The sequence below is a fragment of the Capra hircus genome, chromosome 7 (genome assembly GCF_001704415.2).
Source record: "Capra hircus breed San Clemente chromosome 7, ASM170441v1, whole genome shotgun sequence".
In the NCBI taxonomy this organism is placed as follows: Eukaryota; Metazoa; Chordata; class Mammalia; order Artiodactyla; family Bovidae; genus Capra; species Capra hircus.
This window is the reverse complement of record NC_030814.1, coordinates 79,536,090-79,657,985: the sequence shown is the minus strand read 5'-3', so window position 1 is coordinate 79,657,985 and position 121,896 is coordinate 79,536,090. Positions and strand designations below refer to the sequence as shown.

The window sequence follows — 121,896 nt, the reverse complement described above, 5'->3', positions numbered from 1 at the left end:
GATGGCTAAAGATGAATGTAGTGCTGAAGAAATTAAATCCTGTGTCAGAGGCTCACATACTTTATTTGAAATTTCCAATACTCTCTTTATCTTTTAATAAAAAGATTGTTAAGGGGAATAAGATCTGGAATGGACTCAGGTCTGTTACTCTCTTCAGCTTAAGTCTGAAAATATTTATTATTTTATTTGGTGGTCCTGATGGTTGTTATAAATATATCACAGCAGAACTGAAGATTTCTGCTTGAATAACTAAGTTACTATCCTATGTGTAAACTGAATCTTTGGAAGTAACAAAACTATACACCTAATACTAAAACATCATTATAGTGAAACTGTTCCCAGTAAGCCTATATTTTGCTCAGTATTAACGAGACAAGATAGGATCTGATATATATTAATATGAATTACTCATTTCTTAAAAGTATCTAAGTCACCTCCAAGAGAAGCAACAACAGAAGACTGTACTATTTCTGATTCAGTTTCTCCTTGTGCTTAAGAGGCAAACATTATTTTGCATCGTCCAGGATTTTTTTTTTCTGTTCAATTCATCAAGTCTTTATTATAAACCTGTAAGTGTCGGGTACTCTCCTAGGTTCTAGGATTATAAATATGAACAATACCTACAAGAGGCTACAAACTTCAACTAAAATAAGTGGAAGCAAACATCACCTGAGGATACTCTGCTATGTTAACTGTGTTCAGTAAGCTGTTAGAAAAGACTCAGTTACACATACATCTTACTCTTCCAGAAGGGAGATACAATTGTTAAGCCTGAGAAGCGGAGCATCTTAAAGAAAAGTCTGATGCTAGTCACAACTTAAATTTTCATCAACATTAAGGATTATATAACTGTCATGTAAACATGATACAGAAATAGGTGAGATGGTTGCCAAAGACAAATTTCACTTTACTTCAAATTTTCTTTGTACTAACATTGGCTATTCATCAAATCACTGGGTATTTTAGCACAGCACTTTTCTCTGTCAACGATGACCACAGATGATCTTTTAGCTTAAAACAAAAAACAAAGGCAAGGTAAGGAATAAATTAAATATATGCAAAGTCTTAGACTTTGAAGGTAATAGAAGATGAGCAAAATCCAAAGGACCTGTAACAGAAACAGATAAATGTTTTTTTAACTGTTAAATTGGGCACTTATAATAGGAAAGGATAAAAAATAAGCAAAGACAACTATTTACTCCTCTACTCAAGACAAAAGCATTCCCCAAAGGTGAACCAAGAGATAAATGTTCTTTGGTTTATGATGATTTTGCAAAAACAAAACTTAATTAACCTTCATTTAGTGACTTAATAATGAAAGAGTTCAGCTTTTTCAGTCACTTAAATTAATGATCATAGCATCACCTAAATACATCTAAAAGAAAAAGATTCTTTGTATTAAAATGCTTTCAAAAGATCTCTAATATGTTAACATACCCAAATAATTTGTTACTAATACTTCACAAGGAATATCATTTTATTACTGTAATCACAAAATCATAATTTCTGTACAGGAATGTATAAGTGAACATTAATCAATGCACTGATAATTCACTTCATAAAGAGGGTGAACACACTACAGAACATACTGTAAAGAAAAAATATTGTAAAATTTTCTGACCTCGCAGTGCACTTTTGAGTGCAAGTATTTAAGACACAATAGTGTTCAATTCAGCAAAGTATTGCAGAATGTCATGCCACAGTCCACTTAATTCAAAGAGGGTCAGGACATGCAGCTTGTAATAAAATGTCAGAATATATATTTATAAAAAACCACATGTAATTCATAAAATATATAGTGGTTTATTTAGATGGTTTTTAATGATTTCACTACGGAATTCTGCATAACTGGAACAAGCATCCAAGATCTTCTTAACAGGAATAATCTTCTTGCTAGGCAATGGCTTTGGCCTCAGGTAGGAATGCCTCCCAGTATTTTATCAGCTGTGGATGATAATAAAAGATATTCTTAGAACCTATCATATACATTTCATGAAGCATTAAAAAAATCTAGCTAATAATAAATAACATTTACTTAAGTCTGATTCTTAAAGGGACCATCTAAATTCCCTTATACAGCTTGTCAATATAATTAGCTTATAAATTACTTAAAAATATTAACAATTCATGGCTAATTTCAATTTTTGTAATAAAAAACACAATTTAAATAATACCTAAAAATTTAAGATTAATTTATGCAAAATTGTATATATAAAAAGCTTTGCTAGTGTAAACTATATAAGATTACCTTAAATAATAAAACTGCAATGAGCTTTTCCAGTATAAAGTGATAACATCTCCTAATTCAGAGAATATTCACATTTTATGTTATTGCCAGCCCAAAAGAGTGATAAAGAAGGAAGAAAAGAAAACATCCAAGCAAGATGGGAAAAAGAGACTGGAAAGAATTAGCTGTCGGTCTTTCCTGGATAGTCCAGAAAATAGTACAGATTGACATAAAAAGTAACATTAAGTTTAAAACAATTCTTTTAAAGATAAGCTCATATAACCTAATTTTTCCATTTCAAAAATCTGATTTTATGAACTAAGCACTTAAAATGTTAAAAAAAAATTAAGGATATAATTTATCACCTAATTTAAAAATTTAATCTATTATATAGTTTTAAAAGAACTGGGGGAAGAAATCCTTCTGTTCAAGATATTAAATAATTTGATATATTACTCAAAGTTACATTAAAATACACACAGGAAAAAATCTCTATTATCTTGTTACAGACTTTTCTTTACTATAACAAAAACCCATGGTTTTCTCTATTTAAGGAGACAAATGCCACTTGAGGTATACAATCAACATGAAACCCACACAAACTAAAGCAAAAATCAAAACAATATTCTTTAAAAAACCTTCAAAACTTAGTTTTTAGTATAAGTTCTAGCTGGTATGAAAGAGAACTTACTATAGGAATGTATTTAAACATCTGTGATCAATAGAGCAATAAAACTGGGAAGACAGAGAAAAAAGGAAAAACAGTACAGCATGTTTCTCAAAAGTCTAAAATTGAGAAACCTGTCTCTCTCCTAGGAGTTAGGAGTAGAGGCAAAAAGAACTTCAAAGTGAAAGTGTTAAGTTGCTCAGTCATGTCCCACTCTCTGTGACCCCATGGTCTGTCCATGGAATTCTCCAGGCAACAATACTGGAGTGGACTGCCATTTCCTTCTCCAGGGGATCTTCCCGACTCAGGAATCGAACCTGGATCTTCTGCACTGCAGAGTGTTTACCACCTGAGCTACCAAGGAAGCCCCACAAAGGACTTGAGGATTTACAGTTACTTCTACTATACCATTTTATTTTCCCTTTGCTAGCTTTGTTTTTTTCTACTCCATTTATTGCTTCTCAAGTTTAAAAGCTCATTTCATTGGTTATCATCTTTAAAATAAAAAAGTATATCAAAAACAAGTTCTAGAAGTCTTTAAGTTATAAAGAAAAAAAATTACCTTACCTGTTGTTGTGTTTGTACTAATGATTCTAAGTACTTGATAATAACAGTTTTAAAATCTTTCACTCGTTCTTTCTGTTGAAATATAATAAATGGGGAAAAAAGCTCCATTAGTACAAAACTAAATTTGATTTCACCACAGTATCACAGCAAAATGTGACCACATTGTTAAGAAAAGTGTAAAATTATTATACTTGCCTCAAATCTTCCTACTTCTTTTCGAATTGTTTTAGAGATCTGTTCAAAATCTCTTTCTCCTTGTTGTACTTTTGCCTCCCACTGACAAAAACAAAAGGTAAAAATTTTTAAATCTTGCCTGGGAAGAATCATTAGAACTAGCTGTCATGACCACTCATTTAATTTATAACACAATGCCTAAAAATCCTGAAAGCTCACCAATGGCAAGACCCAGTTTGGCATCACTCAATCTTGTATCTAACTTTCCAGTGGAAGTGCATTATCAGCTTAATTCCATTAATATTTTACTGTCAGATACACTCAAGATCAGGATATTATAGTGCTTAATGAATTATAATCTCCACATCTTAATTTAGATGAAAAGATTTCGAACATAAAGTTAACCATCAAATAATTCAGCAGTGCTAAGAGTATAATCTTCTCATTTCTTTACACAACTTCAGATTATTTCAAAATATATCAATAATATTTGCCTAATTTCAAGAATACATGTTCATCACAGTTTATATGCCCATGGAAATAATTAGAAAAATTATATGACATACATTTAGAAAACATTTTTGTAATGGTGTAATGTCCAGATTAAAAAAAAATATGCAATTGTGGTCTACTGAAGAGCTATTAGTAAACATTAAACTCACTACAGAAACAATGAACGTTGTGATTAGTGACCAATGGAACAGCTAAAAATAAAATAAATAAATATTTAAGCAATGGAATGATATTTTCCCACTATGTAACTGAAACATTGGTACATACTCTTCAAAGAGCAGGTACATTTACTTTAAGTAATATAAAGGTTGTCCTACCTCTTCAATTTCCTTATTGAAGCATGGCAAAAGAAGTGTATAAATTATAATAAACTTATATAAATTTACTAAAATACCATATATAATACATATATATGGGGGATAATATATAAGTAATTATCTGAAATCAAATTATCTCAAAAGAAAGGTTAATTTAAATGTTTTCCTTGTATGCTTCTTTATCCATTCCATAATTATGTGAAAGTAACAAAGGCTGCTGGAGATTTTTACAATGATCAAAATGTTAAAGTAATTCTAAAACAGTTTACAAATTATGAAAAAAACTGCTAAGTGTTGAATGGGTCAGAAAAAAATTCATGAAAAATTATGCATATATGAATGACTTATGGAAAACTTGGGTAAAAGAGATAAATAAAAACATTTTATATTAATCACCTCTCTTATTTCATTTTTAGCTTGCTGTATTTTATCTGGTTTGTTAGCAACCATCATTTTTGCTTCAGTTTCACGTTTTTTGAGCAAAGTAATTTGGGCATCTTCCCATTTCTGCCAGCATTTCACTCGATGGTCAAATACACCCTATAAGTGAATGACATAGTAATTATTAACTGGGAGCTAACACTGAAATTCTTTCAAAATACCAGAAGTTCTCCATACTGAAAACAATAAAACCAAGTATTTATATGTTATTCTTTTATACTAAGATACTGAAAATAAACATGCTAATATCAAAGGAAGCAGATTTCCATACTCATTTACATAAAAAAACCCACCCAGAACTGGATGAAATATACAAAATCCATTTCACTAGCCTTTAGGGTTTAAAATGTGACCTATAACAAGGTTTCTAACAGAGTTTTATGCTTTGAAGAAAGACTTTTTAATAGGAAAATGCTGGTATCATATCTACAATTCAAAGTTTTCCTACTAAAATATCAAAAGCAGATTTAAGTTTTGGAAATATGTCAGAAAATTGAAAATAGGAAAAGCTGTAAGATAACAAAGTAAAGTAAAAATGTGGTGGAAGAGATTATCAATAGCAAATAAAAGAAAAGCCAAACAATTTAAAGGTATAACAAAACGGGGGATGGGGGAAAGAGAGAGAGTCTTACACAAGATGAAAAGGGCAAACGGATGTACTCATCTAGTATGCAGAACCTAATGAAAAAATAGACATACATACAAAAAAAAGGACAGAAAAATCCTACCAACTCCATGACTTCTTTCAAGGGGTTTGGCAGAGCAAGAACAAGTTAATAGAAATAAGACAGTAATTAGAAATTTCTTTAAAAAAACAAAAAACTGATGGACAGGATGGAATACAACAGTAATCCCTTTCCTAACTTGATGTTGAGGATACATTGATTTTTTTTTAGTATTTATTAATTGAATAAATGAATCAAGCATTAATAGGTGAAACAGTTATTTTCATTTGTTCCAAGTAAAGTGTTCTGGATCAAGAAACAGTAAATTAATAAATGTTCTTATAAGAACTTGATGAAAAAGAAAGCACCTAGATTGCGTATTTTCAAAATGTAGGCTTTGGAAAAAATCAAATTTGGATTCAAATACTAGTTTTGTCACTTAAAACTTTGGGTAAATTCTCAAAATACCCCCCAAATTGGGTATATTACCCAAAGTCACTTGACTTTGGGTTCAGTTCAGTTCAGTTCAATCGCTCAGTTGTGTCCGACTCTTTACGACCCCATGAATTGCAGCACGTCAGGCATCCCTGTCCATTGGGTAAATTCATTTAATTTCTATAATCCCCACAGTTCTCTCAAATATAAGAGGAAAAAGAGATCTAGATTTATGCACTGGAAATAAAATGAAAAAAGTATACAGCATGCACAGTGACTTAACCTACCAGATGTTTAACAATTAGAAGATACTATTACGGCTTACATATAAGTAACATACACACATAAATGTAGTTGATTAACTAGATTTCTACTAGAAGTGCACATAATAATAACTTAGTAGGGAAAAAAATAATCGGACTGTATTCAGAAAAATACATGTTCTGTATTTGTATATTATGAAAATGTGGGAAATAATACTAAAAATTCCAAGTCAACAGAAAGTTCTTAAAGACCATACACATTTTAATTAATCAGGACAAGAGACATCCTAGACAAACTGGCACTGAAATCCATTTTATGAGATTGATCTCATATCATTTCTCTTCTCTCAGTAGTGAGTCTTAGTGTCCTCTCTGCTTTTCTTGTATAAAAGATCATATTCGCCTTAAAACATTTCTCATTATGAATTAATTTTCCTTCAGCCAAATTAAAGTGGGCCAAAATCACAAAAGTAACAAATCTAACACAAATACATTCCAAAAGTCACTATCATTTAAAAGAAGCAATCCCTGTGCCTTACCATATACACAAATTTTAAAAGTAATTTAAGATTTTTAGGCCTAGTTTTCCTTTAATTGGACAGAGCCATATCAGCTCTTTATTTATAAATTCCTCTGTTCAATAACTAAATTTATTATTTAAAATATTTCCCAACACAGGGCAGAAGCGAACTAAATACTCTTTAATTTTAATATTTGCTAAAGTTCTTAACTTTTTGAAAAGGCAAAATGATAGGATACTGAAAGAGGAACTTCCCAGGTTGGTAGGTGCCCAGTATGCTACTGGAGATCAGTGGAGAAATAACTTCAGAAAGAATGAAGGGATGGAGCCAAAGCAAAAACAATACCCAGTTGTGGATGTGACTGGTGATAGAAGCAAGGTCCGATGCTGTAAAGAGCAATATTGCATAGCAACCTGGAATGTCAGGTCCATGAATCAAGGCAAATAGGAAGTGGTCAAACAAGAGATGGCAAGAGTGAACGTCGACATTCTAGGAATCAGAGAACTCAAATGGACTGGAATGGGTGAACTTAACTCAGATGACCATTATATCTACCACTGCGGGCAGGAATCTCTCAGAAAAAATGGAGTAGCCATCATGGTCAACAGAAGAGTCTGAAATGCAGTACTTGGATGCAATCTCAAAAAAGACAGGATGATCTCTGTTTATCTACAAGGCAAACCATTCAATATCACAGTAATCCAAGCCTATGCCCCAACCAGTAACGCTGAAGAAGCTGACGTTGAAGACGTCAAGACCTACAAGACCTTTTAGAACGAATACCCAAAAAAGATGTCCTTTTCATTACAGGGGACTGGAATGCAAAACTAGGAAGTCAAGAAACACCTGGAGTAATAGGCAATGGAATATGGCCTTGGAATATGGAATGAAGCATGACAAAGGCTAATAGAGTTTTGCTAAGAGAACGCACTGGTCATAGCAAATACCCTCTTCTAACGACACAAGAGAAGACTCTACACATGTGTAAACACCAAACTCAGACTGATTATATTCTTTGCAGCTAAAGATGGAGAAGCTCTATACAGTCAGCAAAAACAAGACGGGGAGCTGACTGTGGCTCAGATCATGAGCTCCTTATTACCAAATTCAGACTTAAATTGAAGAAAGTAGGGAAAACCACTAGACCATTCAGGTATGACCTAAATCAATCCCTTATGATTATACAGTGGAAGTGAGAAATAGATTTAAGGGACGAGATCTGATAGACAGAGTGCCTGATGAACTATGGACAGAGCTTCCTGACACTGTATAGGAGACAGGGATCAAGACCATCCCCATGGAAAAGAAATCCAAAAAAGCAAAATGGCTGTCTGGGGAGGGCTTACAAATAGCTGTGAAAAGAAGAGAGGTGAAAAGCAAAGGAGAAAAGGAAAGATATAAGCATCTGAATGCAGAGTTCCAAAGAATAGCAAGAAGAAATAAGAAAGCCTTCTTCAGCGATCAATGCAAAGAAATAGAGGAAAACAACAGAATGGGAAAGACTAGCGATCTCGTCAAGAAAATTAGAGATACCAAGGGAACATTTCATGTAAAGAAGGGCTCGATACAGGACAGAAATAGTCTGGACCTAACAGAAGCAGAAGATATTAAGAAGAGGTAGCAAGAATACACAGAAGAACTGTACAAAAAAGATCTTCACGACCAAGATAATCACGATGGTGTGATCACTCACCTAGAGCCAGACATCATGGAATGTGAAGTCAAGTGGGCCTTAGAAAGCATCACAATGAACAAAGCTAGTGGAGGTGATGGAATTCCAGCTGAGCTATTTCAAATCCTGGAAGATGATGCTGTGAAAGTGCTTCACTCAATATGCCAGCTAATTTGGAAAACTCAGCGGTGACCACAGGACTGGAAAAGGTCAGTTTTCATTCCAATTCCAAAGAAAGGCAATGCCAAAGAACGCTCAAACTACCACACAACTGCACTCATCTCACACGCTAGTAAAGGAACGCTCAAAATTCTCCAAGCCAGGCTTCAGCAATACGTGAACCGTGAATTTTCAGATATTCAAGCTGGATTTAGAAAAGGCAGAGGAACCAGAGATCAAATTGCCAACATCTGCTGGATCATGGAAAAAGCAAGAGAGTTCCAAAAAAGCATCTATTTCTGCTTTATTGACTATGCCAAAGCCGTTGATTGTGTGGATCACAATAAACTGTGGAAAATTCTTCAAGAGATGGGAATACCAGACCACCTGACCTGCCTCTTGAGAAACCTGTACACAGGTCAGGAAGCAACAGTTAGAACTGGACATGGAACAACAGACCGGTTCCAAATAGGAAAAGGAGTATGGCAAGGCTGTATACTGTCACCCTGCTTGTTTAACTTCTATGCAGAGTACATCATGAGAAACGCTGGGCTGGAAGAAACACAAGCTGGAATCAAGATTTCTGGGAGAAATATCAATAACCTCAGATATGCAGATGACACCACCCTTATGGCAGAAAGTGAAGAGGAACTCAAAAGCCTCTTGATGAAAGTGAAAGAGGAGAGTGAAAAAGTTGGCTTAAAGCTCAACATTCAGAAAACGAAGATCATGGCCTCTGGTCCCATCACTTCATGGGAAATAGATGGGGAAACAGTGGAAACAGTGTCAGACTTTATTTTTGGGGGCTCCAAAATCACTGCAGATGGTGACTGCAGCCATGAAATTAAAAGACGCTTCCTCCTTGGAAGGAAAGTTATGACCAACCTAAATAGCATATTCAAAAGCAGAGACGTTACTTTGCCAACAAAGGTCCATCTAGTCAAGGCTATGGTTTTTCCAGTGGTCATGTATGGATGTGAGAGTTGACTGTGAAGAAAGCTGAGCGCCGAAGAATTGATGTATTTGAACTGTGGTGTTGGAGAAGACTCTTGAGAGTCCCTTGGACTGCAAGGAGATCCAACCAGTGCATTCTAAAGGAGATCAGTCCTGGGTGTTCTTTGGAAGGAATGATGCTAAAGCTGAAGCTCCAGTACTTTGGCCACCTCATGCGAAGAGTTGACTCATTGGAAAAGACTCTGATGCTGGGAGGGATTGGAGGCGGGAGGAGAAGGGGCCGACAGAGGATGAGATGGCTGGATGGCATCACCGACTCGATCGACCTGAATTTGAGTGAACTCCGGGAGATGGTGATGAACAGGGAGGCCTGGCGTGCTGTGATTCATGGGGTCGCAAAGAGTAGGACACGACTGAGGGACTGAACTGAACTGGAAGTTCTTAATATATATCAACGGGCTTCTCAGTGACATACTAACTGAAACTAATTTGGTCTCTGCCCAGCTTATTTCATAACATTCCAGAACCATCACATGTTTACTGTGGTACAGATACAGGAACCATGACAAAGGCGAAATGATTGAAGTCTCGTTATGTTAGGAAAAAAATTAATCTTAACTCCATAAAAATTAACTTTTTCTTCATTTGTCTTTCTACCCTTGTAACACTAGAATATAAAAAGAAAATCAGAACCACACTTAATCTTCTAAAAATGTGATCTTAAAAATCAAATTACTGTTGAGGTTTGACAGAAACCAACAAAATTCTGTAAAGCAATTATTCTTCAGTAAAAAATGTATTTAAAAAAATCAAATTATAACTTCATGTATACCTCTGCATGGCAAGATACTAATCCACTCTGGTATAACCAGTTTCATCTGTAAGAGGGAAACATTTAGATTTGGTGATTTACTTTAGACTCCACACCCCTGGTGATTTTGTGGTACCTATCTGTATGCAAGCTAGTCTAAGTTAGATAAGGTTGCAGTTGTGGAGCACTTTTCCTAGCCAACCAGGAAATTTGAGGCTGTAATTTTAATTTTTTCCCATTGTAATTTAACTAATACCATATTCTAATTCAGTGGATCTGAAAGTATGTGGCCCAGATTCCCGGAGTCCTGAAAGAATGCTGATTATACAGACAAACAATGAAGATGCTAAACTCCTTGGGGAATCCATCTATTGCTTTTTAAAAAATTGCATTTTATATATTTTATACATTTACTTTCAGAGTAAGAATTCCTTATAAAGAATTCTAGTGCTGAAAACACTGAAAACTACTACCTCAATTTCTGACCCTACTCTATAGAGGTTCACAGGAGGCCAACACATGAGAATGTATGTAACGAGTTTACCATTTAATACATGTCAGTTAACAGTACTACCCAAAATGTGGAGTCCCAGATGTCAGAGGCTATACAAAAAGAGGAAAACAGGAATTTTCTGGCTTCAAGGCCAGAACTGGGGAGTAGTTTGAGCAGGTGAACTTTTATCTTTTCCTTTAAGACCCCAATTTCTCCTGTTCTCAGCACCCTCACTTTAAGGTCGTTCTCAAAGTACTGTAGCTTCAAAATTACCATCATTTTCAGAAATACTCTCCATATGGATAGAACAAAGGGCTAAGTAGTATTAAACAGCTATTATAAATCAGTAAGACCAAAAAAATAAAAGAAAACTGGGCAAAGGACATAAACAGTTCATAGAAAAAAGAAATGCAAAAGGCTTACCATTTGTAAAAATGCTTACATTCACAATAACTAAAGAAATTAAGACTTATACCTTTTCAGAGAGTAACATGGCAGTGTTCATGGATATTTAAAATTCATATATCCACTGGTCAAGTAATTCTACTTCTAGGGATTTTATGCCCAAAGAGTTACTAACAAAATACTTAATATTTAATTTTAGACTGATCAAATAATTCAAGGTCTATCTATATGCTAGACGACAGACTATGATTAACCTTTAAAAGATTACAACATATATTTACATAAACTGATAAACAGATCTCTTAAAAATGGAGTGGGTAAAAAAAACAGGCAAAGAACTGTGCATATAGTATGCTCCTTTTGGAAGAAGGAAGAGATGAATGGAGAGAAAAAGGTGGTTGAGAAAAAGAGATAGAAAGGAAAAAAAAAGAAAATTAGTTTCATACACATGCATGGCTAATTCTGTAAAGACACCTCACAGTATCTGACTGAGGGAAGAAAGATTAGAGGTCTTAGGTAGAAAAGAAATTTACCCTTTAGGACTGCTAGAATTATTCTATGCATGTATTACTTATTCAAATACAAACAAATTAGTTTAAATTTAAAAACAAACAAAAAATAAAGACCAAAAAAATTATGTCATTCATAATTTCTCAACTCCTTTATGAAATAGAGTTGGGCTAGGTTTCAGTAGAAAATCAATCTGAAACAGCTTTATGCATCTTAATGTATAAATTGACCACAGACCATACTAATTTAGTATTTCCCAAAGGGTGTTCCATATATGTGCAAGACATTAAGTGGAAAAGAATTCCTGTTCATATGAATTTGGAAGCCTCCAGATTAAACAAAATGTCTATTTCATTTTTTTACTACTGGACAGTCCTGAGCTTTTAAAATGTACACTGAATCCACAAGACAGGGATATCACAAACATTATCTCAAAGACTTAGTTGACTGTGGTACATTTTTCAGTGTCAGTGTGCTGTAGGCAACATTCTGGGATGTGAATATAACTGCAACTTCATGAGATGCAAAAATCTAGTAAGAAGGTAGAGGCAGTATGAGACAAGCTGTTTTTGAAGGATGAGCATCCATCACACAGGAAGAATAACACTGAGAGGGAGTCTTCTCCCAGGTTAGCTCTTCTCAGCATGTACTACCTCTCAGACAGTGCCAAGTGTCCTTTTTTGAACCCACAGGTTTTTTTCTGGAGGTGTTATTCTTCCTAACAACAGCTCTCATGCTAGTGGGAGTTCTGAAACGAGGTGAGAGTAGGTGGCAGAGAAACAGGAACCATTATCTATAAACTGGACTTCTGTGTATCACAAGTTGCCTATTTAAAATGAAGTATACTCTAGTAACTATATTAACATCTTTAAATAACTGAGAAGAAAAATTAACCACCAGGAATATGAAGACTGACATCTAAGAGTAAATACAAACAAAACTGGTAATTTAGCGAACCCTAAACCTAAGAAGGAGCCTCTATGCAGTGCTAAGAACCCTCTAGCAATAACCGTCATTAGCCTGAGAACAGAATCACCTAGAAGATGCAATGCATCAATGTTCTGATTATAGATGAATATCAATCTGATCAGACTTAAGCTGAAAAACTTGTGTGTAAGAAAGCAAGGAACAAGGTTGCATTAACTTTCTAGATGTCTGAATTCAAAGTAAACTTTCCAGTTCCCCTTATTCCATAACTAATGTTCGTAGCAATACTTCAAAGACACTATAAGATCTTAAAAAGTATATTCCAAAACATGTTACAGACAAAATAACAGTTCAATTATCTGAATACTGGAGATATCTGTAAAAGACTAATTTTTATTAGTTAACAGGATTACTTTCTCAATTATTCAGAAACTTAAGACTGCTCATCCTCAAACATTACAACTTGAAAATACAGTTCTTTATCTAATCTAGCCCCATGTCATCTATAAATATATGATGACCACACAAAATATTTTCTTAGAGTCTAAATTCATGCTAAAGTCACCATTAAATATATTCATGCAACAGTCAGTCAGTTCTGGTTTTGTCTGATTTAGTTGCAAATTTCTATATGTAAATATGTAAGTAAGTATGTATTGGTTTTACCGTATTTGGCATCCTTGGATCCCTTAAAAAACATCAATTCTGTCTATGGTATTAAGCCATGGGGAAAAGAATATTAATGAATAATCATCTTGAAATTATTTTATACATATTAGTATAGTCATGTAATTTACATACTTAAATGCATGCCTAATAGGAAATCATATTCTTCTTATAAGCAAAAAAGTGAAGTATGAAAAATTCAAGGAAGATTACAAAATAAAGCTTACTTTCACTGCAGCAATAAGACGAATGTAGTCACTAAGTAGTTCTGAAAACATATAGAAGTCAGCAAAAGCTTGTTCTTGATGTAACTGGTCTATCTTCTCCTCAACCTCTGCAAGCTGAGACAAAGCTCTAGATAGAGCAGTATGATCTTCAGAATTACCTAACATGGCAGCACTTTTAGCAAAGGCAGCTGTGTTGGCTGAAAGTTCTGAAATAGAAAAGCATTCATTTTTAGTGTTCACTAGTGAAGTTCTTAAATATTGCACTGATATTTTACATTCTCTTTAAATTTTGTCTATTTACAAGCTGCTCAAATATTTACATTGTAAAGCAATATGCTCCAATTAAAAAATAAAAAACATATTTAAAAATAATAACATGAAAAAAACAGTCATTAAAATGCCTTGGACATATAAATGTCAACTGCTCAGAGCTGTACTGAAAATTTAGAAGTACACTGCCTATACTCCTAGGGTATAAACTATGTTTAAAAATTTAATATTAATAATCTCCCTTCCCATTCTCCTCTTAAGTGCTTCTCTGTCTAGTCCTAAAAAAGACAAAAAATAAATATTTTTATATGGAAAGCACTGGGAACACTCACAATTGATTTGTATTACATTATCTGGCCTTTAAATATTTATTTATCACTGAAAATAGCAATTTTTATGAGATTATTATTTAGCACACAGGAAGAAAATAAGGCAAAACTGTATATATAATTCACATAAATCTTATTCTTTTTTTCTTTGTGTGCAACACCAATGCTTAGTGAAATATTAAGAATTTTTGAATGTGATCATTTTGAACACATCAAACAGAAAAATAGATGTCAAGAACTAATGATTACTTTGCCTGGATTTGCTCTGTTGCTCTGCATTTCATGAAGTTCTCTTAAAGAACCATAAAATGTTCCCTAAGAGAATATAAATAGCAAAAACTGTTATAAACCACTTTCAATAAGTAATATATTAGTAGATTTTTGTAATTAGTTTTTTTTGCAATGTATTACTGATAATGGCACTTACAGGTAATAAATTATTTACTAAGTGGTTTAGAAAGTATTCTAGAAAGATAATTACTTACTAAGTGTTTCAGAAAGTAGTTCTAGAAGTCATGTATTCTTTAAAAATAAAACCAAAAACATCTCACAATGGAATAAAAAATTAGAACTCAATTTTAAAATGAATTTTAAACACTCCCCTTTCTGGGTTTTTAAATATTGTGGCTGAAAAATGAAGCAAATGCTTCACAGTTCTTTAGGAAACATAGGCACAAAACTACATTTTAAAGACAAATTTCAAATATCAATTTTTGAATTTCATTCTTTGAGTTACAATAAGACATCTTCATTCATTCAATATATGCTTAACACACAGAGTTAATTATCAAGCAGTTTTAATCTAAAATTCAAAATATACTTTTACAAACCTAAGATTTTTCTCCTTCTAAACTAGAAGATTAAAATACAACAAAAAATATTAAGTAACAAAGTTGAAACAGAAAACATCCTCTTAAAACTTTAAAATGATCATATTCATTTCACAACTTTAATCATTTTAAATAAAATTTAATAAAATATCTGAATTAACTTACAGTGTTAAACATATAAATAACAAGACAAACAAACCTTTTCTATGACAGACCAAGGCTTCAACACTGGCATGAAGTTTCCTAAGTTGCTGATCCAGATTTTCAAATTGCTGCTGCTTTTCTTCAAACCACTAAGAGAAAAATGAAAAATGGAGCTAATTTAGCCAGAACAAACCAGTGTAAATTAGGTTACCAATAGCAAGCTACATTCCTTGTTTTAAAGTAACGAATTAACCATGTATAACCATGGTGGTCAACTGATGTGCTGAGAACTACACTCAATAAGCAAATTAATATCCTATTTTCTACTTGTACAGCTTTAAAATGCAATTGTTGGGCTCATTAATTCATCTCATTATTCAAGTCGAAAAATCAGCTCTTACTGCATCCGATTCATTCATCTTGATTGTCATTTTGTTGACAGCGTCGGCAGCCTTGTTCACCATCCTCAATATTCCTGCTCCACTCAGAGCCTGTGTATTAACTGCTCTAGGCAGCTGGAATTGAATGACAAATAAGGGCAAACAAACCGGTTAAAAGCCTAGAGGTTTAACTGGCCACAAAAGGGACTGCCCCCACATAACACCCCCGAAAAAAAAAGAAAAGAAAAAAAGGAGGTTGTATTTTCTTCACTCTCATACATTTCAATAGTGAGATCTAATTTCTCAAATACACTACTTGTACATTCTCAAAGGAAAACTTAAAAAATAGACTTTCCATTTGTTTTTCTTCTGCACGTTTACATTTAGATGGAACAACACTCTGTTTGTCAAAATATATTAAGAAATTGCCAAGCACCTTAACACTGGCCACCTGTTTGCTAGCAGATATAAACTGTTTAAAAGGAAAAAAGGAGAAAGTCTTGAGAAAAATCTCCTTATGCTTAGTCAGGGCTGTACGATTTGGAATTTTTTTTTTTTAAACAATTCTGGAGTTCAAGAAAATTAAAAATATCTCATATGGTTAACAATTAGAGGATAAAATGTGCCAAATATAAAGATCAGCATGGTTATAATTAAGCTCTTTCAAATCACCCATTTCCATTTCAAAACCTTAATAAGACTATTAGAATGTAGACATACAAACCCACATTCAACTATCTCTAAAACGAGATCTGAATAAACTTATTTCAACACAATGTCTAAACAATGACTTAGGGTATTCATAATTAGACTATTTGTAAGCTATTCTTTTAAATCTGGTTTTACTATATTTCAAGAAAGGGAATAATCATCCTACACCTATTGATATGAAGAAGATATTTGCTATGAATTTAGTTAAGCAATTAAAACATTAAGCAAAAAAAAAAAAACCCACAACACATTGCTTTATTCCATTTATTAATGCAGTTGTTTAATGAATACCTACACTTATATATAATTACTACACTGATAATCATAAATGAGAACATTTACATATAAAAATTTAAAGTAGAAATAGTACCTCCGAACTTTCTAAGAACTGCCTTAAATCAGGATCCTGTAGTAAAGTTGGATGCTTTACTGTTCTTTGAAGATACCTAGATTTAAGAATAAAATGCTCCTTTATTTATCAGTAGCATTTTAAATCTTATTTCAACAAAAGAATATTTAAAAATTTAAAAAAGATGCCTGTTTGCTTCCTATCAGTTTGCTTTCATTCTATGTAGAATTTTACAGTAATTCAATAATTAAAAAGCTTTGCATTCATCTTTTGAAAATCTATAATTATGTAAAAAGAGGTACGGTAGTGGGGTAGGGGTAGGAATGGAGAGATGTGAAATTACTTACCAAACTTCTCATTGCAAAATATTAGAGTTAGGGTACATATGTAAGTTTGTCAAACAACTCTATCTTTTGGCAGGTCAGTATGTCCCCAGTCATTATTATATATATTCTAGTAATATATATATTACTAATTAGTCCAAACTATTTTTTTCAATTGCCATCATTACCAAAATGGAGAATAGCCTACCAATTTTTTCCCCCTTGGCAGTAGATTTAAATTATCAAGTCAGTTTTGATCCTCATTTGATAAGAACTAAATTTTTTTCAACATTTCTGTTTTCTAGGGTTTTGCTATTTTTGATGTTTTCCTTATACGACATCACATAAAATAAAAAGTAAAGAGAAACATCACTAATCATTATCAGCTTACTTTAGTAATTTTCCTTTACGAGAAAAGGTCAAACTCTGACAGTCACAATAAATTACCAATCCTTCTTTCATAAGAGAAAAAATCCCACTATTTGAATCACTGCTACTTATCTAATCCCATTTTTAAAAAATTGCTCTTTCCCCAGATTATTAATTACATGCATTGTTTCAATTATAATAATTTGCCTAACAGTTAATATGCCTTTATTCTATTTACACAAAACAGATTATAGAATATGCCTAAGAGTTTCTGGGGAAAAAAAATATAAGCTCAAACATTAACTTCTGTTTTTATATATTTAAATAAAATACTTACCATATTAAACTTCATTTTAAGTCAACAGCTCACGTAAGGGGTCATTATAATAGAAGTGGTATTTAAAAAAAATATTTGCTGCTTAGTTTATGAAACTAAAAAAGAGTACAGCAGGAACACTAATTCTTTAAGTTTGAGAAATGTCGATACTTTTCCACTGGAATTTTACTTAATTTTAACACTGAAGTTCTCTAGTGCTACTCTAGCTGAGTTATTAAGTTGTTTAGAACTGTGTACTGTTTAAAAGCAGTTTGCATAAGTTGTTCATCTGAGTGCACAGAACAGCTGGTAAGTAGCAAGCACTTAAGACATTCATAAAATGAACAACCAAGGAAGACAAAACATCTAGTACACAACCTTTAAGAAAAACCGCAGTATTTCAAACGTAAATGGAAATAGTTAATACTCCTTATATTCTAAAATAACTTTTTAAAGTGAGTTCTAGTGAGAATTTTTGAGTTCTATTAAGTGAGAATACTAGTCTCACGCAATATTCCAAGAAAAAGAGTGTTTCTATAACCAAGAAAGTTTGAGATATATTACATACATATTCCTTTAAGATTCATAGTGAATAGCAGCATATTAAATGCCATGAGAAGTACTGCAGGAAAAAGATCTGGTTTAACTTTGTTAAAGCCTACATTAATAAACCTCAACTGACAGTAGATTTCTTTTTTTCACCTTAAAACATACTAGCATTTTGAGGAATCAACGTTGAAAAATTATGCTCTAGAAAAAGACAATAAAACTTTCTTCAGAGTTACATGAAAATAAAGAGCAATTAACCACTTTAAAAAGGTATTAAACATACATAATGTTAAAATTAAGAAAAGAAACATAAAACGGATTTTTAATTGATTAACTACTTGTAACTATACACCAATTCAGAATTAAGGTCAGAGAAGGTTATAGATACGCAGAAGAAAGCTGAACAAAAATGAATGTAGGAAGAATACACTGAAAATATGATGAAAAGAGGTATTGGGGAGCAGAACAGACACTGAAGGAAGACATAAGTGAAAGATGCTTGGAACTGATGAAAGTGTCAGACTCTGCAAGAAGTGGTCAGCAGTTAGTTCTTAAGATTTGTGCTAAGGAAAGGTTATCAGTATATTTATAATCACTAAGGGCTTTCAACTGCTTCCCTGGTGGCTGAGATGGTAAAGAATCTGCCTGCAATGCAGGAGACCTGGGTTTGATGCCTGGGTCTGGAAGATCCCCTGGCAACCCACTCCAGCATTCTTGCCTGGAGAATTCCATGGACAGAGAAGCCTGGAGGGCTATAGTCCATGGGGTCTCTTTCAAGTTTCTACTTACTTACCAAAACAAAATAAAGCAGGTTATACAAAACGCCTGAGAGAAACAGAGTTAAAGATATTTCTCTTGCTTTAGACTCAAAGATATGTGCTAACAAAGAGAGACCAAGAAGGCAAAAAGAAGCTGGGTCTCTGATGACATTCATTTGTTCATTCAACAAACATATCTTGAGCATTTACTACACATCAGTTACTGTTCTGAGTACTCAAAATGTATCAGTGAACAAAAGAGAACAAGATTCCTTTCCTACTGAAGCTTATATTAGAAAAAGACAGACAACAAATCATAAAAATTATGTAGTATGAGATAAGATGGCAAATGCTGTGGAGAAATCAAAGGACAAGTAGAGAAAGGACAAGTAAATGGGATCAGTCAAAGTGAAAGTTGCTCAGTCATGTCCAACTCTTTGCAACCCCATAGACTATATAGTCCGTGGAATTCTCCAGGCCAGAATAATGGAGTGGGTAGCCTATCCCTTCTCCAGGGGATTCTTTACCAACTGAGCTACTAGGGAAACCCAATGGGATCAGTGGTTGATGGCAATTTAAATAGAATAGGTCAGAAAAGCTGATACCTGAATGCCTGAAGTTTAAACAGGTAATGGAATTAGCCATGCAGATACCCCAGGAGCAAAAGCTTTATAGGATGTGCCACAGAGGATAGGGGAGTGAAAACCCAGGTGAGAAAATGCCTGGGATCTTTGAGGAGCAGCAAAAAGGTGAGTATGGCCTAGAGCACAGTGATCAAGGAAGATATGGGATCAAGTACGTAACAGAGTGAGCAGTGCATGTCATGGAAGATTTTATAGGTCATTATAAGGATTATGGCTTTTATTGAATGAAATTAGATGCGTGTATGAGTGGGGATGATTCATGTTTTAAACAGATGACACTGGCGGTTATATTAAAAAAAGATTAGAGGTACAAGGATAGAAACAGGGAGATCAACGCGGAGTCTACTGAAGTTAATTCAGACGTTTCAACTAGTAGTGAACAGATAAAAAATCTGTTGTCCAGATATCAAAAGGAAACAACAGGATTTCCTGATGAATTTGATGACATTAAACATCTGCCTACCTCCAAACCTTCTGATATGAGTGGGTTAATCAATCTACACTAACTGTTGAGGCTTTGCCAGCTGGGTTTGCAGGTACTTCTTATGATACACTTACATTTTTAGAGAAAAGGAACAATGAATTTAGGTTAAATAACTGGTCTAAGACCTCACAGATAGTGTGCAGTGCATAATGGAGTGTGGGTTTCAACACAGAAAGGATTCTAAAACCCTATACACTTCTTCATGCTACTTTACATTTCTCAGTTTATATTTACAGAAGTGTATCCTTACTATAAAACAAACTCAATATGCTCATAAGGTAACACACGAAGCACTCATAAGAAAATCAAGTGAGCTATCTTTAGGATACTTAGAAGACGTAGTTTCTGCTTACTGAGTGTGGCACAGGAGGAATGTCTGGGTTCTTAACCACTCCCATTCTCTTCTCATATTTTAACACCAGATATTAATCCTTTTGCTCAAGACAGTCATCTGGATTCTCAAAGTTCAACAAATAAATAACTATGTAAACGACTACTAGAGCATATACGAAGAAATACATCCTTGACCTGCCAGATCCAACTAGGTCGTGTATCCCACAGAAAAGCCTAAATGTTTAAATTTTAAGGAATGCCACAGAAAACTCACAATAAAAATCATTCCAGTTCCTCTGCTTCTGTACCTTTACACCTGTATTTTCTTTAGTTATCTTTTCTAATGTACAATGAACTCATAATACGCTTTATCACTACTGCAAATTCTACTAAGGTATTGATAGTATTTAACAAGCAATATTTACTAGTCAAAAAACTATCTTCACAAATACACTAGGTCAAGCTTCAGTACTTCCTTAAAACTCTCCTCAGTGTTACATAGTGAATGAAGGTACGGTTTAAGTACTATGCAATGCATTCAAGTTAAAAGAAAAGGTGAGTGGAGAATCAAATATGTCCTTGGTACAATAAATCTTCATTAAGTTTCTTATCAAGGATGTCATCCAAAATATTTCAAATTTACTCACAGAAAAACAGGACTGGAAAGGCTTCTCAAAAGGTCATGGTTATACTTTCAGGAAGAACTAAGTGAAATCAAGGCAGTATATTATCCATCTTTATTCTTAAACATACTCAGCCTACAACTTCTTTCACAACAGAATCAGTTCTAATGCCTAAATTAAACTTCTATTGATGGAATTTAAATCTTTTTCCAGAGTGACTGCTAGTCTCACAGACATAATCTCATCTTTTAAGTCTTCTCTAACATAAGATTTTAAGTTGCACACTAGCTTTTCTTATTATGAATTGTTCAAACCTGACTTTACTGTGGCATTTTTTAAAAAACTGAAATAATTTATTACTAAAATCCAGAATTTGTTGTCTCAAAAAGAGTTTTAAAAACTAATTTATACCCAGTAGATATATATGCTATTTCCTAAAAACTGTCCTTATCTACTCTAACCACTAATTTTAAGCCAAGAGAGAAAATAAAACAAATAAGCAAATTTGACTAAAATTAAAAATAAAAAAAAACCTATGATAGTAGCAAGTATTTTAAATCTAGGTAATTACCAACTATAAGGTGAACTTTAAGATAGTTTTGAACTTGTTTTCTCACATTTTCAGCACAGAAAGGGAGAAATGTTAAGATTCTGGGAGTAGATTCCTCCCATCCATTTCTCTTTGAGTTGGCCACAATGAACACAAGTCTTCAAAGCTATAGGAAATGTGTCAGGTCAAGAAGCATAAAAGAAGGTACAGCATATGTATCTATCAGCCTTTAACTATACAGTCAGTTCAAGCACTGACTAACCCTTTTGTACTTTCAAGTCACAATCAACTATAAAGAATTGAAGGAGGGAGCACAAACCTAATTTTTCATTGTATTTAAAAGAAAAATTAATGTAGATAAAGACAAGTATCACTTTTTATGAGAATTAATAGAAACAGAACAAGATGACAGTACCATATTTTTTAATGGACCAATTTTCTTTAAAAAAGCTTATAGCACTCTTAAGAGTAATAGAGTGGTACTTCAGAATTTTCATACTTAATAATATACTTGTGCCACTTAATGGAATCAGACTTATATTACTGAAAAAACATAAGAGTAATAAACATAGCTGATTAGAATTACCTTTCAAGAGCTGCTCTCCTTTTTTCTACAAATTCTGTGGATGATGAATCTTCTTTACCCACCTTGACCTTGGTCATGCCTTTGAAAAAATTGAATGAGATTCACGATTTTCTACTACCGAGAAACATTCTTTTAAAATAATTTCTGCATAATTTGGCTTCCCTGGTGGCTCAGAGATGGTAAAGAATCTACTTGCAAGGCAGGAGACCCAGGTTCAATCCCTACGTTGGGAAGATCCCCTGGAGAAGGGAATGGCTACCCATGCCAGTGTTCTTGTCTGGAGAATTCCAAGGAAAGAGGAGTCTGGCAGGCTACACAGCTCATGGGGTCACAGAGTCAGATGCAACTGAGTAATTAACACTTTCACTTTCTGAGTAATTTAAAATATATTTGAACTTGACAAAAAAGTGTCAAAAATTATAACTAGTATCATATGTTTGACAAATTAATATATATACTTGGCAAGTACTTGTAATGTAACCTACAAGAGTACAGAAAAGCAGAGGTTGAGGTATGTCTGTAGTTTTCCAGTTTGGAATCCTTATTTTACTTGATATATATTATACTCCTGGTAAATTAAAATGTGTTTGATTGCAATATGCATAATGGAGTTCAAATTCATGAGTTTAGGCTCATTTGATATTTTTCTCTCTTATGAGCAATAATTAAGTCTTTACTTTAGTACTAGAAAAATAAGTATAATCTGTGAATATGCTAAGTACTTCCACTGCCACAGATTTTTAAGAACATGGTTTATTTATTGTATCTGGCTTTATAACAGCTGAAATAATGAGCTCTTTCACAGAACCTCTTTGAAAAATAAAGTCATGTGCAAATTTTTTCTTAATGTATTCAGTTTTAAAAACTGATGGACAACATGAAATTTTAAAAATGACTACTTCTCTACTTGATTTTCTGCCAAGAACTTCACAGAACAATTTATTATCTACCTTTAATAATAGCTCAGACTTTATGCACACATTTAGAGGAAACTAACTTGACTTTATCTTTTATTTAACTACATTTAGTTTTCCTGCTAATCTCTTTACTTATATTTTTTTTAAACTGCATTTTATATGGCTGCCTCAAATTCTTCCAATCTTTTCAAGCTAATAATTGGTGGACAGCTGAAGATTATTAGAGGAAAATATTAGTTTGAAACACAATAAACTTGGCATGAAAATTGAGTTAAAAAAATTTTTTTTCCCTGGCTCAATGTTTAAAGACTAGTGTATCTAGTCACCAAAATGAGAAAAATTATTTTGTTTTTCCTCTTTTGATATATTAAAAACAGTTGTACAACTTAAAGCTAAAGAAAAAAGGATATTAATAATAAATAATTTATGATAAATGAAACAAGTTCACTACACAGATAATGGGAGGCCAAAGGATACCACTGCAACAGTTTAGAGAAATAAAATTATTAACTAGACTAGCAGTTCACATGGAGAAGGCAATGGCACCCCATTCCAGTACTCTTGCCTGGCAAATCCCATGGGTGGAGGACCCTGGTAGGCTGCAGTCCATGGGGTCGCTGAGAGTCAGACATGACTGAGCGACTTCACTTTTACTTTTCACTTTCATGCATTGGAGAAGGAAATGGCAACCCACTCCAGTGTTCTTGCCTGGAGAATCCCAGGGACGGCAGAGCCTGGTGGGCTGCCGTCTATGGGGTCGCAGAGAGTTGGACACGACTGAAGCGACTTAGCAGCAGCAGCAGTTCACAAAGCATGGTTAGAATATCTGGAAGCATTCTGAGACCTTTTTGAGGAGTGGCAAGGGATGTGTACTAAAATCTATCTTCATAATACACCACACTGTTATTTTTGTATTTTTTACTCTCATTCTTTCACTGAGAACTCAGTGGAACTTTCCTAAAGTTATATGCTGTGCTGTATTACAAAAGATAGAGTGCAGAAGCAGATGTGAAAATAAAGCTATTTTCTATGAAGTCAGAAATTAAAGATTTTGCAAAACTGTAAAAAACAAAAAAGGCAAGCCATTCTTACCACTTTTTTGCCTAACAAAAATAATTTTTCTCAAAAACCTTATTTGTTAATAACAGGTTATCAGTTTCTTATTTTTAAGTCAATTAATGAACACAATTTAAAAATTCTCACGTGTAAGTATCAAGAGATATAGCTCCAAAAGCAAAAGCTCTTTGAGGCCCTTCAATAAATCTGAATACACAAGGTGTCTTGAGACGAAAAAGCTGAAGAACTATACTAGATCTTTGAATTTTAAAAATGAAGAAGAATATAAAAATGCTTTTGAATATATCAAGGTTTCAAAATCATAAAAGATACAGATAAAACTGCTTTTCAAATCAATTGTTTAAAGAGGTAAAAACAGTAACTTAGAATGAAACTTATTTATATTTCAGAATAACAATCTTATATATATAAAAAATTGATTTATATAAAAACCTATGACTGGGAAATTGGTTCAAGATGATGGAGAAGGAGGATGTGCACTCAACTTCTCCTGAGAGAACACCAAAAATCTATCACTGAAAAGAAAGAGTGGAAAAAATACTACAAAATTTTAATGGTGGGACAATAAAGGTTTTCCTCTTTTGTAATATTCTGCATATTCTTAACTAACTAAGGCTTTATTACCTGTAAAAGTGAAATGTTTTTAAATGTTAAATTGAGGTATGTAATAAAATGAGTTTAAATAGCTCCTGTGTGAGCAAGGCTAGATCAAATCTTTTTGTACAATGTATAGCTGAGCATGGAACATCTCCAAGTCCTCAGAAAAATGTTAATATGCTAATAATATTAAATATTCTCTAAATGTTACTCAGTAATAAGGTACTCTAACTACTCTGAAAGTTTTTAATTGCTTTCATCTTGCTAAATTCCAACTTAATATTTAACATCATCACATTGTATAAATCAAAATCCTTAGGTATTAGAAAATAAAATTTTTAGCTATATACTCTTCAGTTGATAAATGACTATCACAAATAGAATATTTAAATTCAGTATCTCTTAAGACATTGATATGTCATGATAGTGCGTGATCATGGAATACACAAATCCATACAATCAAAATTGAACTAGTCCCAGTAACAAAAATCAATTTTTAAAGATTTATACTTACCTACTATACTCTTTTCTGGAGCTGGTGGCACAATATAACCAACATGTAAATACTTGCTTGCTAATTTGCTATGCAAACCGAGGAAGTCACTAAATCTTCTTTTAACTGAAAATTCACTTTTGCTGAACATGGAAAGAGAAGTCTACAAGTGAAGAAGAGGTATTTCAAATTTTGAATACTGAAAAATTATTTAAAAATTAATGTAATACATAATTGTGAATATGCATACACACACACACAGAGGTCTACACTGCAAAAAAAAATGTAGAGTAGCTAACTAATGTGAAACAAAGATTTCTAACAACTGAAAAAACCCCAAATCACAGTTGTTGCTGCTTTTTGTTTTTGTTTTTTTTTTTTTACAGAAAACACCTGCTTTATTCTACACTTAACTCATCTCACTGACTCTACCTGTATTTATGCTAATGATTCTTAATCTCTGATCTTTACCTCTAGCCTAGATCTCCACTGGGCTTCAGTCTGATACATAGTCCAAGGGAAAACCTCCATTTAAACTGCACTGCCATCTCAATTTCACCATATTTTCCCCTGCTGGAAAAGTGAAGGGAACTTCTCTGTATTGTTTACTATTATATTCTAGCTTTTGGAAGACAGCCTGACTCCAAGGTATATAAATAAGTATCTGTTTAATGAATTAACAGATTTCACTCCATACTGTGTTCCTCTCTTTGTATTGCCTTTTCTCCAGGATCATTCCAACAAGCACAGAGTTCCTCTAGACAAAGACTCAGGTTTCCCTTCTTCCTCACTTCTTACATCCAAGCTCTACTGATCACACCTCCTATATAATTCAAGAAACCATTTTCTTCACTCATCCCCAGAACCAATTCCTAAGTATCACTTCTCACAGTAGGACTGCTGCAGACCCCTTGTCTTTAAGATTTGAAGGTCTACAATCCCTTTAAGAATTGCAACTACCTCAACTAGAGATCCTGACCTTTCTTTTTATTTTGGCCACACTGTGCAGCACGTGGAATCTTAGTTCCCTGACCAGGGATTGAACTCACATACTCCCCAGCAGTGGAAGCACAGAGTCTTAACCAGTGGACCACCAGGGAAGTTCCCTGACACTTTTATCCTCCCAATCCAAACTGAGTCAGAGAAAGCTTTCTAGAACAAAAATCTCAATGTGCCACACTCTTGTTTGAACTTCAATGGTTCTCCATCATACAATTCCTAATGTGGCTATTCATAATAAAGGCAGGCTTACTGCCAAACAATTTAATCTGGCACCACTTTCTGCAGGTCCTGCAGGTTTCTTATTTCTGGCTTTTATACAAGCAAATCGCTTTGCCCCCTTTCCCACCCGCAACACTTCTACTTTGTCTGGATTAGATCCCTTCCTGCATAGCCTCCCAGAACACTCTCTCTACCAAACCACTCACGACTCACTCTGACTATTTATGCGCAACTTTTACTGGATGATAACCTTGTAAAGACAGTGATCACGTACACTTTAATCACTGTGGTATCCTCATACTACACAGTGAGGGCTCAGTATTTTTTTAGAGGAGCAAAAGGCTTACCTTTGTCGTTACTCTGTAAGCCATGTAAGCATTCATGCCATCACCTATAAGAAAAGCCAAGCTATTAAAAATGATAAGCTTAACACACAAGGTAACTATGTGAGGTAATATATTAACTTGATTGTGGTAATCATTTCATAAAATATTAAGCTAATCACATTATGATAATTGTGATGTGCGTACATCCTAAATATACACCATTTTTATTTGTCAATTATTTCTCAATAAAGCTGGGGGGAAAAACAAACCACCAAGCTGCCACAAGTTTAAAAATTAGAAGCACCAATTTTAATATTGTAACAATGCATGTAGTTAAGAAAAACAGCACATTAACAACCAAGTTAATTATTAAAAAGAAGCAAGTACAAAATATAATAAATGTTGACTCACCAACTTTCTCTGGATCTGATACACCAATTTCTATATCAAAAACATCTCCATTTGCTTCTTCTTCAATCTAGGAAAATTTTTTTGGTATTAAAGATTCCAATTTGTATTATCATCATAATAGTAATAAGTATAATTTTTACCATCTATCTTTTACTAGGATCACTGCCACATGAAACAATTTCAGAGTCATTCAGCACTCTATTTCTGAAAATCAATGAAAGCTTTTACATTTCCTGTCTATGTGAAAAATACACACACACACACAGACAACAGGAAAAGGATAATTAGGAGAAGTAACAGAACATCTTGTGCTCCTCCGACTTCTCAGATGTAAAGAAAACTTCTGGAGGAATACTGTGGAATATTTTTGTTCAATCTTCAGATGCAGATTATGAAAATAACTCCTTATTTTTAATATTACTATTTTTCAAAGCTGTATATCTCCTCTTTAAAAACCAGGAAGTAGCCATTACTTTTGCCAGTAGAATCCTACATACTTGCAGAAATTATTATAAGCAACTTGAGCATCATGATTTCTCTAATTACCTAGTAAACACATGTTCTTCCTGAAGCCAATAAAAGCGCTACAAAGCTCAATGAGAAAAGAAGTAAGAAAATGATAAATCTATGAGGCTACAGAGAAGCACTTTTTATGCCATTGTAAGTAAGCAATCCCTGTTAACAGTAGTTCTGAGGGAAAGGCTTGTCATTTTCAAGAAGAAAACACAGGAACTGTTCGATCTTTCAAAATTTAAAAACAACATTAATATTCCAAGACTTCAGAAAAGTATGTTTTTCTAATGATAATTTTTTTCAAAGTTGCCCTACTGCACAGATTTTTGAAAGTAAGCCTTACCTGAACTGTAACATACGTAAAGCATATAAATCCTAGGTATACAGCTCGATAACTTTTACAAAGTAAACACATCTCTGTAACTAGAACCGAGATCAAGAAAAAACAGCATCATTAAGGCCCTCACGCTTCCTCTCCACTCACTACACATCCCCTGCTCTGCGAACACAGTGTCAGTCGCTCAGTCCTGTCCGACTCTGTGACCACATGAACTGTAGCTGGCCAGGTGCCTAAGTCCATGGGACTATTACGGTAAGATCACAAATGACAAACTGCCTGACTTGAGAAGCAAAGTGATGTATTCAAGTTATTGGATTAAAAAGTGTGGGGATAAATTTAGAAACCAAATCATCCAACCTCTTTAGTGTTCTTTTTGGGAATGTCTAAAAGGCTCTGATTACAAATGACGGACAGCAGAGAAATGCTGGGCGGGGAACAAAAAGAAGTATTATTTACATATTAATTTAGAATATAAACATTTTTCCATACCTCGTCCCTGGATCTATCAAAGATCACAGGAGCAGACATACTCTTTGATTCAATTCTGGGAGCAATGAGTGTTGTGGGGGTCACAGGTGTGACTGCAGGAGAAGGTTCTGAGGAGAGTATAGGTTCCCTTTCTGGACTGTCCAGAGAAACTTCCTCTGTAGCTTCTAGATACAAATTAAACAAGTTAGTTAAGGATACTGGTAACAAGCAGAGCAGGCAACGAATTACGAAACATTTTTATACGACCCATAATATCAAAATATTATTTTAAAATAATTGTTATAAATAATTTAAGAATCCTTCCTTAGTGGTTTATTTAAAACTTTAAAACCAACAGTGACTTTGTTGATTTTAGGAAGAATTCCAGTAAGTCAACATAGTTATCTATACTAGTGGTAGGGATAAAGCTAGAAGGAAAGCAATGATGTGAATAATTCCACATTCATTTGTGTTTGGATCTATAATATATCTAACACTTGTGGTAACTTACCTTCCAAAATCTTGTATTCAGGCTAACATTATGATTCTTTTATACACACAAACACAAACTTTATAGCGGAGAGCTGCTCAGAACTATCCCAATTGGGATTAAAAATTTGTTATGCAAAGTCCACAAAGTAATCTAAAGCAATTAACTGCTAAAGATTACAGGATATTAGCTGAATACACTGGAGAAGGCAATGGCACCCCACTCCAGTACTCTTGCCTGGAAAATCCCATGGATGGAGGAGCCTGGTGGGCTATAGTCCATGGGGTCGCACAGAGTCGGACACGACTGAGCGACTTCCCTTTCACTTTTCACTTTATGTACTGGAGAAGGAAATGGCAACCCACTCCAGTGTTCTTGCCTGGAGAATCCCAGGGACGGGAGAGCCTGATGGGCTGCCGTCTATGGGGTCGCACAGAGTCGGACACGACTGAAGCGACTTAGCAGCAGCAGCAGCAGCTGAATACACAAATACACACAAAGCAATAGGTGTTTAGGTTTTCATTTAAAGTGCTTGTTCATTTGAAAAATCTAAAACTAAATATATTTATAAACAAAACAAATCAATAAACTGAGTGTCTAAAAGCTATGTAACATTGTGCTAAAGGCAATGAAGAAACACACAAAAATGTAAAGTATCATACCTGCCCTCAGGGAGTTTATAATCTAGTTGGGAAAACAAGATATAAGCATGTGGAATGTTAAACAACAAAGACAAATAACAGCCAAGAAAACAATATAAAGAGCATAACAAAACGTTTAACTGCTATATGAACTATAGGAACAAACTATAATTTGAGCTGAGACGGCAGAGAATAATCTAGGCTGGGGAAAATAGGGAATATTTTATGAAACTGAATTGAAAAGATATGAATGGATTTAAAAAATGAGGGAAGTATTCCACAAAAATGAAACACAGTTGACCCTTGAACAACATGGGGATTAGGGCCACCAACTCTCTACACAGTCAAAACTCTGAGTCTAACTTTTATTTGGGCCTTCCATATACATGGCTCCTTTGTTTTAGAGGTTCCGCATTCTTGGATTCAATCAACCTCTGATCAAGTTGTACTGTAGTATTTACTAATTTTAAAAAATTAGTATTAGTGGACCTGAGCATTTCAAACCCATATTGTTCAGGAATCAATCATAACTGAGTAAGTTAAAAGCAAAGCCAGAAAAGTAAAATTTATAATCAGTGGCCAAAATAATAACCACAGTTCTGCTGGTTTATAGAGCTGATACCAAGAAAAGGCAGGCAGGACTGTAAGTGAAACAGGATGAGATCAGTGGTTTCTAACCTGAGGTTCTTAGATTCCTCAGAGTTTGAGAAGGCAGTAACAATAGACAGTGAGCCATTTTAATACCTCAAGAAGTATGTCAGTAATAACATATATGTTATTTACGTGAAGCAGTAAGATACCTCTTAAAATTTCTACTTCTTTGAATTAAGAGGTACAAACTACTATGCATAAAATAAATAATCTACAAGGATATATTGTACATCACAGGGAATACAGCCAACATTCTAAAACTATAAATGGAGTATAAACTTGAAAGTCACTATACTGTACACCTGAAACTTATGATATTGTATATCAACTATACCTCAATAAAAAAATAAGTCAAAGTTTTTCTTTTTTTACAGAAAAAAGTCCCACATATACTAAGTATAAAGATTAACATTTCCTTGAAAGAGACACTTTGAAGGTAAGTGTAAACTGATTGTGTCAATTTCAGCTAAATAACATTTCACTCATACCACAGACACCAGAGAATTTTTCAAACAAAGGAATACTCCTTAAACTTTCGATTTGGTATAATCTGCTGAAAAGTGTAAGTGAAATACAGTAACTACCCTAGAAGAAGCAATTTCTAAAAGTCTAGGACAATTTCAACACTGGCAACTTGCTCTCCCTCACTTATTCTTCTAGGACAGTTTCCTAAAATGTGTTCAGTGAAGCTTAGTGCAGGATGGTACTGATGGTGGAAAGGGGCTCTCTAGTTACCCATGTTTGGTGAACATCCTGTAAGTAAGCTAATAACAGTAACAAAGTCATGCTTGAACTTTTTCTGATGCCACTTCTGACATAATAATAGTATGTGAAATGCTATCCAAAGTATATTGGCATACATACCAATTACAATCTAATCTCACTATGGTTTTAAAACCAGAATGGCTAAGTCACTAGAGCAATACCTATAGTTTCTTCTCTTATACAGGTCTTAGGAAACCGAATGATGTCATTATGAAATGCAGCTGAGTTTAAGATAAAAGATAAAGCATAAAAAATGTCTGCAGATAACAAAAGAAACAGATGACTATTTTTATTGCTTCATCTGTTTCTCCTTAAAAACAAACAGAAACCCTGACACCACCCATGGATCAATCACTGTGTTTAGTATACTCTGCACTAGGTACACTAACACAGAAAAGATTTTTCTAGTTGAGCTTCATGGGCAAATATCACTGCACAGCGCTGACGTGGCAGACTGATCAGCAGGGCACACTGTGAGCAAGAAAACCATCTTTCCTATGCACAGAGCCAGAGTTCTGCTTTAGACTCTTAGCACACTCACTAACATAGAAGTCTGAGACTTAAAGACTCTTTAATAAGATGGATAATGTAAGTGTTCTATTTATGACCCTCTACTATTAGAGGAATACCCACAATTTTAGATTAGCAGCTACTTTTGTCATCTTTCAGATTAAAACATAAATGCCATGAGGAAACTTCTAAGGATCTCCTGGGAAAAAGTCAATGAAAGAAAAGAAAAAGGAGTATTACAATTTTGGTTAACTGTCATTATACACTAAGTTGTTAGGTAGCTATAGAAAAGGGTGGGAAGGTGGCTGGGTAAATGATTGTCTTCACATTTTAATTTTCTGACATGAATTCATAAAAAACATGAATTCATCTGCAGTGAAAACTTTTCATACATTGAACAGGAAATTATATGGACCTCTGTCATAGAGGACTGTATTTTTAAATATACTTGTACTAAAAAAATACATGATGGTTTCAATATTCAACCACCATAAAAGCTGAGGGAGGATACATTATCAAGCTTTAACTCAAAGAAAGCCAGTTTAGGTAAATTAAGCTCTTAAAACACACAAAGATTTACTATTGCAATTATTTGTGCCATTAATTCTAAGGAAGATGCTGCTTTTTAATAGCCAAACATTAATTTGTATTTAAATTTTAATCTTAAAGCAGATAATTGTTTTGAAGAGGGTCCAATTTTTTAAAGGTAGAAAGAGACTACACCAAATCCTGCCCCCATATTAAAAAAAAATTCCTGAAGCATCAATTTATTCACCTAAAACTGAATCAAAATGGAACCCATGGTAAATACTAAAACATTTTTATTAAAACAGATTTCAAATATATTTAGATTATAAATAATTTTTAAGTTCAAAGTTTAATTTTCCTTTGTGATAAATTGTAAATAGTAAGAAAGAATATAATCATTGCTATTTCTCAAAATCTGAATGCCACAACCATTAGTTTGTGTCCAAGTACTGCTTGAAATATTCAAATTATTAGTGTGACTTATTTCCAAACGCTTAAAACCAGAAAGGATCATATTCGTGCTTTTCGCAAGTCTTTATTTTTCATTAAGCAAAGTAACTAAAATTTCCTGTCCTCCTAAGTCGTTAGCAAGAAAAGCCATCAATAGTACTTTACAGAAAATGTTAGTTTTGTTTTAAGAGAATATTTTCTGATAGGATATATGCTACAAATGATAATTACTAAAAAAAAATAAAGGTATTTACAATTACCTGCAAAAAGATCTTCTCTGTCATCATCTAGCACAACTTCTGCAGGTTTTGGACCATTGGAGTTTGTACTAATATCTTCTCCAAGAAAGCTAGCTGGATCCGGAGATGATGGACTTGACTGTGAAAAAAATAATTGATAATAGATTGCCACGTTTGTCTGTTATAATTATGTCTCCAGATACTATAGAAATAGAACATTCTCCTGATAAGCACAGAAGAAAGAATAACAACAGCTATTTACAGTTCCTCCTCTGAGGGTAAGAAATAACCAAAAACACACTTTCACTCACCTTCTTTCTTAACAAGAAATCACTTAGGATTTAAAACAGAAAATCTTTTCCAGTCACCCAGTTAGATATACTAATCTGTCAAGTTTAGTTATAATTAACAAAAACAAAATTTAATGTTTTATATAGTATAATATCATATTATAGTAAAAATCGGACCTTGCAAATATGTTGCATGAATAAGAAGTTCAAATTAATACTTTAAGAAAAAGGTTTAGCAGTAGTTGACTTAAGACTACAATTATTCTAAAATTTCTGTTATTTTGAAACTAAAAAATTCCCAGTAATTTCCATTTCAACTAAGCTAAAGGAATATTTTTGTATTTCTGAAAGTACAAAAATCAGCAAAACCTAATCAACACTGTAAAGCTTTTAGATTTATCACAGTTTTCTTATAAATTAAAACCAGTACTTAAAAAAAATACACAACACAAAAAGGGAGTTGTATATATCAAAAGTGCACAGCTATATATTTTCAAAACCCAACACACCTGTGTCATCAGCACCCAGATCAAGAAAGAGCACATTATCAAATCGAAAAGCTCCACTCATGCTCCCTCCTATGCTTTACCCTCTCCCAACCCAGGCTGCCACCAACCAGGATTCGTTTTTCCTGTTTCTGGTCTTCACACAACTAGAATTAACCAAAACAACATTTTTTTTTCTGTTTGTTCTTTGACCTTAATGCTATGTATACAAGACTCTTATATTGTCGCATGTAATAACAGAACACGCATCTTTGTTGATGTAAATATTCCACTGTGTAAATACACCACAACTGATCCATTCTGCTGTTGATGAGCATTTAGGTTTTCAAATTTCATTACCAGTTTTTTACCGCTACCAACAGTGCTGTACAAACTGTCCAGCACATATATCTTTTAGCAAACAGTGGACAAATTTCTGTTTGCTATGTACCTAGGAGCGGAATACCTGAATCACAGGATAGGTAAATGTTCTGCTTTAGAAGATATCACTAAAGATCTTCTAAAGCAGTTATATAATTTACACTCACCCCAGTAATACAGGACTTCCCTGTAGCTCAACAGTAAAGCATCTGCCTGCAATGCAGGAAACCAGGGTTTGATCCCTGGGTCAGAAGATCCTCCGGAGAAGGGAACGGCAATGCACTCCAGTATTCCCGCCTGTAGAATCCAATGGACAGAGAAAGCTGGCGCGCTACAGTCCGTGGGGTTCGAGGTGGACACGACCGCACGACTAACATACACACACCAGTACTATACAGAGCTTCCAGCTGCTTCACATCCTTGTCAACACTTGAATATATTTCATGTTTTCACTTAAGCTATTATGGAGAGTATAGAGTGCACGTTACTGTGATCTGAATTGGCATTTTCCTGATGAGTAATGATGGCGAGCAGTTTTTCATATGTTTAACAGACATTTGGATATCTTCTTTTGTGAAGGGTCTCTTCAAGTATTTTCCCTATTTTTTTTATTGTTCTTACTGATTTGTAGGAGTTCTTTACATAGTCTAGATACAAGTTCTAGACATGTATCACATATGGATGGAGAAAAAAATTTTCTCCCAGTTTGTACTGTTGCCTTTCCACTTACTTAATGGTACATATTAATGAATAAAGTTATTAATTCAGTTCAGTTGCTCAGTCACGTCCGACTCTTTGCGACCCCATGAACTGCAGCACGCCAGGCCTCCCTGTCCATCACCAACTCCCAGAGTCCACCCAAACCCATGTCCATTGAGTTGGTGATGCCATCCAGCCATCTCATCCTCTGTCGTCCCCTTCTCCTCCCACCTTCAATCTTTCCCAGCATCAGGGTCTTTTCAAATGAGTCAGCTCTTTGCATCAGGTGGCCAAAGTATTGGAGTTTCAGCTTCAACATCCATCCTTCCAATGAACACCCAGGACTGATCTCCTGTAGGATGGACTGGTTGGATCTCCTTGCAGTCCAAGGAACTCTCAAGAGTCCTCTCCAAACACCACAGTTCAAAAGCATCAATTATTCAGTGCCCAGCTTTCTTTATAGTCCAACTCTCACATCCATACATGACCACTGGAAAAACCATAGCCTTGACTAGATGGACCTTTGTTGACAAAGTAATGTCTCTGCTTTTTAATATGCTGTTTAGGTTGGTCATAACTTTCCTTCCAAGGAGTAAGCGTCTTTTAATTTCATGGTTGCAGTCACCATCTGCAGTGATTTTTGAGCCCAGAAAAATAAAGTCATCCACTGTTTCCCCATCTATTTGTCATGAAGTGATGGGGCCGGATGCCATGATCTTAGTTTTCCGAACGTTGAGCTTTAAGCCAACTTTTTCACTCTCTTCTTTCATTTTCATCAAGAGGCTCTTTAGTTCTTTTTCACTTTCTGCCATAAGTTATTAATTCAGTTCAGTTTAGTTCAGTCCCTCAGTCGTGTCCGACTCTTTGTGACCCCGTGAATCGCAGCACGCCAGGCCTCCCTGTCCATCACCAACTCCCAGAGTTCACTCAGACTCACGTCCATCGAGTCGGTGATGCCATCCAGCCATCTCATCCTCGGTCGTCCCCTTCTCCTCCTGCCCCCAATCCCTCCCAGCATCAGAGTCTTTTCCAATGAGTCAACTCTTCGCATGAGGTGGCCAAAGTACTGGATTTTCAGCTTTAGCATCATTCCTTCCAAAGAAATCCCAGGGCTGATCTCCTTCAGAATGGATTGGTTGGATCTCCTTGCAGTCCAAGGGACTCTCAAGAGTCTTCTCCAACACTACAGTTCAAATACATCAATTCTTCGGCACTCAGCCTTCTTCACAGTCCAACTCTCACATCCATACATGACCAATGGAAAAACCATAGCCTTGACTAGACGGAATAGTCGGCAAAGTAATGTCTCTGCTTTTGAATATGCTATCTAGGTTGGTCATAGCCTTTCTTCCAAGGAGTAAGCGTCTTTTAATTTCATGGCTGCAGTCACCATCTGCAGTGATTTTGGAGCCCCCAAAAATAAAGTCTGACACTGTTTCCACTGTTTCCGTATCTATTTCCCATGAAGTGATGGGACCAGATGCCATATCTTCGTTTTCTGAATGTTGAACTTTAAGCCAACTTTTTCACTCTCCTCTTTCACTTTCATCAAGAGGCTTGTTAGTTCCTCTTCATTTTCTGCCATAAGGGTAGTGTCATTTGCATATCTGAGGTTATTGATTAATTAGTAAGGGTAAATTATCAATTTTACTTTAAGGCCATTTCTAATTAGTAAGGTTTGTCTTATCAGTTTTTTGAGTAAACTATCCCCTATGGCATAAGGACATTTCTTTACAGCTTTCAAAAACAGTTTAAATTCCTTATGGGAAAATTTTAAAAAGCAGTTTTCTTTTCTCTCAGGAGCTCATTATTATATCTCCAAACTCTCATAAAGGTAGGTGTCTACTCACCTTAGCATGTTTTCCTTGAAGGAACTTAAAAACAAATAAGCTTATCCTATAAGCTTTTTCCAGAAGATGTTCCTGAAAACCTCCTCTCTAATTGAGTATGGTTAGGTGAGTGGTATATATGCTTCCAATGCGTATGTGTTTCTTTTGTCATAATTTCTCTTATCACACTGTATTACCATTATTATCTATTTATAGACTACAAACTCTATATGGAAAGAAAAAATGTCTTATTTTATTTCTTTTTACCAGGTTCCTGGCACCGAACACTCAATGACTATCTGTTAACGCAACTCTAAGAAAATAACTATGAATATGTGTAAAAAATGGCATTAAGTCTGTCAACCAGACTGTCTACAATAAAGTCTGAAATACCCGTTAGTACATATACATAAAAATAGCAGAGTGGCTCCAACGCCCATTCACGGAAATACAGAGGAATTGCTGCAGTTTGAGGAATAACTAAAAAAATTCTACCCCGAACATAACATTTAATGAAAAACTAAGGGTTTTCTCACTATGAGCAAGAACAAGGCAAGGACGTCTGCTGTCATTACTGCTTGTCAACATCCCACTGCAAGTCCAAGCTAATGCAGTAAAGATAAAAAAGGAAACAAAATCCAGAACTGACAAAAAAGGCTTCCGGAACTAATAAACAATTATAGCAAGGTTGCAGGATATAAGATTAACCTACAGAAGCTAATTACTTCTATATACCATCGACAAAATGGAATTTGAAATTTAAAAAGAAAAAAATACCATTTACATCGGCATCCAAAAACAACTAAACACTTAGGAAGGAATCTAACAAAATATGCACAAAATCCCTATGAGGAAAACTAAAAATTCTAATGAACAAAATTAAAGAAGAGCTAAATAAATGGAGAGATATTCCATATTCATGAATAGGAAGACTTCAATACTGTTAAGATGTCAGTTCTTCCTGACTTTGAACCACAGATTCAATGCAATACCAATCAAAATTCCAGCAAGCTATTTTGTGGGTATCGATAGAATGATGATAAAGTTTACATGGAGAAGCAAAAAACCCAGAAGAGACGGTACATTACTGACCGAGAAGAACATGTGGGAGGACTGCAGCTGCCTGCCCTCAAGACTCACCGTAAGGCCACAGTAACTGACACAGCATGGTACAGGTGAAAGGACGAACCTAGAGATAGGTTCACTTAATATAAGCGAGTCCTTCATGGATGGCGGTCTTGTGGCAAAGGGGCCTGTGTAACTCAATGAAGCCATGAGCCATGCCATGCAGGGCCACCCGAGAAGGACAGGTCACAGTGGAGAGTTCTGACAAGACACGGTCCACTGGAGGAGCGAATGGCAAACTATTCCAATGTTCTTGCCTTGAGAACTCTGTGGACATTATGAAAAGTCAAAAAGATATGACAGTGGAAGATGAGCCCTTTAGGTCAGAGAATGTCATATGCTACTGCGGAAGAGCAGAGAAATAGCTCCAAAGAGAAGGAAGAGGCTGGGCCAAATGGAGTCAGACACGACTGCAGCGACTTAGTAATAGCAGCAGACATGGTCAAGCAGGAGATGGCAAGCGTAAACACTGACAACTTAGAAACCAGTGAACTAAAATGGATGGGAATGGGTGAATTTAATTCAGATGACCATCATGTTTACTTCGGTGGGCAAGAATTCCTTAAAAGAAATGGAGTAGCCCTCATTATCAACAAGAGTCTGAAAAGCAAGACTTGGGTACAATCTCACCAACAGAATGATCTCAGTTTGTTTTTAAAGGCAAACCACTGAACATCACAGTAATTCAAGTCTATGTCCCAAGCACTAATGCTGAAGAACCTGAAATTGAACAGTTCTATAAAGACCTACAAGACCTTTTAGAACTAATACCAAAAAGAGATACCTTTTTCATCATAGGGGACTGGAATGCAAAAGTAGGAAGTCAAGAGATATCTGGAGTTAAGAGGCAAGTTTGGCCTTGAAAATGAAGCTGGGCAAAGGCTAACAGAGTTTTGTCAAGAGAGCACGCCTGTCATAGCAAACACACTCTTCCAAAAACAGAAATGACAACTCTAGACAAGGACATCACCAGAAGGTCAATATTGGAATCAGTCTGATTATATTCTTTCCAGCTGAAGATGGAGAAGCTCTCTACAGTCAGTAAAAACAAGACCTGGAGCTGACTGTGACTCAGATCATGAGCTCCATAAATTCAGACTTATTGAAGAAAAGTAGGGAAAACCACTAGGCAGTTTAGGTATAATCTTAATTAAACCCTTTTGACTGTACAGTGGAGGTGACGAATAATTCAAGGGATTAGATATGATACACAGAGTGCCTGAAATGAAAAACTATGGATGGAGATCAGTAACTCTACACAGAAAGTGGTGACCAAAACCCAGCCTAAAGAAAAAGAAATGCAAGAAGGCAAAGTGGTTGTCTACGGAGACCTCACAAATAGCAAAGGAAAGGAGAGAAGTGAAAGGCAAGGGAGAAGGGGAAAGATATAACCAACTGAATGCAGACTTCCACAGAACAGCAAGGAGAGATAAGAAAGCCTTTTTAAGTGAACAATGCAAGTCGATAGAGGAAAACAACAGAATGGAATAGACTAGAGATCGCTTCAAGAAAATTGGAGATATCAAGGGAACATTTCATACAAGGATGGGCAGGATAAAGGACAGAAACGGTAAGGACCTAACAGAAGCAGAAAAGAGTAAGAAGACATGGCAAGAATACACAAAAGAACTATACAAAAAAAGTCTAAATGACCCAGATAACCACAATGGTGTGGTCACTCACCGAGACCTCCTGGAGTGTGAAGTCAAGTGGGCCTTGGGAAGCATTCAGTTCAGTTCAGTTGCTTAGTTGTCTACGACTTTTTTGCGTCCCCATGGACTGCAGCACACCAGGCTTCCTTGTCTATCACCAACTCCCAGAGCTTACCTAAACTCATCTCCATTGAGTTGGTGATGCCATCCAACCATCTCATCCTCTGTCATTCCCTTCTCCTCCCACCATCAATCTTTCCCAGCATCAGGGTCTTTTCAAATAAGTCAGTTCTTCACATCAGGTGGCCAAGTATTGGAGTTTCAGCTTCAGCATCAGTCCTTCCAATGAATATTCAGGAGTGATTTCCTCTAGCATGAACTGGTTGGATCTCCTTGCAGTCCAAGGGACTCTCAAGAGTCTTTTCTAACACCACAGTTCAAAAGCATCAATTATTCAGTGCTCAGTTTTCTTAATAGTCCAACTCTGACATCCATACATGACTACTGGAAAAACCATAGCTGACTAGATGGACCTTTGTTGGAAAAGTAATGTTTCTGCTTTTTAATATGCTATCTAGGTTCATAACTTCTCTTCCAAAGAGCAAGCGTCTTTAATTTCAAGGCTGCAGTCACCATTTGCAGTGATTTTGGAGCCCCCCAAAATAAAGTCTGTCACTGTTTCCATTATTTTCCCATCTATTTGCCATGAAGTGATGGGACCAGACGCCATGATCTTAGTTTTCTGAATGTTGAGTTTTTAGACGACTTTTTCACTCTCCTCTTTCACTTTCATCAAGGGGCTCTTTAGTTCTTCACTTTCCACCATAAGGGTGGTGTCATCTGCATATCTGAGGTTATTGATACTTCTCCTGGCAATCTTTATTTCAGCTTGTGATTCAACCACCAGTCTTTCTCATGATGTACCCTGCATATAAGTTGAATAAGCATGGTGACAATATACAACCTTGCTGTACTCCTTTCCTGATTTGGAATCAGTCTGTTATTCCATGTCCAGTTCTAACTGTTGCTCCTTGACCTGCATACAGATTTCTCAGAAGGCAGGTCAGGTGGTCTAGTATTCCCATCTCTTGAAGAATTTTCAGTTTGTTGTGATCCACACAGTCAAAGGCTTTGGCGAAGTCAATAAAGCAAAAATAGAAGTTTTTCTGGAACTCTCTTGCTTTTTCCATGATCCAGCAGATGTTGGCCATTTGATCTCTGGTTCCTCTGCTTTTTCTAAAACCAGCTTGAACATCTGGAAGTTCACGGTTCACGTACTGTTGAACCCTGGCTTGGAGAATTTTCAGCATTACTTTGCTAGTGTGAGGTGAGTGCAATTGTGCAGGTAGTTTGAGCATTCTTTGGCATTGCCTTTCTTTGGGGTGGGAATGAAAACTGACCTTTTCCAGTCCTGTGGTCACCGCTGAGTTTTCCAGATTTGCTGGTATATTGAGCACAGCACTTTCACAGCATCATCTTTTAGGAGGTGAAATAGCTCAGCTGGAATTCCACCACCTCCACTAACTTTGTTCATAGTGATGCTTCCTAAGACCCACTTGACTTCGCATTCCAGGATGTCTAGCTATAGGTGATTGATCACACCATCATGGTTATCTGGGCCCTGAAGATCTTTTTTGTACAGTTTTTCTGTGTATTCTTGCCACCTCTTTTTAATATCTTCTGCTTTTGTTAGGTCGATACCATTTCTGTCCTTTATCGAGCCCATCTTTGCATGAAATGTTTCCTTGGTATCTCTAATTTTCTTGAAGAGATCTCTAGTCTTTCCCATTCTGTTGTTTTCCTCTATTTCTTTGCACTAATCACTGAGGAAGGCTTTCTTATCTCTCCTCGATATTCTTTGGAACTCTGCATTCAAATGGGAATGTCTTTCCTTTCCTCCTTTGTCTTTAGCTTGTCTTCTTTTTGCAGCTATTTGGAAGGCCTCCTCAGACAACCATTTTGCCATTTTGCATTTCTTTTTCTTGAGGATGGTCTTGATCCCTGCCTTCTGTACAATGTCACAAACCTCTGTCCATAGTTCTTCAGGCACTCTATCTATCCGATCTAATCCCCTGAATCTATTTGTCACTTTCACTGTATAATCATAAGGGATTTGATTTAAGTCATATCTGAATGGTCTAGTGGTTTTCCCCACTTTCTTCAATTTAAGTCTGAATTTGGCAATAAGGAGTTCATGATCTGAGCCACAGTCAGCTCCCAGTCTTGTTTTTGCTGACTGTATAGAGCTTTTCCGTCTTTGGCTGCAAAGAATGTAATCAATCTGATTTCGGTACTGACCATCTGGTGATGTCCATGTGTAGAGCCTTCTCTTGTGTTGCTGGAGGAGGGTGTTTGCTATGACCAGTGTGTTCTCTTGGCAAAACTCTGTTAGCCTTTGGCCTGCTTCGTTTTGTACTCAAAGGCCAAATTTGCCTGTTACTCCAGGTATCTCCTGACTTCCTACTTTTGCATTCCAGTCCCCTATAATGAAAAGGACATCTTTTTTGGGTGTTAGTTCTAGAAGGTCTTATAGGTCTTCATAGAACTGTTCAATTTTAGTTTCTTCAGCATACTGATTGGGGTACAGATTTGGATTACTGTGATATTGAATGGAAGCATTACATTCAAAGTTAGTGGAGGTGATGGAATTACAGCTGAGCTACTTAAAATCCTGAAGGATAATGCTGTGAAAGTGCTGCACTCCATATGCCAGTAAATTTGGAAAACAAAGCAGTGGCCACAGGACTGGAAAAAGTCAGTTTTCATTTCAATCTCAAAGAAGATCAATGCCAAAGAATGTTCAAACTATCACCCAGTTGGGCTCATTTCACATGCTAGCAAGGTAATGCTCAAAATCCTTCAAGCTAGGCTTCAGCATTATGTGAACCAAGAAATTCCAGATGTACAAGCTGGATTTAGAAAGGCAGAGGAACCAGATATCAAATTACCGACACTCGTTATCACAGAGAAAGCATGGGAATTCCAGAAGAACATTTACTTCCACTTCATTGACTATGCCAAAGCGTTTGACTGTGTGGATCAAAACAAACTGTAGAAAATTCTTAAAGACAGGAATACTAGACCACCTTAACTGTCACCTGAGAAGCCTGTATGCGAGTCAAGAAGCAACAGTTAGAACTAGACATGGACAACAAATTAGTTCAAATTTGGAAAAGGAGTGCATCAAGGCTGTATATTGTCACCCTGCTTATTTAACTTATATGTAGAGTACATTATGTGAAATGCTGGGCTGGGTGACCCACAAGCTGGAATCAAGATTGATAGGAGAAATATCAACAACCGTCACTGCTGGCAGAGAATGAAAAGGAACTAAAGAGCCTCTGGAAGAGGGTTAAAGAGGATAGTGAAAAGGCTGGCTTAAAACTCAACATGTAAAAAACTAAGATCATGGCGTTTGGTTCCATCACTTCATGGCAAATAGAAAGGGAAAAAGTGGAAACAGTGACAGAGTTTATTTTCTCAGGCTCCAAAATCACTGCAGAGGGTGATTGCAGCCAAGAAGTTAAAAGACGCTTGCTCCTTGGAAGGAAAGCTATGACATACATAGACAGCATATTAAAAAGCAAAGACGTCACTTTGCTGACAAAGGTCCATATAGTCAACGCTACGGTTTTTCCAATAGTCATGTACAGATGTGAGAGCTGGACAATAAATAATGCTTAGCGTCAAACAATTGATGTTTTTGAGTTGTGATGTTGAAGAAGACTCTTGAGAGTCCTTTGGATTGCAAGGAGATCAAATCAGTCAATTCTAAAGGAAATCAAGCCTGATCATACACTGAAAGGACTAATGGTGATTCGACTCATTGGAAAAGACCCTGATGCTTGGAAAGACTGAGGGTAGGAGGAGAAGGAGGCAAGAGAGCATGAGATGGTTGGATGGCATCACCAACTCAATGGACGGGAGTTTGAACAAACTCTGGAAGATCGTGAAGAACACAGAAACGTGGCATATTGCAGTCCATGGACTGCAAAGAGTCAGACGTGACTTAGTGACTGAAGAACAATAGAAGAGCCAAATGATTCTCAACAAGGGAGCAAAGGCAACATAATGTGGAAAAATGAGTCTCTTCAACAAACAGTGCTGCAACAACTGAAAATCTACATGTAAGAAAAGCATCTAGAAACAGAACTTACAGCCTTCACAAAAATCAACTCAAAATGGATCACTGACCTAAAGATAGAGCACTTAAGTATAAAGTTTCTAGACGATAACTCGAGAGGAAATCTAGATGACTCCTGTTTCATAGTAAGTTTCTAGATACAACAGAGGGACAATCCATGAAAAAAACATTTGATAAGACAGACTTCACCAAAATTAAAATAAAAACTACTCTGCAAAAGACAGTGTCAAGAAAATGGAAAAACAAGCTGCAGACTGGGAGAAAATATTTTCAAAAGACATAGCTGACAAAGCCTTTTTATCCAAAGTATACAAAGAACTCTTAAAACTCAACAATTAGAAAATGAACAACCCAATTTAATAACAGGCCAAAGACCTTAACGGATACTTCACCAAAGATAAACATATGGCAGATAACCATATGAAAAGATGTCCCACATCATACGTTATCAGAGAAACGCAAACTAAAACAACAGTGAGACATCCTATACCTCACAGTGGATTCACTTCATACACCTAGTAAAGTGATCAAAATTTCGAACACTGATACCACCAAATGCTGATGAAGATGTGAAGCCAGAGGAACTCTCATTCACTGCTGGTGGGAATGCAAAGTGGTATAACCACTATGGAAGGCCATTTTGGCAGTACATTTATAAGATAAGCATACTCTTATTATGTGTTCCAGAAACTGTGATCTTTAGTAGTCATCCAGGGGAGCTGATCACATACCCACCCAAAAACATGCAGATAATGTTAACAGTAGCTTTAATTATAATTGCTAAATTTGGAAGCAATGAAGATGTTCTTCAGTGGGTGACCGGGTAAGCAAACTACAGTACATCCAGACAATAGTTTGCATTGTATTATTCAGACCAAAAGGAAATGAAGCACCTGACCATTAAAAGACATAGAGGAAACTTAAATGTGGAAGAAGCCAGTCTGAAAGACCTACATGTTATATAATTACAACTGTATTGCACTGTTGAAAAGGCGAAACTATGGAGATAGTAAAGACAAGTGGATTGGGGGAAGGGTGGGATGAACAAGCAGAGCAGAGAGGACTTTCAGGACAGTGAAACTACTCTGTAATATATTATACCAGTGGACACATGTCATTAAATTTTCCCAGACACAGAGAATGTACAGCACCAGGGTGAACCCTAATGTAGACTACGGATCTTGGATGACTGTGATTTGTCAGTGTAGTTTTACCAGTAGTAGCAAAGGTACCACTATGGTGGGGGATACTGATAATGAAGAAAAATCATGTGTAGGCGCATTATATGGGAAATCTCTATACTTTCCACTCAATTTTGCTATGAACTTAAAACTGCTCTAAAAGGTAAAGTCTGTTTTTCAAAAGACAAAGCAGCAGAGTGGCATTTGGTTTCACAGAAAAATACTTTGAATATGCCACTATATAAAAGAAATAGTTACCTATGAGTACGACCCAGTTTCCTGACACTACTCATTAAAAATAAATGCTGCTGGGCTTCCCGGGGGCTCAGTGGTAAAGAATCTATCTGCCAATGCAGGAGACACGGGTTCAGTCCCTGATCCAGGAAGACCCCATATGCTGCAACCTGTGCACCAAAACTATTGAGCCTGTGCTTTAGAGCCTGGGAGCCACAGTTACTAAGCCCACGCGCCATAACTAATGAAGCCTGCGTGCCCTAGAGCCCATGCTCCCCCACAAGAGAGTCACCACAATGAGAAGCCTGTGTATCGCAACCAAAGAGTAGTCCTGCTTGCAACAACTAGAGAAAAGCCCTGCAGCAATGAATGCCCAGCACAGTCATAAACAAAATTATGAAAAAAAGAATAAACACATACTCTTTAAAAACCAACCAATCAATACACAAATAAATACCGTTTTTTGCAGCTGGTCCTCTCTTTGTGGGGGTCCCAACAGATTCAATCAACTGCAGATTGACAGTATTTTTTAAAATTTCAGAAAGATTCAATAAAGTGGATTTTGCCACACACCAGCTTGGTAAAGAACCTGCCTGCAATGTGGGAGACCTGGGTTTGATCCCTGGGTTGGGAAGATCCCCGGGAGAAGAGAAAAGCTACCCATTCCAGTATTCTGGCCTGGAGAATTCCACGAACTGTATAGTCCATGGAGTCTCAAAGAGTCAGACACGACTGAGTGACCTTCAGGGCTTCCCTGATAGCTCAGTTGGTAAAGAATCTGCCTGCAATGCAGGAGACCCCGGTTTGTCTCCTGGGTCGGGAAGATCCACTGGAGAAGGGATAGGCTACCTACTCCAGTATTCTTGGGCTTCCCTGGTGGCTCAGCTGGTAAATAATCGGCCTGCACTGGGGGAGACCTGAATTCGATCTCTGGGTTGGGAAAATCCCCTGGAGAAGGGAAGGGTTACCACTGCATTCTGGCCTGGAGAATTCCATGGACCATATAGCCAATGGGGTCACAAAAAGTCGGACACTACTGAGCACTACTTTCACTTTCACTTCAGCAACCAATTGCACAGCTGCTGCTGCTAAGTCACGTCAGTCGTGTTCGACTCTGTGCGACCCCTAGACGGCAGCCCACCAGGCTCCCGTCCCTGGGATTCTCCAGGCAAGAACACGAGTGGGTTGCCATTTCCTTCTCCAGTGCATGAAAGTGAAAAGTGAAAGTGAAGTCGCCCAGTCGTGTCCACGACTCTTTACAACGCCATGGACTGCAGCCCACCAGGCTCCTCCATCCATGGGATTTCCTAGGCAAGAGTACTGGAGCAGGGTGCCATCACGTTTACATAGTATTTACTATTTATAAGCATTTACAGTGACATAGGTATTATGAGAAAATGAGATGATTTTAAAGTATATGGGAGGATGTGTATAGGTTATATGCAACACTATGCCATTTTAAATAAGAGACTTCCTAAAAGGGATTTTGGTGTCTGTAGTGTGTCCTAAAACCAATGCCGTATGGATACTGAGGGAGATTATACTTGCTTTGAGTAAGAAACAGGCATTAAGGGCCTATATATAATAAACCTGGGCACTCAACTTGATTATTAATAGAGATTTTTATTTTTAAAATGTCAAAATTTCCTGGGGATCAGAAGTTCTGGATTTCAGTTTTGCCTGCACACTAACTCTTCCATGTTTACATAAATTTCCTTGCTGTTGTTGTTCAGTCACTAAGTCGTGTCCAACTCTTTGCAACCCCACGAACTATAGCATATCAGGCTACCCTGTCTTTCATTATCTCCCAAAATTTGTTCAAACTCATGAAAAGTACATCAGAATTGCTATAATGGTGCTTCCCCCCGCCCCTTTTATTTTTTGACTACCACTTCACTATTTTACAATTTCTAAATCTAGAGTCATCTAACTTGATTTCTTTTTGCATTTCTTAACTTTGTTTGATAACAACTTTGAAAAACACCAAAATTTGTAAAAATTACATGCAATCTTAAAAATAGTCAATCTCAACTCAAGGCTATTATTTAGTGCTTGTGTAATGAATCTGTGATCAAATCTCAAGAGAAAAGACAATCAACAGATCCTAACCCGAAAACAGATATTGCAGTATTAGCCAAGAAAACTTTTACAAGGTTTTCAAGCTATGCTCTATGAGATAAAGGTAAATATATCTGAAGTGAATGAAAAAAATGAATGTTTGCAGCAAAGAAATAGAACCTACCAAAAAAACAAACAAAAGAGAAAGAGAAAAAAAAAGAAAAAAGGAAAACTCCAGAACTAAAATCAAAGTATCTAAAAAAGTTCACAGACTGGGTTCAATAAAAGAATAAAGATGAAACAGAAAAGTGTCAGTGAACTTGAAAATAAATCCGTATGAAGTAGCCAATCTGAATAATCATGAAAAAAAAGTTAAATAAGATGAACAAGACCTCAGAGGTCTGCAGGATATTAGAAGGTCTAACATTTATGTTACTGAAGTCACTAGAAAGATGAAAAATTTCTGCAGAAATATATACAGAAAAAAACTGTTGAAAATTCTTGAAGCTGAGGATATAAATGTATAGAAGCAAACTTCAAAGAGGATAAAACCAGAGCAAACTATGACTACAACATATTATCACATTGCTAAAAATTAAACTATTAGGGGAAAAAATGAAAGTAATGAGAGAAAAAAACCCACCATTTTCACAGGGACATATCAATTTTAATGACTGTAGATTTCTCATCAGAAATCATAAGACTGAAACAGTCTAAGAATAGTTTCTAAGTGATGGAAAAAAAACTGTCTACCCAAAAATCTATAAACAGCAAAAATATTCTTCAGGAATAAAGGTAAAATAGTTTTCAGATGAAGTACAAATAAGATAATTCATCATCAACAGACCTGGTCTTAAAAAAAAAAATGCTAAAAGAAATTCTTTAAGCTTAAGAAAAATATACAAAAGGAAACAATGAAAGAAGGAAACATAACAGGAATGCTAAATATCTGAATAACATAAACTACTTTTTCCATCTTCAATTCGTTAAAAGAGATAAGACAATTCAAAGTAAAAACTGTAATACAGGATACAATTGTAACACATGCAGACTATTAATAACCTATGATGTATTCTTATCACAAATAAATGTTCATACTATGCTAGTATCTTGGATATTCATAGTTCTTTGACATCAAAGTCACAGAGAAAGAAAGACTAGAATGTTTATGTAACAGAACGGACTCTTTCCTACTATAGGTTAGTGCCTGGGAGTGGAGAACAAGCTGCGAATGGTGTGGACCAGGAACAACTCCAGTAACGGCTGGGGTGGCGGCAGGCGTCCCCTGTGAAGAGGCTACGAAGCGCGCGCTTTATATCAGCCCAGCCATCAGCAACACAGTGTCCTGCTGCTCTGCTCACTGAGCAGCCACTTGGTAAACGCTCTCAGGACTCACTTGCCTCTGCCTCTGCCTCTCCATGTCTCTTTCAGTTTCCAAGTGGGTGCAGGAAGAGCTGTTCTCAACTGGACAGAAAGGAGTATGGAGAGAGTGGCCACTGAATGAGGAAGTGATGGTAGAAGAGTAATGTGACAGCTTCTGGGTGATCTGAATTATCCAAGACAGGTTATTCAACACAGATATTGAGGAAACATATTTATCTTTCCCCCCAAAAGATTAGGTCTGTTTAATATCCAGTCTAATAAAGACTAGGCTTCCCTGGTGGCTCGATGGGAAAGAATCCATCTGCAATGCAGGAGATGCAGATTTGATCCCTAGGTTGGGAAGATCCCTTGGAGAAAGAAATGGCAAACCATTGCAGTATTCTTGCCTTGGAAACCCCATGGACAAAGAAGCCTGGCAGGCTACAGTCCCTCGGGGTCATAAGAGAGTCAGACATGGCTTGGCAACTAAACAACAACAATAAAGATACTGTATTTTCTAGAGCAAAGAACAGGCAGACATTGTCTAGTATAAATGATTTAGGTTCTGTAAACTCAAGTTTCTCAGCTATGACACAAACCAGAGGCTGGTGCAATGCTGGTCTGGGCCCCTCTGTCTCATCATGCTGGCAAGAGAGGGGCAAGGGAAAGAGGTACAAAGACACTCATGCTATTTGCTATGCACTGAGTATAAAATCCTTTATTATGTCAACCTCTAGCAACCATAAAAGAAATTAGCTGTCAGCTTACCAGGGAAGTAAAATTTACCCTTTATAGTTCTTAAAAGAAAAACTCAGTGATCTTGAAGATAAGTCTTAGGAAATATCCAATCTGAGTAATAGAGAGGAAAAAAGAAATGAAGAAAATGAACAAAATCCTAAGAACCTGTGAAACAATATAAAAAAGTTCAACAATCACATTACTGAAGCCCCCAAAAAGAGCAGCACAAAATTTTTTTTTCAAGAAGTTATGGCTAATTCTCCAGATCTGGTGCAAGACATTAATTTACAGATCCAGCAACATGAGAACTCCAAACAGGATTACTTCAGAGAAAACTAGATGCAGTCTCATCATTAAAAATGGCTGAAACCGAAACATTAAAAAACTAAAAACTTGAAGCAGCTAAGGAAAAACAAACAAAAATTAACACTTATAGAAACAGAAGAACTGAGTATTTCTCATCAGAAATCAGAGACCAGAAACAGTAGCACAAAATCTTTAAAGTGCTGAAAGAAGTGCGAATGCAGAATTCTATATCCAGCAAAAACACCCTTCAGGAATGACGGTGCAATAAAGTTCTTCTCAGATTAAAGGAAACTATAGGAATCTGCCATCACTAGATCAGCTTTTTTATAAAAAAGGGCTAAATTCTTTGGCCTAAAGATACACAATACAAAAAATGTAAATACACCAGTTATAATATACAGGTGGACAGACTGTGTATAAAAGTAACAATTCACAACAATCGCTGCCTACAAAGCCCTACTTTAAAGATATAAATAAGTCAAAACTGAAAGAATGGAAAAAAACATGCTATGCTACCAAAGAAGAGCTGGAGTGTTACATCAACAGTAGATAAACTTAAGAATATCACTGGCAGTAAAGAGGGGTTTGTTGCTGTTGTTTAGTCGCTAAATTGTGTCTGGCTCTGAGACACCATGGACTATAGCCCACCAGGCTCCTCTGTCCATGATATTTCCTGGAGCAAGAATACTACAGTGGGGTACCATTTCCTTCTCCAGGGGATCTTCCCAACCCAGTGATTGAATCAGTCTCCTGCTTGGCAGGTATATTCATTACCACTGAGCCACCTGGGAAGCCCAATAAAGGAGTAGTATCATACGGTAAAAGGATCAATGTGCCAAGAAGTTGCAATGATACTAAACTGCAGTAATTGATACAATAAATACAGATAATAAGAGAAGGTAGAGAAGATCTGGAAAATACTATCAGTCAACTGACTTTTAGAGAATATTTCAACAGTAACATCAGACTATACACATTTTTCAAGTACACACAGACTATTCACTATAGGAGGGCACATTCTGGGCCATCAGACAAACCTTAACAAATGTAAAAGAACTGAAATCATAAAACACTCTCTGACAATCAAATAAACAGCTATCGGTAACAGAAAGCTATGCAGAAAATCCTCAAATTTTGGAAATTAACACTTCTAAATAACCTGTAAGTCAAAAAGGATGTCACAAGGGAAACTATGAAACGGTTTAAACTGAATGAAGACAAAAACAATATTAAAGTTTGTGGGAGACAGTTAAGGCAGTGCTTCAGAGAAATATATAACTAAACACGAGTACTCAAAAAAAGCCTTTTATCAATAATCAAAGTTTTTATTTGACAGAACAGAAAAGCACACCAAACAGCAAGCAGAAGAAATTACTAAAATTAAAAAGAAAACAAAAAACAGAAATCAAGAAACCAAAAACTGATTCTTTGAAAAAGAAAGAAAAATCCCAATAAAATGACAAAGCTTTAGCAAGATTAAAACAAAACAATAACAAGCAAACAAAGAGATGGCATAAATTACCAATATAAGGAATAGAAAGGAAGGGGCATCACCCATAGACTCCATGGATACAGTAGTAAGTATGGAGTATTATGAAAAACTTCTGCCCATAAATTTCACAACTTACACCGAAAGGACAAATTCCTTTAAATTCATATACCGCCAAAGTTCATCAAGAAGAAATACTTTCATAACTATCAGAGACACTGAATCTGTAGTTAAAAATCTAACAAACAAAACTACATGTTCAAATGATTTCACTAGCAAGTTCTGGCAACAATTAAGGCAAACATAAGACTAATTCCACACAAACTCCTCAAGAATACAGAAGAGGAGAAAACACTCTCCAATTCATTTAATGAGGTAAGCATTTCTGATACCCAAAATCAGACATTACAAGTAAAATAAAACAACACCCAAGTATCTGTCACAAACATGGACACAATAGCAGCAAAATACTAGCAAACTGAGTGCAGCAATATATAAAGGAAAATAAACACATGACGACTGTGTGGGAATTCAAAGAATTCAAGGTTTACTCGACATCTGAATATCAATCAACACCACTTTATCAATAAACTAGAGAATCACATGAATATATTACATGCAGAAAAAGCATTTGCCAAAATTAATATCCATTCATAGATACAAAATGCAGAAAACTAGGAATAGAAGGGAAATTCTTTAACCCAATAAAAGCCATCTACCAAAACAATACTCTAGAAAGAAAAAAAATGAACATTTTCCTCCTATGAGCATGAATGGGGAAAAGATACCCACAATCACCACTTCTGGTCAATATTACACTGGTGGATTCAGCTAGTGCATTAAGGCAAGAAAAAGACATAAAGATTAGAAAGAGATAAAGCTCATACCACAGACAACATGACTGTCTACATAGAAAATTTCAGACTCTAAACTCTACTAGAACTAGTGTCTAGCAACAGTTGCAGAAAACAGAGAAAATGTGCTATTAATGACAGAACGTAAAAGATATAAAAGCACCAAAAAGCCGTAAAATAGGTATAAACTAATAAAATGTGCACTAGATTTGTATGCTGAAAAGTAGAAACACGAATGGAAAAAAAACAAGAAAGACCTGAAAGAACAAAGAGAGAGAGAGAGAAATAGTATACTTATGGCTTAAAGGCTCTTAATAGTATCAAGATGCTAATTCTCCCTCAAACTAATGAACGGGTTCATAGTCATCTCAATTAAAATCTCAGCAGGAATTTTTGATAGAAAGCAATAAATAGGTTCTAAAGTTATATGGGCAGGCAAAATAACAAGAATAGTCAAAAAACAACTTCGAAAAGAACAAACTCACCGGATTCACACTACTTGATTTCAAAACTCAGTGAATCAAGACAACACACAACTGGCAGAAAGACAGTCAAAAGACCAGCTACACAGAATCCAGAAATAGACCCACACAGAAATGATTTTTTGATAATCATTCAAAGAAAACCCAAGGAAGAATTTTTTTTTTAAGTTCAGCTTCTTTATCTTAATACAAATCTTAAATCCACTGATGTTGTTTCATGTACTGAAAAATACAGTCAACTAACTTAAGATTTATAGAGCATTCTGCTCAATATCAAACTAAATATATTCTTTTCAAGTACACACATACTGCTTACCACAAAAGACCATATTCTGAGCCATAAAGCAAACTGTAACATGACTATCTTTCAATAATTGAAATGAGATTTTATATGCAAAAAAATGAACCTCAACTCATAAGAAAATTAACTCAAAATCAATCAAGTCTAAATATAAATAAGCTACAACTTTAAAACTTATAGAAAAAAAATTAGGAAAAACTTTTGTGACCTTGGGCAATGCTACCCAAGGATATCATATGCAACGCGTAAGGCTGCTGCTGCTGCTAAGTCGCTTCAGTCATGTCTGACTCTGTTTGACCCCACAGACTGCAGCCTACCAGGCTCCCCCGTCCCTGGGATTCTCCAGACAAGAACACTGGAGTGGGTTGCCATTTCCTTCTCCAGCGCATGAAAGTGAAAAGTGAAAGTGAAGTCGTCCGACTCTTCACAACCCCATGGACTGCAGCCTACCAGGCTCCTCCGCCCATGGGATTTTCCAGAGAGTATTGGAGTGGGGTGCCATTGCCTTCTCCAAACATATAAGGCATTATCAATCAAAAACGGATAAAACAAGCCAGACTGGGAAAAAAATACCTACAAAACATATGTGATGAAGGATTTATATTCAGAATACATGGAAAAATTCTCAAAACTCAATAAGGAAACCTATTTTAAATGGGAAAAAGATGAAAGAACACTAAAGACAACTTTCAGATGGTGAATATGTAGGCAAAAAAGTACTCACCGTCATTAATCATTAGGGAATATATATTAAAATCACAGTGAGATAACACTACATATCTCTTAAAATAATTAAAGAGCAGCGGTATGCTGGTATATATTTAGCAATCAGGTCTTTGGGAAAGAAGACCCTGAACTTTAGCTTTCACTGATTCCTGTGGCATAGACAATTACCTCTGTGGCTGATCACTCCTTACTGAAAATGGAGCTAGTAAGACACTTTACACCACACAGATACAATAGACACATTAATTCAGGAGCTCAGAAACTAGTAAAACACAGTAAAGAAATAAACAAGTGCCAATTGTAAATATTTACTGCCTTTAAAAATATAATTTATGTTTACATAACCTTTAACAATGACTGTTTACTAACCAGCTTACAAAATTCCTGAAAATTTAAAGATCAGTTCTTTCAAGCCAGCATAAGTCAGATATGTGGATCACAACCAACTGTGGAAAACTCTTAAAAAGATGGGAATACCAGACCAACTGACCTGCCTCCTGAGAAATCTGTATGCAAGTCAAGAGGCAACAGTTAGAACTGGACATGGAAAAACAGACTGGTTCCAAATTGGGAAACGAGTACATCAAATCTGTATACTGCCACCCTGCTTATTTAACTTACATGCAGAGTACATCATGTGAAATGCCAGGCTGGATGACTCACAAGCTGTAATCAAGATTTCTGGGAGAAATAGCAACAATCTCAGATACGCAAATGATACCACTTTAATAGCAGAAAGCAAAGAGAAACTAAAGAGCCTCTTGATGACGGTGAAACAGGAGACTGAAAAAGCTGGCTTAAAACTCAACATTTAAAAAACAAAAAGAATGGGATCAGTACCATCAGTTGATGGCAAATAGATGGGGAAAAAGTGGAAAACAGTGACAGAATTTATTTTCTTGGGCTCCAAAATCACTGCAGATGGTGACTACAGCCATTAAATTAAAAGACGCCTGCATGTTCCTTGGAAGAAAAGCTATGACAAACCTAGACAGTATATTAAAAAGCAGAGACATCACTTTGTCGACAAAGGTCCATACAGTCAAAGCTATGGTTTTCCCAGTAGTCCTGTACAGATGTGACAGCTGGAGCATGAAGAAGTGCTGAAGAGCTGATGCTTTTGAACTGTGGCACTGGAAGACTCTCAAGAGTCCCTCTGACAGCAAGGAGATCAAACCAGTCAATCCTAAAAGCAATCAACCCTGAATACTCATTGGAAGGACTGATGCTGAAGCCAATGCTCCAAAACTCTGGTCACTTGGTGCGAAGAGCAGACACTTTGGAAAAGATCCTGATGTTGGGAAAAACTGAGGGCAAGAGAAGGGGGGCAAAAGAGGATGAGATGGTTGGATGGCATCAATGACTCAATGGACTTGAGTTTGAGCAAACTCCGTGAGATGGTGAAGGACAGGGAAGCCTAGTGTGCTGCAGTCCACGGGGTTTTAAAGAGTTGGACAAGACTTAGCGACTGAACAGCAAACAAAGCATGCCACTGCCTGAAACAGAACTGATACTAACAAATAGTATGTGGAGCAACTGAATTCTCAACCATTGAAGGGACTTCCCTGGTGGACTAGTGGCTAAGATTCAAGCTGCCAATGCAGGGGACCCATGTTTGACCCCTGATCTGGGAACTAGATACCATATGCTGCAACTAACAGTTCGCATGTCATATTAAAGATCCCACATGCTATAACAAAGATCTTCTTAGGCACCTCAACTGGGACCCACTGCAGCCGAATAAATAAATAAACATATTTTTTTTAATGGCTCAAAACACCATTGAAACCTGTCTCTTTTCCTTCTTTCTTGGAATGTTTTATAATGTTATTAGATTTCAGAGATAAAATGAATGAAAACCTGACCAGATAACTAAAAAACAGGCAAAACCAGCTGCACCTAAGGGTCCTTCAGGCGATCCTTCAGGATTCACACTCAATAAATATATACAAAGCTCTCTAAGTAGGGAAAAGCTTTCAATATTAAGGCAACTTTTATAACGGGAGGAACATACCATAATATGCTTTTGTCTTGAAGAACCATGCTTTTGTTTATCGGTTTTTAAAGAATAATTTTATCTGTTTCTGGCTGTGCTGAGTCCTCCCCGCCGTGCAGGCTCTTCTCCTGTTGCTGTGCCGGTGCTTCTCACAGCGGTGGCTTCCCTCATTGCAGAGCGCAGGTTCCAGGGCACCTGTGCTTCAGCAGCCATGGCATATGGGCTCAAGAGTTGTGGCACACGGGATTCGGTGCTCCAGAGCATATCATGATTTTGTTTTAGTGAAACCATATATGATTAGTTCTCAGACTTGGAGAACTCTGTCTTAATGGACATGGTCTTTAGTTATATTGAGCTAGCCAAAAAGCTCACTCACTTTTTTCAAACGAACTTTTTGGCCAACCCAATATTATTACTACAGATACCTATTATAATTTGAGTTATATTATTAAAGAGCCATCAACCTGTAAGACTAAAAGTAAATAACTTCATCTCCCTTTGCCTTATCCCCCCACCCCAAACCTTTCTAGCAGAAAGTTTGGCAGTTTCTGAGAAAGTTAAACATGTATTTACCACAAAACCAGTCATCCTACTTCTAAGTATTTTCCCAAAGGAGATGAAAAATATGTTCATACAAAAATCTGTACATATATGTCTATGTCATCTCTTCATTAATGTCCCCAAACTGTAAACAACAGAAATGTTCTTCAACAACAAAAAACTGTGATGCCTAATACAATGCAATACTAAGTTCAGCAATAAAAATGAATGACTCTTGATACACGCAACATCCATAAATATCAGACACTTGAGGTTAAGTTACAGAAGCCTCATTCAGGAAGTTTCACACAGTTTTGTTTGTACAAAATATAATTCCATTTATATGATTCCATTTATACGAAATTCTGGAAAAGACAAAACTACCGGCAAATACAAATCAGTGGGTGCCAGAGGCTGGGAGTGGGTGGAATTAACTACATGAGGGAATTTTTAGAAGGTGATAGAAATGTCATGCATCTTCAATGAGGTGGTAGCGAACTTTACTGAGGTAAATTTTATCACAACTAAAAACTATCATCACAGGGAAAAAACACAAGAGTTCAATTTTATAGGAAAGTGGGCACTCGAAAATTAACATGAAAGACAAATTTTAGGAGTTCCCTGGTCGCCCAGTAGTTAGGACTCCATGTTTTCACTGCCAAGGGCCTGGGTTCAATCCCTCGTAGGGGAACTAAGATCCTACAAGCCGTGTAGCATGGCAAAGGAAAAAAAAAGGAAAAAAATTATTCTATTTCAGGAAGAAAAATGAAAAAATTTGAGCACCTCTGCCTCAAGCAACTAAAGAGTAACATTTTTTTTTATAGGCACTAAAAGTAGTTCAGTCCTTATATTTAATAGTTTCCAGGGCAAGTGGTCAACTAGTTATACCTTGTCATAAATCTCTTTCTAGTGTTTCCCGTGCAGTTGTCTTTAAATACCTGGTCAGAAAATGTCTTTCCTCTGAAACAGGTAATTCATAATGAAATTAAAAAAAAAAATTTAAAGATGGATGCCAACCTAAAGATTTGAAGACAGAATTAGGAAAACAAGATACACACTTTTACTACCTGTTGTGTTTAAACAGTAGATACTAAACTTCAGTTCTTTATCAAAAGACTCCTTAGTCTTTCTCTACTTGCTCTCTGCTGATGTCATCTACTTTTCAAGGTTTCAAAGATCACATCTACACAATTAAGTCACTCCAGGTTTCTACACTATTTCTGCTGCTGCTGTTTGCTACATCGTGTCTTACTCTTCATGACCCCATGGACTGAAGGACGCCAGTGATAGTCCTACACTGTCTTCTGGAGTTTGCTCAAATTCATGAGCACAGAGTCAGTACTGCTTTCCCATCATCTCATCCTCACAGTACATGGTACTGTTTCTGTACCGTGTACATATTTCAGTTACACACATTATCACCTGGTATTGCAGGTGTTTTTTCCACAAAGCTGTGTTTATTATGCTGACTCCTGTTCATTCATATACTCCATGAGGCCAAGGACTAGATTTCCACAGTTCAATTTGGTGTTGCCATTCAATAAATTGTATTGAATCTGTATCTCTACTCCATCCGGGATTTCTACCTGTCTGATAGTCTCTTCATTGATGTAACTTATTCCCAAATGAAATAAATTTGTAACTCCTTCCCCGAGACATTCAAAGCGTTAAGATGGCCATCTTTTAATCTTGTTATTGTATCAACCTCCTTCTCTCCTTTATTAATTGCACTATTCCTCTCGAGGTCTTTAACCTTAGACTCAAAATAACCTCCAGCTCATCAACCTACCAATGATACCTCCTACAAATTTATCCCCCAAACTGCCAGAACGTTAAGCTTCCAAGGCAATCATATTACTGCCCTGAAAATCCTGTAGGGCTCTCATGCACCTATGTAACAAACTTCAAAGCTCTGCACAGTCTCACCACGTAAACCTGTAACACGCTGTATAGAGCCACTCAAAATTATTTATGGTTCCTTATAATACGGACTGAACCGTAAGTGACATTTGCTATTTTCCCACATTGAAAATTTCATTCTACCCTTTAAAGTCTCTCTTAAATATTATTATCTCAGTGGCTGTTCCTAGCCAGTAGAAACATTTATGTCCATCTACCACGTGTCAGGAATGCTGGTAAGAGTTAACAATCTCCCCCAGTTCACTGGTACTTTCAGTGAAAATTGGTGTGTTTTCAGAACATAGTCACAATCTCTTTGGATCTGAGTTTTCTATACTTCTCTTTCTTCTTCACCAGAGATTTTCTTTCCTCAAAGATCTGCTGATATCTAGCTGATCTTTATACTCCCACTATCATCTAAAAAGTACAGCAGAGAGTAAACAGTCAAGTATTTACTGAAATCAACCAAGTACAGCATCTTCTGAGCAGGCATGGGGTTACATGGTGGGGAAGGAATTCTAAGACCTGTGAACCTCCCATCTGGAAATTTCACTTGAAATATTCGATAAACTCTATCATGTGACAGTGTTAGGGAAACTGTAGTACTCAGCTTAACTTCAGTTGACCTTAAGATGAGAGGCTAGTACGAGAACCAAGTATAAACATCTATGTCAACCAATTTTCAGAAAGAGTGTCAAGACCGTTCAATGGACAGTCTTTTCAACAAATGGTGCTGTGACAACTGGATAGCCACAAGCAAAAAAAAAAAAAGTTTCTCTCATACCATATACAAATGTTAACTCAAAACAAATCAAAGCCGAAACTATAAAACTCTTAGAGGAAACCTGCATGATCTTGGATTTGGCAGGGGATTCTTATATATGACGCTGAAAGCATGAGCAACAAAATAAAAAGTAGATGAACTGAATTTCATCAAGTTTTTCAAAAGCTTGTGCTTCAGAGGACACCAGAGGAAATGAAAAGACAATTCATGGAATGGGAGAACCTCTGCAAATCATGTATCTGACAAAGAACTTGTATCTAGAATACACAAAAAATTTTTTATAAATAAAAAGACAACCCAACTAAAAAATGAGCAAAGGCTCTGAACAGACATTTCTTCATAATGTACAAATGGCCAACAAGAACATGAAAAGAAAATATAATCTTTAAGAAAGACTTAATTTAGTCTTAAAGAAAATATAATCAGTCTCACTGTTGATATATGTATGTTCTGGTATACAGACGTGATTTTTGTTGTCATAGTACTACAGTGAAATACCCAAATAAAAACTTAAATTCATAAAAAAAGAAAATATAATCAAAACCACACTAAGATACCATCTCTCAAGCATTATGATGGATAGAATAAAAAAGTCAAATAACAACAAGCATTGGTGAGGATGTGAAAAAATGGGTTCCCTCATACATGGCTGGTGGGAATGTAAAATGGTGTGGCCATTTTGAGAAACTCCAGCAATTCCTCAACTGATTAAAAGCAGAGTCATCATATGATCTAGCAATAATAATATGCAAAATGTGGAAACAATGCAAATGTCCAACAAATGACAAAATGGATAAACAAAATATGGTATAGCCACACAATGGAATGTTATTCAAGCATAAAAAGGAGGACATACATAGACTCTGAAAACATCAGGTTAAGTGAAAAAAGTCAGTCACGAAAGACCACATATTACATGATTCACTCATATGAGGTCCAGAATAGGAAACATATAGATAGAAAGTGAATTAGTAGTTGCCTAGGGTTTATGGAATGGGGATGCGGGTGATAGTTAAAGGGTACAGGGTTTCTTTCTGAGGTAATAAAAATGTTGCAATATCTGTGAATATACCAAAACACATAAAACTGTACATATTACATGGGTGAACTGTATGGTCTATGAACTAAAAAATGAACAACACTGCAAATCAACTATTAATTTACTCTAACAAAAATTTTAAAAAAAAAAAGGAACAGGGCTTCCCTGGTGGCTCAGTGGATAAGAATCACCTGCCAATGTAGGAGACATAGGTTCAATCCCTGATCCAGGAAGATTCCATATGCTGCGGAGCAACTAAGCCTGTGTGTCACGACCACCAGACCTGTGCTCTAGGGCCTGGGAGCCGGACTACTGAAGCCCATGCATCTAGAAGTGACTACCTGGAGAGGAGACCCCGCTCCTCACAACTAGAGCACGCCCTCGCATGGCAACAGAGACCCAGGGCAACCAAAAATAAAGAAAGAAAAGAACAGGCAAGTAATACATAAATCTCCTGACTTTTTAAAGGTATAGTCTTACTACTTCATGCTACTTTAGGGCAAGCACCTCTTAACCTTAGGACTATATCATTTTTTAAAGGCAGCATTGCAAAACCATCTAAAGCCTCTCAAGTACCAAAAAAGAACAAGCTTTTGCCAGATTTTTTTCCCTTCTCATTTCTTTCCGTGTCCCCTATGCCCGCCCTTCACCACCGTGTTTCACAGTCACAACAGAAGCATACAACTAGATGTTTCAAATATGCTTTAACTCCTGACCAGGGCTTTATGTGACTGTTCATTTTGAAAAGAAATGATTTTAATACTGGGATTAAAATATACTCACAGCATACATATATACTATGTTGTACAGTCATTACAAGGTTAATAATTATGATATTGAAGCTGTGTATAATTTAATTTTTACTTATATGGATTTCAATTGATTTTTTTACTCCCAATGCCCTCAAAGGATAAAGTTCCTACATGAACACTTTAAAAACTCTTTTTTTTTTTTAATAGAAAGACGTTCATTTTTATGACTATTACACTTTATAGCTTAGGTAATAACTATTTAAAGCAGATGATCTGCATCAGAATCACCTGGAGCTTTGCAACTCACCCTTGTCTGTGGACTTGAAGCAATGTCACAATAAGAGTTTGTTAAAAATGCAGGACACTGGTTTATCCCAGCCCTACAGAATCAAAATTTGCACTTTAACAAGATCTCCAGGTAACTGACATATGAAGTTTGAAAAGCAATGATACAGAACACTCAGAAAAGATGCAGATTCTAGTGAGACAAAGATATCTGCATTTTAAACAAGAATCCTATAGTTTCTCCTCCACACTGAGGTTTGAGAAGCACTATTCTATTCAAAAGAAAAGTGACATGCTGAAAAAATATTCCTTTAGAGCAGCTTTGGTATACTAATAAGTACTGCTATGTACCCTTCCCAAAATAGCTTGAAAAGCAAAAAATAATAATAATTCTGAATTTATAAGCCTCACAGTTATACTACTTTAAAATATCCTGAGTCTCATGAAATAAAGGGTTTAGATGAATAATCAAATCCAACTTTTTAGAAAGCTTTCATAATGCACTAACCACAATACATTTATTCATACTCAGTGCTCTATAGACTTTAACTGGGGAGAGGGGTGGGGAACACACAGCCTTATTAAACAGTCCCACCCAAATGGGAAATAGAAACTGTAGTTCCTTTCACTCAACTTTAAAAAGACCTCGATTAAACAGAATGCTTAGTGATCACAATATTCCAGTTTACACTAATGTTAAGTTTATTCTGATCCTTCTTGGCGGAAAATCTTTGTAGCCCCACAGGGAATACAGGTCTTACAATCCTGCATAGACATTACCTTTCAAAACATGTCATGTAGCTGTAAAGTATAAAGGACTACAAGGATACTACCCCCAAAAGGTAATTTGCTGTGCACGATAATTTTTATTAAATCTTAGGAGATGCTGGTTTTGACAATTCATTCAACAAATATTTGCAAAATGCAAATGATCAAGATTTTATGAGGAACACAGAGATGATCCAGGTACTATCCCTGGCCCCAAGAAGCCTAAAATCTTGAGGAGAGGTGAGGTTTGGCCAGGAACAGGCATATACAATTAGCAGAATACGGTCAGTCCTGAAAACGGTCAGGGAAGTTACCAGTTCCACGCAACTGAAAGCTAAATAAAGGATATTCTACCATAATTTTCAATTAATTTGGTGCGGAGTGGATCAAGCTAGGGAAGCTTATTAAAAAAGCACTTTATAAGGAAGTCTAAGGTCAGACGGTTAAGCGTCTGTCTACAATGTGGGAGACCCGGGTTCGATCCCTGGGTCGGGAAGATCCCCCGGAGAAGGAAATTGCAATCCACTCCAGTACTATTGCCTGGAAAATCCCATGGACAGAGGAGCCTGGTAGGCTCCAGTCCATGGGGTCACAAAGAGTCGGATACGACTGAGCGATTTCACTTTCACAGTCTAAGGTAAACAATTCTTTGGGAAATTTGCTTATATTTTAATACACATACACACACTTAAAGTTCGGCTATCAGGTGTGTGTGCTCTCATCAAAGGCAAAGCAATTGAAACATGAACTAGATTCAGGAGGCCCAATACAGTTAAGTTCATAGAGGGCGTTTCCTTTGACAAAAACAGGAACACGTAGCTTCAGAGATCGCTGATCATGCGAGAAAAGAGGAAAAAGGAGTGAGGATCTGTTATTTCTCCCCTGGTAACTTAAAAAAAAATACTTCCCCCACTGCCTAGCAGTTTCCTGGACTACTCCCTGCCTTCAACTTTGTATTTTATCAACACTATGATCCTTAAAAGGCTTAGAAACTAAACACAAGCAAAACCGGCCAAATTCATTTGCCTATTTAACAGTCTAAAACAGAGGTACCTCCCTCAAGGGGAACTAGCAGTCCTTGATGGTCCAAGACCGGGAAAAAAGTGCATTCGCACGGTCCCTCCAGCGCCCCGGCTACTCAGCGCGCTCTCTTCACTGCTCTCCCTTTTCAGAGGCACACCCTCCCTTGGGAAGGGAAAAGCAAGCACCTCTTGAAAGAGGCTGCGGAGGTTGCCCGGCAGCGCCAGGAGGTGTGCTGAGACCCAGGGCAAGACCTTCAGAGCTCTGGAAGGAGAGGCGCAAGTGACACCGCGGAGGGCCAGCTGAGCGGGGAGAGGACACTCGATGCTCCGTCCGGTCCCGGCCCTCAGGGGATCAGGTCGGCCCCCGGCCCCGCAGTTCGCTCTCCTAAGCAGGCCTGGCCGCCCAGGCCAACTCCGGCCCAATGACAGGTACGCGAGGTGCGGCCCGCGTCACAGGTGTCGCCCCAACCAGGTCCTTGCAAACCTGGGGGTTGGGGTGGGGGGGACGCGGAGGGTCAAGTCGAGGCAGGGCAAGCACCAAAAGGTGAGACGGGCGGCAGCAACGGAGCGCAGCACCCACGGCGACGCGGTCTCACCTCTAGGGTGGAGACAGTGCTGGTGAACAGGTCCTCTCCGTCCTCCAGCTCTTCAAAGTCGGTGGGTTTCCCGTCCCCTAGCGGAGGAGGTTCCCTCTCGGCCGCCATCTTCGCTCGCCCAGACGACTGCGCGAGCGGGACCTCGCGGACCTGTCACGTGAGCACGCACGGCTAGGCTAGCGCGCCGGCCGCCGGGCTCCCCCTCCTCCCTGGCCCGCCGCGCGCGGCCCCGCCCAGCGGCGCGCGGCCCCGCCCCCGGTCTCGTGCAGGCGTCAGTCCGAGCGCGCGGCGCTCCTCCCCGCCCCTTTGCGTCTCCTTCCACCCCCACGTCTGGTCCCGGCTACTTTTTTACCGCCCACTTGCTCTCCTGACTGCTGTGGAAGAATCTTGGCGTTCTATTACCGTGTCCCCTTCTTAGCGGGACTAGGCCAAACGACTTTTGTTGTTACCAGTTTTAAATCTTCTTTAGGAAGTGGAAGAACTTGGGGACCAATCTTTGGGTTTGGGTTATGCACAGACTGAGGGCAAGATTGAGGATCGGCAGGAGAGAGAGACATCTCTCTTAGATCTCTGGGCTGTTCTGTAGAGCTTTGAGACATGATGGAAATGTTCTGTCTCAGTACTATCCACCAAGGCTTCCCTCGTGGCTCAGCGGTAAAAGAATCCGCTTGCAATGCAGGTGTAGGTTCCATCCCTGGGTTGAGAAGATTCTCTGAGAAGGAAATGGCAATCCATTCCAATATTCTTGCCTGGGAAATCCCATGGACGAAGGAGCCTGGCGGGCTACAGTCCATGTGGTTGCAAGAGTTGGACACAACGACTAAACCACCACCACCACCGTCCACTAGAGTAACCGATGGGCATTGCAGATAGCAACCTGAGGTTAGTATTTTGCTGGAGAAGAAACCTTCACAGGGATTCTTTACAAAGTAAGTATATAGAAGCCTTCAGCCCTCAATGGCCGGGGAGTTAGAAGTCCTGGGTTTTACTGGCTATGTACAAGACTTACTTAGCATCACTGTAATTATTATTGTCTTTTGAAGTGCATTGAGCAGACGGTTTTCCTAGTCGCTAGGATTTCTTCCACCCCTATTTCTTAATTTTTATGATCATTGTCAAGAAGCATCAACCCAAACCACAACTAATTTAAATAAGTATATCAAGGCCCAAATGTTGCTTGGATGAGCTGGATGCATGGGCCAGTTGTCACTGTCATGCCGCATCACCGTCACCACTGCCGCCGGCCTGTCTGCAATAACCAGCTGTTGAGGCACATTCCCCCGCCTGCATTCCACTACCTATGGACAGTCTGTGGTCTGTCACTGATCAGAAACTTTAATCTCTTTTGAAAGTTCACAGTCTGGCTTGAAGTGATTTTTCTCTGTATCCTGTTTATCAGTGCCTCTGTTTATTGCTTACTGCTTTCTGTCTTATGCTATGGTCATTTATATTCCCAGCATATCTTTTTTACTGGACATCTGATTTAGTTGAAAGGTAGGTCCAGTCACTTGTAACAGAACCACATTAAAAGAGGCTTTTTAAAAACTGTAGTTTAATTATTCCTCATGTAGGATGACAAAGGATCCATGACATTATCCAGGGATTACAGACTCCTGTTGTTCTGCCCTCCCTAGGAATAGAATGTCTTCCTTATGGTTCAAGTTGGCTCAACACCACAACCATATTCGAGCAGACAGCAAAGGAATAAAGGGAAATGGAATGACATCCCATCCCCTTTAAGAACATGGTCCAGAAATGGCACACACACCACTTCTGTCCATATCCCTTTGATCAGCTTATTAGTTGCTTGGCTGTTCCTAGCTGCAGGAGACTAGTAAATACTATCATTATGTGCTTCTCCCACCCCTAAGAAGGTTCTCTTACTCTGGAAGAAATGAACACCACTGTAGGAAACCAGCAGTCTCTGCTATAAAGCATCCATTCACTCTTCTCATGGTAGCAAACCTGAATTTCCTTCGGCATAATCATTCTTTCCCACTCTCAGCTAGTAGTTTCCTCCAACTCAGGACTGGAGTATATGACCTAGGTTTAAGTCAAACCTGGCATTGACTCCCTTGACCCTAGTGATTGGTAGGAGGTCAGATTTGGTGACATTTCCCCAAACTCTTAGCAGCTTTGATTGTCTTACTTTCTCTATCCAACCTAAACTCCACTGGGACTATAAAAATTGTCTTGCTCTTTTTCTTCCTCATCCTTTGTTTTTCTGTTTTGTCTTCTCTGAGATCCTAAATCCAATTATCAACTTCTACAATCTTATATCCATATTGCCAAGAACATTTTGAAAAAAAGTAAACCCCAGTCTCAACTGGTGATTCTGCAAGTCCATGATTCTTAACCAAACTCCTCACAGCCTAGATATCATCACTGGCTTCTTTTCTAAATCTTTCAACCATTCTTTCCAGTAGAGGTTCTAAAAATTCACTTTCTCATCAGGTATCCCATCACCATTTCTCCTCGTTTTGATCAAATGACTTAGCCTGCTCATTCAATGACAAAAACAAAATCTGCCAGTTAAAACCTTCAGTCTTCAAGTAGGATGGAAATTCTCTTCTCTCTGTGCTCCCATCACTCACTGTGCATGTTTCTATAACACCTATTATACTGTAGTGTGATCATGACCACTTTTCCATCACCCTTGATAGTCTGCAGGATTGTTGCATGTCAGGGCTCTTTCTTATTTGACTTTGAATCCTGGGTAGTCAGTCACTCAGTCGTGTCTGACTCTGGAACCCCGTGGACTGTAGCACATGAGGCTTCCCTGTCCTTCACCATCTCCTGGAGTTTGCTCAAACTCATGTCCATTGAGTCAGTGATACCATCCGGTCATCTCATCCTCTGCTGTCTCCTTCTCCTCCTGCCTTCAGTCTTTCTCAGCATCAGGGTCTTTTCTAATAAGTCGGCTCTTCATGTCATGTAGCCAAAGTTTTGGAGCTTCAGCTTCAGTCCTTCCAATGAATATTCCTTTCCTTAGGGTTGATTTCCTTTAGGATTGACTGATTTGATCTCCCTGGTGTCCAAGAGATTCTCAAGAGTCTTCTCCAGCACCAAAGTTCAAAAGCATCAATTTTTTGGCACTCAGTCTTCTTTATTGTCCAACTCTCACATCCATACATGCCTACTGAAAAAACCATAGCTGGGTGACAATATACAGGGTAGTCCTCTACTAGTCATCAATCACTGTAAACCAAATTATACCAACCTTAGCAGCCTAAAATCATAAATATTTATTTTCTCATAATTTCTGTGGGTCAAAAATCCAGCTGCAACTTAGCTGAGTGCCTCTGACTCAAGGTGTCTTACAGGACTGCAGTAAAGGTATCTAGCAGAGTGGCAACCAATTCAAGCAAGACTCAATTGGGAGAGGACCTGCTTCCACGCTCACTCATGTGACTGGTGGCAGGTCTCAGGTCCTTGCTGGCTGTTATCTGGAGACTGAGTTCCCTTGCATACAAGCCTCTACATAAAGCTTTTGTTTTGTTTCTGTTTTTAATTGGAGGATAATTGTTTTAACAATATTGTGTTGGTTTCTGCCATACATCAACATGAATCAGCCATAGGTATACATACGTCCCCTCCCTCTTGAACCTCCCTCCCACTTTCCACCCCATCCCACCCTTCTGAGTTGTCACAGAGCACCATATTTGAGCTCCCTGCCTCATACAACAAATTCCCACTGACTATTTAAACCATAAGGTTTTTCAAACAGCTGTCAGCTTGCTTCCCCTACATGAGGACTCTAAGAAAGATAGAGTGAGCCAGGAAAGGACAGGAGAGGGTGAACAAGACAGAAGCCAGAGTCTTTTTGTAACCTAATCTCAGAAGTGGCATCTCATCACTTTTGCTGTGTTCTGTTCTTTAGAAGCTCACATTACAGGGAAGGGATTAAATGGGGGATATGATTAATAGGAGGCAGGGATCTTGGGGGTCATTTCAGAGGTTGCCACACACCCCAATTGTGTTTAGTACTCAATAAAATATATAGTATGCTGTTAATACCTTCAGTGAATAAATGAATGAATATATGAAACTCAGAAGAGAGGGCTAAATGGAAGATATAAATTTGGTAGTTAATACCACTAGTATATGATATGGGCCAGGTAGTCTGGGAAGCACAACCCTAAGCATCATTAAGAAGCAGATAAAGGAAGAGGTGGCATAAAGAAAACTAAAAAGCAGCAAATAGATAGGAAGCGAGGTAGGAAGGAGGCAAAAGGAAGTAAAGGAACAAAAGAAAAGAGTGTTTGGCAGTATCCATTGCCTCGGTATATTAATAAGGTGGTAACTGAAAAGGTGAATGATTAATGAGTACAGAAAATGAAGACAGCAAGTTGTGATGGCTGATTTTATGTGTTCCTTTGGCTGGACCACAGTGCCCAAATATTTGGTGAAGTATTACACGGATGTTTCTGTGAAAGTGTTTTGGGGATGAAATGAACCTGTAAATCAGTGGCCTTTTAGTAGCAGATTACTCACCATTATGTGGGTGGGCCTCATCCAATCGGGTAAAGGCCTTAATAGACCAAAGACTGACCTCCCCCAAGCAAGAAGCAATTTTGCCAATAGACCTCTGCCTTTGGGGTTGAACTGCAACTCTTCGCTGAGTCTCCAGCCCACTGACCTACCTTATCAGATTTTGGACTCACTAAAGGCTGCCCTTAGTGATGAGATAGCTAGAGGACATCACTGATGCAATGAACATGAACTTGGGCAAACTCCAGGAGATGGTGAGGGACAGGAAGGCCTGGCGTGCTGCAGTCCATGGGGTCACAAAGAGTTCGCATGATTGGGCAACTGAACAACAACAACAGAGGGCTTCCCAGGTGGCGCTAGTAGTAAAGAACCCACCTGCCAATGCAGGAAACATAAGATACCTGGGTTCCATCCTTGTGTTGGAAAGATTCCCTGGAGGAGGGCATGGCAACCCACTCTAGTTTTCTTGCCAAAACTGGAGAATCCCAAGGACAGGAGCCTGGCAGGCTACAGTTCATGGCTTGCAAAGAGTCAGACATGACTGAAGCAACTTAGCATGCATGTATGCCAGCCTCTACAATTGCATAAGTCAGTTCCTTAAAATAAATCTCTCTCTATATGTAACACATCCTGTTGGTTCTGTTTCTATGGCAAATCCAGACAAATACACACGTATAGACTATTCTTTTAAAATATATAAATGGAAGCAATAATAGAATAGGTCAGTAACTTGCTAAAGACACAGGCTTACTTTTTTGTGTGTATGTTTTATTTTAATTAGATTTAAACATGTTTATATATTATGGAAAGAGGTGAAAAGATGACAATAAGATGAAAATATAATAATAGAGAAATAATTGGAATGGTTGAGATCTGAAGCATACAGGCAGGAATAGGATAAAAGCAACTAGAAGAATGTGCCTTAAGAAAGAGAAGTTTTACTTCATCCTTTTGTATGGAGAAAGAGACATTTAGAGCCTGTATTAGCTTTTGTGCATAACAAATCATTCCAAATCTTAGTCACTGAAAACAACAACCATTTCTTATTTCTCATGAGTCTGCAGGTCTACAACTTAGCTCTGCTGGACCAGTTGTGGCGAATTTTATCATAAGGATTGTTCATTTATCTGTGGTCAGCTGAAGGATAAGTCTAAGGGCTGGCTGACAAGGATGCTTTGGGATAGGACAGTTTAGCTCTGCTCCATATACTCTCATACTCTTAGACTGGGCTTCTTTTCTCTTTTATTTCTCTCACTCTCTCTCTCTCTCTCTTTTTTTTTTTTTTTTTTTGTATTTTTAGTCTGGGCTTCTTTGCAAGGCTATGATAGGATTTCAAAAAAGAAGGTAGAGACATACAGGTACTTTGCAATCTTCACAATAGAAAGTCACATAGCCAAGCCTAGGATCAGAATGAGAAGTGACTACAAAATTATAGGGCAAAGGGTGTGGAAAAAGGAAGTCACTAATTTGGTTCATTAATGCAATCAGTTTACTACAGGGTGGATGTAGTTACAGACTTGTTAATAAATAGAGGGGCAGAAAATGAAAAAGTCCACACCCAACTTTATAAGACTAGAGATCTCTTCCGGAGAAGACAATGGCACCTCACTCCAGTACTCTTGCCTGGAGAATCCCATGGATGGAGGAGCCTGATGGGCTGCCGTCCATGGGGTCGCGAAGAGTTGGACACGGCTGAGCGACTTCACTTTCACGTTTCACTTTCATGCACTGGAGAAGGAAATGGCAACCCACTCCAGTGTTCTTGCCTGGAGAATCCCAGGGACGGGGGAGCCTGGTGGGCTGCTGTCTATGGGGTCGCACAGAGTCAGACACGACTGAAGCGACTTAGCAGCAGCAGCAGCAGCAGCAGCAGCAGAGATCTCTTCAAGAAAATTAGAGATACCAAGGGAACATTTCATGCAAAGATGGGCATAATAAAGGACAGAAAGGGTATGGATCTAACAGAGGCAGAAGATATTAAGAAGAGGTGGCAAAAATACACAGAAGAACTATACAGAAAAGATTTTCATGACCCAGATAACCATGATGGTGTGATCACTCACCTAGAGCCAGACCTCCTGGAATGTGAAGTCAAGTGGGCCTTAGGAAGCATCACTATGAACAAAGCTAGTGGAGTTGGTGGAATTCCAATTGAGCTATTTCAAATTCTAAAAGATGATTCTGTGAAAGTGCTGCATTCAATATGCCAGCAAATTTGGAAAACTCATCAGTGGCCACCAGACTGGAAAAGATCAGTTTTCATTCCAATCCCAAAGAGAGGCAATGCTAAAGAATGTTCAAACTATTTCACAGTTACACTCATCTCACATGCTAGCAAAGTAATGGTCAAAATTCTCCAAGCCAGGCTTCAACAGTATGTGAACCGTGAACTTCCAGATGTTTAAATAGGATTTAGAAAAGGCAGAGGAACCAGAGATCAAATTGCTAACATCTGCTGGATCATGGAAAAAGCAAGAGAGTTCCAGAAAAACATCTATTTCTGCTTTGTTGACTATACCAAAGTCTTTGACTGTGTGGATCATAACAAACTGTGGAAAATTCTTCAAGAGATGGGAATACCAGACCACCTGACCTGCTTCCTGAGAAATCCGTATGCAGGTCAAGAAGCAACAGTTAGAACTGGACATGGAACACAGACTGGTTCCAAATTGGAAAGGAGTCCATCAAGGCTGTATATTGTCACCCTGCTTATTTAACTTACATGCAGAGTACGTCATGAAAAATGCGGGGCTGGAAGACGCACAAGCTAGAATCAAGATCGCTGGGAGAAATATCAATAACCTCAGATATGCAGATGATACCATCCTTATGGCAGAAAGTGAAGAACTAAAGAGCCTCTTGATGAAAGTGAAAGAGGAGAGTGAAAAAGTTGGCTTAAAGCTCAACATTCAGAAAATGAAGATCATGGCATCTGGTCCCATCACTTCATGGCAACTAGATGGGGAAACAGTGGAAATAGTGACTGACTTTCTTTTGGGGGGCTCCAAAATCACTGGAGTTGGTGACTGCAACCATGAACTTAAAAGACGCTTGCTCCTTGGAAGAAAAGTTATGACCAACCTAGACAGCATATTAAAAAGCAGAGATATTACTTTGGTAATGAAGGACAAAGGTCTGTCTAGTCAAAGCTATGGTTTTTCCAATAGTCATGTATGGATGTGAGAGTTGGACTATAAACAAAATGGAGTGCTGAAGAATTGATGCTTTTGAACTGTGGTGTTGGAGGAGACTCTTGAGAGTCCCTTGGACAGCAAGGAGATTCAACCAGTCCATCCTAAAGGAAATCAGTCCTGAATATTCATTGGCAGAACTGATGCTGAAGCTGAAACCCCAATACTTTGGCCACCTGATATGAAGAACTGACTTATTTGAAAAGACCCTGTTGCTGGGAAAGATTGAAGGTAGGAGGAGAAGGGGCCGACAGAGGATGAGATGGTTGGATGGCATCATCAACTCGATGAACATGAGTTTGAGTAAGCTCTGGGAGTTGGTGATGGACAGGGAGGCCTGGTGTACTGCAGTCCATGGGGTCACAAAGAGTTGGATACAACTGAGCGACTTAACTGAACTGATGAAAGTGAAAGTTGCTCAATCGCGTCTTACTCTTTGAGACCCCATGGGCTGTATAGTTCTTCAGACCAGAATACTGGAGTGGGTAACCTTTCCCTTCTCTAGGGTATCTTTCCAAACCAGGGATTGAACCCAGGTCTCCTGCATTGCAGGCAGATTCTTTACCAGCTGAGCCACAAGGGAAGCCCAAGAATACTGGAGTGGGTAGTTTATCCCTTCTCCAGCAATTCTTCCTGACCCAGGAATTGAACCGAGATCTCCTGCATTGCAGGTGGATTCTTTACCAACTGAGCTATGAGGGAAGCCCACGTATGTAAATATATTTATTTATTGGGATAGGAAAGGTTACTATATAAGCAAAAAGAAGCCAGTACCAGCATAGATGGCAATTCCAAATATTTTCAGTAGATCTTGTGAGGATTTGATGAGAACATTCACCAGAGACATACGGGGAAGTGGCAAATACTACTGGAAGCCTATTGAGGTGGAGGCTGTATGTTTCTGGCAGCAATAATCCCAACACTTACGTGATTTTCTCCTATAGTCTGGCCCTGGAGGTGAAGGAGTGAGGTGGATGATAGGGCTGATTCAAGGCTAAATATTTTGGGGATGAGCTTGGTGGGGAGAAAAGGCAGCTAAGGATTTTGAGCTTCCCTCAACAGGGAGGAGTGACCAGAATCAGATGGTTTCCAATGACAAGGAGGGATAGCAAGTTGCATGAATCTCCAAGAAGAGACTTCTTCCAGAGGGGATTAAAAATCGATAGTATTAAAGTGATATTTAGGTCTTCCCTGGTGGTTCAGCAGTAAAGAATCTGCCTGCAATGCAGGAGCCACAGGAGACCTGGGTTCAATCCTTGCAATGGGAAGATCCCCTGCAGGAGGGCATGGCAACCCACTCCAGTATTCCTGCCTGGAGAATCCCATGGACAGAGGAGCCTGGCGGGCTACAGTCCTTAGGGTCGCAAAGAGTTGGACACGACATGACTGAAGTGACTTAGCACATACATAAAGTGATATTTCGGAGAAGGCAATGGCACCTCACTCCGGTACTCTTGCCTGGAAAATCCCATGGATGGAGGAGCCTGATAGGCTGCAGTCCATGGGGTCGCTAAAAGTCAGACGCGACTGAGCGACTTCACTTTCACTTTTCACTTTCATGCACTGGAGAAGGAAATGGCAACCCACTCCAGTGTTCTTGCCTGAAGAATCCCAGGGATGGAGCCTGGTGGGCTGCTGTCTATGGGGTTGCACAGAATTGGACATGACTGAAGAGACTTAGCAGTAGCAGTAAAGTGATATTTAGAACCTATATGAACTATATTTTTGGTGAAAAGTGACATGTTACTCCAGTAAAGGAGGCTGAAGGAACTTTTGGGGCAGAGATTGATGATGTAAGAGCATTTGGATGGGAATTGGGGATCTAGGAGGCATAGAGAAAAGAGTGAAGACGGTAGGCAGCCACAGACAGACAAATGTGTAGGAGGTAATGGGGAACAAGTTGAGAAGACCTAAACAGACCTTGTCCTTGAACATAGCTTCTGGTGAGTGAAGTGGCATACAGGGTAACAGTTATGAAGAAACAAGACTCATTATGATCTTCTTTGCAATTGTATTGGAAAAGTAATCAGTTGGTTGCTTAACTTTAACAATAATTAAGTGAAAATATTTAAGCATCTTACTGGAAGATAATGAAGACTTCACATTTGTTAAAGGAAGGAAGGAAGTCAGTGAAGCATCGTGTTTTCTTTATCACAGGTCATCAATGCCAACAAACTGCCATGACTCTGAAAATGTCAGCAATCCCCTAAATAGTGAGATGGCTACTAACTCTAAAATGATATATAGTTACGACCCCCATGTCTCTCACTCCCTGAATGGCACAGACTCCTACAGAATAAAACAACCTTTTAAAATAACTGTTTCTTCATTTCTACTTCTTTTTAAAAATAATTAATTTAAAATTTTAATTCAGGTATAGTTGATTTATAATGTTTTAGGTATGCAGCAAAGTTACGCATATATACATGTATATGTATTTTTTTCAGATTCTTTCCCATTATAGGCTATTATATTAAATATATTTCCCTGTGCTATATCAGTTCAGTTCAGTCGCTCAGTTCTGTCTGACTCTTTGCGACCCCACGAATCGCAGTACACAGGCCTCCCTGTCCATCACCAACTCCCGGAGTTCAGTCAGACCCACGTCCATCGAGTCCGTGATGCCATCCAGCCATCTCATCCTCCTTCGTCCCCTTCTCCTTCTGCCCCCAATCCCTCCCAGCATCAGAGTCTTTTCCAATGAGTCAACTCTTCGCATCAGGTGGCCAAAATACTGCAGTTTCAGCTTTAGCGTCATTCCTTCCAAAGAAATCCCAGGACTGATTTCCTTCAGAATGGACTGGTTGGATGTCCTTGCAGTCCAAGGGACTCTCAAGAGTCCTCTCCAACACCACAGTTCAAAAGCATCAGTTCTTCAGCACTCAGCTTTCTTCACAGTCCAACTCTCACATCCATATGTGACCACTGGAAAAACCATAGCCTCGACTAAACGGACCTTTGTTGGCAAAGTAATGTCTCTGCTTTTCAATATGCTATCTAGGTTGGTCATAACTTTCCTTCCAAGGAGTAAGCGTCTTTTAATTTCATGGCTGCAGTCACCATCTGCAGTGATTTTGGAGCCCCCAAAAATAAAGTCTGACACTTTCCACTGTTTCCCCGTCTATTTCCCATGAAGTGATGGGACCAGATGCCATGATCTTCATTTTCTGAATACTGAGCTTTAAGCCAACTTTTTCACTCTCCTCTTTTACTTTCATCAAGAGGCTTTTAAGTTCCTCTTCACTTTCTGCTATCGTAGGTTCTTATTATTTATGTTTTATGTACAGTACATGTACATACATGTCAGCATAGATAGCATATTAAAAAAGCAGAGACATTACTTTGCCAACAAAGGTCCATCTAGTCAAAGCTATAGTTTTTCCAGTAGTCCTGAGAGTTGGACTATAAAGAAAGCTGAGCACCAAAGAATTGATGCTTTTGAACTGTGGTTTTCGAGGAGACTCCTGAGAGTCCCTTGGACTGCAAGGAGATCCAACCAGTCAATCCTAAAGGAAATCAGTCCTGAATATTGGAAGGACTCATGCTGAAGCTGAAACTCCAATACTTTGGCCACCTGATGCAAAGAACTGACTCACTGAAAAAGACCCTGATGCTGGGAAGGATTGAAGGCTTGAGGAGAAGGGGACAAGAGAGAATGAGATAGTTGGATGGCATCACCGACTCAATGGACATGAGTTTGAGTAAACTCCAGGAGTTGGTGATAGACAGGGAGGCCTGGCCTGCTGCAGTCCATGGGGTCGCAAAGAGTTGGACATGACTGAGTGACTGAATTGAACTGAACTGAACTGATGTACGTGTCAATCCCAAATTCCAGATTTATCCCTCCCCTTCTTTCCCCTTTGGTGACCATAAATTTTTCTCTGTCTGTGAATCTATTTCTGTTCTGTAAATAAGTTCATTTGTATCATTATTTTCATTTTCACATGTAAGTGATACAATATGATATTTGTCTTTCTCTGTCTCACTTAGGTTCACTTAATATGATTATCTCTAGATCTATCATCTTCACCTCTACTTTCTTTTTCCTTTTTTTTTTCAGTTCTATATCTTGAACACCCTAAAGGGAGACAAAGGGAGACATGAAGATTATAACACTCCAAACAAGAAGTCTTTAACTTTCCATTCCCTCCCTTTGCTCATACTATAAACGACCTCTGTACTTCTCTCACCCCAAAATGCCCCTGAAGAAGAAAAACCTCATCCCATGTCTCTGGGCCATGTTTTCCTGCTACCAGCCTTCCAGCAACTTTTCTGGCTCCAAGTGTCCACAGGTCCGCAACCACAGTCACGGCCAACTTCATCACCCTGAGAGCTGCGTAGCCAACGTAGCACCCTGCACTCAGAAGCACCTCATGCTTAGTTTAATGCTTTGCTGTTAATGTCTTGAAATTCTTTACAAGTCTAAACTCTGGGCCCTGCAAATTATATAGCAGGTTCTGACTCCAGTCTGCCAGTTATGACAGCACCAGAGGACAGTGGGAGGATTGGGCCTCCTGGGTCTTCCAGGGCAGGGGAAGTTTCTCAAGTCAAGAGAACTGCCTGAGTGGTACTGGCAGCTTTAGCCATGTCTCTCGCCTGCTGGGAGGAGCAGTAGCGAATGTTGTGGACACTTACATATTAATCATATTAATAAGTTTTGTCCTATCACACATTCTTCTGAGGATAAAAAGTCAAGTTCAGATATAAATTATATCATACAGGTGTAAATAGTTAAACTTACAAGGATGAGAGCATGTAAAGAAAGGCTTAAAGCAATTTTTCAGTAGAAGAGAAACACTGGCAACAAAATAAGGAAGAGAATATTTGATATTTCTAAGAGATGCATTTATAAATACATACTTTGAGGGATGGAATTATTTGCTTGGTTGAACTGAAGTGGGAATGGAAACTATTAAAACTGGGGAAAAGATCAAAGGAAATAAGATACGGTGTTGGGGGTCAGGTAAAGAAACTGGGCCAAAACCAAAAGGAAATAAAACTAAAAATGAGTTACTGCAACCTCTTTTTTAAAAAATTCTAGTCATGAACCCTGTCTCCTACATCAGAGACTGCCTTGTTCCAATGAAAGATTACGTCTTTTTGTCTTTCATTGCCCTTAACATGGTACCATACACATCGAACTCCTCGGTCAATATGTTGTTTAATTGAAAATAAAGCTAAAAAAGAAACAAAACCAGTTCTTTTAGATCAAATGAAGCAAACTGTCAGTCTGAGGCCTTGGCGCAGATGGGTTTTATTTGGCCCACACCATTTTTAAAAAATATTTTAATCAACTGGTAATTAAAAATCAAGAAATTTCACATAAAAATCCAGTGTCCTGGCTTCTCTTTAAAAAATTAAAAGATCTGACTACATTCGGCCCAGGCCTTTATGGACGTATGCTATCCTTTTCTTCATAGTCCTGAGTTCACCCTGCTGTCCTCTCAGCATGGATGAACCACCCCCCCCACCCCCGGACCCCCTTTGAGCAGAGACTGTGTGCTGATCCCCTAAATCCAAATCTGATCATACCCTATTCTTCCTTCATAATAAGCATCAGGCTTCAGCAAGCATCGTGGTAATTCAGAGGAAAGGGAACTTTTCCTCCTCCCTAATAGCCAAGGGTGGCCATGTAACTAACTTCTGACCATACTATATAATGTAAGACTTCCCTCGTGGCTCAGGCGGTAAAGTGTTCTGCCTACAATGTAGGAAACCCATATAATGTAAACAGTTTTATGTACAACTTCTTTATTTAAAAAAAAAAAAAAAGGAGATATACCCTTCCCCCACCTACTATTTCTGCAGGCTATAGAAGTAGTATGTGATCAAATATAATCGCTGGCACTCCAACAGCCATTTGGGACCAGAAAGTAAACTTGGGACTGGTAAAGCAATCAGGTAGAGAGGGCCTGAGTCCCTGATTCAGAATCTGCTGTATCGGCTCCAGGCTTTTACATCAGACAGACACGAAGTCCTGTTTTGTTTAAGCCATCATTGCTTGGAAATTTTTGTCACACACAGCCAAACCTAATCCTAAATAATACAACTACAAAATCTCAGAGAGCAGGATTTTTCTTCTTTATCATGACTAATATTACTGTAAGGCAAATATGATGAAAAATCATAGTCTTTGGGAAGAAGGATCTGTGCAGTAGATTCCATAATTTGGGAGTGATACTTGTACATTTCATGAATATGAACTAGTTGAGGCTCCTCTGTCTCTGCTAATATTGTGTGGTAGTGAAGCTTTGGAGTTTCTGAGTAAAAACAGGAACTTCCTTAATGGCTTTTTACAAAGATCAGATGAGATAAAGTACTTAGTGTGTAAGTGTTAGTCACTCAGTCGTGTCCAACTCTTTGTGACTCCATGGACTGTAGCCCACCAGGCTCCTCTGTCCACGGAATTCACCAGGCAAGAATACTGGAGTGGGTAGCCATTCCCTTCTGAAGGGGATCTTCCCAACCAGGGATTGAACTTGTGTCTCCATCATTACAGGCAGATTCTTTACCATCTGAGCCATTACTTAATGACTTTTTGGAAAGATTAGATGAGATAAAGCACATAATCAAATGGAAGTCTCATTCCTTAAATTCTAAGCAGATGAGACAGAATGATGGCCTGGGGGTGGCAGGGCATATGGCGCTAAAGAGAGGCACATTTCACTTCCTGTTCACTCTACTCTTCTGACATTCAGTTCAGTTCAGTTCAGTCGCTCAGTTGTGTCTGACTGTTTGTGACCCCATGAATCGCAGCACGCCAGGCCTCCCTGTCCATCACCATCACCTGGAGTTCACTCAGACCCACGTCCATCGAGTCAGTGATGTCATCCAGCCATCTCATCCTCTGTCGTCCCCTTCTCCTCCTGCCTCCAATCCCTCCCAGCATCACAGTCTTTTCCAATGAGTCAACTCTTCGCATGAGGTGGCTGAAGTACTGGAGTTTCAGCTTCAGCATCATTCCCTCCAAAAAATCCCAGGGCTGATCTTTAGAATGGACTGGTTGGATCTCCTTGCAGTCCAAGGGACTCTCAAGAGTCTTCTCCAACACCACAGTTCAAAAGCATCAGTTCTTCGGCGCTCAGCCTTCTTCACAGTCCAACTCTCACATCCATACATGACCACTGGAAAAACCATAGCCTTGACTAGACGGACCTTTGTTGGCAAAGTAATGACATTAAGAAGTATTAAAGATGGTGGGATCTTGGGACTGATACTGAAAAGTTTTCATCTGACCATGAAAGAGCTCCGTGTATTGTTATTTCAAGCCAGCATATATATGATCTATTTAAAGTTAAGACTAATGAGGAAATCTCAGATACTAATGTGTTATATCACACTTAAATCATCCCTAACAGTGGGGAATCTGATGATATTTGAATGGGAATTATATTTTCTTAATCAAAGCACCATTATTAGACAAGTATTAATAAACTCTTAAAAGAGTCCTAAGTTTACTAAGAAACTTAATCCCTGCTGTTGGAGTGAGCTGCTGGTCAAAATACTTCTCATGAACTCAGAACAACGTACATGCAGAACACACAGAGAACTCTCCTTCTATCAACAGAGCTGTTTCTATATATTTGAATAATATTTACGTATTTTTGGAAACCAAATCAGTAAACTAGAATCAGAAGAAATTCCATCCATTTGGGAGTTTTTATTAAATTAAATTTTTTCTTATTTCAATATCTAACTCTCTTCTTAAACAATGTCCAGTGAAGGCTGAGACTTCAAAAATATCTTTAGCTAAAAGTAAACATACAGCTTAGAAGAAATAAAGAAGGTGGTGCCATTTTAAGGAAGTAATTTAAGAGTGGTTTTATCTTGGCACATAGAGTATAAATGGAAAATATTTGCATAGATAGAAAAAGAATACTATTCATAGAGTCATATGTTATTTACATAGAGTTGGACTGTGACATTTTTGTTCATTACTCATAAAAGTGTCCATGGTGAAAATATCTTATTCTTCAGTGTATTTTATATTAAAGTTGTCATTTTACCAGTGAAAAAGCAGTCTTTACATATCATTCCCTTCCCTTGTCCTCTATGTTTAAAGGTATATTCTAATTTAAAAATCCTAAATCTTCTTTGTATTTAATTGTGATATAATGATTAATGAATTAGTTATACAAGATGGCCCTAAAAAGGATCTGAGAAACCATATTATAACTGGGAGAGATTATACTGATAATTTTTTCCAATGATTTTTAAAACCTCTATGAAGATGCAATTGTGGGGACATTTAAAAAAATTATAGTTGTCAGTTGGGTGTTGTGAGAATTCCCTAGGATAATCCTTTAGGATGGGGCCAAGACCCTCCAGGTCAGCACCAATTATAATGAGGCTTTCTATCTTTGGTGTCAGATTCTCAAAATATTTAAAGCCTTTAGATTAATCTTTAGATTTAAATCTAAAGTTAAATCTTAAGATTTAAATCTAGATAGTCTTTAGATTTAAAATAGGCTGATGTAATACAATTAAATACAGCAGTTTAAGTTGAGGTACCAAAGTTCAATCTGAATTTTAGTGTGTAATTGGCTTTGGAATATATGTTTTCAAAGGCTTGGCGTGTCCCTTTCGCCTGGCAGCCCCATCCCTAGATGCCTGGCTTCCCTTGATGTGACTGAACCGTCCTGTCCCTGTTTCCATCAATAAGAGGGCACATCCAGCCAGCCCAGTGGGAGGGAGGGAATGATAACATCTCTCAGGACAGAATAATGCAACCAAACACACACCCAGATCATGCTGCCAGTGTCACAGCCACTTGCTAATTTAACTTGACCTTGTTTACTGGGCAAAGTCAGACTCAGTTTCCTTGAAGACTTGTTGGCTGTTTCAGTGCCTCCATCCACCCATCTCCTCCACTTGCCTAAATGGCTAGAGAAACCAACTCTTGGCTACAAACCATGAAAGCTCATTTCCTTTCTCCCCCATCTGGTCATGAGCCCATGGTGAGATGACAATCTGTTTATGCTTTTTTTCACACTCTGTGGGACTATGCCCTTCTGTTAAAGTTGACTGATAGAAAGCAGTAATTCTCAAGTTCTAGTGTGCCTCAGAATCCTCTGGAAGGCTTGAACAGATTTCTGGGCTTCACCCTCAGCATCTCTGAATCAAAGGGTCTAAGGTGGGTCCAAGAATTTGGTTTTCTAAACAGTACTCCATAAAGCTAATGCTATTGGCTGGAATATCAGACTTTGAGAATCACTGATCTAGAGGATAAAACCCTTTGGTTCTGGCTCCAGAACAAGAAAGTTAGTTCTTGAATCAACTGATATGTAGCTTTATGTCTATCAGATCTTTCAGTATTTAAGTGTGTCGTCATATACATCCTGCGTACATGCTAAGTCACTTCAGTCATGTCTGATTTTTTGTAACCCCATGGACTGTAGCCTGCCAGGCTCCTCTGTCCATGGGATTCTCCAGGCAAGAGTACTGGAGTGGGGTGCCATGCTCTCCTCCAGGGGATCTTCCTGACCGAGGGATCGAACCTGACCGAGGGATCGAATCCTCGTCTCCTACGTCTTCTGCATTTGCAGGCAGGTTCTTTACATATACATCTTAGGGATTCTTATTGTGTTATTCAGATAAGTGGTCTTTGATGATGTTCAAAACCTAAGGCTGTGGATAGAGACCCGAGTTTACATTAGAGGGGGAACAAACAACCTCCTTCATGATTTGCTTCCTTTCTCACTTGGTTCTCATTTGGTTCTTCAGCCAATGTGACCTGAAATTTCTAGTCACTTTCTAGTTTAAATAATGAACGTCAGAACACTGTCTCCAGAATGATATGGTTAAAAAGAAAGGAAGCAAGAAAAAAGAAAAGGATGGATGACAGGAGGAAAGCAAAGAAGGAGGGGGGCAAGAAAGGAAGAAAGAAAGCTTCAATTTTTTTTTTGTTTCTTTTTTTTTTTTACTTACTTTTTAAAAAAATTTATTTTAATTGGAGGCTAATTAGTTTACAATATTGTGGTGGTTTTTGCCATACATTCACATGAATCAGCCATGGGTGTACATGTATTAAAACACGTTTTTAAGATGATGCATTTAGAGAATGTCTGGAAGGAACTATATTGACTTAATAATAATTAAAATAATAATGGCAACTAAAATTTGTATCCAGTGCTTACTCATGACAAGTAACTGCTAACTACTTTATACGTTGTATCATTTCATTTTACAAAAGTCCCATAAAGGCTGCTATCTCCATTGAAAATGTTTTAAGTGATGTTGAATCATATTTAGAACCAGATTTTAATGAAAAAATTTTAATGCATTAAATCACAGGATAAGGAGTGTTTACATTTCATGTAAGCTGAACACCCAGAACCATAACACTAAACAAATCTCTTGTTTCCTGGTCTTGCTTTTCTCTTGCAGTGTTGCCACTCCTGCTTTGAACACCCTTTCCATTCCTTTCCCCCAGAGCTGAAATTCTGCCCACTCTGCTGGCCAAATTCAAACGACACCTCCTCTGTGTTCTCTGTTCTCACTTCATTTTCTCTTGAACAGTCACATATAATGAAGAGGTGAATGTGTTTGGATATGAAATAGCAGTGTTCACTTTGATTTTTGTCACATATTGGCTTTGGGATTTTGAGCAATTAATATCTCTGTTTCTCTGCTTGAAAAGTGGGATGAATAATATGCTAGTATGTTGTTGTTGTTCAGTTGCTAAGCCATGTCCAGCTCTTTGTGACCTCATGGACTGCAGCACACCAGGCTCCCCGTCCTTCACAATCTCCCGGAGATTGCTCAAATTCATGTCCATTGAGTCGATAATGCGATCTAACCATCTCATCCTCTGCCGCCCTCTTTTCCTTTACCTTTAGTCTTTCGCAACATCAGGATCTTTTCCAATGAGTAGGCTTTAGCATCAGGTGGTCACAATATTGGAGCTTCAGCTTCAGCATCAGTCCTTCCTATGAGTATTCAGAGTTGATTTCCTTTAGGGTTGACTCTCAAGAGTCTTCTCCAGCACCACAATTCTAGTATATGCACCCCAATATTGGTATACTGGCCTGTTTTAACCTTATGAATTTATGAATCAGTAATTAATTGAGTGTTCTCTGTATTGTCTTCTAGAAAGCTCAGGAATTAGTTGGCAAGCCCTCTCTAGGAAATGTACTGGATCTCATTAGTAGTAGTACAGAGACTGGCATTTTGTCTCTGTACTACTATTTTGTATCATTTTCCTTTAGACTTTCCTGAAAATAATAACTTAAAAACTAATTTACAGAGGTAATTCAACTCTGTGCATACAAATTAGAAGATATAGCATCTCCACTCATTGAGGAATAATAACTTCTAATATACACAGTTTCATTCATATCCGTCTATCATCTGCCTATCTGTACCAGTTTAAAATGGTATTCTACTATGCATAGAATGTGAATACTATGCATAGAAGCAAAGAACTGACTCATTAGAATAAACTCTAATGCTGGGAAAGATTGAGGGCAGGAGGAGAAGGGTTAACAGGGGATGAGATGGCTGGATGGCATCATCGACTCAGTGGACATGAGTTTGAGCAAACTCTGGGGGACAGTAAAGGACAGGTAAATCAGGTGTGCTGCAGTCCATGGGGTCACAAAGAGTCAGACATGACTGAGTGACATGCATATTGTTGTATAGACTGATTTTTAAAATTTAGGAATATATTGTGAATATTTTCCCACGTCAATGGGAAATATAAATATTCATATGAATATTTATTACTTATGGAGTTTTCCTCCCTAGGCCTCCACCATGATTACTTAAAATTTGAGCAGGTGAAAGGAGATGGAACCCAACACAGAGGAGTGACTTTAGGTAGGGGAAGACACATTCCTCCCATTTTAATGGGAAGAAAGGGCATAGGCAGATAAAGGTAGATTATATAAATATATAATTTTTATTATATGGGCTTCCCTTGTGGCCCACATGGTAAAGAATCTGCCTGCAATGGGGGAGACCTGAATTTGATCCCGGGGTCAGAAAGATCCCCTGGAGAAGGGAACAGCAGCCCACTCCAGTATTCTTGCCTGGAGACTCCCATGGACAGAGGAGCCTGAAAATATACAGTATATAATATATATAAATAGGTCTGTCTAGTCAAAGCTATGGTTTTTCCAGTAGTCATGTATGGATGTCTGAGAGTTGGACTATAAAGAAAACTAAGTGCTGAAAAATTGATGCTTTTGACCTCTGGTGTTGGAAAAGACTCTTGAAGTCCCTTGGACTGCAAGGCGATCAAACCAGTCAATCCTAAAGGAAATCAGTCCTGAATATTCATTGGAAGGACTGATGCTGAAGCTGAAACTCCAATATTTTGGCCACCTGATGTGAAGAACTGACTCACTGGAAAAGACCCTGATGGCTGGGAAGGCTTGAAGATGGGAGGAGAAGGGGACAATAGAGGCTGAGATAGTTGGATGGCATCACTGACTCAATGGATATGAGTTTGAGTAAGCTCCAGGAGTTAGTGATGGACAGGGAGGCCTGGTGTGCTGCAGTCCATTAGTGTTACAAAGAGTCAGACACGACTGAGCGACTGATCTTAATCATATATACATATACATATACATGTGTAGTTTCCCCCTTAGACCATATAGTAAGAAGAAGCATGGATATGGTGACCTGAAAGCAGGAGGCAATAAAATCTCTTCTGCCAGAGTTCAAAGAAAAAAAATGGCAGCAACTCGAACAGAATTCTGTGGCAAGAGAACTGCTTGGCCTCCTTATGCCCAGATCTTCAGGGCTCATGTTTGTCCCTTACTATTCCCCACAGGGGAAACTCACCTTAAACACCTGCTACCCAGCTTTCTGTGTTATTCTTGCCATCCATTTCCTGGGAACTGGGCCCCGATCTACCTATTCCACATGGTATATTTTTGCACTGACTTCTCTGGCTCTCTGTGACCTTCCCGTATCCTCACTGCAAACCCCTGAAGGCATGCCTCTTATCTGATCCTAGATCAGACCCTTTGCTCCCTACCTTTTCATTAGCTTCCCAATTATCTGCCTACCTTGAGGTCTCTCCAGCCACTCCCAAACCACTACAGGACATTTTCCTAAAAGATCATGAGACTCTGTCTAACTTGCTAGCAAAAACTGTTGTTGTTGTTTAGTTGCTAAGTTGTGTCCCCCTCTTTGTGACCCCATGGGCTGCATCATGCCGGGATCCTTCACTATGTCCCGGAGTCTGCTCAAATTCATGTCCATTGAGTCAACGATGCTATCTAACCTGTTGATGGATCACAGCCTTGTCGTGGCCAAGGGGCTTGCATAACTCAGTGAAGCCAGGAGCCATGCTGTAAGGGGCCACTCAAGACAGACAGGTCATACATGGTGAAGAGTTCTGACAAAATGTGGTCCACTGGAGAAAGAAATGGCAACCCACTCCAATATTCTTGCCTGGCAAACCCCATGAGCAGCATGAAAAGGCAAAAAGATATAACGCCAGAAGATGAGCCCCCCAGGTTGGAAGGTGTCCAATATGCTACTAGGGAAGAGTGGAGGGTAATTACTAATAGCTCCAATAAGAATGAAACAGCTGGGCTGGCACAAATATGAAGTAGGAAATAATCCCTGGAGCATAAACCTAGAAACTCACCAATACAAAGAAGAAAACATGATACATATCAGATTAGTGAAGTTCACACAACAAACAGAAGCCACTATGATCACGTTTTACCAGGAAATCTATTCAGAAGCACTGAAAACAGTGCAGTGATATATGAAACACAATGTTGTTGAGTTGATTCAGAGGTGAAGATGAAACTTTACATTTATGGAAAATACAGTTTATTCAGGTTAATATTTATACAACAAAAAACTTTCTAGCTGAGTGACTGTAATCTACAATTAAAAAATGTAGTCACCTTCTGTTTCTGTAACAGCCTGTCATTTAGGTGAATTCTTTCTCCAGATAACATCTATATTATTTGCTTATTTGACATTACAATTATTAGCTCTCAAGTGTAAACATGTGAGATAAACAGTCACATGGTTAAGAGATCTGAACAATTTAATCCTCTAATGCCAATAGGTTTGTTAAATGTTACAATAAAAAAATCAACTAACAGATAGATATTGATGCAAAAAGTCAATGTTTCTATGTTTGTATATGCCAGTCCTTAACTGAATGAGTTTATTTCCTTACAAAAGGTTTATTTTTGATATGTAGAAATGTATAGAAAGCTCATCAGCTTAATAAGATAAAGGCTTGTCCAGGAAGGTTTGGGGAGAAAAAATGATAGGAGAGGCATGGGGGAAGGAGTCAGCAAAAGCCTTAAGGGTGACAGAGGGAAAATGATAGTCATAAACTCACATTAGCAGTAAGGACACTAGCTAAGTAGGCAAAAGCTAGTTAATATGTATTTACCTGAGTCACAAGACCCAGGGGTTGGGTTTATATCTAAGTGAGAATGAGAATTTTAAAAGAGCCCAAAGGTCAAGTGGCAAGACCAAAGAAGGATCACAGCCCTTCTGTGGCATTCTCTAGTATCCAGAAAACATGTTACATTTCTCCGAATATCACTACTTCATTAAGTTCAGTAACCAAGTCAATGTTGGCAGTATGACTATGACTGATAAGACTGTTCAAGGAAAATTTTATAATGATTATGTTGATGATGTGATTTTGGAGTTAAAAAAGGAAGCACAAATTTCACTTAGTACCCATTGCCCCACACCATTTCTAACGAGAAAGAGTGGGCAAAAGGCAAGTGGACAATGAGGCCATCAATATGTGTACTGTGTGATTCTCAGTGGACCTCTTATAGGCAATGAATGAAGAAAAGGGTAGCAAATTCTTCCTGGATGTTCTCAGGTAAGGAATAATTTCACCTCCCACTCATTTCTTACTGTGAGACCTTGAGAGATCAAAGTGGGAATCTGACCCTAAGTCATGTTTTTCCTGTTCCACCAGATTGCGCAGAGGAGGTTGGAACTGTGCACCCTGTTATCTTAATACAAGGCAATTTTCCCTCCTTGTCTCTTTTTCGATTCCCTCTGATGGTCAGGGTCAGTTGTGTCCGACTGTGTGACCCCATGGACTGTAGCCTGCCAGGTTCCTCTGTCCTTGGGGGTTCTCCAGGCAAGAATGCTGGAGTGGGTTGCCATGCCCTCCTCCAGGGGATCTTCCCAACCCAGGGATCGAATCCAGGTCTCCTGCATTGCAGGTGGATTCTTGACTATCTGAGCCACCAGGGATGCCCACAGCACAGCATAAGGGACTAAAATTAACTACATGCATGCATAGACAGTGCAATTACAAGTAATGAGATACAAACAGGCTACAAAGCAAATGCCATTCTTGAGGTGGATGGAGGGTACTGCACACGATCTTTGCACACAACACCACCAAGTGGGTAGGGAGACCACTGAAGCCACCACCTCCCCACAACCTCACTCCATTTAAGGAACCAGCCTGCCCTCCTCAGAGAGTGAGCAAGAGCATCTCTTCCTTGTTTTTGATTTCATGGTGCAGCAATAAAATACCAATAAAGCCTTGCTTAAATTCCTTGTCTGGCCTTTTTATCGATTTCTATTGATTAAAGAGTCCAAGGATCTGAGTTGGTAACAGCATAGTAGCAATATACTTCATTTCCACTGGTCATGTTCCATTGGTCAGAACTAACTACATGTCCCAAGTTACATGTGAAGGGGCTTTGAGATGAGGTCCTTGGTTGAAATGAAGTCTCTGACTCCTTCCTCTCAGACCCTGGGAGCATCTTGGGTAATCTTTCCTTAAAATTCCATTAGATTGGGCTTCCCTGGTGGCTCAGTGGTAAAGAACCCACCTGCCAAAGCAGGAGATGTGTGTTCGATACTTGATCCAGAAAGATTCCCACATGCCTTGGAGCAACTAAGTCTCTGTGCTACAATGTTGAGCCTGGGCGCCACAAAGACGGAGCCCACATACTGCATCTACTGACGCCCGCATGCCATAGAGCCCATGCTCCATAACAAGAGAAGCCACCACAATGAGAAGCACACGTGTGGCACCTTAACAGTAGCCCCTGCTCACCGCAACTAGAGAAGAGCCCGTGCAGCAGTGAAGACCCAGCACAGCCAGAAATGAATAAAAGTTTTTTAAGTTTTCATTTAAAAAAAAAAATTTCATCAGGTTGTTGGCTGAACTGGGCCTCACACAAATTTTATGTGGCCCATATAGAATTGGTTAGGAAAATATAGGGCCAGAGGAGATGGCTCAGACAGTAAAGAATCTGCCTGCAATGCAGGAGACCCAGGTTGGATCCCTGAGTTGGGAAGATCCCCTGGAGAAGGGAAGGCAACTCATTCAGTATCCTTGCCTGGAGAATTCCATGGACAGAGGAGCCTGGCAGGCTATAGTCTGTGGGGTTGCAAAGAGTTGGACACAACTGAGCAACATTTTCACTTTCAGGACTATATAGAGACCTTTCCAGTTAGTTATCAATATTTAAAAATAGGAAGCTTTCTATATTAAAAAGTCTACATCTTGGGTTTCTCTTTAAAGAGTCAGATTCTCTGGCGAAGCCTACAGTTATGCTTGGTAACATAACTAGAGCTAGATCCTGTCTACTTTCCAGCTTGCTTCTGTCCCCTTTAACAATTCCATTTAGCCCTTCCAGGTAGTTTCACTGGTTTAGATTCCTTGCCTTGGCACTGCTGGCATTGGAACTTGTGTTTCTGGAGCAGAAACACAAATTATGGTGTGGTTTGGCTGGAGGTGGAGGAGAGCGTCTTGTTTTGCTATATGTAGTAGTAAGATTTCCCTGTAGCTCAAACGGTAAAGTATCTGCCTGCCTTGCAGGAAACCAGGGTTTGATTCCTGGGTTGGGAAGTTCCTCTGGAGAAGGGAATGGCAATCCACTCCAGTATTCTTGCCTGGAGAATTCCATGGACAGAGAAGCCTGGTGGGCTATAGTCCATGGGGTCACAAAGAGTCGGACATGACTGAGCAGCTAACACACACACACACACACACACACATAGTAGTTTGCTGGCACTATTGTAGCAAAGTACCAAAAACTGGATGACTTAAACGAGAGATTCAATATCTCAGTTCTGGAGGCTGGAGGATTCAAATCAAGGTGTTGGGAGGGTTTTTTCTTTCTGGGCTATGAGGGAAAATACTGTTCTAGGCCTATGTCCCTTGCTTGTAGATGGCCATCTTTATTTTCACCAGCCACTTTCTCTGTATGTGGATCCCTGGGTCCAAATTTCCTCTTCTTATGAGGACATCAGTCATATGGGATTAGGGCCTGCCTACCTTAATGAGCTCACTTTGATTACCTCTGCAAGGATCCTGTCTTCACACAAGGTCACATTCTGAGGAACTGGGAGTACGCACTTCAACATATGAGTTTGGACAGCACACAGTTCAACTCGTAGTACTGTATTCACTCACCTGGCTTCATGTATGTCTCATGATTACATAAAGAAAGGCAAGGGACTTCTTCCCTGGTGGCCCAGTGATTAAGAATCCACCTTGAAATCAGGGGACACAGGTTCGAGACCTGGTGGGGGAACTAAGATCCCGCTGCTGAGGAGCAACTAAGCCTGTGCGCTGCAGTTACTGTGCCTGCACACCACAACTAGAGTCTATGCGCTGTGATGATAGGTCCCGCGCAACACGCAGATTCCACATGCTGCAACCAAGACCCAGACCTGATGCAGCCAAATGAATTAAATTTTAAAAAAAGACAGAAGAAAAAAATTTTCAAAATAATCTCAGCTAGAAAACCAATCATGTTATACCACTGTGTTGAAAAAAAAAGGCATATTTTACAGAAGAGTTAAGAGGCAATATCAAAAGTAATCTCTATTCTTTGCCAAGAATATCACATATTTGGTTTTCACTGTGCAGCTGACATGGCCTGTTCTGAGGCCCAGGAGAATCCTTCCATCCCATGGGGAAAGGCTTTTTCTCATGGGAAGGGGCAGTGCACAGGCTGCTGTTGTGAATTTAAAAAGTTGCCAGCCATATCAGTAAACAAAAGATGTTGCGGCCACGAAGCCAGCAACCCTGGAAGCCACCCCCAGCTGTGCACTGGGGATTCAGGGTGAGAAATGCAGGATACTGAGCCTAGACCATTAAGATGCATATTAAAGGAATGACTTCAGTGAGCCCCGATTCTTGCATCTCGCCATACACAGAAAACCACGAAAACACATTAACTTGAGATGTCCAGTTTTCTTTAATTAAGTAATCTTTTGATGGGGCTTCCCAGGTGGCACTAGTGGTAAAGAACCCTCCTGTCAATGCAGGAGACAAGAGACGGGGGTTCGATCCCTGGGTTGGCAAGACCCCTTGGAGAAGGGAATGGTAACCCACTCCAGTATTCTTGCTTGGAAAATACTATGGACAGAGGAGCCTGGTGGACTGCAGTTCATGGGATTGCGGAGTTGGACACAACTGAAGCAACTTAGCACAGTACAATCTTTTGATGTTCTGACTACCTCGTTTTGTTGCAAAAACTCTCTTACTTCTTCGGAGCAATCCCTCAGAGCTATCTGAGAGGCTGCCTTCTGGGCTTGAATCCTCAGAAAGTCTGCCAAGTAAAACATAATTCTTAACTTTTAGGTTGTGCATTTTTTTTCTGTTGACACCGTGTTCCTTGACAAAAGAATAGCTCTGCTCAATCTTGCATGAACTTTTCTTCTCTCCCAGGCAGAAAAATATGTTCCTTTTCACGTAATTGTCCACCCACATCTGCTATCTGCAAAGCAATTGTGAGGTTACCACACAGATCCAGTGGGCTGACAAGTCTTTCAGTAACAGAAAGCCCCCCACAGAGCAAGCTATGAAATGTCGCCAGAGTTCAGCTGTGGTAAATCAAACTGTTTACTGAGGTGCAGAGGAAGAGTTCCTAACTGCCCCTCACATTCTTTCAGCTTCTTTCACCAAAGCATTCACTGACTTCTCCGAGGGGGTGTGGGGGCCTTTGTGGGGGAGATAGCTGCCTGGGACAGGCAGGACAGGCCATGGTGGCTTGAATGAAAAAACTCCCAGCAGCTGGGTGTCACAGCACCCTTTGCTAATAAAATACAGTGAAGGGAAGTATGTTGTTGTTCAGTCACTAAGTAGGATCTGACTCTCTGCAACCCCATGAACTGCAGCATGCCTGGTTTCCTTGTCTGCCACCATCTCCCAGAGTTTGCTCAAGTGCATGTCCATCGAGTCGGTGATGCCATACAGCCATCTCATCCTCTGCCACCCTCTTCTCCTTTCATCTTCAATCTTTCCCAGAAAGGAAGTATAGTAGCACTGAGTTCTCAAAACTCTGCTGATAATACACGTGGGAACTCAAAGAGCCAAACCCAGGTGAACTGATGTAAAGGGCTACTGAATCATCATTAGAAGTGGGAAAAATGCCCAGTGTTTGAGTTTTCAAGAAGGCAAGTAGTCTGCTTAACTGTGTGTGTGTTTGGATTTTTTGTTTTTATGTGAGCCAATGACTTGACTCACTTCAAACAGCTCAGCTGTTTGGAGACACATAAGCACAGTCCCACATAAAAGACTATTTAAAAACCTTTAGGGATAGTTAGGGAGTTTGGGATGGACATGCACACACTGCTACATTTAAAACAGATAACCAAGGATCTACTTTAGAACACATGGAACGCTGTTTAATGTTACATGGCAACCTGAATGGGATGAGAGTTTGAGGTCGAGTGGATATGTGTTTACGTATGGCTGTGTTGCCTTGCTGTCCACCTGAAACTATCACAACTTTGCTAATCAGCTTATACTCCAATATAATAATAAAAAGCTTAAAAAATAAAATTTCTAAAGTCAAATCAGAGGATTATGAAGATAAACAAACAACCCCAAAGAAAATATTAGCAAAATATTCTCCTTACTTAGAAAAATCAAGATTCAGAATTCTTGGAGCTGCTGAGACAGTTCAAGAACACTTGGTGCCATAGCACTCATGATTCACTTCCTTCCTCAGGATATGAGAGTATGGGAGGCTGACATTTTCTTCCATCAGCATTGGTTGAAAAAGAGGATCGGCGAAGTCCTCTCTGGCTGCAGAGGTGCTGAGTAGCTGAATGTAAATGTAGAATTCTGTAACTCTGCACAAATGAGATAGTCTATAATTTGATCCTAGAAACAATGACAGGAAATAACTCATCATCTCTTCTCCGGAGAAGAGTTTTCCTTAAAAATCCATGTGACTGCATCCTTCTTTAACCTAAGCTTCTGCTGCCTGGTAATTCCCTAACCGTCAGTCCTTCTGGAATCACCTTTCCTTTAATAATCAAATAATGTGCCCAAGCCCCCATCCCACTCCTTACAGCCTGGTGTCCTAAAGATGCCCTAATACACCCTCCTGAAGAGGGGAATGCCCAGGCCACTTCTGCATTCACTACCGCTGCTGTCTCTCCCTGCAGAGCCAAATGCATCCTTACATTGCTCTTGGCTGTCTGCTGTCATATGTATATGTTTCAAATATAAGACAATTAGATTTCTGCTGAAGCTAGGAGGCAACAGAGGGTAACTGCAACTCAGGGTATTAGACATTCCCATCCTAAAATTTGTCAGCTGCTTTCCCTATATAAAATGTCTTCTCAAATAACTTTCTCTCCCACCTCTGCCTGCCACCATACAGCTTGGGTCCCTCTTTCTTTCAGGTTATCCCAACCTTCCTTCCTTCAGGGGCTACTAAGACACCAATACCCAAGTCTCTTGATACAGGGTCTATAAAAGTAGGCTTAGCTTGTTGCTCAAGGTTATGAGAAACGTTGTTTTGAGTGTCTCTTATTCTAGCTCTCAAACCCTGGCCAGAATCTTTTGTTGATATGTGACTTCATCTAGCAGAAAAAAATATTTCCCCAAACTTGCTCTACAAGAGCAAATCACAAATTATATTACAATTTCTGTTTAGTGGGCAGATGTATTTCTATCTCTGGAAAAAATTGGAATTAAATATGCAAGTGATGAAGCAGATAATCCATATTATTAGTATATTTTTCTTAAGGAATAATCTATCTTCAGATATTTATATTTTAGACAATTTGGCCTGTTAGAAGGGTTCCATCATTCCAATTTAAAGTGAGTAATTGAATAACTGTTTTACGTTTGTGATATTAAGTTAAAATCTAAGTTTATAACAAAGAAACACATGAAAAGATGTTCAATATCATCATTATTAGAGAAACGCAAATGTGAGGTATTACTTCACATTTGGTCAGAATGGCCATCATCAAAAAATCTACAAACAATAAATGCTGGAGAGGGTGTGGAAAAAAAGGAGCCCTCTTGCACTGTTGGTGGGAATGTAGATTGATACAGCCACTAGGGAGAAGAGTATGGAGATTACTTAAAAAACCATGAATAAAACTACCATGTGCTGTGCTGTGCTGGGCTGTGCTGTGCTGAGTCGCTTCAGTCATGTCTGACTCTTTGTGACCCCATGAACTGTAGACTGCCAGGCTCCTCCATCCATGGGATTCTCCAGGCAAGAATACTGAAGAGGGTTGCCATGCCCTCCTCCAGGGGATCTTCCTGTCCCAGGTATCCAACCCTTGTCTCCTGCATTACACGCGGTTTCTTTATCACTGAGCCACTACGGAAGCCCCTAAAACTACCATCAGTTCAGTTCAGTTCAGTCGCTCAGTTGCGTCTGACTCTTTGCGACCCCATGAATCACAGCACGCCAGGCCTCCCTGTCCATCACCAACTCCCGGAGTTCACTCAGACTCACATCCATCGAGTCAGTGATGCCATAAGCCATCTCATCCTCGGTCGTCCCCTTCTCCTCCTGCCCCCAATCCCTCCCAGCATCAGAGTCTTTTCCAATGAGTCAACTCTTCGCATGAGGTGGCCAAAGTACTGGAGTCTCAGCTTCGGCATCATTCCAAGAAATCCCAGGGCTGATCTCCTTCAGAATGGACTGGTTGGATCTCCTTGCAGTCCAAGGGACTCTCAAGAGTCTTCTCCAACACCACAGTTCAAAAGCATCAATTCTTCGGTGCTCAACCTTCTTCACAGTCCAACTCTCGCATCCATACATGACCACAGGAAAAACCATAGCCTTGACTAGACGGACCTTAGTCAGCAAAGTAATGTCTCTGCTTTTGAATGTGCTATCTAGGTTGGTCATAACTTTTCTTCCAAGGAGTAAGCGTCTTTTAATTTCATGGCTGCAGTCACCATCTGCAGTGATTTTGGAGCCCCCCAAAATAAAGTCTGGCACTGTTTCCACTGTTTCCCCACCTATTTCCCATGAAGTGATGGGAATGGATGCCATGATCTTAGTTTTCTGAATGTTGAGCTTTAATGACCCAGCAATCCCACTAGTGGCCACATTCCCTAAGAAAAACCATAATTCAAAAAGACATACATACCCCAGTATTCACTGCAGCACTATTTACAATAATCAGAACATGGAAGCAACCTAAATGTCCATCAACAGTTGAATGGATAAAGATGTGATACATATATACAATGCAATACTCTCAGTCATAAAAAGAACAAAATTGGGTCATTAGTAGTCATGTATATGAACCTAGAACCTGTCAAATAGAGAGAAGTAAATCAGAAAGAGAAAAACAAATATTGTCTATTAATGCATATATATGGAATCTAGAAAAATGGTACTGATGAACCTATTTGCAGGGCAGGAATAGAGGTGCAGGTGACTCTCTGCGGCCCCATGGACTGTAGCCCACCAGGCTCCTCTGCCCATGGAATTTCCCAGGCGAGAGTACTGGAGTGGGTCGCCGTTTCCTTCAGGGGATCTTCCTGAGCCAGGGGTCGGGATGCTGCGTCTCCTGCATCTCCTGCACTGGCCGCTGGGTTCTTTACCACTAGGCTTTCCTGGTGGCTCAGACAGTAAAGAATCTGCAGTATGGGAGGCCTGGGTTCAGTCCTTGGGTCAGGAAGATCCCCCGGAGAAGGGAATGGCAATCCACGCCAATATTCTTGCCAGGAAAATCCCATGGACAGAGAAGCCTGGTGGGCTGCAGTCTGAGGGTCGCAAAGAGTCAGACGCAACTGAAGTGACAGCCCACCCGCATTCCCATGTGTAAAACAGATAGCAAGTGGGAAGCTGCTGTATAGCTCTAGGAGGTCAGCTCGGTGCTCTGTGATGACCTACAGGGGTGGGATGGTGGGTGGGAGAGAGGCTCAAGAGGGAGGGAAATATACGTATAAGAAAGAAAGAAAGAAAGTGAAGTCACTCAGTCGTGTCCGACTTTTATACCTATAGTCAATTCACATTGATGTACAGCAGAAACGGAAAAAGCATTGTAAAGCAATATACTCCAATTATAAACCATACAATTAGAACAATTAAGAGAATTTATGTTTCATCTTATCTATAAATTTAACTTATTTGATTTATAAGATTCGCTAGATTAAGGAGGTTTCTTTATGGCGTGATGGAAATAATCTAAGGTTGATTATGATGGTGGTTGTACAGCTCTGTGGATACACTGAACTATACACTTTAAATTGTACATTTCTTGTACTCTTTAAATGGGTGAACTGTATGGCATATGACTTATATCTAGTAAAGCTGTTAAGAAAAGAATCATTTGACTTGTTGAGAACGTGAGTCCATTGTAATACTATAAGTGTACTATATTTTTAGTGTACTATATTTTTAGTACACTATAAGTGAATTTAGTACACTAAATTAGTACAGTAAATTAGTACACTAATTTCAGTATCAGAATTTTTTCCCGGTTTATACATCAGAGTATTTAAAACCATTAGATTAAATTATAAAAGCTTCCTTAGGGCTTCCCTGATGGCTCAGTGGTAAGGAATCCACTCTCCAAACCAAGAAACGTGGGTTCAATCCTTGGGTTGGGAAGGAGACGGAAATGGCAACCCACTCCAGTATTCTTGCCTGGGAAATCCCATGGAACAAGGAGCCTGCTGCTGCTGCTAAGTCACTTCAGTCGTGTCTGACTCTGTGCGACCCCATAGGCGGCAGCCCACCAGGCTCCCCCGCCCCTGGAATTCTCCAGGCAAGAACACTAGAGTGGGTTGCCACTTCCTTCTCCAATGCATGAAACTGAAAAGTGAAAGTGAAGGCGCTCAGTCATGTCCGACTCTTAGCTACCCCATGGACTGCAGCCCACCAAGCTCCTCTGTTCATGGGATTTTCCAGGCAAGAGTACTGGAGTGGGGTGCCATTGCCCTCTCTGATATATAGTCCACAGGGTTGCAAAAGAGTTAGACATGACTTAGTGACTGAACAGCAACAAAAGCTTCCTTAAAACTCACTGTGAAAATTTGCCAAATAAAATAAGAGGATTTATATATTATAATTAAAGTTTAAGGCAAAAGTAGGTTTTAAAAATTTAATCTTAATAAATTGAATACTAATAAAAATAGAATATTTTATGCATGCTTAGGACTTCCTTATGGAGTAAAGGGGATGAGACTTATACAAATAGTTAGTCATTACAGTATAAATTAGCAGTCTTGAGATCCCTGAATGATGGAGTAACAAAAATTCCTATGAAATTGAGCTTAAAAAACCTAGTTATTCTGAAATTAGAGTTAACACCTTTAACTGGTACTGGCTCTGGTTGGTTACATTTTACAGAATGGAAGTTGACGAAGGGACAGCTTTATCTGTTTTCTTCACTGTGAAACAGAGAAAAAAAACTACCCACCTCCAATGACTGTTGTGAGCATTAAATAAAGTAGTCCAGTAAATGGCTGAGTTATTGGCACAGAGAAGGTGCTGCATAAGTCTTACCTGCTGTTATTAGCTGGTCAGTATCAGAACATTCTAGGTAAATGCACAAAGTAGACATCTGATGCTCTGTTGTTATTTTTGGCCAGCTAGTGTCCATTCTTCCTTTCCAAGTCTTAACTTCCTTTTTGAGAAGTTATCCATTTCTGAATGTGTGGTATCTCTGGTGGAACTACCTAGGCGCTTGTCTTCTTGGGCTGGCAGGTAATCCAAGTTAGACTGACTGGAGCCCCAAGCACAGCATCTGGGATATTTGATTCTTGAGTGAAGTGGTGCAAGAAGGGAAAACGCCTTCACGGTGCAGTTCCCAGTCACACAGTGCATGGGGAGCCTGGGGCCACGCTTGGTCAGCAAGGCCAACAGACGTGAGCAGGACACAGCACAGAGGACAGCGAGGACGAGCCAGGACCTGCCGCGCGCCTCTGCATCTGTCCATTACTGCATCTGACAACCTCCCTAGAGGTTCTTCTTTGCTCAGCTTTAACTTGGAACGGTACAGAGAAGGGTGTTCTGAGAAAGAGAGCTCCTAATAAATCAAGTTGACAGCTATACGTTCCAGCGTAGTTCTTAAGGAAATAAATGGAGATGAGATACAAGAACATGTCAGTGCGAGGCCTGGCCCACAGTTGGTGTTTACTAAAAGCTCATTTATTTGTCATCGTGTTGGTAAATCAAGTGACCTATGCTAATATTATTGAGACTTGACATCATTGTTTATGACCATTTTAAACATGTGAAAAGCTGGCACCCTGATGTTAGAGTGAATAGCATTGCTGGTACCCTGTATCTCTTCATATGAACATATTTGCAAACTGTTTATATGAATGCAATGCCTAAATTTGCTTAAATGTCAAAAACAGTAAATACAAGTTGTGTATTTCCTGTGATTAGATTTATTTTCACTAGCCTTGTATCTTTAGCTGTAAGAATAATGATCTTTTTCTCATTTTCCTATCAAATGTGTGATTTGTATTTGTTAGAGTAAGACCTTTTTATTATGCTATGCTTCCTTCATCCTAATTTTTTTCTTTCAGCTTTCCAGCATAGACTTCATTATTTATTAAACTAGTCCAATTTACTGCCTGTGTTCTTCTTGCCTGAACTTTTCTTACAAAGAGAGATAGCTAATTAGCTCTTAGATAAGACTCTCCATAAATGTAATTGTATCTGAAGGGTTCTATTAGGAAACAGAAGGCATGCTTAGCCGGGATTTAGGAGAGAATTTATTGAAGAAGCCATTTACAGAGGTGAAGGTAGGGCTACAGGGATGAAAGAGAAATGTTGGCGCACCCAGGCACCAGCCACGATTGAAAGCTACTATGACTGCCCTGAAGGGATTAGGGAAGGAAATGGCCTGGCAGATGCTGGCACCAAGCCAGAGAAGTTGGCCAACAGGAACTTAGGGATGAAGTGTCCTCCGGAACTTTCTACTGAAGCAAAGCAGGAGTGCAGAAAGTAATGTCCAGCTTTTTCTCCTGTTCACTGATCTCCCGCCAGTGCCTTCCCATTAGCTAAGCCCCCTTAGCAGTGAGGGGACAATGGGGTGTAGGTGGTACAGTCCACAGAGGGTGGCTCCCTTCGGGGGCAGAGGTCTCACACATGTGTAATTATGTGTGTGTAAGCCTTGGGTTTTCTTTGGAAGGAATGATGCTAAAGCTGAAACTCCAGTACTTTGGCCACCTCATGCAAAGAGTTGACTCATTGGAAAAGACTCTGATGCTGGGAGGGATTGGGGGCAGGAGGAGAAGGGGATGACAGAGGATGAGATGGCTGGATGGTATCACGGACTCGATGGACGTGAGTCTGAGTGAGCTCCGGGAGTTGGTGATGGACAGGGAGGCCTGGCGTGCTGCGATTCATGGAGTCGCAAAGAGTCGAACACGACTGAGTGACTGAACTGAACTGAACTGAAGCACAAAGTGGATTCTATGGACACCCTCGGGGCAGTGTCTCAGAAACCCCAGAATAGGGAGCAAGAGGTACTTGGACAGGCTGAGGTGAGGTGCTGTCCCCAACAGGCTGAACAGGAAGCTGGTGGAACTGTCACTATATCTTAGCCAAGATATTTAACCTCCTTCAAACCCTTTTAAAGCCTGAGGAGGAAATAGCAATGCCTGACTTACAGAGTCATTGAAAGGATGAAGTGATGGTACAATGTAGAGTTCTGAGTGTACTGGCTGGCATGTATGAGGCACTTCATAAATGGTTGATGCTTTTACAATGAGACCTGAAAGTCAGCACTGATAACTTTAATTTTCCCCCTTTTATTTATCAAGTTCAGACTATGTTCAAAAATGAAGACCTAACCTAGGACCTGTACACACCCTATACTTGTCAGCATCCCCATCCTTTTGAAACTGCAGAAGAAAGCAGAATACAAGACTGTTACTGCCTTGAAAATTATCACATACTCCTGCTTGATTATATAACCTTTCCTTACTCACCAGGGAGAAGTGCTCCCCCTTTGCCTGGCAAAGTAATAAAGCCACTCTTTCTTTCTTCTCCATTAAAAAAGAAAGAAAGAAAACCTGGAGAATAGAAGGGGAAAAATCTTCCTCTAAATCATACCACCCAGAGAAAATTACTGTGAACACTTTGGTATTATCTGTATTCATGTGTATCAAAACACTATTATAGTTTCTATATTGCCACATCGCCTAATTTTTCATCTTGTGTTCTGTCATGAACATTTTTACAAATAAATATTATTTCACACAATTATGTTTACTGGCTGCATACTATTCTGAGTAATAAACAGAATAATTATCTTAAATGATTACTTATATAGACATGCAATAATTCCCTCCTAACTAGTTCTCTGATTTTGGACTTTTAGGTTATCTCCAATTTTCTTATTTTATAGACTATTCTGAACTCAGTAGTTCACGTAATAAATGTACCTATGTTTGACATTTTTCAGGATAAATTTTAAGTAACTGGGTTGTTCTGTCAGAGAGTATAAAAAAAAACCCAACAATGTTAATTTACTTTGAAATAATTACCTAATGTTAAAATGCCTCTCATATGCAGTGTATCTCACTAGTAACAGCTTGTAAGCTCTAGGAAGACAAGGATTTGGCTCTGTAGTGTTCATAATTGTATCCTAGGTGCGTAGAGCAGTGTAAATGAAAAAAAAATTGCTTTTCAGTGAAGGAAACAAAACAATACTGTGAGTACATACTAGTATGAACCAAGGTCAGTGAGATGATTTTAAAAGATTTCTCCTAACAATACAAAAATATATCAAGAAAAAAAAAAGAACAAGTGTTATTTATTTTTTAAAGGAGACTACAATATCTTAACTACTCCAGAAGAAGGCATCTGGATGAAATGAGGATTTTTTTATAAAGATGGAAAAAATGGAGTGGCTGTTGGGTAGGCAGCCAACAATGTCTGCTGCACAGCTAAAAACATAGCTTTTCTAAGTCTTGAATTATACTGAACATGTTAAGTTTGCAGCAGTGTTCTTGACTGCTGTATTAGAATATAGCAGGAAAATTATTTTTGAAAGAATTAAGATTTGTAGGCTTCTAAACAGTCACACACACACACACACACACACACACGCACACTTCTGGCCCATGAAATTTGTGGAGAGTCCAGCTGGGTGTTTAAGGGGTAGATTCTGGGAAACTTTTGATCTTAAAAAGAGATTCAGAGAAAAAAGGGTCTTTCCTTTTCTCTTCTCTTATGTCTCTAATACTGTATTCACTTCTGAAATGACCCATGGAGGGACTCAGTCTGATGATGAGGCTGATGTGCTGAGAAGGCAAAACAGAAGGATGGAAAGAGTTAGGGTCCTTGGACATAACTTTGGGCTGCTAACTGTACCAGTATTGAATTCATCCTATCTCAAGTCTTCCTATCATATGAAGATCAGTCTTCCTATTGTTTCAGACCATTAAGACAAGGCCTTCTCTTCCCAGAAATGGAAAGCATTCTAATTGTAAAATATATCACAGGTATCATTCCAAATATTTTGGAGTAAGCCATGTGTGCAGTACATTTACAGTCTTTTGATAATTCTTAGAGCATGAGTTTTAATGACAATAGAGGTATATAGCTATATATTTACCATATACAGTATACAATTGGTTATAACATTTATAAAATGCTTATAATATGGCAGGCATTAGCCATAGCTTTGGGAATCCAAGGGAAAGTAAAACAAGGCCCTTTCCCTCTGGGAGGAAAACATGATTATTTCCTAATAATTCTTATTTTTAGCATATGTCTCTAGGAATGAAAAAATGAGCTTTGTTTAATGTAGTTTGCCTCTTTTTTAAAGATCTTTAATGTGATCATAAAGAAATTATGCTATTTTAAAACCCTAAAAGAGAACTAAGAACATATGTGTAAGGCTCAAAGACAAATTCTTATTTATGGGCTTTGCTATATATGTGTGTGTGTGTATTTTCTGAACTTCTGTACACAAATCCTACTTTTGAAAAGTCCAAAGGAAGCATATTGTTTTGGATTCATAGCACATCCCACTAGAGAGGTAAATCTGTATATTAATGTCTTAATAAATTTTTAGCACATATTTTATGAGAAAGGTGAAATATTATAATATTTTTGACAGCTAATCAATAAGGTAGGCATTTAGTTTTACTACTTTCTGGGTTATTAGGCTGCTGAGTGAAAGCAATATAGCTAGTTAAGGGAGGTATCCATTTCATAAAAGGCATGGAGAATATTAATTGGTCTTTAAGATATATGCCATGTCCCTAACTGCCTTCTCTGATTTCCTTAGGTTGACGTTTAAAAAAATTAAGTTCCAAAGTTCCCAGGTACCTTTCTCCTTCCCTTATTGATCTTCCTTTATATCTGTCACTGACTAAGATTTAAACATAACACATAAATCATACATATAAAGTTATAAGGCTAAAAGACTAATATAACAAGGAATAAGATAAACCTGTAAGACCCTGGTTAAAAACCTTTTTATGTGAGAGAGTTGTTTTCCAGCGACTGGTGCTGTATTATGAGTCTAGTCCATGAATTCACACCCCCTTGCATTAGGCCCTGAAGCATGCTATACCAAGAACTGAGTCTTTATTTCATTGCAGCATTTCCATGCCTCCCACCTAGTGGGAAATGTTGGCAACTCCAGGTCACCAATCCAACTAACTCACCAATAATATTTTACAAGGTCTTTCAGGGCCCTGGGGCTTCCCCAGCAGTAAAGAATCCGCCTGCAACCCAGGAGCTTATTCTTTCTGTTTCTAATCATATCACAAATGAGTCTAAGTGGAAGATTCTTCCCTTTCAGGTTGCTTCTGATATGTCCAAGATAGTCTCAGGACTGACTGCAGTCATTGCAATTGGAAGTTCTGTTCAACTGTTCTGAGATAGGTTAGTGGACCCTACCAGGATCCACTGGGTACATACCATATAGAGACCAAGTAGTTTGTGAAAGATAGTTTAGGGGATAAAGAGAGAAGCTGGAGAGCCAGTCCCTGCTCTCACTGGGTGACGTGAAAGCTTCACGTGAGTGCCATTCTGGGTTCATTCCATACGCTTTCCAACCTGCTGTCTGCCCCAGGAAGCTGACCGGTAGGAATTCCATCCTGTGGTTCCTGGCTCCTGGATGGGGTCAGCTACTGGGCTGTCCTGATAAGAAATTAGAGAAAGGGAGGAGAAAGAAGTCAGGGTATGTGTGGCCCTCGTGACTATGAAGACACCTTAAGTTGGCTGCTACAGAAAGTCTCAGCTCCTCCCATGGAGGCTCCCTGTTTACAGCTCTCTCTCCGGTGTCCGCTTCCTCTCTGTTGTTACGGCAGGGACAACATCACTTAGCTAGCCTGGATTCCTAGACAGTCTTGTGGTTTCTCTATATAGTGCCCAGATCCATATAACAAGTTCACTGCAAACTATTCCAGTGTGTGTGTCTGACATCAGTGTAGTGCTGGGATCCTGTTGTCGTAGGCTTGTGAGATATACATGCAGAAATTCATAAAGGGATCAATTGTACAAATGAACCAATGTAATAAAATTCTATAAAAAGGAGCAATTCAAGCTACCATTGGGTGACGGAGGAGTTTTCCTCGAAGAGGGGCCTTTGTACGAGGTGCAGATGGAAATGAAGCATTGATCTTTCTCATAATCATGTTTGAGCATAGGTCTCCACCAGCCGTGTACATTTTGAGAAAAGAGTGGAAGATAAGGCAAGATGTTAAAGATAGTTATCAGTAGCAGCCAGGTACATTTATCAAGTGCCTACTTTAATGTGAGAAATCTGGTGATAAGCATTCCCTTTTTACATGTACAAACTCTTATCTTCACCATTCCATATATTACCTGAAAGATGCTAAAAAACACCTTTTTGCTCCTTCACTATTTTCTATAAATTTGCTCTCTGTTCCGAGGGGATAGAGAATGGAAATAAGTTATAGCCCATTAGTTCTTAAGCAGTCTCACTACTAGGCAAGTGGTGAATTTATCATCTATGCCTCTAATGCTCATTTGCTACAGTTAGAAAATCTGTCTGTGGTTGTCCAGTAGACCAATAATCATGATCACAGATCTATTCAGATATTCATCGGAATGCTTACATAATTCATTTAGTCAGCAAATATGTACTCAGGGCCTACTATGTGCCAGACACTCTTCTGGGCTGCAGGCAGAGAAGAGTGAACAAACAAAACGCTTGCCAACATGAAGCTCACATTTAGGTGGAGCAAGCCTGACAGTAAGCAAAACAAAAAGTCAAATGTATAGAATGTTAGTGCCTTTGAGAAAAATGTTGCAGAGGGGAAGGATAGTACGTGCTGGAGGCTATACTGGGTGATTTTGGACTGAGTAATCACGGAAAGGGTGGTGGATTTGTACTGTGACTCAGCTAGGACTTTTCCTTTCCCTGTATGTTTCTTGTTAATATTCAGAGGGGAGAAATGAAGCAGCTACCATGTTGTTTTTTATGCTTGCAAGGTCCATGAGGTGTTATTGTTTTGCTTGAAGTATTGAATAAATGTGGCAAAATAGAAAAAAATCAGATAGAAAATCTAGACAATGCTCTTGAGGAGTTTTCCTGTCATCAATATTGATTTGTAACCACAGTCAGGGTATACTTAAAACACAACCAATCATTTGGATCTTACGGACACTTTCATTGAAAGATAAATGATATTTTCTTTACTTTTTGTTCATATGTATGCCTCTCCTCCTAGCCAACCAGCTCCCAGAGAGAGGAATATATGTTTTTCTTATCTTCTTTTTCTTACTAAGCATGATGAAAGAAAGAGAAGTTTATTGAATAATAACTATCTTTCATTAAGTGTTTCTTTGAGTTAAATGATTTGTCTATTTCTGTAGAGTTCTTGGGAATATTTAAGAGTTCAAGTAGGCATAGTTTTCATATGATCATAGCAGTCAGAGAATATATCAGTATCTAGAGATTAGGTGAAAAGTCTGTCTATTTAAAAAATAAATGTTTCTAGTCACAGATGGATAGTAACTCTTTAAAAAGTATTTTATGATTTTTTTTAGATCAGAATAAGGGAGCAAAAGCATAGTTAGAGATGAATTCAAAAATTAAAGGAGGAATGCTACTTTGTATATTCTTTAGGAAAGTAAAATTTTAGAATGACTTATTTATATCTTTAAACTATTTTTATCTTGATATAGGATGAAGAAGTGAAGTCGTTCAGTCGTGTCCAACTCTTTGCGACCCCATGGATTGTAGCCTAACGGGGTCCTCCATCCATGGGATTTTCCAGGCAAGAGTACTGGAGTGGGTTGCCATTTCTTTCTCCAGGGTATCTTCCAGACCCAGGGATCGAACCTGGGTCTCCCACATTGTAGGCAGATGCTATACTGTCTAAGCCACCAGGGAAGTCCTGATATAGGATAGGAAATGTGTATAAGTATTACTTGTAGTTCTGACATCTTATTTCCTTAACCCAAGAATTTTAAGAAGTATAAACATAGCTAAATTGTGTTATTAAAAGTCCAAGGTACCTAGAAGAAAGAGTAATTATTAGAGAAGAGATCCAAATAATACAAAGTAAAGACAAAAATTAAAATGAGGGACACATTATTATAGAGCCAAAGAAACACAAATCATGTTGCCTTTATTAACGTAGGTATACCTAACGTGTGTGCTAAGTGCTAAGTCATTTCAGTCATGTCCGACTCTTTGTTACCCTATGGACTGCAGCCCACCAGGCTCCACTGTCCGTGAGATTCTCCAGGCAAGAATACTGGAGTGTATTGCCATGCCCTCCTCCAGGGGATCTTCCCGACCCAGGGATCAGCCTGTGTCTCTTATGTCTCCTACACTGGAAGCCAGGTTCTTTACCGCTAGCACCACCTGGGAAGCCAGTATTTCTTATGAGTACCGCAATGCCATGTACTGAGATTGCTATGGCCTGAACTATGTCGCCCCCAAATTTGTTGAAACCCTAAGTCTTAAAGTGACTGTATTTGGAGACAGGAGCCTTTAACAGATAATTAAGGTTAAATGAGGTCAGAGGGGGGCATTCCTTATCTGATGGGATTGTTATTCTTATAAAAGAAGAAGATATACTGGAGAGCTCTCTACCATGTGAGGATATGTGAAAAGCTGGCTGTCCCCAAGTCAAGAAGAGAGTCCTCACCAGAAACTGAACCCTGCTGGAACCTTCATCTTAGACTTTCAGCTTCTAGAACTGTGAGAAAATAATATTCTATTGCTTAAGCCACCCAGAATCAGTACATTTTTCTGGCAGCCCAAGCAGACTAAGACAGGGGTGGTGGTCTAGTCGCTAAGTCGTGTCTGATTTTTTGTGACCCCATGTACTGTACCCCACCAGGCTCCTCTGTCCATGGGTTTTTCCAGGCAGGAATACTGGAGTGGGTTGCCATTCCCTTCACCACGGGATCTTCCTAACCCAAGAATCGAACCTGGGTCTCCTGAATTGCAGGCAGATTCTTTACCAAGTGAGTCACCAGGGAAGCCTGGGGACAATAGTTAAAAATGGAAAAGATAGTGTACTACTTTTATTAATATATGGAAAAATCCCAGAGCCCTTATGATGGAATACATACATAATGCCAGGTACATTTAGTTTCATTTAGTCTTCAAAACAAATTCTTTGAGAAAGGGATAGTGATTCCCGTATTAGTACAGCTAGTAAGTGGAGAAGTCAAGCTGCATACTTCCTTCATTTGGTATCAAAAGACAGGTTCTTAGCTATTCACTTTATTCATTCTCCAAAAAGTACTTGAGTTTTTCCTATGTGGCAGGAACTAAGTGGATGTAGACATGATTCTGGACCTGTTCCCTACCCTAGGGGGACGAGGAGCTAGGATCTACACCACGATGCTCTCTATATTTGATATTCTAAAAGCCTAGACAGACACGGAGAGGAAAAATCTCTAAGGCTGAGATGGAACATCTGGTGGTAAGATTTGAAGTGAAAGGTGAGAATAGAAATTAGAAGCATTCTCATGAATTCTAGAGCAGTGCTTCTCAAAATATACCAGTCCTATCAATCACCTAGGGATCCTGTCAAAACATAGTTTCTGACTCAGGAGGTACTGGGTGGGGCCTGAAAGTCAGCCTGTGTGACAAGCTGCCAGCCAATACAGAACATTCTGTGGACCACATTGGAAGTATCAAGAGAGAGATGCATTACTGACTGCAGCCCAGAAAGAACCCAGCCACTGTTCTTGCTTGAACACACACATTTAGCTCGCTAATGGGTTAGGAAACAGGGCCACTTTGGTAAGAAAATATGCACTGTTTTACTTAATTATTCCTTATTGAACACTGTATTTTAATTAAATCAGGATATATGGTGCTACATAACCCCAAGGGATCAGTTTGACATAATTTTAAATTTCAAAGCTAATATATTTTTTATTTTTCATTAGAGGCCTGGGTTTTGACTTCTTTACTTGAAATCGCTGCGATATCCCTACGTAGAGGGTATAGAAAGAAATTAAACAAATTCCCTAAACGAACGCATTTTATATTTATATATATACAACGAAGTGTTTTTATATGTTCTAAACAGTTGGCCATGTAATTAACTTTATTTTAGTTATGGAAACTGAAGCTTGCTACCTTTGTTCTTTCTTTCTTTCTCTCTCCCAGGTTTATTGAGGTATAATTGACTACTTCTTCTCTTTTTAACCACCACTTCCAAAGACACATCACATTTGAACTGACCATCAAGAAGACTCTTTTTCTGATCCATGAATAGCTATACTATTTTGGGATAAAATACCACCTTTTACAGCCAGGTTTTCAGAAGACCGTTTCTGTGATGATTTGAGTCTGAGGCGTCCATTCCCCTGTACAATATTCTTTTTTTCATGAATTTAGAGTTTTCTAATTGCTAATGTTTCCATTCAGGAAAGGCCTGGAAAGATATAAACATTTTAAATAACCTTCTAAAATCAGCCCTGAGCCCTTTCATTTACGTTAAATACAGATATGTTATTTAAAATAGTTATAAGAAATAAAAGTCTTTCTTAGTCTTTTTTTGTGACACCCTATTAATCACTTGATATTTATGTGGTGGCTTTCTCCAAGTTTCCGAATATGATCAAACACAGAAATGCTGTCACAATATTCCTATGAGAAATTTAGATGGAAAAGAAGAGAAAATCAACTATTACCTTCTCACCCTGAAAACATGAAAACAAATCTTAAACTGTAAACAGAACAAAACCTTTTGTAGAGGTTAGGGAAATTTGAGTTGAAGTGATAAGAAATTTATCATTTCAGGGAAGAGAATTACACAGGAAACAGCGGCGATTAGACAGGAAGCAACTGCAGGTTATCCTAGGATGTGGCCACCCACGAGTGCAGGATTTTCCTTCCTTTTTGGTCTTACTGTCACTCCCCTAGAACTAATGGTTAGCACCATTACGTGCATACTTTTGCTCTAACTCTGAAATGACTGCTTACCTCTTCCACCCTGCCCTCACCTCCTAGTCCATCTCTTCTCCTGCCACAGACTTCAAGATAGGTCACAGAAGGCTAGAGCCACAACTGCAGACCCACCCCATCTTCTAATGCAGCTAAAACCCCTCCAATCCCTCTTTGGCTACCCCTTAGGTAATGCCATTTGCTGTAATTAACCCCCAATTTCCAGTAGCTTAAAACTATACAGATTTTTCAAACATACTCAGAACTACAGAAAGTAGTAAAATGAGCTTCCATAACTATATAAGTTAGTGTTCAGAAATTTTCATTTTTTTGGCCAGTCTTGTTTTAATCTATCCCCACAACTCTTGGTTACTTTTGTTATATTATATTATTTATACACACTTTTAATTTAGAATGGATGACCAACAAGGATCTAATGTGTAGCGCAGGAAGCTCTGATCAATATTCTGTGATAACCTAACTGGGAAAAGAATTTGAAAAAGAATAGGTATGTGGACACGTATTTTTGACAACGAAGGTCCATATAGTTATGTATGGATGTGAGAGGTGGATTATGAAGAAGGCTGAGTGCTGAAGAACTGGTAACTTTGAACTGTGGTGCTGGAGAAGACTCTTGAGGGTTCCTTGGACAGCAAGGAGATGAAATCAGTCGATCCTAAAGGAAATCAGTCCTGAATATTCCTTCGAGGACTGGTGCTGAAGCTGAAACTCCAATAATTTGGCCACCTGATGTGAAGGGCTGACTCACTGGAAAGGACCCTGATGCTGGGAAGATAGAAGTCAAAAGAAGAAGAGGGTGGCAGAGGCTGAGATGGTTAGAGAGCATCACCCACTCAATGCACATGACTCTGAGCAAACTCGGGGAGATAGTGAAGGACAGGGAAGCCTGGCGTGCTGTAGTTCATGGGATTGCAAAGAGTCAAACATGATTTAGGACTGAGCAGCAGCAACAACAACTGAACCACTTAACTGTACACTTGAAACTAACACAATATTATAAATCAACTATGGTTCAATATAGTCCATCCTAAAGGAAATCAGTCCTGAATATTCATCAGAAGGACTGATGCTGAAGCTAAAACTCCAATACTTTGGCCACCTGATGCGAAGAAATGACTCATTTGAAAAGACCCTGATGCTGGGAAAGGCTGAAGGTGGGAGGAGAAGGGGCTGACACAGGATGAGATGGTTGGATGGCATCACCAACTCGATGGACATGAGTTTGAGTAAACTCCAGGAGTTGGTAATGGACAGGGAGGCCTGGTATGCTGCAGTCTATGGGGTCACAAAGAGTCAGACACAACTGAGCAACTGAACTGAACTGAACTGAATAGTTCAATTTAAAAAGTAAAAAAAAAAAAAAAAAGATACCATAGCATTTCAATTGTAAATACTTTAGCATATAACTAGAAGAAATAAGGGCATATATACACCCACCCTCAATACCATTGTCCTACGGAATATGCCTAACAATAATTCTTTAATATCACCTAAACACTCAATCCTTGAAATTTTCACAACTATGAAAAAAGTCTTTTTGTAATTGATACATCAAAATCATTATCATTTAGCCGTTAACATCTCTTGGTGGTGGTTTAGTCACTAAGTTGTGTCTGACTGCTGCGACCCCATGACTGTAGCTTGCCAGGCTCCTTTGTCCATGGGAGTGGGTTGCTGTTTCCTTCTCCAGGGATCTTCCCAACCCAGGAGTCAAACCCCAGTCTCCTGCATTGCAGGCAGATTCTTTACTGACTGAGCTAACATCTCTTAAATCTCTTAATCTGTAACTGTCCCCCTACATTATATATTAACTGAAGAAATCAAATCTTGTTCTTTAGATTGTCCTACATTCTAGAATTGACTAATTGTTTCCTTCTTGTGTTGTTTAATGTGTTCCTCTACCCATTCTTGGAGAAGGGCATGGCAACCCACTCCAATATTCTTGCCTGGAGAATCCTATGGACAGAGGAGCCTGGTGGGCTACAGTCCATGGGGTTGCAAAGAGTCAGACACGACTGAAGTGGCTTAGCATGCATGAACCCATTCCTTCAGTTCAGTTCTGTTCAGTCCCTCAGTTGTGTCTGACCCTTTCCAACCCTACGGACTGCAGTACACAGCCTCCCTGTCCATCACCAACTCCTGGAGTTTACTCAAACTCATGTCCATTGAGTTGGTGATGCCATCCAACCATCTCATCCTCTGTCATCCCGTTCTCCTCCCACCTTCAATCTCCTCCCACATCAGGGTCTTTTCCAATGAGTCAGTTCTTTGCATCAGGCGGCCAAAGTATTGGAGTTTCAGCTTCAGCATCAGTCCTGATGAATATTCAGGACTGATTTCCTTTAGGATGGACTGGTTGGATCTCCTTGCAGTCCAAGAGACTCTCAAGAGTCTTCTCCAACACCACAGTTCAAAAGCATCAATTCTTCAGTGCTCAGCTTTCTTTATAGTCCAACTCTTATACCCATACATGACTACTAGAAAAACCATAGCTTTGACTAGACAGACCTTTGTTGGCAAAGCAATCTTTGCTTTTTAATAAGCTGTCTAGGTTGGTCATAACTTTTCTTCTAAGGAGCAAGCGTCTTTTAATTTCATGGCTGCAGTCACCATCTGCAGTGATTTTGGAGCCCCCCAAAAGAAAGTCTGTCACTGTTTCCACTGTTTCCCCATCTATTTGCCATGAAGTGATGGGACCAGATGCCATGATCTTCATTTTCTGAATGTTGAGTTTTAAGCCAACTTTTTCACTTTCCTCTTTCACTTTCATCAAGAGGCTCTTTGGTTCTTTGCTTTCTGCCATAAGAGTGGTGTCATCTGCCTATCTGAGGTTATTGATATTTCTCCCAGCAATCTTAATTCCAGCTTGTGCGTCATCCAGCCCAGCGTTTCTCATGAGTACTCTGCATAGAAGTTAAATAAGCAGGGTGACAATATATAGCCTTGATGTACTCCTTTCTTGATTTGGAACCAGTCTATTGTTCCATGTCCAGCTCTAACTGTTGCTTCCTGACCTGCATATAGGTTTCTCAAGAGGCAGGTCAAATGGTCTGGTATTCCCATCTCTTTCAGAATTTTCCACAGTTTGTTGTGGTCCACACAGTCAAAGGCATTGGCATAGTCAATGAAGCAGAAGTAGATGTTTTTCTGAAACTCTCTTGCTTTTTTGATGATCCAGTGGATGTTGGCAATTTGATCTCTGGTTCCTCTACCTTTTCTAAATCCAGCTTGAACATCTGAAAATTCATGGTTCATGTACTGTTGGTGCCTGACTTGGAGAATTTTGAGCATTACTTTACTATCGTGTGAGATGAGTACAATTGTGTGGTAGTTTGAGCATTCTTTGGCATTGCCTTCCTTTGGGATTGGAATGAAAACTGACCTTTTTCAGTCCTGTGGCCACTGCTGACCTCTTCCTAATTTTTTATATATTAGTAGTTAGACCTACATGTTTGATTCAATTCTGGATTGGTTTTACAGGAGAAGAGGCTAGAATACTTGAGAGGATTGCTTCCCGTTTGTGGTAGCTGACCACCAAGTTGGCCCCTGTTGCCCCTCACTGTCTTGTATTCATGTCCTCGTATCGTCAGTTCTCTCCCGAACTGAATAGAACTGACTTGTAAACCAACGGTACATACAGAAATGATACTATGTGATAAAAAGCTTTGTAGATTTTTCCTCTCTTTCTCTTGGATCACTCAATCTGGGTGCAGCTAGATGTTCGGGCAGATTCACACACTCCAGTGGCCCTAGGGAGAAGGCCACATGATGGATTGAGGCCTCTTGCCAATAGTCAGGTGAGTGAACCATTATGTAAGTGGATCCTCCAGCCTCAGGCAGGAACTCAAATGGTTGTCACCTTAGCTGACGTCTAGACTGCAACCTCAAGATTCCTTGAGCTAGAACTGCCCAGCTAAACCACTGTTGAATTTGTGAGCAGAGAAACCATGTGAAAGTATAAATATTTGTTTTAAGCCACTAAGCTTTGGAATGATATGTTACACAGTAATAGAAGAAAAAGATCACTAGTGTATCACAAACTGTTTTCTGGAAATACTTTTAATGATGCTAAGATTGATCAATGGTTTCAGGTGTTGTCAGCCTGACCTATCCATTATACAGTTTTCCATGACCATTTCACCTACTGTTGTTACTAGCCATTGATGTTTACTGACTACATTTATTGTTTTATTGGGGATTGTATATAATTTCTTCTGTTTTTATTGAGATTCTTAAAAACTTGGAAATTTTATGTAAGCTAAATTGAGAGCCATTTTAAAAGTTTTATGTTGGTTTTATGTCTCCTTCATTGATTGGCCTAAATGAATTAAAAATTAGTGTTATCAAACCAAAACACTGAAATTTAAAATGACAATGTGGTTAAGGAGAGGGGATCTTTATGATGCTACATAAACTAAATGATGTTAAATAACTAATCTGTTCTGTTTTTCAAGGATGCAACCGCCTGCTTTGGTGTTAAGCAGTAAATGAGATACGAGATTCAGAGAAAACATTGCTCACTGTAGTAGCCAGTGAGTGCTGATATTTACTGGATGAATAGTCTAACATGACTACCAGCGTTTTCTGTTCCATTCAGCTTTAAAGAGTCTCCTGGGCTAAGTGTTTTGCAAAGTAGCAAACATTACTGCCTGTGTAGTTTTTATTGTAATCATTTAAACACGATTTTATGTAATCACTTCTGGTCTATAAAATAGTGCAATTCCCAAAGCTATAAGGTCATCTAAAATTATAGCTAAAATTATATACAATAACTGTCCACAATTTCAGAAATTATTCCCAGCAAGCTCTAGTTATGAGAATGGATTTCCCTCACTCTTTAAAAAGATCACCTGTCACATATTATATTTTCTAAATAAATAAATCTATTATAATGTTTTATTTCTTAGGATTGGGACTATTTAAATGTCAGTGTTTTGCTTTTAATGGTTTTCAACCACTTCTTCAGGGAAAGCTTTTCTATATGGTAAGATTTTATTTCACATTTTGTGAAAACACACTCTTTTGGGGACAGGAGTCACATTTTAAATGTTCATCTTAGAAGTATGTATTCTTTACTCACATTAGCTTTGATCAGTTACCACCGTCATTAGCTTACTTTTAGGATTTGCCCTTCATTCAGTTAAGTTCTGTTTCCCAAACATTTACTGAATATTTTCTAGAGGCAAAGCTTTATGCTTATAAGATATAAGTTGGTAGAGTTACAAGTGCAAAAGAGTGAAGATACAGTGCCCAGTGTTCATTCAAAATGGTCAGTCATCAAAATGATATCTTCCATGGTCTGGAGAGTCAAAATTGGTGGGAAAATTGCAAATTTTAATTTAAAAATTATGAGAAAATTTAGGAGGAAAGGTTATTATTTCTCAATTGCTTCACAGAGGAAATAATTATGAATAAGCCTCGGAAAAGGAAAAGTTAGATAGCAAAGAATGAAGAGGTGAAGGGGATATTCCAGGTAGTAGAAATTTAGAAGATCAAGGTATAGAGGTAAGCAATCCAGATTAGCTGATTGGTGAGGCTGGAGCAAAGTTTGTGTGGAGAATTCTTGTGGGAGATAAAGTTGGAAAGAACATAAACTGACTTAAAGAGAACCACAATCAGCATCTCACTAGGTATCGAAGTGTTGGGCTTGATATTTTACATGTTTGTATATGCTTACACAACTAAGTGATTCTGCTTATCTTAAAAAAATATAAACAATACTCATAATGTCTCTTACTAACATGTCACACCAGTACTATCATAGTGGACACAAGGCTGCTCAATGTACGCTTACACCCTATCTAGTATCTTCTTTGGGAAACCACTTCCTTCTGCCCAACATTATTTGTATAGAAAGGACCATTTCTACTTCTCCTATTCCGTTATATTCTGGGAGATAACCACAGGATGAAGCCAAAACATGTAAGAGGACAGAACTGATATTTGGAGATGAACTGAGCTTATAGAACATTGCGTTTAGTCCTTGGAGCAAGTTATTCCTGAAGCTAGAATAGTCCTTGAGCCTGCAGATGAATGAGCCAACAAATTATTTTTAATTATGTTTGAGTTGGATTTTCCATCATTTGCAATGGCAATAGTCCTATGTGTCCTTATTATCAATAACTTGCTCCTGAAGCTATTTTGATGGGTAACAGAGACCAGTCACTCTGTCACCCAGTGAATTTTACATCTTTGTATGATTATAAGCTTCCTCAACCCTTCTTGGAATGTTTTCATTCACTTTGTTGATGAAGCTGAGTTTCTAATTTCCTTTCTGTTTTATCCATCTTTTCAGTGGACATTGTGTCAATTCTCCTCTTTTACTGAAACTTCAATTAGAACACAAGATGGTCAACTAAGACAGCTCATTGAGTGATAAGTTCATGTTTGCCCCCCTATTTGAGCAATATTATAAAATTCAAAAGCTGTGTTTATAGTTTTAACAAATAGCACCATGTGACACATTATATTGCACCTGCCACCTCTTCAGATTCCTAGCCAAAGTTTTGGGGGTATCACAAAAATTGAAAGGTGTGAGTCAAAGGCTACTTGGTTCTTTGTTTCCTAATGTTGTCCATGGTTCCATTGAATCTGTCTTTGGACTGGTAGGCCACAGAGTTGTTCTGGGATCTAAAATGGCACTCACTGTTTTCACTCAGGAGAAGAGGAGTTCCTTTAAATCATACACATACTGTGGGTTTTAAAAACATCAGATGATCCTCAACAAACAAGGAGGAACGAAGGGAAATTATTTTTCAACCAACTGTTACTTTACTTTGGACATTTTGGGGGAAGATTTACTATGAAATTTACTTTTGAAACAGTTAAGTGATCTCATCTTTGTCTGAAAAACTTATCTGGTGCTGTAATGATCGGTGTGTGTGTGTGCATGCCAAGTTGCTTCAGTCGTGTTTGACTCTCTGCGACCCTATGGACTGTAGCCCGCCAGGCTCCTCTGTCCATGGGATTCTCCAGGCAAGAATACTGGAGTGGGTTGTCATTTCCTTCTCCAGGGGACCTTCCAAACCCAGGGACTGAACCCTTGTCTCTTATGTCTCCTGAATTGGTAGGCAGGTTCTTTATCTCTAACGCCACCCGGGAAGCCATAATGATCAGTAAAGAGTATTAAACAAGCTGATTAAAACAGCTTTATTGTAAAACCTAATCACTATAATTATCTCCAGGATAACTATTTTCACTACCACTAATTTAAAAGAGCATTTATGGACCCAGTGTAAAATGATACTTAAACATAGAAAATTAAATCTATAAAGCATCTTCAAATAGGTTAAAAAAAAAGGCCTAGGCATTCATAGAAATGTTTAATAGCTTACTTTGGTTGCTCTCTTATGTACTATTAACCATTAAAATAGTCATCATTTAAAAGAAATGATATGTTTAGATTTAAATATGTTGACCTTGAAGTAATACTTCAAGTAAGACTTTTTTGGAGAAAAAAGAGATGTGGCCAGCAGTGTCACCACTGAGAGTGGTGACAGGGAGAAGGGCACACTCGATTTGGCACAAGAACGCTTGAGATTCCCGAGAGGGCAGAATCAGGGAGCAGCAAAGAAATAAGTGATGGAGTCCAAAGGAGAAAATAGCAGATGAAATTTTGTCAGTGGAGGTGTTTGAGAATTTTCACAGCATGTAATGCCAGGGCCAGGTAATTGAACATTTTGGATCACTTGGAAAGATTATTTAATTACTCTAGCCTTAATTTTCTTATTCCAATTATCTTTCACTGAGGAACAAACCAGCTCCAAAAGTAGCAGTTTAAAACAATAATTTATTTTGCTCACAAATATGCAACTTAAGGAGGGGGTCTGTATTAGTTTTCTATGACTGCTGTAACAAATTACCACAAATTTAGGGGCTTAAAACAACACAAATATACTATCTCACAGTTCTGAAGGTTAGAAATGCAACAGTTCACCACTAAGCTAAAATCAAGTGTTGCAAGGTTATACACCCTCCTGGAATCCCTAGGAGGGAATTGGTTTGTCTTTTTTAGCTTCTAGAGGGTATCTGCCTTCCTTGGTTCATGGATCCTTCCTCCATCTTCAAAGCCAGCAACAGCAAGTCAAGTCATTCTTCCACTGAATCACTGTGACCTTCTCCTGCTTCTCTCTTTCAAGGATCCTTGTGATTGCATTGGACCTACCCTAGATAATCCAGAATGAATCTCTACTTAAGGTTAGCTGATAAGCAATCTGAATTCCATCTGCAACCTTGATTCCCCTTTGCCATGTAAGACTACCTGCTCACAAGTTCTGAAATTCAGGAAGTAAATCCTGTTCCATCATTTTGCCTAGTACAGGTGCAATGGAGATGATGGCTCATCTCTGCTCCAGACAGCATTAGTTGGGCTGGTTGGACTGGGTCTGGAAGATCTGCTTCCTGACACTTCACTCATGAGTAAACATGAGCTGGCAGGTTGGTGCTGACTTTCTACAGGGAGCTCAGTTCCTCTCCATGAGGGCGTCTCTGTGGAGCTACACTGGCTTCCTCACAATAATGATGTCTGGCTTTTAAGGACTATCATTCCAAAGGACAGGAAATAGAAACTGCTGTCTCTTAAGACTTGGACCTGGAAATCGACAGTGTCAATTTCATCTTATTTAGTTGGTCCAAGTAGTCAGAGTGTCCATCTAGATTCAAGGGGAAGGGGCAGAGACCCCCAAGTCTCAGTGACTGAAACATCAAAGAATATGACAACTTTAATTCTCCATATTCCTCACTGGGAAAATGGGGATAATCTTTACTTACAGTATCGCTGTAAGAATAAGAAATGGGGCATGTAAGTCGGCTAAGGACATTCCTACTATATGTCTAACAATGAATGAAAAGGAAGACTCTCAATGTCTGTTGAATATTTGGATATGTATGAATAGATAAACGATGACACCCCACTCCAGTACTCTTGGCTGGAAAATCCCATGGACAGAGGAGCCTGGTAGGCTGCAGTCCATGGGGTCGCTAAGAGTCAGACATGACTGAACAACTTCACTTTCACTTTTCACTTTCATGCACTGGAGAAGGAAACGGCAACCCGCTCCAGTGTCCTTGCCTGGAGAATCCCAGGGATGGGGGAGCCTGATGGGCTGCCATCTATGGGGTCGCACAGAGTCAGACATGACAGAAGCGACTTAGCAGTAGTGGCATCAGTGCTTAATATTTGGAGGTAGGAAAAGAGTGTTAAAAGATCACTTTCCTTCTCCCCAGAAAATGTATATGTGCACTTATGTACACTCTTTGGTTGACTATTTCAAGGGGTTTGCAGACTAGTTAAAGAGCCTTAGCACTAACACACACAGTAACAGGAGACTGAAATACTGCGGGGCAGTTGTGCATCTGCTGTGGGGCGTACTTGGGTTTATTTCCTTTTTAGATCTGGGGTCAGGGAGAGTTTTCATATCTGCTTCCAAGATAGCCTGCTTTGCTTTTTTTGTAAAATCGGAGATATGGGGAAAAGATGTTCCACTAACACTATTAAATGTGCTTCGTCTGTTGTTTCATTTTCTCCGCTCAAATAAAGGAAATGCTGTTAGATAACGATCATCTTTAAGAAAAGAAGGGACTGAATGTTTTCATTTTCCTTAAAGCTTTTAATCTCTCATTATACTTTTTCCTTTTTTACTTTGGTTCAGTGTATATATGAGTAATTATACTTTTATGTAACTAATCATTAATTGTTTCAGTGGCATTTTTAAATTTTAACTAAAAGCTTTATTTTTCCCTAATGATCAAAGTCATAGATACCCCTGAGAATGTAAACAATTCTCATAAAATAAAAGGGGAAAATTTTTATAACATGGAAGGATAACCATTACTAATAGTCTAGAAGATGTCCTTCCAGACTTATTACCATGTTTATATACACATAAAACAAAAATAGACCAGCATTGTAGATACTATACAGCTGTTTTCTTTCTTCCCTAAATATATTAGGCACATCTTTCTATGCTAATGCTTGTTTATCTAAGCGCTTATTTAATCTTTTTTTACTGAGGTATAGTTGATGTATAATTATGGCATAAGTTCAGGTATATAATATAGTGATTCATAATTTTAAAGGTTATGCTCCATTTATGATCATTTTAAGATATTGCCTGTATCCCCTGTGCTGTACAATACATCCTTGTAGTTTATTTATTTTATACGTAGTAATTTCTCCCTCTTAATTGCCAATTCCGGTCTTGCCTCTCTCTTCTTTTTCCCCCACTGGTAACCACTCGTTTGTTCTCTATAACTGTGAATATGTTTCTTTTTGTTTTACTGGCTTGTTTTATTTTTTAGATTCAACATATAAATGACCTCACATAGTATTTGTCACTGTCTGACTTATCTCACTAAGCATAATACCCTCCAAGTCTATGCATGTTGCTACAAATGGCAAAATTTCACTCCATTTTATGGCTGAGTAGTATTCCATTAGCTATATATATCACATCTTCTTTATCTATTCATCTGTTGATGGACACTTAGGTTACTTCTGTCTCTTGGCAACTGTAAACAATGCTGCCATGGACATTGGTGTACATGTATCTTTTCAAATGAATGTCTTCATTTTCTTTGGATATATACGCAGAAGTGGAATTTTTGAATCATGCAATAGTTCAATTTTTAGTTTATGGAGGAATCCCACTTCCACAGTGGTTGCATCAATTTATATTCCCAGAAACGACGTAGAAAGGTTCCCTTTAGTCCACATTCTCACCAATATTTTCATTTGTTGTCTTTTTCATGATAGGCATTCTGGCAGGTGGTTTTGATTTGCATTTCTTTTATGATTAAAGATTCTGAGCATCTTTTCTTGTAAGCCTTCTTTGGAAAAATGTCAATTCAGGTCTTCTGACCATTTTTAAACTAGGTTTTTGTTTCTTTGATGTAGGGCTATATGAGCTGTTTATGTATTTTGGAAATTAACCCGTTGGCAGTCTCATCATTTGCAAATGTTTTTCCCATTCAGTTCTCCCTCACATATTTAAGTGGTTGGATGATATTCTGTTATGTGAACGTATCAGAATCTGTTTTACCAAAAAATAAAACCCTTAATTAGAAGATTTGGGCAGGAGGGGGCTGTGATATATTACTGAACACATTTATAAGAGAGATTATTTTTTGTCTCTTCTTCCCTCTCCTCCTCTCCAGCTTATCCTCACGCTAGCTTCACGGGAAGACTTCACTAGGAAATGTGCCTTCATGATTGCCCCTTGTCATTTGTTTTCATGCTGCCACAGTCTGCAGGGGTTTTCTGCTGAAAAAGCTCTGAGACTTTAGAGACCTGGGATCGAATATAAATCCAATACTCAGTGTATAACTCTGGGCAATTTCTATAATTTTCTGGATTCCTTTATATGCAAAGGAGGTAAGTGCATTAGATGGTCTCTGAGGCTCTGAGTCATCTCTACTTGAGTTTCTTGAAACTACCACGTATTAAGCACTGCACAGACTTTCCAGATTGCCTTCATACTAATTCCAAAAGGTAGATAATGGAATCCGTTTTTCACAGAGTTGAGGGAGACAGAATGTGAGAACCTGAAGGTAAGAAGAGAGTCTGGCATTATTATCTGAGAGAGCAAAAGAGTTGGAGAACCTGAGCTCTTAGAAGCAGCTTTACCTACATTGAAACCCTGGAGTTCGTGAGTACTTACCAATTTATAGTCCAGTTTCAAAATATTCTCTCAGTTCTGCTCACCCAAACTATGTGGGTAGGTTAAAAAAGGTATTTTTATTCTCATTTTCAAAAGTGATAAACAGAGAAGTGATTTGTGCAAGATTATAGAAAGAGGAAGTGGTCTTAGAATTAATTGCTGGTGAGAAAATCACAAAGCCAGGCTTTCAGATCTAATTATGGTGATCATTTGCATAATCCATATTTCATTACTTCCTGACCCAGGGACTGAACTGAAGTTTCCTGCTCTTCAGAATGATTCTTTCTGTCTGAGCCATCAGGGAAGCAGACTGCATTACTTAAACTGACTATGCTAATTCCCCAGTTACTATAGAAAAAAGGACCCTGAGTGGCTGAGGGGCGGGGCAGGAGCATGATTGACATCTTTGCCTCATTATGCCCTAGCCCCACCCGAACACTGTGAGGGTCACCAACACCAGGAAGATCTGGACTTCAGAACACGTTATTGACCACTTACGGAAAACTGTTATAACAGCTGCAATGCAGAAATATCCAAACGCTATGAACCCAAGTGTGGTTGGAGTTGATATATTGGACAGACACATAGATCCCTCTGGAAAGCTGCATACCACAGACTTCTCAGCACAGAGTAGGGACTGTCTTCCACTGTGAAATCAATTATTGGCTTCAGTTCAGTAACTCAGTCCTGTCTGACTCTTTGCGACCCCATGAATCGCAGCATGCCAGGTCTCCCTGTCCGTCACCAACTCCCGGAGTTCACTCAGACTCACGTCCATTGAGTCAGTGATGCCATCCAGCCATCTCATCCTCTGTCATCCCCTTCTCCTCCTGCCCTCAATCCCTCCCAGCATCAGAGTCTTTTCCAATGACTCAACTCTTCGCATGAGGTGGCCGAAGTACTGGAGTTTCAGCTTTAGCATCATTCCTTCCAAAGAAATCCCAGGGCTGATCTCCTTCAGAATGGACTGGTTGGATCTCCTTGCAGTCCAAGGGACTCTCAAGAGTCTTCTCCAACACCACAGTTCAAAAGCATCAATTCTTCGGCGCTCAGCCTTCTTCACAGTCCAACTCTCACATCCATATATGACTAATGGAAAAACCATAGCCTTGACTAGACAGACCTTTATTGGCTAAGTAATGTCTCTGCTTTTGTTTTTTGTTTTGTTTTGTTTTAAATAATTTTAGAATCTTTAATTCTTACATGCATTCCCAAACATGAACCCCCCCCTCCCACCTCCCTCCCCATAACATCTTGTCTCTGCTTTTGAATATGCTATCTAGGTTGGTCATAACTTTTCTTCCAAGGAGTAAGCGTCTTTTCATTTCATGGCTGCAGTCACCATCTGCAGTGATTTTGGAGGCCCCCAAAATAAAGTCTGACACTGTTTCCACTGTTTCCCCATCTATTTCCCATGAAGTGATGGGACTGGATGCCATGATCTTCGTTTTCTGAATGTTGAGCTTTAAGCCAACTTTTTCACTCTCCTCTTTCACTTTCATCAAGAGGCTTTTTAGTTCCTCTTCACTTTCTGCCATAAGGGTGGTGTCATCTGCATATCTGAGGTTATTGATATTTCTCCCAGCAATCTTGATGCTAGCTTGTGTTTCTTCCAGCCCAGCATTTCTCATGATATAGAAGTTACTATGCAGAAGTACTCTGCATAGAAGTTAAATAAGTAGGGTAACAATATACAGCCTTGATGTACTCCTTTTCCTATTTGGAACCAGTCTGTTGTTCCATGTCCAGTTGTAACTGTTGCTTCCTGACCTGTGTACAGATTTCTCAAGAGGCAGGTCAGGTGGTCTGGTATTCCCATCTCTTTCAGAATTTTCCACAGTTTATTGTGATCCACACAGTCAAAAGCTTTGGCATAGTCAATAAAGCAGAAATAGATGTTTTTCTGGAACTCTCTTGCTTTTTCCATGATCTGCAGATGTTGGCAATTTGATCTCTTAGGAAGAACCTAAACATATGTGTAAGAATATTCTGTAGTGGGTTTCGTAGAGACAACCATGGAATTTAAATATGAATGCTTCATTTACAAATATGGTTTCAGTAGACAAGACACTTATATAGAAACCACATCCTCAAGACCCAGAGAGCACTATTTTGACTCAAGAAGCCATAATTACGGTGAAAGAAGTCGGTCTGGGCAATTGCCTCGAAGGGTTGATGGCAAGGACCATATTGTCAAATGCTAATAAAGGCTGAGAAGCCATGGCTTAGGTATAAATTAAATGCTGAAATGGAGGAATTGACGGCTTTGGCAAGAAGAAGCAAATGGACACCAATGGGAACAGCAGTATTTGTGAAGAAGTGGTAATGAAAGTTGATATACAACATGCAGTTCCCCAGGTCTCTACAATCAGCATTATATTTATTTGTTATTTAAAACATACAACTCTATGTTAGGTAGGATTCTTTTTTTAATAAGCTGAAGAAAAGGTCTATGACTTGATCAAAACAAAGAGGTACAGAGTTTCTAAATAAAAGGGACCAGCTGAAATTAGTGTTGTCTGAAATTAAGACGCTTGCTCCTCTGAAGAAAACTATGACAAACTTAGACAGCATATTAAAAAGAAAAGACATTATTTTGCTGCAAAAGTCCATATAGTTAAAGCTATGGTTTTTCCAGTAGTCATGTACGGATGTGAGAGTTAGACCACAAAGAAAGCTGAGCACTGAAGAAGTGATGCTTTTGAACTGTGGTGTTGGAGAAGGCTCTTGAGAATCCCTTGGACTGCAAGGAGATCAAACCAGTCCATCCTAAAGGAAATCAGTCCTGAATATTCATTGGAAGGACTGATGCTGAAGCTCCAATACTTTGGCCACCTGATGCAAAGAACTGACTCATTGGAAAAGACCCTGATGCTGGACAAGATTGAAGGCAGGAGGAGAAGGGGATGACAGAGGATGAGATGGTTGGATGGCATCACTGACCCAATGGAGATGAGTTTGAGCAAGCTTTGGGAGTTAGTGAAGGATAGAGGAGCCTGGCATGTTGCAGTCCATAGGGTTGCAAAGAGTTAGACATGACTGAGCAACTGAACTGAACTGAACTGAATTGACTGGTTTCGAGGATTTCAGTATTAATGTGAAAATTCATCAATTGTTGAAAAATATACTTGGAAATTGATATTGGCTGATTAAACCTCCTTAAGGTAGAATCTTAAAGCTTTTCATGCATTGGAACTCTACATGGCTTTGTACCAATGTCAGAACCAAGCAGATCCACCTCTACATACACACCACTGCCCTGCTGCAGTAAATGTAGAGAACTTACAAGCAGGAACTCACTTTTAAGGAGAAATTGTATTTTAAAAAGACATTAACTGTATAAAAGAACTTGCTGTGCTATAAACCACCATTAAAAATCATAGCATTTTAATTTCACACTCATATAACATTTCTAGAGTAAAAGTTATCACAAAAGGAACAGCTCCAAAGAAAGTACATTTTATTATTTGTTAAAGAGTACTGTATTGATTTGCCAAGTTCTGTAACTTAGTGAAGGTATTATCTTCCTTGGATTTGCACTTTATGACTTAGTATGCTGTATTGTGGACTGATTATGTTAACTGAAAAGATGAAGTCATTATCGGAATTTTGCAGCACTCTAACTTAAACAGAAGAACAGCTATTCACATCTTTCAGCATTTCCATGTGTCAGAATCATGGTTCTGTAATTGGTAAAGCATGATATGTCAGGTTATTTTCATATAATTATTTTTGAAGTAATTACAACCACAACACATCTTTGTTATGTGAAGAGCTGTACATCATAATGATGCCTTGATCTGAAGCATAAGTCCAAAGGACTTAATGTTTTTAATAATACTTTGTCACTGCAGGGGATGGGGGGAGTGGAGAAAACAAAACAAATAATAGGGTGAAAAAAAGCATTGACCTAAACTAACCACTATGTGAATTGCTTAGCAGCTTTACTTATGGAAATCCTTGATTTGGATGCCAGAGGGCAGCTGCTGAAAACAATCCAGTATATATATTGTATTGTCTGTTCATTTCCAAGGCAACCCATTCAACATCACAGTAATCCAAATCTATGCCTCAACCAGTAATGCTGAAAAAGCTGAAGTTGAATGGTTCTATGAAGACCTACAAGACCTTTTAGAAATAACACCCCAAAAGATGTCCTTTTCATTA

General features: G+C 38.5%; 1 protein-coding gene and 1 pseudogene across 1 annotated transcript; one reads left to right on the top strand and one right to left on the bottom strand.

Moving 5' to 3' along the window:
- SNX2 (sorting nexin 2) lies at positions 1,459-62,982 on the bottom strand. The gene is made up of 15 exons (XM_018050677.1): positions 62,817-62,982; positions 32,821-32,938; positions 28,547-28,710; positions 27,205-27,271; positions 26,815-26,858; positions 25,268-25,409; positions 22,163-22,241; positions 16,649-16,724; positions 15,589-15,702; positions 15,243-15,336; positions 13,615-13,820; positions 4,862-5,005; positions 3,657-3,737; positions 3,462-3,533; positions 1,459-1,944 (listed from the first exon to the last, which is right to left on the bottom strand). The coding sequence occupies exons 1-15, from the start codon at positions 62,922-62,924 to the stop codon at positions 1,894-1,896; spliced, it is 1,560 nt and encodes a 519-aa protein (XP_017906166.1). The 5' UTR covers positions 62,925-62,982; the 3' UTR covers positions 1,459-1,893.
- Positions 96,461-120,055, top strand: LOC102177155 (annotated as a pseudogene).

What these genes read in the sequence shown, in the direction of transcription:
- SNX2 (XM_018050677.1), bottom strand. Translation starts at nt 62,924, where the DNA reads ATGGCGGCCGAGAGGGAACCTCCTCCGCTAGGGGACGGGAAACCCACC. An exon ending in CTTACAGAGTAACGACAAAG is followed by an intron (nt 25,410 to 26,814) that starts GTAAGCCTTTTG and finishes CTTCACTTGTAG; the next exon opens with ACTTCTCTTTCCATGTTCAG. An exon ending in AGATGAATGAATCGGATGCA is followed by an intron (nt 15,337 to 15,588) that starts GTAAGAGCTGAT and finishes TTTTTCTCTTAG; the next exon opens with TGGTTTGAAGAAAAGCAGCA.